The sequence below is a fragment of the Lytechinus variegatus genome, chromosome 2, assembly GCF_018143015.1.
Source record: "Lytechinus variegatus isolate NC3 chromosome 2, Lvar_3.0, whole genome shotgun sequence".
In the NCBI taxonomy this organism is placed as follows: Eukaryota; Metazoa; Echinodermata; class Echinoidea; order Temnopleuroida; family Toxopneustidae; genus Lytechinus; species Lytechinus variegatus.
In genome coordinates, this window is record NC_054741.1 from 11572870 (window position 1) to 11697735 (window position 124866).

The following is a 124866-nucleotide window of genomic DNA, read 5'->3' on the forward strand; positions in this document are numbered from 1 at the left end:
ATTTACATAATTACGTTTACACTTAAGATACTTTGCAAATACTTTATTTACCCATACGCTAATCAGTATTCTGTCGGCATGCATAAAAAAGCGCATTCATGTTAATGAATTCGTACGTGTCTTATCCACTTTCATTCAAAACAAGGACTTAATTGTTCTCTGAAAATTATTATATTATTTCACAGTACATTTTCAAGCAGGATGGTTAAGACGGATACTTGGCACAATCTGAAGACACACATGCCCATGTATGATATGACATACTTCTCATATGAATCCAATCAGGGTATATATATATATGTTTTTAGATATTAATTCCGATGTCGTCTCAATGCAATTTGTACTTTTATCCCAAATTCCTTTCAATATTTTACGATCTTATTGTTGTCCTCTTAAAATTGAATGCGTGAACCAGAATTTTGTGTTGTTATGACAGTTTACAATCATTACATATTCATTTTCATTTTGTATATTCATATTATTCATTTTATTATTCTTTACTCTTTGTGAAAACCTTTTCAATAACATGATAGCAGCCTAATTTATTCAATTCATTCATTTCATAGAATATTTAGTGTAAATTCTTGCCAAACTATTTGATTTTATGATCTTTTCTTATTAGTAACATCATATATTATATCACTTTTGTTATTTTGTTTGATTTACCGTATACGTTATGCTTCTTTCATAAGTGTTTACTTTTAACTTGGTATTGTATATGGTCCCCATGGAAGAAAAGTATAGTCGTGTCGACTAAAGGAAATATGGGCTATTCATCCGTTTTGCAATTTTTTTTTTAATACGGAAAATAAATACTATACCACTACTTTACTATACAGAAACAAATTTACGTCTACCAGTCTATCCTCTGAAGACCCTGGAATTTTCCCATCCTGGGGTTCGCGTAGCTACTAATTACTTAATGCAATGCAATACAAATCCGATCAGAGAAGCCAACATATGCCACAGCCTTTTATACAAAACATTTTGAATAAAAGCGAAAGAAATCTGTCTGTTAGGGAGTATTAAAACCACAGATTTTAAGACTAACAAATAATTGCACATGCACTTTCTGATCACTCGACAAAGTAAATCGGAATTAAGTGTATTCGTGGATCGGTAGGCCCATTGTTACGAAGATAAGGTGTCTCGTTGATAAAGACATGGAGAAAAGTATTTGAAATAGGTTACCGCCCCTAGGCACCCATCAGCGTTTGAAAATACAGCAGCATACTACCACCACAACCACCACCAACACCATCATAACGACCATCAACAACGCAACCACCAACACCACATGTCACCATCCATCACTACAACCATCATCACCATTACCAGGGGCTGATCCGGCCTACATCAATAGGGGGGGGGGGGGTTTAAACGCGTATTTTCCCCGATCGGCAGCTCATAGTTGATTTTTGTTTGCTTCTTTGAAGTGGGTAGTCCTACAGTCACCTTTCAGCTTCATTCTCATAAAACAACATCGATATGCAATAATCTTATAAGTCCTATTTAAATAGTGTGAAGCATGAGCTAAATGGAAGTCTCATGTATTGTGTCCTGAAAATTGATTATTCTAGGCAATGTTTGTGATTCTTAACAAGATGCGAATATGACTATATAATTACTGCCAGCGCGAAGCGCGAACAGAAATACATATTGTGACATATAACATTTTTGGAAATTTTCAAGTCTTCCCCTCAGTTGATTTTATTCACTCGTCTTCCTCCTCTCTTTTTTCCCTGATTATAATAAAACCTAAATGACAAAATTAAACAAATCCTAATTATAATCTTTACATGATCCGAAACCAAAAACTCTAATTCTAACCCCATGCCATTTGAGATATTAAGACAGGAGCAATTGTCGCAGGAGCATATGTCTTGTCATCGAAAGAGTTGTGTAACGCTGCAGGTACATTTTCCCTACGGCGGCCGTACGGCGAGTCGCAAACAACCATTTTTTTTTTCAAACCTCCTGTATTTTGCTGGTACAAAAAAAATGGTTAAAACAGCTGTTTTTGACTCGCCGTACGGGAAATGTGACTGCGCCATAAATATACCTCAAATTATATGGCGACTTTCTCTCCTGCGATAATTGCTCCTTCCCGAAAGATGGAGGTTGGAGTTATGATAGAATCTTTGGTTCAGACTGATATATTTCAAATCAAAATTGATTATCAAGAAAATATAATAGCAGCCTTCAAAGTGAAAACACAAAATGTATGCAATATCAATAATCATAAGGAAAAATGGCATATTAACGTAATAATATAATCGTTGGTGAAAAAATTGAGAATAGAATGGGATAAAAGTAAATTAAAGGTCAAGTTCACCGCAAAAAAAAACCAATTTGAATAAATAGAGAAAAATCAAACTAGCATGATGCTGAAAATTTCATCAAAATCGGATGTAAAATGAGAAAGTTATGACATTTTAAAGTTTTGTTTATTTTTCACAAAACAGTTATATGCACAGCTCAGAGACAGGCAAATGAGACAGGCGATGATACCCCCACTCGCTTTTTTTTTGTTTTCTATCGTTAGAATTATACGATATTTCATTTCTTACAGCTTTGACAACAAGGGCCAATATGACTGAACCATATAGTACTATTAACGCTAATTCCACATGGTCAGGGAACTTATTTTTGTTCCACTTGACAATGAGGAGAAAATTAGAATATTTTATATTTCATATAATACAATACAAAATAAGTAGTGAGTGGATGACGTCATCAGTCTCCCCATTTGCATACCGACCAGAATGTGCATATAACTGTTTTGTAAAATAAAGCGAAACTTAAAAATATCATAACTTTTTTATTTTACATCCGATTTTGATGAAATTTTCAGTGTTATGTTCGTTGGACTTTTTTTCTTTTTATTTAAATCAACTCTTTTGGGGTGGACTTGTCCTCTAAGACATTTGCAACCATAAAATAATTCTATGTTCATAAAGTAGAAATGTCAGTGCTTGAGTGAAATCAGAAACAGAAATTATAAACAAATAGGGTATTTCTTTAAAGGATTGAAAAATAAAAGGGTAAAAGCTTTCGATAAACTTGCTTGAACAAGTTAAGATATGCATATCATCAAAAGACAATTTAGTGTGTGGATTATCGATAGTAGGAATTGTTGCAAGAGAAAATGTCATGGAAACGGTCATAATAATTGCAGGAAAGTGTTTGTATGAAGATGTATTTGATTACTGGACTTTCGTTGGAGGGCAGTTCTTTTTACAGCGGGGTTCTGCAGGCTTTACCCTATAAGGACTGGGCTATTTGAGATGTACTGAGGACGGGGGGGGCATGATGTCCCCCGATTCTGAACTCAGCCGCCATTCGCGCGATCGCGCCGAAATTTGGCACGCACATTCTTTACCACATAAACTACAAGCCAGTATAAAAAAAATCTGAAAATAATTCTTTTTCTATTCATTATGAATAAAATATGCAAATTTATTAGTGAAATTCTGCAAATTTTACACACAATTTCACTTCACATTTACTCCTTTTTTCCAGATGTCATCTTTGTCATCTAGTTTTAAAGGTTTCTATAAAGAAACGATTTTTGTTTTTCATTTTTTTTCAATGGAAATTATTACAGACCATTGTCTCGTAAAAAGTCACATGGCGTTCCGATGCTGTACTCTTATGTCGCGAATTTTATCTGAAAAGTTTTTAATAAAGAAAAAAGTCAAAACATTTTGCGGTGCTATCTTTTTTTCGGAAATATCGCACGAAACGTCGAGGGGAGGGGGCTTTTAGGGTTAACCAGGAGGCTTGAATGCGGGAGAGCTTCCTATGTTAAAGAAGTGAGATTTCTGCAGTTTATTTGAGTGTTAAACATATAAAGTTGGCTTTCCAAATATACGTTGCTAATTATAGGGAGTTACACAAACTAGTTTCACTACGTTTGTGTATAATAGTTACTATATTTATCCCTTATCGTAATTGGGTTCACTTGGTCTCTCGAACAATCATGGTTAGATTGTGAATGGTCTATATTACCATGGACCTAATACAAAACCGTGCTGTCTTTTCTTTAAAAATTCATTCCCTTTCCCCTTCTGTGCCTATTTTGTCAATAGAAGCCTTTGAGTTTATGGTGGTTCAATTTACTACTTAGTGACCGAACAAATAGGAGTCTTCTGTACTCTCTATTTTTTGATCAGGGTAATAACACTTGACAAATTTCTTTCTGGAGCCTCAATAAGGTGATTTTATAAATACGGTGGACGCATACGCGACTACAGATTCCTTACAAGTTTTTATAATATGGGACCTACACTATTTTTGTTAAATCATTCTATAGCACAGAGGTTCATACATCTGTTTCTTACCTACAATGTAACATGCGTAATAATTGGTCATTTCCGTGTTTCAGACTGATTTAACTTTTATGCAGGTCTACTTTCTAATAAAAAAATCACACCAATCATATACAACACTTCCATTTATTGGAATATCAATCAAATATCAAAACTTTCGAACTCATAAGTTTGAGAAACCCGGTAACGTCAAATGTACTTCAAGTTCGTATAAATTCAATATTTTGAAATCTCGCTATACATATGTTTTTTTTACAATTTTTGATGGTCTTAAAGACGGAGTTAAGCAAAATATATCTATTTACAGGTTTACATTTATAGGGAATTGGCCTCCATGACAACAAACATTCAAGAAGTTTTTGTCGTTACACAAACTAGTTTCACCACGTTTGTGTATAATAGTTACTATATTTATCCCTTATCGTAATTGGGTTCACTTAGTCTTTCGAACAATCATGAATAGATTGTGAATGGTCTATAATGACCATGGACCTAATACAAAACCGTGCTGTCTTTTCTTTAAAAATTCATTCCCTTTCCCCTTCTGTGCCTATTTTGTCAATAGAAGCCTTTGAGTTTATGGTGGTTCAATTTACTACTTAGTGACCGAACAAATAGGAGTCTTCTGTACTCTCTATTTTTTTGAGGCAGGGTAATAACACTTGACAAATTTCTTTCTGGAGCCTCAATAAGGTGATTTTATAAATACGGTGGACGCATACGCGACTATAGATTCCTTACAAGTTTTTATAATATGGGACCTACACTATTTTTGTTAAATCATTCTATAGCACAGAGGTTCATACATCTGTTTCTTACCTACAATGTAACATGCGTAATAATTGGTCATTTCCGTGTTTCAGACTGATTTAACTTTTATGCAGGTCTACTTTCTAATAAAAAAATCACACCAATCATATACAACACTTCCATTTATTGGAATATCAATCAAATATCAAAACTTTCGAACTCATAAGTTTGAGAAACCCGGTAACGTCAAATGTACTTCAAGTTCGTATAAATTCAATATTTTGAAATCTCGCTATACATATGTTTTTTTTACAATTTTTGATGGTCTTAAAGACGGAGTTAAGCAAAATATATCTATTTACAGGTTTACATTTATAGGGAATTGGCCTCCATGACAACAAACATTCAAGAAGTTTTTGTCGTTACACAAACTAGTTTCACCACGTTTGTGTATAATAGTTACTATATTTATCCCTTATCGTAATTGGGTTCACTTAGTCTCTCGAACAATCATGGTTAGATTGTGAATGGTCTATATTACCATGGACCTAATACAAAACCGTGCTGTCTTTTCTTTAAAAATTCATTCCCTTTCCCCTTCTGTGCCTATTTTGTCAATAGAAGCCTTTGAGTTTATGGTGGTTCAATTTACTACTTAGTGACCGAACAAATAGGAGTCTTCTGTACTCTCTATTTTTTTGAGGCAGGGTAATAACACTTGACAAATTTCTTTCTGGAGCCTCAATAGGGTGATTTTATAGATACGGTGGACGCATATGCGACTATAGATCCCTACTAAGTTTTTATAATATGGGACCTACACTATTTTTGTTAAATCATTCTTATCTTAGGGAGTATAGCACAGAGGTTCATACATCTATTTCTTACCTAGAGTGTAACATGCGTAATCATTGGTCGTTTCCGTTTTTCAGGCTGATTTAACTTTTATCCAGGTCTACTTTCTAATTTAAAAAAATCACACCAATCATATATCATACTTCCACATATTGGAATATCAATCAAACATCAAAACTTTCGAACTCATATAGTTTGAGAAACATAGTAAACGTCAAATGCATTTCAAGATCGAATATATTCAATATTTTGAAATCTCGCTATACATATGTTTTTTCCTTTTTTTTTTTTTTACAATTTTTGATGATCTTGGAGACGGAGTTAAGCAAAATACATTTATTTACAGGTTTACATTAATAGGGAATTTTCGCTCCGCGACGGAAGACCAATTCAAGAACATAAAAATGGATTATCATTTGGCCTCCATGACAACAAACATTCAAGAAGTTTTTGTCTAAATTTGGTGAATCAAAACAGCAGTTTCGTCCTGGACAAACGGCAAATTTTGCGTCGAAACTCCCAGCTGTGATTTGACAGGCATTTTCAATAAAAACTGTGTTCAGGAATCCCTGCTGTGTTCTTGGATTTGTTCTGCGTCTCGTTGCGAAAAACTACCTACTAAGTTGAAATCGCCGAGTTTAAAATAAGTTCACCTAAAATATCTTCCTTAGGAACTTTATCATCTTTGAGATTCGAAAGAGGATTATACTAATATGATCAGACAAACTCATCGTCAATTAATCGCGTATTGTACATATGCGAACAGAAAATTTCCCTTATCCCATCAACAAACGGATTATCTATCATTAATCATGATGTACCTTCATGTGTAAATGTTTAGAAAAAAAATAGATTGTCCTTTACCGCTTTCAGTAACTGGCTGGTCCAGACCAGGCCTGTGCTAAGTCTTAAAATTCTGTGCTAACTTTTAAATTCTGAGTTTATGACAGCCGCGGGCTAAAATAGCCTGCGCTATGCCCAGGCTACTTTGGCAAATGTTTGGTGCAGCTTTTATCAGCACCAGACCAGCGTGATCGTACAAGTAGCGTAAAAAGTAGCGGGGATCTGCTACCATGGCTACAGTTACTGATATGAACGCTTGTGGTGCGGAATATTATGGTTAGCGTAGGCCTGATGTGGACAAAAAAAGGTAACTAAAATTGGTATGAAACACCTTACGTCATTTGAAAAGACTGTTTGATCATGTTCTTGCTTTACAAAGAGTTGCAATTGATTCAGTTTCAAATTAAACATTTTAGATTGGTATCACCCGTGAAGATTAGAAAAATTACACCTTATATTTATGTTTGATTCAAACTACTAGTCAAATGACATAAACCCAATAGCTTGAATACCTTCTGATTAGAGATCATTTGACTTTAATTGATTTATAATAGATTATCCTGGAAGAAGTTGTATTGATAATGGTGGGAATTGCGAACACCTCTGTAATACCGCAAACCCCTTTAAATCGATATCTAAAGCCGGAGTCTTAAAAGATGTATCAACTCAAAAGAAAGTGGTTTAGAGAGATGAGATAGACCTCTTCTGTTTTGGCCTTAATTGAATCAATACCTAATCGGGGCCAGAACAAGAAGGTCATTCAGTAATGTCGAAGTCTAAACTTAATTTTTTTTGCTGGACTCTTTTTCTCAGTACTTAAGTGGCAAACCCACCCCAAAAAGTTTTATTTTTATTTTTTTTAAAGCCTATTTGAAAGAGACAAAGAAACTAATCAGGCATAAGGCTGAACAGATTACCAAACTTGGGTTCAAGATAGGAAAATCATGACATTTTAAATTTTCGCATCGCATATTGATGTAAATATGGGAGTGCACGATGTCATTATCTCATCAAGTGCAGATTTGACTTTTCATCTATCACAATGCCACACGTTCAGGTAGGAATCAAAGTTTGTTCACATCGAATGAAGATAAATTTGTATTGTCTTATTTTTATACAATAAAATATAAAAGACACAGTGGTCGAGTGACGTGATCGATTCCCTTATTTGCCTACTGACCAGGGTGTGTGATTTACTGTTGAAATTACGCGAAATTTAAGAGTGTCTTGACTTTCTATTTTACATCAGATTTTTGATGAAATTTCCGTAATAATGTTGTACGAGTTCCCCTAGTTTTTTATTCAAACCGCCTTTATGTTGGTATGGACATGCTCTTAAATATGCGAGCTTATATTCACAAAGAACATGATTTGATCACACTGTGAACATTAAAATCTGGGAGCTAGGTCAAGGGAGGAGTCAGCAGTCTGAAATTATCTGAATTTATGTTAAATTTGAATGTTTAACAGTGTGAATTACATCACTAGATTTGATTTCATTTGACTTTATTTTATTTCACAAGTAAACATAATCCAAATCAACTTTATATCATAAGATTCAACATGGTATAAATCAGACATGGCAAATCCAGTTATATTAAAAATAAAAAAGTTATTGAAAATCAAAGACCATTTAAAATAATATTATGGTGAAGTAAATATATGAGGGAACCTGCATAAAAAATAATGCTTGTTGAGTCTGCAAGACCCCCCCCCTCCAAAAAAATATACATATATATATATATATATATATAGTATATAAAGAAATGAAATAAAATGTTGGTCTATAGGAAGATGTAAAATCAATCGATTGCGTTAAGAAAGACCAAAATATCATAACTGTGGGTATTGAAAGTGTTCGCATAATAAAGAGTTTGCCACTATTACTCAGTCAGAGCGCATAAACAAATTTTATAATAGCTTATTATATCCTTCACAGGAAAAGTATAAGAGTTACGAGCATCGATTTCAATTTATGTTTGAAAATATTCAGCGAGGAATCATTGGCAAGACTGTGCACACACTTATATTTCCAACATAGACCTTCATCAAGAAGTGTCATGTATATTGCACGTTTTAGGTCTACATTAGGAAAGTATCTTTTGGGTGAGATCGGACGGGAAATGTATCTGATGGCGGGACCAATGGAGACCTTAATGAAAGGGGTAAAATCCTTTGTTATACGGGACCCATAGTCATATAACAATATTTGAGCAGTCTATTCTTCTATCTTCTTGCCAAAGTAAACTGTGAAGAGTTTGTGAATGGCAGTTCCGAATAGGCTTCGAAAACAGTTATGTAAAGTTAGTGGGAGTGTTTTGTTTGTTTCCATCAAGTCAAATATGGGCATTCTTATACATGTATATACCCTTTATAAATTTTACTTTGCCTTAAGAGGTGAATAAGGGGAAAGCGATGGGTATGCTCATGGAAGTTAAATCGAGTCCACTCGAAGCTGCATTGATTCAGAATAAATCCAGGTGTGGTTAGTGACTAGCGGAAAACTGGATCCAGAATTAAGGTTCGAAATGAATTCAAATCATTTGAGATTCATCATCATCATAATCATTACCATCATCATCATCATTATCATCATCATGACCATCATCATCATCGTCATCATCATCATCATCATCATCATCACACTCATCATTGTTTTCATCACCACCACCACCATCATCGTCGTCGTCATCATCATCATCATCGCCATTATCATCATATTCCTCATCATCATCGTTACCATCATCACCATCATCATCACCATCATCATCATCACCATCATCATCACACTCACCATTGTTGTCATCACCACCACCATCATCGTCATCATCATCATCATCATCACACTCATCATTGTTTTCATCATCATCATCATCGTTACCATCATCACCATCATCATCATCATCACCATCATCATCACACTCACCATTGTTGTCATCACCACCACCATCATCGTCGTCATCATCATCATCATCATCACCACCATTATCATCATAATCATCATCACCACCATCATCATCGTCATCATCTTCTTCATCAGTGCACTATTACTATTAATAATAATGATGAAGATGATAATGATGATAATAATAATACAAGAATAACAACAGCTAATCACGTTTGAATCATTGGTTTGTGCACACACATTCTAATTTCTTATTCTGTAATCTAAAAATCAAGTTGTGATATTAAAAAAAGGGGGAAAGATACCTGAAGTAAAGCTCTTACACGAAAATCCCATTTACAGGGGGGGGGGGTAGAAGTGCATGACCTCCCCAGTTGGAAGAGTAAAATGATTTAATAGTATATCATGCTTACCTGACCATACCGATTTGCTCATAATTATTAAATTATTTTCCACCCAATATTCATTGCCAGACAAACGGGAATTAAAGCATAGATAGAAAAACTGGCAATTAATTCTCACAAAAATATATTGTATTAAAACCAAACTTAACTTATATAAACTGTCTGATGTCTTCTTTTTGCTTGCCTTCAAATTGTTAATGAGCACCAAAAGAATTACATTTAACATAAATACGTTTAAATGTTTCAATTTCAATATATACATCATGTGAAAACTGATAGCACCAAGATAATTAATTTCTAATGAAGCCACGAGTTTTCCCTTTCAACCGACTGCCCCCCCCCTTCATCTGGATCAAAGTTATGTAAAATTATTATCGTTTCACTTGTGTTGAATCCTCTCTTGTGCAATTGGCAAAACGGACGAGCTTACCGTCGATATAAAATTAACAAACATGAAAAAAGTGTTATCATAACTACATTTATTACAATTATGTACCATAAAGAAAGGACATCGCAAACCCAGAAAAGGGGGATTATGTTCACTTCTTTATGAATTACATTTTTTTATATCAAGGTATGCATCCCCCAGTAGTCGGTTAATGGCCCCCAGAGAGGCCAGTGTATGTGTATTTGAGTTTTGTCAGACGTGTACCAATCAGATGTGATTATTTACGTCTGGACCGACCTTTAACGTCACCATCCCAAAAGACGTGACCAGGGCTCGAACCTCGAGCCTCTGCATCAAGTTGTGACTTCCCCACAGCTTGGATTACAGGCGCACGCCACAACGCCCAGTGATTCGTCTTCCGCCAACGCATTACGGTACCTATAATTTTCAAACTTCAAAAGAAAAAACAACAACTCAACCAATGTCTGTCAGTCTCCATTCAATGTTTGTGCCATGTGTGATTTCAAGTGGACATGCAAAGTAAACCTAAAATGTATTTAATGATCACTCAGAGTGTCTTTCACATTCACACTGCGATAACATTATCTTTTCTGCTACTATTCAGAGATAAAGGCATTCTTTAGCACACTGGCTTCCAATTGTTGAAAAGATTATAAATTTCACAATAGCATCACAAACCCCTGTTGCGTAATATAGAAAGGTAAGAATCCATGCCACTAGCTGTGTGTGCCTGACATGCTTCAAGTATTTCATTAGCTTTAAAGCCGATGTCACGATAGAATGAATTCTTGTGAAATGACTCCATTTCCTTGCTCACTCCACCGCTTCATGAATAAAAGTATGCCTCTGGATTATTTTTGATATTATTGGTATATCTGTTGGATTTGTTTGTGTGGTTATGCTAAAATGAAAATTTTGGATTTAAATGATTAAACAAAAGTGACCTGTCACCCCCAGACCAACGATAAGTCGACATGTCGACCAAATTGAATATTGAGATTTTTATTTTGCTTGGAAATTATATATACATATTCTAAAAGTTCCCACCTTGTTACCAATAATGCATATAGCATTTCCATTTATTTAAAAGCAGGATAAAAGAGCGAACCGAACCCCTGACTTTCTTTTCATGTATGTATAGCCAGGCGCCTTAGACCACTCGGCCACGGCACCTCCACCTTGCATATGTCCATGAATACGATAGACAAGAGAAAGACGCCTATTCAGAATCGTACTCTGATTCGAGACACAGCGAGAAACCATATAATATCCCCATTCTAATTCAGATCATACCCAGAGAATCCCCTTGTTATCCACTCTTGAATAATAACAATAAGAATAATAATACAGGATTGCAGATAAGGTGTTTACAAGCGAAGTTATGTCATCATGAATATGTTGTAACAAAGAGAATAAATCTAACAGACAAAGGTGTTAAATGCGAATAACTCTTTAAAAAGTGGTTTTCGATTATCCTACTTTTGCATTCAAGTTACACCAATGAATGAAGTGGAATATTTTAATAAAGAATAAGTTTGAACTACAAGATCTTGTTTGAAAAATCTAGAACTTTAATTCATTTACGTGTATCTGAATATGAAAACATCTCTTAAAAAATGATATATGTGGAGATATTTTCAATACATCTAAGGGGCAAAACTATTCCCCCCCCCGGGGGGGGGGACCAAAATGACCCACTCGCGAGCCTCGAAGAGGCGAGCCTATTATCATTGACATTATTATTATGATTGCTACTATTATTATTATCATTATTATAATTATTATCATCATTATAATCATTATTATTTGCTAATGAATTAATGCCTTGCTAACATATACAAACACAGTGGAAACCATTAAACGCAGTTCATATTATCGGAGTTTATTGTTTGGGTCTGGATGACAACCACGTAGCCAGGATTTGATTTTGGATGAGGCGGTAATTGCACGCAAAGCGTGCGAACATTTCCACGGGGGAGGGTGCAGGAAGGGAGAGCCCTCTCCCCTCCCCCCTCTGCGAAGTTTTCGGTGTCTCTTCAAATTCAAATCAAAGGAAGACGTCTCTAGTATCATCATCAGCTCGATATCCAATTGACTTCATTGCTGTGCTTAAAAAAATTGTTTTCAAAATAAATTATGAGCGCCTAAAAGTTGAAAGTAAGAAATGATTGACTTGAATAGTTTAAATAATCCCTCTTCCCGAGCGAAGCGCGGACGCTGAAACGTTGAAGCTCTGAATTTTCGAAATTTCTCGGAAACCATAACTTGCTCTAATTCATTGGATTTTTATTAGATTACAAAACTCGATTACGAAGGAGGAAAGGGTCTAAAATGGGAAAGAGATGATACAAGGAGAGTTATTTTCTTTTCCCATGCACGCGAAGCCCGGAAACCTACGTGACTTAGATTTTGTTTTAATGTGTAATTTCGCTCATATTAAGCGCTTCCTTAAACTTGAGTGCTATTCAAAATTTCAAATCAATAGCGCAAGACAGGAGATGAATATGCAGCGTTATGGTTTAAAGTTTTTTTTTGCAAATAGCACGACACGAATGTTGTGCCTACCCCTTTCTTTCCCAAATTTGCTAAATTGCTGGAAACAAGAAGTATCATATCGGGAGTGGCGGTATAGTGTTTACCCGCTTTGACCAGAAGAGCAGAAATTTTGTGTCAGTGCAAAAAAAAAACACTTTTCATACTTTAAACCAATGTATACTTTATCATTTCTGGCAAGAAATACACGAGTCCCATAACCCGGGATGGGGGGGGGGGAATAGAAAATTGTGTTGGGAAGGAAACAAAGGGGAAAGCCAATTTCGATATTTTTCACGCGCGGAACATAAAAGTAACATTTTGTATAAGAGAGAGAAAAACGTCTCGTTTAGGTTATTATTTTTTTTTACAAAAAAATAACCGATAAAGCTATACCCTTCTTCCAATTTTCTCCCCTCGTTCTTTCTTTTTTTTCATTTTTTTTCCTTTTATATAATTAATGCACATTGTTCCTTTTCAGTACAAGGGGATTCAAACCCCCTAGCCGCCCCCCCCCCCCTGTTGACTGTTGATCCGCACTGATACAGTATGTGACTGAAAAAAGTCAATTCTGATCTTTATCCTGTTGAGGTTTGGGAAAACATGTAGTATATAGGTCCTTTGGAATATAATTATGGTGATATTTCAGGTCACATTAATTCGCACTTTTTTGAAGCACCGTATCACATACACAGGTGACAGATGGGACCGTGCATCTCAGATATGTAAACAAAAATCATATCACTTGAAGAGCTATAGGTCAATGCTTGTAGGCATACAGTTTCTGATGATGTTCTTATCTTTGTTTAATAAATTATGAAACCTTAAGAAATTTTCAAAGTCTTCATTATTTCATAATATATACTCTTTGGAATATATCTGTTACTGTTCATGTCTCTAAAAAGCGTCTGATTTTTTTTATATGTACAATGCATACAATCATTATGTATGAATATGCAAATCCCCCAACTTTAAATCACCATCATTTGAATTGGGAACCTCTTAGTTTCATTTGCAAGCCCTCGAAAGTTATTTGTCCTCGGACTTAGCTTGGACCCAATATTTGTCAACGAATCACCTCTTGCTCTCTGATTCCAGCAAATACATTTCAACAGAGACTAGATGCCTGAGTGTTCAACTATACCGACTTATTTAACCAATGTAATTCTTGTACTAGAAAAGGTGCTTCTTTTTTAGTGTACAATTTGAGAAATTTAACCAGGATATTGTAAGCGTTTGTTTTTTGTGTTATTCAATAGAGGTTCATCACCATGGCATGTTAAAAAGGAAATGATATGAAGACATGTAGCCCTTCTGACTCACGAACATTATACTTGAGACCTTAAACTCACATGTGGACACTACCCACACTCGCTCACACCCCAACCCACACACACCCTGATACACCCAAGCTAACCATCATACACACACCCCCCTTCAAGCATGCACCAACCCGCATTCTTCAGAACACCATTTGTACACAAACACACCCTCACGCACACACCGTGCGCGCGCTCGCCCGCACACCCAATCATGTACGCACCCACATCTTTACACACTCTCCCTGTAGCAACTCCAATTTACATCTTCCCTTTTCTTGTAACATGTTTAAAGGCAAATTCCATATCATTACAACTTCATGTAAATTTAAATCAGATACAAGTATATCAAGCCCAATTCACGCCAAGCCGTTATTGATATGGATTAATCTTCAAATAATATATTCCTTATTAAATAGGTTCTCTTATTGTGTACCTAAATACATTGAATAATGCCGGAATATGTACGGTTTAATCCAGATCGCCTGCACGATGAAAGGAAGGTCATTCCATAATAGAACGATGACCAAAATCCTGATTATATAGGTACGCAAGAAGTTAAGACGTATCAGAGAGTAATCTATTGGAAGGAGATACTGAAGACAAAATGATATCCGATTGTGAAAAGTACCTGAGACAGAACATCCTACGAACGCTTTTAAGTGTCATTGACTTGGCAAGATGGCGATATATATTCATAGCCATGTCAATTTATTAGCCTTAATGTGTCGACATGTAGAGATGATAAATTTTATGTACTTAATACATCGTATGGAAGAATTAAAGTGCTTCGACTTGATAAGATATTTCTTCTTGTCACGTGGATGTATATGACGAGATAAGTTATCTTGCCAAGTCGACGAATAGAAAGAAAAATGTTGATATAACGAGATAAGTTATCTTGCCAAGTCCACGTATAGAAAATGAAATGTTGATACATCGAGATAAGCTATCTTGCCAAGTCGACGAATAGAAAGTAAAATGTTGATACAGCGAGATAAGCTATCTTGCCAAGTCGACGAATAGAAAGAAAAATGTTGATATAACGAGATAAGTTATCTTGCCAAGTCGACGTATAGAAAGTAAAATGTTGATACAGCGAGATAATCTATCTTGCCAAGTCGACGAATAGAAAGAAAAATGTTGATATAACGAGATAAACTATCTTGCCAAGTTGACTTATAACTTGTCGTGCAAAGTCGACGAATAAAAAGTTACATGTTAATAATGACGAATGACGAGATATTGCCACGTTGATGTCGTCATCGCGAGATACGTTATCTCGCCAAGTAAGCTTATATGAAAATGTATATGTCATCGTGTCGAGTTGTCTACCTATCTTGCGATGAAGACATGTAAACTCATATGTCGTCTTTTCAAAGTTTCAAAAAAGAAATATAAATTATGCCAAATTTTTATTTTTATGTTATAAATAGAATAAAAATAATATGGAAGACGATATGGAGAGATTCAACAATGTACAAATTTGAGTAAAATAAGTGAAATGAATTATAATAAATAATGACTCGTACTCGGTCAGTGTAGGAGATACATTACCTTTGACACATATCATTTACTGATTGAATCAAATCTATCAATTGATTAATGTATTCATTTATTAAAACATTTGTTTTATTTTATTTCAAAATTTCAAGGACAAAGTTACAAAGTAAGGGAAATACAAGCAACATTAAGGTCATAACATAGACGACAGTATGGTAATTATACAAAGTGACGATTTTCAGTGTCAAAAAAGTCACTTAACTCGATTTCATCTCAGCCAGGCAAACGAAAACTAGCAGAAATTGAACTAGAACTCCTGTGTTTTTTTACATTCGATTATCGAGTCAAGTTTTGAGTCATAGAAACTGGAAAGGTATTTTGATATCGTTAATCAATACTTCCATGATGTATGCATCATATGTTCCTGCTGTTGTGCAAATCGTTAGAAACGTCACGATTGTCTTTTCGTAGCTGAAAAAAAAGGAACGTATCAAAATTTACTACGATCTACACGACTGCTACTACTTAACTGATACGATCACTACGATCATTTCACGATTAAGACTACGATAATCGTGACAGCATTACTTCCATATTTTCAATGTATCTCACCGTATGGAGTTGTGAAGTATTTCAGGGCACCATAAAAGTTCAATTTATTTAATGGGCTATAACATGTTGAAATATGAATAAACAAATAAATGAATAAATTTAGAAAATATATAAATAAATAAATAATAAATAAATAAATAAATAAATAAATGAATAAATAAATAAATAAATAAATAAGTAAATAAATAAAACAAATAATGAAATTACGCTTGGCATCACTAAAGGAAGAGTGATACATGAATTCAATATTTAAAACCGAAATGAGAGAGAAACAATCCATTATGCAAACTAAGAGAAGATTCCTTCATCGTCTATTACCACTGCAAAACAACAAATAGCAGGGTAACTGTTTCGTAAACATGATAAATTAAAGCCATCTTTAAGTTACGCGCAGATATGGCCCTTTGCATAAATTATATAGTAGTAACACTGCTATTATGTAACTCTTCAGGGAGTACTCGACTTTCTTCGCTCTTGAGCATGACTTATGCAGCTCAACAGCCAATCAAAGGCCAGCATTCCATGAAGAGTTACGATAATAGCTATTTGACGTAAGTCTTATGCATGGGTCTCAGAGGTTAATCTGCATGACTCCACTTACGACGAGTCTGCAGTCACAGGTCCTGATTAGAAAATTTTATCTACAAGTACGTATACACACAAGACTAATGGTGCGTTGCAAGAAACTTGCGATTAATTATAAATCTGTGTCTGAAAACTAAAGATGACGTCATATATTCGTTTGAATCAAATCATAGAGGAGTATTATAGAGTTACACTGTCCATACCTATGCTTCTCATTCTGTTCTCCCTTCCCTATTCTCTTTTTCTTTTCTTTTTTTCTTCTTCTCTCACCCGTTTTGCACTATTTAACAAATGTTAGGGGAGGTCGCCCCCTGCCCCCGCGGTGCCGCCCCGACTATAAGGCACCTCAATGAGCACAGGTAGATGACCAGTCGTGAGTTGAGTCGAGCATAGCTTATGGACACCTTTATGAAATATCCACTAAAAATAATGTATAATCCAAATCAAGATGAAAGATCGGGTGACATTTACAACATTGTAAAAATATATACATATTAAAAAAAAAATATCGACTCTAGAGTTATTGTAACATGAAATATAATCTGCTACATTGTATTTACAATACGAACGATTTAAAAACAAAGCCACTCGTTTACCATTTTGGTAGGCCTATTATTTCAGTAAACTTGATTTTTTGGCAATCCTCGCAAATAATTCGTTCACTTTGGCACATGTCAAATCCATATCTCTATACTACGAGAGGTATGTAAGGAAGGCACATTTTTAAAAAATCTATATTTTCATTTTTTTGGCTTGTAAAACTTTTCCTCGGAAAATGTGCCCCCATTTTGGAAAATAATGAATCCTGGATCCCCCCTGATTACACATATTTTATTCTAAAGGCCCTCTGTTTGTAAACATTAAAAAGTTGAGTTTCCATGAGTGAATAGATATATATTGAATTACATACTATCAATTTTTACCGGTAAAATGTGTCTAAAAATAAATAATCAGTCCACGAGTCTGCCCTTAATTCGTTCAAACTTTGAAACAGTCTGCAATTAAGCACATCTATCTCTTTTACTTCCAATCCATATGAGTGCACTCAACACCAAAATTAGGGAAATATGTATGCTTTTTGTATTCTAATAAATATCAAATTCGCTTCCGGTAGTGCAGTTATAATAATTATGTTAATGATTTGTAGCACTACCACATTTACAGAAAGAGAACCCCCCCCCCAAAAAAAAAATATGTATATATACAGTGCGTATCAAAAAAAGTTTACACTTAGGAAAAATCCTGTAAAATGATACATTTGTAATATCCTGAATATTTTTCCACATTTTATCATTGGTACAGATCCATTTAAGCATATGACGATATAACTGTCGAAAAATTTCCGCTTGAGTGAGCACCACTTACTTTTGAAAAGTTAGTGAAAAATGATTTGCGCAGAACTTTGAAATAGTTATGCGAATAAAAGTAGGCCTTAATCTGAAGAACATGGTGAATTTAGCTAGTAAAATTGATTTGAAGATATCTTATACCGATTTTAACTTGTTTCCTTGCCCAAAACTCTTCGAAGAGTCCCATCCCACTCCCCCACACATCGAGGCCATCGTGACGATATTTGCTTTACATTGAGCTGTGATTTACATGAAATGGCTTAGGCTTGATTTTCATTTTGTTATTCATTGTCAAGCTCGGGAAAAGTGTGGAGAAACAAGTATTAAATGAAAAATGAAATGTAAACCCACTTTAAATGATAAAAAACTTAGTGAAAAAATGCTAGAGATGTCTGATAAAAACTTTTTTTCAGATTCAGTTATGTCTTCAGATCCAGCTGGCACAAAAAGGGTAAAGGTTGTGCCTACTAAGTGTTGAAATTTCAATTTTGGTGGCAAAATTGTTACAAAATGCTTGAATGTATCCGTTTTATTTCAATTGACTAAAAGTGCAAGGGAAATGTATGAGAAGTGTTCCACAGGGTAAGATTGATTTTGCCCTTTCCCTTGACACAGCGTTAAAATGAGCATTTCTGCGCAAACAGATTTCTGCGAGCTTTACAGAAATGGACAGTGCTCACTCAAGTGTAACATTCTGTCAAAAATTTTACTTTCATTAGATAGATGAGACCCAAACCCAAGATTATATGTGAAAAAAATACCCACATGTTGTATATTTGTAAATTCTCAGGGCTTTTTCAAAGTGTAAACTTTTTTTTGATACGCACTGTATATATATATACATATATATACATGTATATATAGCATAACACAGAATAACCGTAGAAATAGGCTCAAATATTGAAAGTTTCATTACCAAAACAGGAAGTCGGTTGCAATTTATAACCAAACACATTTGATGTCTTTTCTCTTGGGAGGGGGGGGGTTACAACAGCCTCAACCTAATCAACATTCTAGTGCCAAAATGTGGTTTTTGCTTTAATGTATCATGGCCAAATCATCGCATTCCTACATTCGTTTCATTTGATACACGACACTGATAAAATAAAACAGGCGTATATTCCCGGAAGAGTAAATACAGCAGAGCAAAATCAAGGTTATAGCCCCCCCCCCAAAAAAAAAAGAGAGAGAGAGAAAAATATAGAAATAATACAATTTGCTTATGAAGATATCACAGATAGTACGCACGATGGTCAAACACTTCGAGGTCTCACGGGCATAAAACATTTCCCATAGACTCGTGTGTTAAAGTGGCACAAGTGGATAGGATATCTGACAATCCATATCTGACCATAAAAGGGTCACTTGATCGACATTAAGAAGACATGTCATGAGAGATGAAATTAAAAATAGCCCTAATCCTTCCGCCAGTAAAATATACTTCCAAACCTGGTGATGATTCTTCCCAAGTTGGAAAAAGTTTAATAGTTACCCTCCGTAGAATTAGTGTTAGATGGACAATCATATTCATACACTTTGTCGATCAGCTGTATGAAAATGAAATAAAATAAAAATTGGAAATAGAGGTTGGCTCGAATGAATATCTTTTGCCTCCAGTACAAGGGGGCGCTATAGCAATATATTTCCCGATCTCGCTACATTTTACATCTTATCTTACATCTAAAATAATATAACACAATGACAATAGTATTCAAACCTTGAGGAAAGATAGTAGAAACATTAAAGAAGAGAAAGAGGAGGAGGAGGAGAAGGAGAAGAAGAAGAAGAGTGAAGATCGAAGAGGTTGAGAGGGAGGAGGAGAATTATTACCGGGAATATAAAATACGTTTGGTGTTTCTGAAGGCATGACATCATACATAATAGAAAGGAAATACTATAGATTATTTATTTCAAACACAGTCATAGGTAAACATAAAACAAGGAGGCAAGAGTTAATTTAACATTTGCTATGTACAATTAATTAACAAAAGTACTGATTATCGCTAAGTGATTTCACAATTGAATTCGGAAAGGGCATATTTTTTAATTACTGAAATAAAGCACGTAATTGAAGGGCAAGACCGACAACATCGGTGGCGAAATTTGCAGATTATGCTTTTATCTTAATTTAATCATGCATATAAATTATTCCAGTTTATAAAATGGTATTTGAAAACAGAGATTAATTATTAAAAATATATTCTTCACCTTATTGGCAAGCCTTTATTTCACGAACTATTTCAAATATACACATTGCTAGATAAAACCTATCCTACAACATATTGTCACATGAATTTGTCGTGTGAAATCGTATGCATGTAATCAAAGAGGAATGTAAATATATTCATCATGAATAATCGTCATCATAAACATCTAAAAAAGGATAACAACGCATGTGCTAGGGATTATCATAATTTTACAGATCACACTTGGCATGCTTGGAGAAACTTTTATCAAATACAATTGTGCATTAATTGGTTGTCCACTTTACGCTTATGTGATTTAATGCTTGTTTGCTTGTTTAGGGGGGTTCACATTATACAAGCTATGCTTTTTAGTGAATCCCCATTTCCACAGATACTTTTCTTCTATCCTAACTATATATTATTTGTCTATAAAATATTTTGTATTATATTTTTATATGTTAGTTATCATGATTATTATTAATGTATTGTAAGTATTTGTTATAATCTGTGAAAATGATTTGTATCAATATTTGTTATTTCTGTTGGAAATAAAACTGAATCTGAATCTGAATATGGTAAATAACCACCTCTATTACACCAAATCAAATATTCCACAATAAAATACAATTCTCAATTTGGATGACTGCGCGCACTTTTTTAAATTCCCATCAAGCACCTGATTGCGCGCATTGCGTTTTTTACCAGCACTGAATCGTAGACCTGCGTTGATCGGCTGCTGGTTGTATAAAAATACGTGATGGACAAATTGGTCTAGAGTTGGTTCCGAAGACCTCCTGTGAGATCATTGATGATTCCTTGCTTGACCAGTTTGTGAAGGAATTTCTTCTCGAGGTCGATTCCGTGGGTAAACGATGACATAATGGATTTGGTTTTCTCTGAGCTGTAGTAATGGATCGGTGTATCTGGGCGTTTGATATCGTAGCCGAACCCTGCCACTGATATCTCGTCGCAGAACCTTAGCGCCACCATAATCGCCATTGAACCCGTAGTCGGTACATTCTGCAGAAAGATGTAAAGACAAAATCTTAAACAACAAATTCTTGGAAACTTCATGAAATTCAACAAAAAAGAAAAATTATACCACCAGAAATCTTTGTTGAAAATATTTTTGTGCATTGCAAAAGAGTCATTCTACATTTCCCGGAACTACGACCAGCTCCTTTCAGCTGGTGCAGCATGTCGATAAAAGGGATATGAACGAACCAATAAAATATTATTATATAAACAATAATAACTTATCTTGCATTCATTAGATGCAATGAGAGTTTGTGACACAGTAATTAAATATTTGACATGGGACGTGAGTTGGTAACATAGACCTCAAATGCACGTTCGTGAATCAGACCTTACAGGTGAAATCTAGTTTACAAGACATCTAGAATATGAACATTGTATCTGAAAGTGAGTTGTAGCAGAGAACCAAAAGTTGCGTCTAGATTTTTTCACGCCCTGGTTTGTGACAAGGACAAGTAAACATGGTAAAGCGTAGACTACATCCAGTATGTCCATGAGACATGATGTATACTTGTGACACAGAGCAGTACGTGAGTTCGTGAAAACTTTAAAAACCTTATATACATCTAGAAAAGGTGAAGTAATTTGTGACAAAGAACCTAAAATTGTTATCCAGAAGATGTGATTTGACTTTGTGACGCAGAGGTCAAACGCCACGTCCGGAAAACATGATTCAAGTTCATGACACAGAATCTAAAATTTTTATCTACATGTTTATAGAAGACATGGTGAAGCCTGAACCAGTGTGTGCTATACAGTTTGTGTGACAGGCCATGTAGACATCACTTACCTTATCCATTTTGCCCTTCGCTATCTTAAATCCGATGAGATTAGCTGAAAGTTCTGATATGATTGCCGGATTAAATATTCGAATATCCTTTCTCGGTTTCGGCACAAAATCCGCAGTCGGGTGCCAGAATCCCTTTAGTTTTTTCTGTATGAATAAGGGAGATTAAATAAATCTAATTACATCAACCAATTAAGAATTGTTTTTGTTTTGTATCGATTGACAATGGAAATAAAAGCAAAACCATGGTTGTTTTGACGTTTTTCGTCATTGGGGTATTTCAGACTGATTTGGCGTATCCGCTTTTCTTCAATTTCGATCGACAAGATCACTGCCTAGGGGGTGTTTCATGAAGAGGAATGGGTGACTTTCACAATAATATGTTTTAAGACACGACAAATCTTTGCATCTGATTGACCATCTTGACAAGTCAAGTTTGTCTTCACTGACAAAATCTAAAAAAAAACTTTCCCTTGGATCCTAATTCGCTCCAACAAAACGGCCCGTATATGATTGGCGAAGTTGCCCATGTAGGTAGTCCTTGTCTCCGCTCCTTTTTTTGGGGGGGGGGGGGTGGGTGGGTCCAAAGATAAGATTATTTGGGTACATTGTGGATAGTTGTGTCTGCTTCTTGGTTAACATGGTTAATGAAATATAGCTGAGGGAGCTAAAAGAGCTCATTTCAGTGGCGATATAGGAAAAACAAAAGCAACACACGGTACAAGTGATTAATTATGCCTTCTTGCTTTCTTAATTCCATTTTCAACCCCTTACTGTTTGCAATTTGTGTGCCCTATAAAAGTGATGCCCGAGGAACGAACATCCTTACCAAGTCACGACCTTCTATGATGTAGTCGATCCACTGGAGGTCGACCTGTTTGAATGCAACGACAAGCAAAGTCCAGTCCTGAGCGTAGACATCTGGGCTGAGAACCGAGCTCTCGGGATAAACAATTCGTACTGTAGTTTTCGACCCAACGTCAGTTTCGTATCCCTTGATGGGCGCCGTGTTCAATCTGAAAATAACGAGATGATCCGTAATCATCAACATGGTATAAGCTAGAAGATATATTTTGTCACCCCGCTTTATTCTTGCTCATCACCATCATCATCATCATCATCATTATCTTCATCATCCCATCATCATCACCATCATCATCATCATCATCATCATCATTATCATTGTCATCATCATCATCATCAACATGACCATCATCTTCATCGTCATCATCATCTTCATCATTGTCGTCGTCATCATCATCTTCATCATCTCCATCATCATCACCATCTTCATCATCATCATCATCACCATCATCTTCATCACCATCATCTTTCCCAACTTCATTTCCATCTTCATTATCACAATGAAGATGACAAATGACCAAAAGGATCTACGGGAAATGACTAAAATATCTTACCTGAATACCGCGTCGTATTTGTCTATCTCACTTCCAAGCTGGGCCCCTTTCATTAAACCTCCATTCCCGATCACAATACACCGACGACACGACAGCCTAATAGTGATTTATCGGAAAATAAAAAGCAAATTATCACTAATGATTCGGGTGTACTGTGCTATCCATGGAACGGGAATAACTTTTATTGGTAAAGTGGTACGCTTTAGAATTTTGATTTTTTTTCGGATGATTAATATTCTTCACCGTTTATTCTGATAAGTTCATGTGATTCATGCCACATTGAAATGTTGGTAATTACGATAACCAAACTACATAAAAGCAACTAAAATTAGATTTTGACTTTGAATTCTGTACAAATTTACTTTATGGGCCTATACTGTCTTTGAATTCTAAAAGTAGTTTGACCAGTTCACTTTCAAATAGACAAATATTACAAGTTCTTTTACTAATAAAAATACTACCTCACAAATAACAAATCTGCTGATATTCAAATGCAGCCATTTTGTGATTCCATATTAAGGTTCCATTTCATATGTTGTTACTTGTATGGGGGAGGTTATAAATATTTCACCCAAATTAGTGCTGATGACAGGAGACTCTTACCCTCCAAATGCTAACTCCCCCCCTCCACAAATTTAAAAGAGAATTCATTGACAGTACGATCATTTTATATCGTTACCACGTACACTTTCAAAAAGAAATCTGTCGAATACAGTATATGAATTTTGCAAAAATATTCATTTGATGGATCCTCAATCAGCAAACTCTGATTCTTGGTGGATCTCTCCATTCACTGAGTTTTACTCTCAGAAAGAGATAACTAAAAATACAAATATTTTTATTCCACTTATTTCCGCTCACCATACATAATGATTTATTTTTGTTTGTATCATATCGTATGTACTTGATATTCATTTGTATTACCAATTTGTAAAGTTGTTTACTTAAAGTCATTGGTTTTTATATTATTGACGAGATGAATTGGAAAAAAAAAATTAAACTTTAAAATTCGATAAATGAACTTACTTTCTGATATCTGCCGGAATATCCGTATCGGGTAATTTTTCAAGAAGAGACCTTGTTGCTCCTTCTGTTCGTAAACAAATGAATATGGAATCAAATATCACCAAATTTGAAAAAAAGAGATTCATCTTTATAGCGAAAGTAGTAAAAATTAAATCGTGGAAAACGTTTTTCCTTTCTTGTTATTTATGTGGATATGGGAATCTTTTATTAGAATTTTACTTATTTATTCAATAAACTAATATTATTTGAAAAAAAATAGACACGAGACAAAATATATACTTATATATGATTAAGATATACATTTTAAAGAATATGTAACGTTTCTGAAAAGTTTAAGAATGTGGAGGAAAAAAACTCACGAAATCACTTCCGTATATATTAAGTAACATATTTTCTGATAATTAAAAGCAAGACTCTGACATGGCCCATCACAATATAAATTAAATATGATAATGAATCATGCAAAGAACATTTTATCATAGGACAAATACATGGCTATGATCAATTTGTGAACTTAGTAGGAAATTAATTTTCTACATATCGCTGTACCAACTACCACACCATAACCGATAACTCTCCAATTTGACCCAGTAAACATCCGCCTCTTTTTGTGAGAGGTTTGTAATTATACTTTGTCCGAAATAATTTTAAATCAAAATTAAAGATAGGAATATGAATTTTAGGAAAAATCAAGAGGAAAATACTTACCTAATCGACGGAAACCAAAAGGAAGAGAATATCTGGTGGAGCTAGCAGACTGTAATGAGGATAATGTCATGAATGGGGTAATGCTTCGATTGAACTGTTCCCCAAACAAGTTCTCCATGCGATCTGGCGCCCTCTGGTGTTTGCATGTTTTAACGCTGTTTTCAAGTTTTGATGTCTCTTCATGTTTGACGCTGTTGTCATGTTTTGGTGCCTTTTCATATTTGATGCTGTTGTCAAGTTTGGGCGCCTCTTCACTTTTAACGTTGTTTTGAGGTTTAGGAGGCCCTTCTCCTTTAATGTTCACCTTTATCCTTTTTATGTTGTTGTGAGGTTTAGGAAGCTCTTCTCCCTTGATGCTAATGCTAAGGGGAAAGGAATTAAAGCATTATTAATATTATTATTATTATTATCATTACTATCATTATTATCATTGTTATCATTATTTATTATCATCATTATTATTGTTATTACTACTACTATTTTTATCATTATTATCAGTATTATCATCAATATTATCATCATCATCATTAGTAACAAAATGATTATCATCATCATTATCATCATTGTCATCATCTTTTTTTTTTCAAACAAATGCACACATAGCTACCAAAAATGTTCATTTATTTGAATGAAGGATAAAAGCTAGAGCACTGATGATTAACTACTTTGCTCGATGGCATAAGTGCCATGGCCGGGGATCGGAGCCTGGGCTTTCATGTGTCTTGTCAGGCGCCTTAGACCACATCCACATCATCATCATTAACATCTTCATTATCACCATATCGTCATCATCACCATTATCATCACCATCATCATCATTATCGACATTACCATCACCATCATTATCATCATCACCATCGTCATCATCATTATTGACATTACCATTATCATCATCACCATCGTCATCATCGTCATCATCATCATCATCATCATCATGACATCATCATTATCATCATCATTATCATCATCATCACCATCATCATCCTTATCATCATCATCATCATCACGATCATCATCATTATCATCATCATCATCATCATTATCACCATCATCATCATCATCATCATCATCATCATCATTATCACCATCATCATCATCATCATCATCATCATCGTCGTCGTCATCACAGCAAAACTTGAATGCTATAATGAAATACCACTATTGAATTTATACAACTACTATATTTTACAATTATCCAACTTCGACCAATTTGTATACCTTTTTGTTATATTTTTGTCGATCGAGGTTTTGTTCGAGAATATGTATTCTTGTCCTTTCGGCTGAGATACCTGCAACAAACCTGTATAAACAAAATAGGAACAAATACGTTATCAATTACATTCTTTGTATCATTTGATGTTATAACGTGTATTATGCACTTTGGTAAATGCATTTTTATAAATAATCGGAATGATTAAACAATAGAACTTCATTATTTTCTACTTTGACACGATATTTTGTTTTAGGTAACTATGATTGATCCCACACGATCGTCGCCAAATAATTCAGTTATTGTTTGGTTTTAGTTTTAGTTGCTGTTTTCATATCACTTAACACAGGCCTTGCTTTAATATTGTAAATCAAGCCAAAAGTAAAATCATCACATATCCGAGCAACGTTAAATACTTTTAAAAATCGTAAATGCAATACGATTTTGAGCTTATCTACTTATTTTCCTCGTTCTCTCTGCGAATAATTTACATTAAGTTTAGATTTCTTAATTCAAATGATTCCTCGGGTTAATTTTCATGACCAAATGTCCCTGCTCTGATCAGAAAACCTGGAAAGGGTATGTACTGGGACGTTGTACGGTGCGCGTCCGATGAGTCTGCGTGTTACTTACGTCCTCCTAAGATTCGGTGTTCAAGTGTATTCAATCTGCGAAGTCTATCTACAGTTCGCTCGTCTTCTCTAGTCCCATAAGATGTTGGGTAGTTAACGAAGATGACGACGCATGTCGTAAGAAACATAGATCCGAAGAGGAATATTATTCGCATGAGACTCACCCTCATGATTCAGCAATCGTTACCGTTGCCGTAACTCCCCTGCAAAGAAAATGCAAGAAAATAACGATGGAAAGAAATGTTAACACATATTATCAAATATTGTTTTTTTATAATTATGATTGTTTTCAAGTAAGTAATAATAAAGTAATATATAATAAAGTAATAATATTAAAAATAACAATAATGAATATTAATATTGATATTAATGATTATAGTTATTCTAATAATAGTACACTCTAAAAAAAGATTAATAGAGCTGTTAAGTAGCGTAGTGTACAGTGACTGCAATTCGGAGTGCTGATTTTTCTCGTTCAAATTTGAACAAGACAAATCAGCACTCCGAAGTGCAATCATTAAGACCTAAATTAGCACTTATTTTTTTAGTGTACTAACATTAATAACGACGACAACAACGAATGATAATGATAATAATAATAATAGTAATAATACTAATGATAATAATAACAGTTCTAATAATAAATAACAACAACAATAATAAAAATAATTATAATAGTAATAATGATAATAATAATAATGATAATAACAATAACAAAAATAATAATCATTAATTTCATCATTGTATATCGTGACTAACATTTTCATAACCATTAATGTCATTTTCACAAACAATACGTTAATCCAATGCGCTATTTCAGGAAGTTCCTGAACAAACGCTTGTATACTACGAGATTTATATGGTCCATAATAATTATAAACCCTTCTTTTACGATATACTGACGTGCAAAGCGATGATTGGAGTGCTTGGCTAATGTAATATTTACTTCTTGCAGAGCTTTCCGTGCAAATCCACTCCAATATTGGCACCAGACAGAGAGTACCCATGGCAACGCCTGATAAAATAGCCCTTTTCTCGCCCTTCATCTTTTCTTTGTATTGTTTACTGTTGTATGAATGTCTACAGGCGTATCCCGCCAGTACAAGTCTTTGCTTTTAGGGTCTTGCGCCTTCTTCTGAAAAAATAGCTTGTATATATTCTCATTCTTCACGACAAACTGATACTTGTATGAGTTTATGTTTAAAAGTGTAGAAATTTGTGAAATGGAAGAAAATCATTTGAATTTAAATATCCCTCATGTAGAGCGTTAGACTCATAATCGCAAGGTTGTGATTTCGAATCCCCACTCTGCCATTGTTTCCACTTTGATAAAAAGGGCTGAGAGCAATATCTGTCGTCTATAACGTCAGCCACCATACACGTAAAATGTTTCCTAGGTAATTGGTTACATACCAGCTTGGCATTTACCAACAAAAAGCTGTGCTGCCGAGTTACTATACTGGAGTTGGCATAAACTGAAACAGAATATCGTGTTTCCTTCGCATCATGAAAAAAAATCAAAATGACACATTGAGCAGAAAACTAGTTAAACAAAAATAAATATTCTTATTACCATCATCATTATTATTCTCATGATTATGATTATCGTAACTATCATTCTCATTATCATTATCATCATTTTCATTATCATTATCAATATTCCTATTTTTCTAATTTCTATTATCATTATGATTAATCCCTGTCCTGTCAACCTATGCTAACGGAAAGTACAAACAGTCGTACAAAAGTCTAGAAGAAAAGCACAGTTCAGAAAAGGCCTATCAAATACTTGGGCTGGACAATGCAGGGGGACATTCGCTATTGTCTTAAATAATACTTGATCATAGGATATTATGAGAAAGAACCCATCTGTATGCCATGCAGATATCAATACGAACTTTAACCCACATCTGCAACAGGATGTTCATTTTTACCTTCCAATCTTCTCGCCAGTACTCATGTGTTTAAAGGGTTCATATTCCCCAGCAAAAAAAAACAACAACCCAATATTGGTTATACAGGGGCGGCGCCAGGATATGTGTGAGTTTTCGCACTGTGGCGCAGAACGCTTTCGGGAACATGGAAAATGCATAGTCAAATGTCCTACAAGACAATGAGAAACCATTGGTGAATTAAAAAACAGCAGATCGGTCCTGGATTCTAGAAAAACGACATAATTATTGAAAAATATTTTTTCGTCAGCTCCGAAACTCAAGCCATAACTGGTTCCGGTTCACCAAATTTCGACAAAGACCTCCCAGCTGTTCATCGTCACTTGACAGGCATTTTCAATACATCTTAAATTTGTTATGATATATGTGATTACATATTTAGACAATTGTCACGGGAAACAAACTTATGGTACGTCGAAGGTGAAAGGTACGAGCCCCACTTTTTCCAAGTTTTAGGGTTTTTAATGTACAAGCATAAAACCAACATTATTGTGAGGATTTGGTTTCATCAGAGAATCTCCGGCAATTTTCAATGAAATGTTACCTTTCTTATATTTTTTTCGACTAAATGTTACATAACTGGTGTCTAGCTGCAATTATGGCTCAGCACATCCTCGGTGACTTGCAGGCACATGATTAGCATAAGATAAATGTTCTTCGTCACAACCCCGCAATGGTTAGAAGAGCAATGCAAGACATGCAGCGTCAACTGTCAGGTACTGTGAAAAATTTGAAGCTGTTGGTTATGGGTGAATGACGTGTTCAACAGAGATTGAAGCTAGGCAGTTGATGTGTAAATGTCAGTCACTTACAAAAAGTTAAGAGAGGGGATAGGATTACATTGAAATTTTGAAGGGAAAAGTCTGATGAAACAAAAACCGTACAATAAAGTAGGTTCGTGCTTGTACATTAAAACCCCCAAACTTTGAAAAAGTAGGTTTTGTACCCTTCGCCTTTGATGGACCATAACTCTGTTTCTCGTGACAATACTTGTCTATATCACATATATCATAACAAATTTAAGATCATAATTTTAACATATTCTGCTGGTAGGTAAATTCTAAAAAAAAAATGTTTTCACCTATACCAGCAGCATTTTTTTTTATTTCCCAAGAAATCCTCATTTCACTATATTTTAAGGATATTAGGAGTTTTAAGGGGAAAATGTTACTGTGTTGGCAGTTTGGAAGGTGTGAAAGTAAGACAATTTAGTGGTTTTTTTTAATTTGTATTCTATTTGTTTAACAATGGTTAAAAGCCTGCTGTTTGGTATAAGTGTCATTAGTAAATTTATTCATAACTTCTAATTAGCCTATATCCGTTTAGTCTAATAGCCACTTGGTCTAAAAACAATTTGTCTATTATTATTATTAGACAAATTAACTGTTTATCAACCAAAGTTTATTTTTTTGACAAAGTAAATATTGACAAGTTATAGTGACGCAGCGGAAATGAGACGCTTTACTGCGTGTAAGACCAAGAGACAGCCTGATGATGGTAGACATGGTAGACCAAATGAGTTGAAGTTGATCATATATGCTTGAAGGCCAAGAAGACCCATAAAATAACCCAAAATAATCGATCAGACCATTCTTGTGAATTAATGGTCTCCACCAAGGTGTGCACAAGTAATAATAATATTGTATTTGCATCACGCATACACCAACCTTCTCAGGTGCTCAAGGTGCTCCTATATACCTTTTAAGTCCACCCCATCAAAAAGTTGATTTGAATAAATGGAGGAAATTTCAACAAAATCGGATGTAAAATAGGAAAGTGATGAAATTTTAAAGTTTTCCTTAATTTCACAAAACAGATATATTTACATCCTGGTCGGTATGTAAATGAGGAGACCGATGACGTCATCCACTCACTATTTCTTTTGTATTTTATATTATGAAATATGAAATATTCTAATATTCTCCTCATTGTCAAGTGAAACAACAATTACTTTCTCCCTGAACATGTGGAATTAGCATTGTTTTATACTATATGGTTCAGTTAACTTGGTCCTTATTGTCAAATCTGTAAAAAGTAAAATATCGTATAATTCAAACAATAAAAAAACAAAAGAAATAGTGAGTGAGGGGTATCATCGACTGTCTCATTTGCATATAACTGTGTTGTGCATATCATTGTTTTGTGAAAAAATAAGCGAAACTTAAAAATGTCATAACTTTATTTTACTCCCGATTTTGATGACATTTGCAGCGTTATTCGAGTTTGATTTTTCTCTATTTATTCAAATCAGCATTTTTCTGGGGTGGATGTTACCTTTAAGCTCGTCTACCGATTCCGATGCTCACATATTTTTTAGGAATCATTTCCCGCCGGTACCCATTTGCCTCACCTGGGTTGAGTGCAGTACATTGTAGATTAATTTTCTTGAAGGAATGACGACATGGCTGCGATTCAACCCTCTGTTTCAAAGTCTGGAGACTAATCCACTGTGCCAAAACGCTCCAAGTAGTCAATAAGCTATAGGAATTGAAAACAATCTTATGGATTTGAGCAACTCTTCGTAAGATGGACCCCCTAGTAATAACAATTATAATCATCATGATGTTCCGCCTTTATTTATCGCTTAATACATTGGAACGACATCTCTAAGCTCTTTACATATTTCTAGCTTCCACTTTTTCCGCTCTTTGGGAGCATTCCAACTCCATTGCTAGCCCATACTACATTACAGGCTTTCGCATCCAACCGAGCTAATCATTTAACACATTGGTACAGAGTGGCAAAGTGTTGAATTGCTTCTTGCCAAAGGACTCTAGATCGCAGACGTTTAAAAAGCATCAATAAACGACATCTTCATATACAATCACATTTTGGTCTACATCTGCAAAAAAGCTCTTGTGCGTGAAATCCATTGAAGTGACAGTCGCGCTTTTGTGTTTGATTCATTTAAGCTTCTTTCTCCCTAAAAAGTTGTAAATATATACATATCAATTTGCATATTCTGCTGGTAGTTGAGTTTTGTAATATAGAATTAACCAATCATAAAGTATTTAAAACGTTGTTTAATACTAATATACTGGCAATAAAATTGATGATTTTGTTTATCCAAAATGTTAGAGACTATTTCATATTTGCTCACTAAATATCCTTATCATGAAAGGTGCAGCCCAAAATCAGGTCACTCTTAATGGTGCCAAATGGCAATTTTGCCCATACTTTTCACTCTTCACTTGCAAGCATGTTTCAGAAAGGACAGCAGGGTCCCATTTCATAAAAAAACGTACATATGATAACAAATCTTGCTGGAATGTCAACTACTACCATGGCAACGGTGAAAATTCTGCTTCCTGATTGGTTCTTCCAGAAAGTTGATATTGTAGCAAGGGTCGTTGTTTTAGCAATTTGTTTGATGAAATTGGGCCTCAGGTGTTCCCTATGGGATGGCATTCAGGGGCACTGGCACTTGTGAGGGGGGGGCTACATGTGATGTAAAATTTTTCTCAATTCGATTATATTACATGAATATTGTATATAGTTACACAAACTAGATCTCTCGTTTTTATCGGCCTGCTCACATTCTTTCGTCCGTTTTCTCCCACTTTTTCTATTTCTTCACTACTTTGAAAGTCTTTTGAAACAAAAGTCATAGGAGGAGGTCGTCCCCTGCCCCTCCCCTTGTTGCGCCGACCCTGGTCACATTGGTAAAAGTGCAAAGTTGAACATGTTTTCTTACATTATTATGTTAATAATGGGACTTTCTTTATTCATTTTCCAGATGGTTTCCGGAGATGGTTTGCATACTGAATGTACCTAAACATCAACAGAAATAGATCACAATTTGGCATAAATAATAAGTAATACATAAACCCCTTAAATTGTTATCTGACGGTATACTAATGCTGGCCGGATAACTGTAAAATATTACAACTATATCCCGAGACTGATGGACAAAGAGGATCTGAAGATGCTAATGCCATGTGGATCTCGTTTTATGACTTGGTGGGCGCTTCAGGAAGCGTGGGCTTCCGACAGCCTACATGATATTAGTCGAAAACTTGACATTGCCAGTTGTACATGTATATACTCTGTACATATTGGTTCGTCTCACTACAGCTGCTCAGCCTCGTTTTGGGACATTTTCCAGTGGATATGAAGTTCAGATCAGAGAATTCGAATAATTCTTATGATAAATATTTAATATTTAAATGATAAGAAACCTTGTATCGATCGGTTCACACTTGGTTGACATGGTTGAGTTGGGGAGTAATGTCTATTTGAGATTCACATCTATGCAATAAGGACACTCATTGGGATGTCCATGTAGCAAGCGCATGACCATGTTGACGGGGGAGGGGGCTATATCCCTGGTGTATTTATTTTGACTAGGGTTGCATAGGACCATGGCTAAAACAGAATTAAAGCTATTCTATATCTGAGTGGAATGTCATGAAAAACCATCGACACGGAGTGCCATAGCCTTCTTTGACTGCTCTCACAAGTAGGCCTAGAGTTCCATCAGGACATGATGACGATTGACGCAGATTTTCTTTTCAAATCCCTAATAACACGCCTTTCCTTTATTCTAGCCATAATACCCATCCTACCTGCTTTATCCTGAATTACCTACCTAATACAGAAATGATCATGAAATGAACTTTGTGACACAATTTAGAGAAAGGAACATGAATAAATAGAACTTATCTTATCTTTAAAATATCCGATTTTAATAGCACCTGGCATCGGAACGAGACATCACGGTCTCCAAGCCCTGTACAGATATATTTAAAAATGAAAATCGTGTCAATTTTCGAATACTTGTATCATAAATAAATGTGAGTAGCTTATGCTTTATAGACTAATCTCCGAGGAAACAAATCGAATTAAAATGATTTTGGCAAGTCTGCATAAGCCTACCAATTTCTTGGTAAATATGTTTGATACACACAAAGATTATGCCCTTTCCTTGAACATGTTGAATATCGCTAACACGATTTTTTTTTCTTCATGTATACGTAACTTTTCATTTTGACCCGGAAACAACAATTCCTCATTAATTCCTACCCTATATAGATTCAACTATTGTAAACAAACAAAGTCTCGTTGCCATGAACATGATGAAACCAGGAAAAAAGTCCTGGTATCCTCAAGAAAATTTATCATCTTATACATATATAAAGGAATCGTTTATCTTAACATGACATGACGTTGATGGCTTGCCAGACTTAGATTGGAAAGCCAAGTGCGGGGGCTTGAAAATAGAGGAAAAAGCCAAATTTTCAAGTCTACGATAGACAAGTAGTTTATCGAATGAATATTACAATGTGAAAAAGTGCGTTGGGCAATTCCTGATAAATTTCTTATCAGCGTGTCTGGTTATTTTTCCACTCCACCCCCCTCCCCTATCTCTTAAAATACCGTGGGGCAATATGTCTTTTAATGATAACTAAAATTATAATTTCTTTCGAGCATAATGTGTTTTGTTCAATTGTCATAATAGCTGTAGGCCTATACTTTTTGTGTGTATCGGGATTAACGGTGCACTCTAAATTTCATGGAATGAAATGAATCCATGACGGTCGTTGTGATTACTTTAGTGAAGAGCCGAATTCTAGATTTAAATTTAATCTTTTAAGGTTTGAATGTAAAGCTTAAAGATCCGAAATGAATTTTGAATTACATACATATTATTCAAACTAAATCCAGACTTAAATTGCAATTTGTAGGCAAAATGCATCATGGTACACGCTAATTATTTATTACATTGGATCAAGCAAGGAGGAGTGTCGTTGATGGGTCGAAATACAATTCTATCATTTGATTTAAAAACAGCTTAAGATTTTAATCAATTAAAGGAATAGGTCATCGACCCAACAATTTTACGAATACAAAGGGACTTGTTTTCAGCTTTATGAGAAATGGTGTCTATACCATTAAGGAATATATTACGAAGGAGAATAGAAAATGAAAATAACGTTACACTCTTAATTGCATCCAAGTGCAAAACAGAAACTTTTCCCTTTAAAAGGGAATTAAAAAGGGAACAATAGGACTCATACCATCGTGAGTTTTTTTCGAATTATTTCCTTATTTGATAATAAATCATTTAATTACCTCGCTTCACAGCAATCGCACATTTCCTATACTTGTATATAATGTAGTAATATTCAAAGAAAAATTATATGAAATATGATTAATGAATAATATGAAACATAATTTCATGTTTCCCGCGTGGGTTTCTTAGTACGTTCAAGTCCCTAAGAGAGTCTTCTTATGAAGAGTATCCGATCATAAGTACACAGCATGCTTTCCGGAGGAAGCGTCAGAAGCCAATGGAAATATTATATCCTGATAATTTGACAAATATTTTCTGGAGCATGAAAATAACATTCTCATAACGCGTAATTGAGGGGAAATCTGATAATGCAATTAAAAATTGGGCAGCAACGATTTCGACATGCTTATCAAGAAAATAGGGTAAACATTCGATACTAATTCAAATCACTTCCGTTACTCAGTGATATCTATTAAGGCGGTAGACTCTTAAGGTAAAATCCACGAAAACAATAAGTTGATTTGAATGCAAAGACGAAAAAAAAGCGTAATACTGATGATATCATCATATTGGATTTAGTATGACAAAAAAGTTATGACATAACAAATTTCGTTATGTGACATATCATATATCTTTATTCAAAAATTTTTATGACACAAATAAGCTCTTGATTCGATCATAAGAATATAAGAAGTTAAAAGTAAATCTAACCATGTTTGACGGTTTAAGGGTAGGAATATTTTTTTTTATAAATGATCATATAGGTGTAAGTGTGACGTCATCGGTCCCTCATTAATAATCATCGTAATACTGTTTTGTAAAACTAAGTAAAACTTAAAAGTGTTTCAATTTTTTTTCTAAATTTACATCAGATTTTGATGTATTTTTTTAGCATTTTGCTGGTTTGCCACGTAAAAAAAAATATCGAGTTACAAAAAATGGCATTTCCTTTTATGCAGCAAAACATTATTGGAGAAGAAGAGTTGAAATTAGAACCCCAGCCCTCCAAGTAAATCAAATTGCATTGATACCTACAAAGATTACACGATACAACATATATAGTTTGATTTGCAAATATATGAAAATGATGTTACATTACATAAAATAGTAAAATGATATACTCTGCATTCAGAAATATAAATTATTTATGCAATATGAAGTAAACATTTGTATTCGTCCTGATACAAATATAAAAGGCGTCTTTCGGTAGAATTGATTTATTCAACCCTTATTATCATGGTTGATGTGAAAAACAAGCGAGAAGGCAATTGGTTTGAGATGTTCGGAAACGATCGTCTTTCCTTATTATCCGATTTGTAGGTGGACAAGGAATTGGAGGTCACAGTCCATTCCAATATTTCCAACATTAAAGGGGAAGCTCAACTTGGTAAAAAGTTTATTGTAAAAAAAACAGAAAATATAAAAGATATTGGTGAAGGTTTGGGGAAAATCCTTCAAATTATAACTTTCTCATTGGGGATTGACCTTGATATACCAATATGGCCTTTGTCAATCCCATTCAAATTTTTATGTTATTATGTTTTTATATTGTAGCTATTTATATTTGCATTGTAACTATGTATGTATGCATTTTTATTTTACTGCTATCAGGTTGGTTTTTTCATTCAACTTGTGGAAAATATATTGAATTGAATAAAAAACGTTATTAGAATTTTAATTCATGACGTCATATATATGCTACTACTACTACTACTACTACTACTATAACTATTACTTCTACTATTATACCGCTACTACTACTACCACTACTACTACTACTACTACTACTACTACTACCACCACTACAATAATACCTCATAATAATATTATAATTATATTTCATCATAGTTTACATCATCCTGAACGTTTTTTACAAGTAGGCCTACTGTTATCCTTTCATGGTTCTAATAATATTTTAAACCATTGTTTATCTAATCATCATCGTCATCTTAACCCCAATTATAATAACAAACATTATTATCATTATCAGTTCTACATCTATACTACTACTACTATATTACTACTACTACTACTACTACTACTACTACTACTACTACTACTACTACTACTACTACTACTACTACTACTATAGTACTACTACTACTACTACTACTACTACTACTACTACTACTACTACTACTACTATAGTACTACTACTACTACTACTACTACTACTACTACTACTACTACCACTACAATAATACCTCACAATAATATTATAATTATATTTCCTCATAGTTTACATCATCCTGAACGTTTTTTTACAAATAGGCCTACTGTTATCCTTTCATGATTCTAATAATATTTTAAACCATTGTTTATCTAATCATCATTATCATCGTCACCTTTACCACAATCATAATAACAAACATTATTATCATTATCAGTATCATCCTAACCCTCAGTAGCTAGTAAAATCGGAGAAAGATAATTGCATCAGTTTCTTCTTTTTGTATAAAGCGCAAATATAATTTATCAAAACAATTGCCATAAAAAAAGCATTCAGCCTGTATTTCAATCAACATGTACATTATTATATACGAGGAACCAGTTGGCATGGTTACGACGCAACACTTTGGTAAAGTATAAATACATCACGGATTTCTATTTGTCTTTTTACCCCTACACTACCCCTCTCTTCTCCGTTTGTAACCGTTTGCAATTGCCATGAAATCCATATTCGGAATCATATAAAGTCATCGTCTGCATGCAGCCTACTATCTCGTGTTTTTCAAATTACACGAAAACTGCCTTTCCAAAGCTGCTTTTTAACGTAATTTTGTTTCTCAAGTACTGTAACACATATTGCGGGATACAGTTCTATTAGCGATTTATTAAGATTTCCTATTTTGCCTATTATATTGCAAAGATTAATAACGAATATAGATGTATCTGTATGAAACTGATACTACTTTGGCTTGTTTGATCATCGCTTTTACGTTGTATTCTTCGTTGTTTTTTTTAATTTTATTCCAAATCAACTTGATTTTGGATGAACTTCAATTTGTTATACATTTTATAGGCCTACAGAACGTAGGCTAAACTAAATACCTTTCAAAGGATCCGGGAAGTTATATTGCAACTTAAACATACAACTTACATAAATTGTTTACTCAATCCTATGGTAAGTTCCCCTCATAAAGTTAACAGCAAGGGAAGGAACACACGAAAATTGTATTTGTCTTCTAATACATGTAATAATAAGAAATAGGGAGTTTCCCTCCATCTCGATCTGTGGACACACACTGCTGAAACATTATACAACGCACGCCCCTTAACCTCTGACTCCAGAGTGATCGCCTTCAAATGGGAAAACCTTTCATCTGATTCTTTTAATGGCTCTACATAGAACCAACACTAGAGCAGGGAGATGGGAGATCCCTGACTAGACCACTTTGTTATTGATTTTGTAAGAAATACTGTAACGATACCTATATATTTAGTTTGTGCGTAGAAAATGTGACAGGTTACAGTGCTATATGTAATACAGAAAAAACGTCCTACTTTGGGATGGTTTGGTTTTCGTTACCATTTAATCAAAAGTTAAAAGGGTAGGCCTATAAAACATGAAAAGTTATAACGTGAACACAAATTTAATAAATGAAATAGCATAGGACACTTCCTGATGTTCCAAAGAAAATGCAATGAAAGAAATTACATGATATAAACAAAATTGAAATTTACTTGAATAACCAATATCATTTAAGACTGTTTAGCACGTTTCGTACTTTCTGGCATAATTCTGTAAATAATTTGGCAAGCAAAAACATAAATGATAAGAGTTCAAAGGTCACGATAATCTGCTACATTGCCTCATATTTTTTTAAGCAAACGAAAATAACAATAATGGAAATTACCCCCCAAAAAGAAAAAAAAGTCGTCACTTAAATTACCCCCCCCCCTCGTGGCGTGGAGGTGGCACATTTTTTTTCAGTTTATTTTTCCAAGGAGAAAATATCACATCGCAGGGGGGGGGGGGGGGGGGGTCTCCGTGACCGGAATTAGTTCGATCTCATGACTTAAGTCCAAATAATACAGTCCATATACGTTGTGAATGCTCTTTAATGTCAACTTTGCATTGTTTCATTTGCACGTACAACCCTTTCTTCATGTTCTTGCACACAAAGCATATGCTTTCACCATACTTCCTGGGGAATATTGTAGTAATGAGCTTCCTAGCCACTCGCAGACCGCCCATAGAAACATTAGCTCTGTCAAATCAGTATGGGATCGTGACGGTATGTTACGTGAGCAGTTGTTAAAGGACAAGTCCACCCCAACAAAAAGTTGATTTGAATAAAAAGAAAAGAAAAATTCAACAAACATAACACTGTCATTATCATCAAAATCGGATGTAGAATAGGAAAGTTATGACATTTTAAAGTTCTTCTTAATTTCACAAAACAGTTATAATATGCACATTCTAGTCGGTATGCAAATGAGTAGACTGATGTCGTCATTCACTCACCATTTCTTTTGTATCTTATTATATGAAATACGGAATATTCTAATTTTCTCTTCATGGTAAGGTGAAAGAAATTTATATTTTTGCCTGAATATGTGGAATTTTCAATGTTTAAACATTTTATGGTTCAGTCAAGTTAGTCCTTAAATTAAGGACTAACTTGACTGAACCATATTTCAAACAATAAAAAACAAAAGAAATAGTGAACGAGGGAAACCATCGTCTGTCTCATTTGCATATCACTTTGTGAAAAATAAGCAACACTTTAAAATGTCATAACTTTCTTATTTTACATCCGATTTTGATGGAGTTTCATTGTTATGCTAGTTTGATTTTGTCTATTTATTCAAATAAACATTTTTTCTGGGGTGGACTTGACCATTAACATGGTTATAATAAATAAAGAATATTGTTGGAGCTTGCTAAACTTCCTGGTGACTTGGAAAAAATTTGAAGATTGAGATGCAATTTACTTGCGAACCATAACTACGGCATACATCATGGACGAAAATAAATTTTTTTTTTTTTTATACACGATCATTCTCACATTTTCAGTCCTTACAAAAAGAGAATAACGCAATATTTCATTTCCCAATATCAGGAATGCTTTATGAATATCGTAATAAAAAAAATACCCTCAAGCATCATAATTATTGCACATGTGTGTATAAAAGATCACACATTTTGATAGGAGTCTCTCTTATTGCAAACTATGAGGTAGTTTTCAAATATAGGAAAATCAATGGGAATTTGCAAATAGATGTTTAACCATAGAGCTATAATAGTTCCATGGTCTAACCATCAACCATCTTGTGCCAAATGACCGGTATCCCCCGCCCCCCCCCCCCTTATCCTAATCTGTCCCTGGCAACGAGGTCCGAGGTTCGAATCTCATAGCTAAACTAACGTCTCTGTGCAAGATGGCCCTACTAACTGACTAATCTACACATACCATTTTCCGCATGTGCAAAGTGGAACTTAAAAGGGAATTGAAGTCCATTTCCCCGAACATTAATTGGTCAAGCTTTTAAAAAATACAATACAGTTCAGCAAACTTTACAAAGATTGGGAGGAGTTTCAATCAAACACAAATGAGACGATCGCGACTAGAGGGTCAATATCTATGCGATTCGCAAATAAAATTCTAACAGCGTGCAAGTTAATGATTAAACCCTCTCTGCACGCCATATCAAAATATAATAGTTTTGGAAAGGTCAGATTATTTTGTTTTCACGAACTGAAGAAGGGCCTACAGTATTATACATTTTTGATAATTATGTTATTCTAAGTTACTAAGTTACCGTTATCATACTAAATTACTTGCATGTAAGGCAAGATACATACGCACCCACAATCCCAACACGCATGTGTGACGGTGAATGTGTCTGTGTGTGTGTATATACCAAAACTGACACCGGTTTAAAATTGACCAGAGTCCCTTTCCTTTAAAAATGGTCACACCACAAGGTGTTAAAAATGTAACCTAGAGTTTTAACACAGCGCCAAAGATATTCCAAACAGGAGGTTTACCCTGACAAAACGTGTAAAAATAGCAGCCCCCAAAGAAAAAAAAATAATAATAAAATACTGGTGAATTAAGGTTTGAGGAAAATCCATCAAAGATTTAAACAGTTAAGAAATTTAAGTTTTTGATTTTTTATGTCAAATGCGAGGAGCTTTCCATGTATCGTGAATTGAAAAAAAAATCAAATGTCATTTTCTCCAAAAAAAAAATACTTTTACTTTACCTTCAGTATATCAACATAATTTTTTTTAACATCCGCCCCTGGAAGACGATAAAAATGAAATGTAGATTTCTTTTATATTACATAACATATGGGGCAGCTGCTCGTCTATGACGTCACAAATTAAAATATTAAAATTATAATAACTTTCTTAATGTTTGATGTATTTTCTTCAAACCTAAACCAATCTTTTTAATCCTATTTGTCTGGGGTTTTTTTACAATAAACTTTTTTTTGTATCTAGCACAATGGTTTAAGTTGTTGTAAAAAACTGGTGCTAGTGGTATTGTCTAACACCAAACACTAAGGTGTTTGCTGTGTATTGTATATTCATCGGGATCAAGTCTTCGTAATGTACGGTATAACTCCCACTTTCCTGGTATAAGAATATCCATTGATGAGACTATGCTATTCCAGCTTGGTAGATATTGCCAGCTTGGCGCAACAGCTGACGAAAGACACACAAATTTCGCCAAAAAGTCAACAACCATGATGACGCGAAATACTCCTTTAAAGGGGGAAGTTCACCCAGGCATCAACTTGATTTTATCAAAGTAGGATATTGAGATATATTAATGAAGGTTTGGCTAAAATCGACCAAATAATTACAAAGTTATGAATTTTGTGACACCACTTGCGCCATTGTGTCATGTGCTTATATAATTTCAATAAACTGTAATTATAATGACTTATGATTATCGAATATGCTTTCTCCCTTGATGTATATATGTTCCTGATTATGACTTTAAAGATAAAATGAATTCTAATTTTCTTGGAAAGGGCATCAATCATGAAATTTGCATCAAATGGCAATCGGGAGAGCTGCTGCCATCTGACGCCCCCAAATAAAATTAAAATTCCATAACTCAGCAACTGTTGATTATTTTTTGTCATAGCTTCATCAATAATGTTCTGTGTTAACCAAGACTCAAACTGGACCCCCATCTCTTTTAAAAAGACAACAGCTGTTGAGCGGTATTAGTTTCCTATATATTTATGCTCCGATATTGTTTCAGGGGTATTTCCTGGTATGGTGGTGGTCATACATATCGCATAGGTATAAGGAAAGTATAGGCCTTATCGATTTGATAAGGAATACCATCAGATCCATGCAGGAAGCATATACGATGAATAATAATACTCAGAGGAACTGGTAGAAACTGAAACTGGGAATACATTATGTAAAGTATTTAACACTTGAAATTAAATCTGTATTAATCATTCCCTTTGTAAAGACGATCGATGGAGTACAGATGGGGGCGCTTGCCCCCCCCACCCCCTCCCATAATAAACAAAGTATGACCAGGGAAAACAAATGAAAAAAGAAAAGGAAAGAGAGAAGGGTGAAATATGATTTCATTTTCTGAATTATTTTGTCAAAGTCTAAAAAAAAAGATTTTTGTAATGAAAATGTAGAATTTTTTGGTTCATTACCCCCCACTGATAACGATAAACATGGACATGTAGTGGAATTTAACCGCATATGTTTTGATGCGTGTAAGATAGGCCTACATAGTGTCATTATTTCTTAGACTTTCGTGAATGAAGGGCAATATCCACATCTGATTATTTTGATGAATATTCAAACCGGCACGAAAATCGGACGTAAAGCAACAAACTCAGACATGAAAAGTTTAAGCTTCGTTTATTTTCATAAAACGGTGGCAATGCACATCTTAGGCGGTATGCATGGAGGTGGAGTCGACATGCACTATTTCTTTTGTAATCCGTTACATGCAATTTTGATTTTGGTTTTACACATGTTTGATTTAAAAAAAAAAAAAAAACAATAAACCATGAATCATGAAAATGGCAATTTCTACATGTTCCACGATGAATCAAATCTAGTAGGACATCATTGTAATAAAAACATGAAATATTTGATAAATCAAAATCAACAGTGCGTGCAGGACATCATCAGCACCGTAATTTGCATACCGGCTATGATGTGTGTACATGGTAAATCACTATTTTGAAGATTAAAAGGAAAAAGAAAGTATTCAAACAAAATATGAAAGAAATTAGCATAGAACTGCAAAATTCACCAAAATGGGATGTGAACTAGGTAAGTTATGGCATTTGTAAACTTTGCTCATTTTACATCTGTATGGAAATCCTTTCAGTATCCACTGATTTTTTTTCATGACGTTACACAATTTTAGATTCTCACTATTTCTTTAGTACAGTATTTAATTTATTTTAGTTTTGATGAATATATTAAGTGGTCCTTGTTTGATTTTCCTCGATTAATATACCTTCTCTATACATTGAGGTGGACTTGACCTTTAAATCTGTACATTGTGCAATGTAAGTTTGCAACTATCAGTCATTAATTGCTTGACCCCGAAGGCCTGAACCAACTCTAGTCGGTCCGTCATATTCCAATTGACATGACATTTTGAAGTGCCCAATCATATTGCTAAAGTAATTACACATGTAATTACTTGACTTAACGGTCAAATGGAAGAGGAGGCTCTATCGTTTGTATATATATATACCAAAGTTCTGGAACCCCATCCCCCCAAAAAAAAGTAAAATAAAATACAGAATAAAGAATAAAACATAATAATAAACAAAGTATGATCGGTTTAACCAGAAACAAAAGTTACACCTGACCAAATACTAGCCATTTACAGAATTTCAGATAAATTATACCAGCAAGTTTTATCATGAAGGCGGGGCCAATTTAAGTCCTATAAAGTAAGTCAAGGGTGTTCGGTATATACACTGTAAAAACTGCGGTGTTACAACTGACACCAATTGCTGTTAATAGAGGACCACACCCTATGGTGTTAAAATTACACCCTAGAGATTAAATATAACACCAAAGCGTGTAAATGTAACAACAAAAGGTGTTGTAATGGCACCTATAGGTGTAAAACTAACTTCACCAATTTAACACCGGTGTAAATAACTGGTGTGGTCCTCTATGTACACCGGTTAACACCACAGTTCTTGCTGTGTACTTTCCTTCACACTAAAAATGTATACATTCATTTCATTTTTTGACGATCCCTCCGAGACACTGCAAAGGGGCGTTTTTCCATTACGCCGTGTATGTGTAAATCATGTGATTTTGTATGGAATACTGTTTTCAAACAGTTTCCCCCAGTATGTTGCACATCCGATGAATAGCATTATAGGGTATAACAGATCAGATAACAAAATAGGATTTGAAATAATAAGAAATGCCTAAGAAACTGAGATTGTGGCCTAAAGTTGCATGCAAATCTAGCTAAATATCAAATAAAGAAACAATAACAAAAATATTATTACACCATGGTTTAAGAATTCCTTAAGGAACTTCCAGATAGATTAACACATTCACACTTTAAAAAGTTATAAATCCAACAGTGGATATTAATATGACAGGCTACATATTTTCGATTTCAGGCGATATATGGCCGAGATGGGGGGGGGGGTCATATTCCTTTGAGGGGTCAAAATTGCCCAATGCATAAAAGTTACTAACATTCCTGACTATAGTATACGTTGCCATCCAGTGGTAACACCAATGAAATCTTTGATTGATTGGCTGTTTGGCCTATATAGCGTGAGCAAAAAAAAAATGCCAATGATGATGTCATAATCATACATGAGTTAGTAAACATATTTGTTGATCCATTTTCACTGAAATTAACTTGAGAAAATGATACTAAAATTTAAACAATTAAAATGTAACTTGCTGCAAAGGTGTTTTGAAATGCATTTTAATGCAACCCTTGAAGGATTGTGACATTATCGACATCTGGATTCATTGTTCCAGCCATGCCTTAATTTGGCGCAAATCAAATTCATATCACTGAAATATGGTATCAAATCATTTGAGAGTACATATTCTTTCAGGCTATGAGAATCATGTGTCCAAGAGGTACTTAATCCTTCAATACTTGTTTTTACTCACAGTGCGACTACGAGTAACAGTACTGTTAGTTACCATTAATAACGTATAGCTTTCGCGGAACAAGGCCCAGCAAAAAACAAGAACAAAATCTCTCGAATAAGAAGAAAATATTAATAAATATTTACCCGTGTAAATAATGCAATTAACATAGCATGTCAAACAAACTATAAGAGGAGTTTGAATATATTATGTTAATGATATTTCAATGACTAGGTTCAATTCACCATACTCGTGCATACATTGAATCGACGCGAAACATTCATTCAATTCAAGGAGCTGGCACTTGACCGATATATGATTCAGTTTAATTAACATGATTAAGCATCTATTTTTTTTCATATTGATAATTTTCTGATATAAATTTAAGTATACACTCGAAATCAATAAGAATTAGGTTCAAAATTTGATAAATATGAAAATAGTATTTGAATCATGTGAACGAATAAGAAGGCATAAAACACAGTTTTTTGCATCGGTTGTGACTGAAAAGAACGAAAAGGCGTATCTAAGCTCCAAGGTTTCGTGTTTTCCGTCACAACCGATACAAAAACTGTTTTCTATATAAAAATAAATAATAACTATAATAATAATAATAATTATTATTATTATTATATATATATATATATATATATATATATATATATATATATATATATATATATATAAGTGTGTATCATAATTATAAATGGATATTATAGCTATCATTTTGAGGATTATAATTTGCTCATGAAATCAACAACTATTTTCAAGCAACAGTTCACTTACCCCTGTCCATTGAAGTAACACTTGGAGCTCCTTTAATGTCAAACAAATGGAATGGAATGAGATATCAGTAGGTTGTCTTGTTAATATATAAATACCCTAAACAAATGGCGATTTAGCTCCTCGTTTATTCAATTCCGGATTCAAGTATCTTCCAATTCTAAGTTCCAACTGCAATAGCAGCGGATGAAGAGGACCTGAACAGTGTCACTATTACCGACGCTCATCGTCCTGACGAGTTTTCGTAGAAAAATATGGGGTCATCAACTTGAGTTTTGGATTTCATTTCTGAACAACCGCTAGAGAAAGAAGGTGGAATATGTGCCCTTTCACTTCGAGCTCTTCGTTTTCTCCCCCTCTTTCTCTTTCTCTGTCGTTCTTCCAATACCGGTTGGCCTTGACATACGTGTAAGCTACATCTGGATTTTGTCTTCCTTCTCCCCTTGTGAGTTACGTGGAATATGATGGTGACAGCGTTCAAGTTGAATGTTGACTCAAGTCTAGCCTATTTCCATGCTCTAACTGGATGTACATAACGATACGTCATTTGTTATATCGGATCTCACTTCCTTGATGATATTCATAGATTTTTTTTTCATTGTCAAGATCTAATACTAAAGCACACACTGTCCTATGGGCAAACAGCTAAATCAGTGACAGAGAATTGCACAGGCCTTCAAAATGTCTTCAACTCTGTCCACATCTTATCTGGGGTACGGCCACGATTCTAGTCTAATCTAATTGCTCTTTGAACCCCAGGCTAAAAACCTGACTCCAAACTAAAACCAATGGTTTGTACCTACAGATTATCCCTACCCTCTCCCCCCATCCTGATGCAATTTTAGGAAAAAAGGGTTATTCTTTAACAAAAAAATGTTTATAATAGTCGGCGGAGCTCCATTCAGAGGGGGATGGGGTGAGGACTTTTCAGTGGCGTAACAGGCGGGAGGACAAGGGGGCCTGCCCCCCCCCCCCATTCCCCGGGGATCTCACCGGGAAAATAAAGCAAAACGGGAAAAAGATAAAAAGGGAGAAAGAAAAAAAATAGGGAAAGGGGAAGGGAAAAAAGAAAAAGAGGAGGGAGGGGAAGGAAAAAAGTGAAAAGAAAACTAAGAAAAGGCATTAAAGGAAAAACTAAAGGAAGGAAAGAAGAACATGATTGTGAGAAATACCATATCGTCCCGAAATACTTATACATTAGCATGGATAGTAAGAAAGGGAAATCAATTGAAATATGGAAAAAGGGCAAACAATAGCATTAAATGAAGGTAGAATGGAATGAGCCAAAAATTGGAAAATGAAGAAAAGGTAGAAGGTAACGACCGGGCTGCCGAGGATTGAAAATAAAGAACGGGAAGAAAGATGGATGGCATATAACATTGTGTATGGAGTCTATCATAAGCTTGCTAAATCTCCAAAGCTACCGGGGGCTCTGCCCAAGACCCCGTGTAAATGGGGGCTCTTCATCTGTAACCTTTCAAGAGCTCTATAATAGGCCCCTGCATGGCCCTGTCTGCATTGTGCTTTACATTGAAGCACTGGCGTACAAGGGGGGGGGGGTGGTTCCACAGCCAAGGGGAAGGCAACGAAGTGAAATGAACGGAAAACAATGAAATATGACATGTAATTTTATATGAAGTGAAAATCTATTACATAATGACAATTTCATTTCAAAACGCAATTTTCTTTCTTCGCTCGCTGGCAATTTCCCAAATTTGCAATGGTGTGCCCTCTAAAATTATTTGGATGATTAGCAACTGCGTTGAATTAATGTGTTGTGTGGAAGCTATATACACACAAGCGCGATTTGATTTAAAATAGCTGCCATCTGTGAGGTTTAAAATGGCTTGAATAACAAGAGGTTCCATCGGCTCTGCCCCCACCCCCGATCCCACCCGCATAGCACTGTCTGTCGTATGGAAGGGTTTTAGAGTTGAAATGTTCAACAACACCCCCCCCCCCCGAAAAAAGGGGGGGGGGAACGAAAGCCAAAGGAAAAGTGTAAGGTATTTTTCTTAATATCACGTAAAAATCTCAAAATTAGATTCTTCTGAAAAAAAGTGATGTCTTTCCTCGCTCGTTTCGCTCGCTATGGACTATATTATGCAATTTGTTGCCACACGTCCCATACTGTGCCCCCTCTTTATTTAGGGAGAGCATAGAGCCTTGCCCCAATGTTCGCGCACAATCATTAAAAATCATTTCACAGTGGCGTACAGACCAAGAAAAAAAAAGAGAGAAAAGGAAAGAGAGAAGGTGAAATATTATATTATTTTCTAAATACTATATGTCAAAGTCTATCACAAAGTTGAATTTTGGTAATAAAAATGTCGAAATTTTTGCTCGCTCGCTTGTAACTTAAAAAATAGTTTTCGCCCGATACGCCATATCTGACCCCCCCCCCCTCAATTTTTTGGCCTCATTGCGCCATTGCCTGTCAATGCCATTATGACCGGGAATTTTTGGCTCTTGTCCCACCCCCCCCCCCCGGCGACCGATCCCTGCTACGCCCCTATAGGTGGGACTATTTTATTTAGATTTCGATTTATTCATTTTCCGTTCACAAAGCACAACAAAATCAAACAATACATAGTCAAATATGAAATATAAATATAATACATAGTCAAATATAAAGTACAAAGTACATACATGTAATTTTGATCAGAGCAGTTTGGATTTTGGACGAGAGACGTTCGTTCAAAGAAAAAAAAAAGATAATAATAAGAGGGCGCTTTATCTCCATACGATTCAGAGCCATTAATATGACTCTGATACGATTGAGAAAGCATTCAATATCCCGGCATAGTCTGTGGAACTTGGGGTTTTTTTCTCGGAGGGGGGTGTGGGTAAAGGGATGGAGTTTAAGGCAAATTATGGAGATAGTTGGTGAAAATGTATCGAACTTCAATTTTATGGGTTATTCGTTTGTCTTTCAAGCACAGTGGAGGATCTCAAGCTATGTTTCTGAAAGTCAAGCCCACGCCAGAATAAAGTAGATTGAAATCAATAGAAAAAAAATAAGCATAACACTGAATCAAACCTTGATGTAAAAGAAAAAGGTTATGACATTTTAAAGGTCATACAATATTTCAATTTTTACAAATTTGACGATTAGGACCTCCTTGCCTGAAGCACAAAATGTTAAAATAATGGAATTCCACGTGTTCAGGGAGGAATGAAACTTCATTTTACATGACAATGACGAGAAAATAACAATATTTCATATTTCATATAATAAAATACAAAAGAAATAGTGAGTGAGTGATGTCATCAAATCTCTCATTTGGATGTAACTGGCTCGTTCATATAACTATTTTGTTGAAAATAAGCGAAACTTTATAATGCCATAACTTTCTTATTTTACATCCGATTTTGATGAAATTTTCAGTGTTATGCTTGTTGAATTTTTCTCTTTTTATTCAAATCAAGTTTTTGTTGGGGTGGACATGTCCTTTAATATTTCGCTTTACATATCACAAAACAGTTACATGTGTACAACTCGGCGACATGCAATAAGAGAGTAGATGATGTCTCACACTCACTATCTATTTTTTTTTTAAATTGTTAATTCTACAATATTTCAATTTTACAGATTTGACAAAGAATAAACCTCTTTTTTGAATCGCAAAATGTGAAAACAATGATAATTACACATGTTCAGGGAGGAATAAAACTTCGTTTTACATGGTAACGAGGAGGCAATAATTTATTTCATATTTAATGTAATGAAATACAAAAGAAATAGTGAGTGGAGGATGTCATCAGTCTCATCTTGCGTACTGACCAGGATGTGAATAATTATTTTGTGAAATTAAGTAATACTTTAAAATGTCGTAACTCTCCTATTTTACATCCTAATTAATGATCTTTTAGTGTTTTACTTGTTTTTTTTTCTTATTGAACCACCCTTTTCTGGGTTGGACTTGTTCTTTCACGGAACGGCCTATATATAGAGTAACCTCCCTACCTTGAATATTCTAACGTGCTAATAAAAATATTCAGCCCTGCAAGGCTATTTTTTCAACTTTGCATGAGGGTATTTGGATAAACCATGGAGATAGAAAGTAAGGACTAAAGGCCACTTTGTTATGATATTGATAATTTTAATAATGTAATAATGTTGGTGACACTACTAATACTAGAACAATTACTTCTACAGCTGATGTTGCTTACCGGTATTATTGATCATCACTGCGATAAACAAAACACAACAATTATCAAACCATATAAAATTCATAAATAAAAACAACAAAAGTGCAAAATACAGAATGCCTTGAAATTTCAAAGCTCGAAATCCTCGAGACCAAGTATTGAAAGTCCACGGCAAAAACATTGAAAACGTTGGCCTCAAGGCCAAGAGCGAGCATCAAGGCACTTAAACACTGATAAAAAATATATCAAAAGTTATAACAGTGCAAACAAAATTAAAAGCAATAAAATCATACTCCAAAATTTTGAGAATCTCAAAATCGAAGATGAATGCAGAAAAAACTATACAAGTAAACAAATATTTCAAAGAAAATAGAGATAACTTCAGAATGGAAGACAACCCGCAAATCAAATACAGGCCTACCATATGCCTACCGACTTATAGTTTATGGCGTAAATGCATCACGGCAAGAACATGAAGAACATCATGCGTTTTCAGAAATTTTAAACAAGTCATGTTCTTATAAACAAAGGATTACAGAAATAGGTATATTTTCGGAAACAAACGTTTACAGAAACAGGTAGGCTTTCAGAAACAAACGTTTACAGAAATATGCATGTTTTCAGAAACGGACGCTTTTAGAAACAGATGTGAGTGCAAGAACAGGCCTTATATTTGGAAATAGATTGCATTTAAGAGGGCAATTATACTTTACATACAAATATGGCATAATATTGAAAATAAAGGTCGTTTTGAAGTTGAACACTAATATCCCACAAAGTAGTTCCGCATACAGGCCTAACGCATATCACGTTAAAGCTGAATGTTTCAACTGTCTATTTTTGTTATCAGTTAAGCATAATTATGAAATGTTTTGGTTTCAAGCATAATTTAGAATTTTTTCCAATCTTTCTTCCTTGGCGAGCGTCTTTCAATAGGACGAGCGTATTAAACGAAGGTCCCTTATCAAAGGACAAATCGTAATTAAGAAAAACATGGTCAGGAAATGTCCAACATGACCTTTCGTTTAATTTGATTTGTTTGAGGTCCGTTTAGATCCTGCTGTCATGTCATCCCGAAGTCATGTTTAATTCGGCAGCAACGTTGTTCAAACAAGGAACAATTTATCATTTTTTACAATTTATTTTCATTGATTAAACAGGCAAACAAGTGGAACACCTCTGGCGGTCACAAAGCTGAGAAAATCAATGCGGTTAGATATAAAAGAAAGCTGCACTAAAATATGAAGCGGTTAAACATGGCAAAAAATGGTCCAGGTGAGTCAATCAATTTATGCAGGAAATACTTTCCATATCTTCATCACACTGATAATAGTAAACACAATATGATGCGTAATCTAAAAACAGATTAAAAAAAAACAAATATACAACCCTTAATTGTCATTATGAACTTTAAACCTATAAAAAGCACAATAAAATTCGACTATCATTCAATAAAAAACAAACAAAACTTGCATTATTGTGTTTGTAGCTGAAAGGCTCTGCGTTGTACATGATTAGTTTATTTCACTTTTTTTGCTTCAGTTAGATCATTTCAATCGAACTTTGCGATTTTGGACCAAAATGTTGGTATTCTTTTTGTTTAGGGAGGATGATGGATGCTTTTAGGTTGGTTCACTACTGTTGCGTGATCTTCTTCTTGAACAGATGCTTCTCCTGAAAGACCCATAGTGGCATATAGATCATCTGCGTTGTAGTACGGGTATTGAGGTGCATAAATGATAGAGGAAAATGAACCTTCGGTTCTTTCAATTTTGTGAGGACCTTCTACGGCCGTTTGATATGATGGAGGTGGAGCAGCTGTATATAATAAAAGAAAGTTTATCAAAAACTAAAAATAGTGTTTATTATAATTCTTTATTTCGTCATGACTCCTGGATCGATGTGAAGAGAAAGTTAGAGGAAGCTGTTGTTCCAGAGGAAAAGTGGTTCGGTTTATAAATCTGTAGACATATTGGTATGCTTATTACTTGAGAAATTATTATATTCTTTGTGCGTTATTCATTGTAAAATGGCCTATAATCTATCTCGACATTCATCAGTCATTTTACGGATCAAGTGAGATCAAGTGCAAGAAAGTTTGCCAGTACTAATCCACCAGCGTAAAGATGGGGCGGAGGCTATGCATAAACATAAACGGGAAAGAGGATGTCTTTTTTCTGGGATTTTTATTCCTGTTTGTTGCTCTTTTTTCTATTTTAGAATATAAGTGGCTTCATTATACTGAAATAATTACAACTTTAAAGGGAAAGGACTAAATGCATAAGGATCATTGATATTATTATACCCATTCCTTTTAGCTTGTTAAATTCCTTTCTCTGATTTCAGCATTCATGGTATAAATTTACGTTCAGTTCGAGACAGACACAATGGCCTCTAAAATGATTCGTGATATACTATTAAAACATTTACCAACACGTTTACTTACTTGCATCATTTTCAAGCATCATTGGATTTTGCGATGTTTGTGCTAGGGGAACTTCTGGTTGTAGCGGGACTCCCGTCCGCTCTGGGGTAGGATACTCTGACCGGACTTGTCCTCCTGGTTGGGGTGGCCCTCTTGCTGAAGGTATATCTGGAAAAGTTCCGTGACCTGGAGTCGGAAGAGTCTTTCGGGTTTGCGGGAATGCAGGGATAGTACCGATCGTAATGATATTCTCCATGCTGGCGTCCATCATTGTCCCGCGAATTCCCGCTTCAATCTGATCAAATCATGGACAGGCAAAAAGAGGAAGAAATTACTTAGAAATCATCTAAGCATGTCATTCATGAAACCCCTCAAAAGGCAAATCAGACGAAATCTATGTGAGCTTTCATTAGCAAGCGCTTGTGAACACTTTGTTGGATCAGTTGGAAAATAAGAGCTGAAAGTCGTATGGCAAGTAGATAAAAAGTTATTTGTAATTCTTGCAGCTTTATTTATTTGACAATTTAATTAACATAGACGTGATTATGCCATAGAGCTATAATAACCATACTTGGCTATAATTTAAAAATACAAATTGATGTTTGTTTTTATATTTAAATATTTGGGAATAGTAGTAAGGAATGCTCTGTCATCAGGGTAGGAAATGAATGTTACTAGGGAAGAGGTTGCTCATTGATCATCGAATGGTAATGCAATAAGATCAAGTATATATATAACAGAAAATAGGAAGTTTTGGTAATGGTAACAGTGATATTAAAGCATGCTGTATATAATAAACATTTTTTAAATAAAATGATCTGCACTTGGGGATAGATCGGGATAGATTAATTGTTTAGTATATCTAGGAGCGATATCATTTTCAACTCGTGCTCAAATAAAACTGCAATGCCAGTCTCATCCGGCTAAGCTTATCCCGAATTAATGTAATTCCAATTATTAGGACACAACTTAATGTGGTTTGCAATCAGTTTCTTTAGTGTGACTGTAGTATAATTGATGCATAATAATTACCTTGACATGATACATAATGCTGATATTTGGGCAAGTATCGAAGCTACAGGGAGGTACAGGTGGAACAAGCATTCTTTTTCTATCGTAGTTGATCGATCCCCTGGCTTCACATCCATGTAAATTCAGCTCAGCCACCTGCTTCGTATGAAATGTACGTTTAGTTCTCCGTGGTACGCCGAAGCCGTAACTTTCTCCGATGTAGTATGAAGTCTAAAATATTACAGGAAAATGAACCATTTTGAAAAAAAAGAGTTGGTCTTTAAGCCTTAAGTTTTTTACTGTCTTGTTTAGCTTTTTTGATCCGACGGTGCAAGAGGTCTGAAATAGCAGCCTAGTTTAGGCGTCATGCACAAATCTTGCTTGATGCCGCTCATCTTGTCAAGACTGTCTCTGATTGGCTGGAAGTTTGAGCAGGCTTTGCGCAGGCGCGTATTCAGCATCAGATCGGGGGGGGGGGGGTTAACATCGAAAAAGGGTCCGTTATTTTCTTGTTTTACAGATTTCAAATTCGAGTTCATTTTTTTTTACAGTCATGCATCACAAAATGACACACTATTTAGTGCTTAAAAATATTGATGTAAACTGAGCGCTCTTGATATATCCCTTTGACTTTCTTTGCTTGTATCTCAAAAGTTGCTATGTCTCATAAAAACGGATGCAGACAACCGGGATGTGTTATGTGAAATTATACGCTAAATAATCATATTGCCCATGCAGTGCTGAAGTTTTTATTAAAGCAGGCGATACGTTCTTGTAATTATGATAATATTTCCAAGTGATGATTGTAAAAAAAAAGGAAAAAAAAACACAATGGTAAGAATAATCTCAAAACACACTCAACATATTTATTTCTCATATTTGGGGTCTACTTTCAGAAATTAAAATCACATGCTAATAAGATTCATGACTTCAACAAAATAGTCCGGTAAGAAGCATATTCCTAAAGCAAACTATTCTGGGTGAAAATACATGAAACTACTGTGTCTTGTAGCTTATAACAACAATTCGAATAGCTCGGGTGGGGTATTTAAGTATAAGGCATACCTGTTGCAATGTTACAGTGATGCGATTGATTTTCCTCGAGCTGTTATTGCGAAGAGCCACCGAAACAAAGATATACTCTCCTGGAACGTACCCCCTCTTGTCAATGATCCCTTTAAGAATGATGGGTCCGGAGGCACAACAAAGGCAACACACTGTCTGTTCAACTTGGTTGCTCAGCGGAACCTAAAAAAATACAGCAATAATCATTGAAACAATATCATCAGTCATCATACTGCTTGCCTTTGTTTATTGGGTGTTAACAGGGAGCTTAGGGACCATGCCCGCCCCCCCCAAAAAAAAAGTTCCACATCCCAGAAAAATGGCGAAAAAGAAAGAAAAGAAAATGAAAAGTGTATAAGATGTGATGTTCGTATCTGAATATTATGTCTAAACCTCTCACAAAGTTACATTTTAATGTTGTAAGGTTAACAAGTTTTCTCGTTCGCTTCGCTAGCTCGGAACGGTTATTTTATTTTATCAATTTTTTAATCGCAGACGAAACGTTGCTTCCCCCTCAAGTTTATAGTTAACTAGGTCACTAAACGTGCTAAAGAGGCCGAAGTCAGGAGCGTCGCCACTGCAGGCCGGTCATCCTTTTATTTTTTTTTTAAATGACACATTAATGAAAAAGGGAAGGAAATAAAAGAGGAAAAATGAGTAATGAAAAGCAAATGATGATTCGGTTCTTGCTTATTGGGTTATGCTTTTTTAAAGTCACTTTCAAGTCGCAAAGTTGACCGGGATTGACGCCGCTTCTCGCTAAATCACAGCATATATCCAACACAGATAATATAAAGCCATATTTCCGGAGGGATCCTGAAAGGGCAAGTCCACCCCAAACAAAAAGACAAGCAGTGGCTTTGAATAAGAAGAACCATTAATAAAAGCATAACACTAAAATACATGTGAAAAAATGGATGTGAAATTAAAAAAAAATGATCACACTTAAAGTTTCCTTTAACATGTTTATTTTCATAAAACAGTTATATGCATGACATGCATTTAATAAAACTGAATTGCATGGCAATTGTAATTTCTTCCTCAACACATTTACATTCATGACCTTGGGAGCGAAGTATAAAATGTAATATAGATATTATACTGCATGTCTTCATAAGAGAAAAAAAAGACATTCATTCCGATTTTGAAAAAAAGACGACACAAGTCATTACTTATTGTATTGGAGAAAATGGGGTTTCTTATAACATTTACTATGATGACATTAATTTATACCAAACCAGCCTATTTAAAAAAAAAGATATACTTATGGAGATGATATCTTTTACAACTTTAAATAAAAAAAGATATAACTTTCTTACTTTGTCCGACTTCATAAAAAAAATCTTTCTGCTATACTCTGATTATTTTTTCCTCTCTTTTTTCCCCCAGAGTACAACAGAAAGTTAATATGTTATTTAAACTCTGGAGAGTAAGCTTACCAATACATCGGGCTCATAATTGAGATCTTTAATGGTTAAGATGTTGAAGAACTTCTCAGTATGTTGGTCAAACTTCCACGGTCTATCGAGAGTAACTTTGACAAAGTATCTCACATAGCCATAATATCCTTCGAATGGAGGAGGGAGTGATGCGTTCGGGATTTGAAATTGGAATGGTATTACGTGTTCTCCATCTAATGTGATTCGGTCTGCAGCAGGGGCATCCTTGCCTGAATTCATTGAAAAATATTAACATTGAGGTCTTTTTGCGAAGAGTTTCATTCCTGAATGAGCTAAATCTGGTAAATTTAGCGTATGTACATATTTTTTTCATAAATTACCACTTTCCCTTATCCTCTGTAACTGACATGTGCAAACATAATTGTGTTTTTTACAATCCAATTTAAATTTTGATGACTTTGATTTCCATGAATATACACTCTTAAAAAGAATCAGTCAAATTGACTAGACAAGTAGTCAGCTGAGTGCAACTGATATGCTAGTCACATTTCTGACATATATTCTAGTTAGAAATAACTCTGTTCTAGTAAAATACGACTAGAAAACAGTTGCACCCAGCAGACCCTATCAACTAGTCATTTTGACTGATTTGTTTTTAGAGTATAGCTTCGTTTTTAAATGAATCTTTTGTTTAACGTTATTAGAATTTAACATGGAACTTAATTTTGTTGCTATTTAGAACAATATATTTAACATCTTTTCATTATTTAATTTAACCTTACGTGAGGTGCGATCTTCAGGCAACTGATAAAACTTTTCAATCTTCTCAATCTTTTCAAACTTTGAAAAGTTTTATCAGTTGCCTAAAGATCGCACCTCACGTAAGGTTGCGTGAAACTCAGAGTTGCAAATAATATTTGATGAACCTCCAGTCAACCTTGTGAACTTGTGTTTATTATTCAAAGCTCTTCCTGTGAAGGACATCGAGCACTCTATTCAAGGATAGAATTCCCGAAGTATATATATATATCATATATATATAGATATATATTTTTTTTTTTTGCCGAAATGAATCACAATCATTATTAAATCCCTAACAGTTGAGAATTAACTGATTGATTTGATTGTGTTCAGGAATGTTGCCTGCCAAGGACTTACCGGCTCCTCTCACTATCATTTCTTCATTGAAGAAGTAATGATCCCAGGTATATCGGACTGTTTTCCTATTTTCACCTGTACCCTCTGATTCAGTCCAAGCACAGAAAGATCGCCCAGAAAAATTGAGTCTTATACCTGAAAGGAAATAATATTTCCCTCTCAAATTGATATTAAACGGCAATTAGCCCGTTGATATTCACCCCACCCCTCATATCCTAGAGATGATAAGATAAAACATGAACAGAAGTAAATCTGGCCCCGTCTTACAAAGAGTTATGATTGATCAAATCAATCGTATCTCTATGGAAATCCATCATCAGTGTTCATATTTTTTCTACAGAAAATTTGCACAATGTCCATTGTAAACAAAGAGAAGCATAGTGAATTATCAAAATACAATGAATGCATGAATATTCATCATAGTTAGAAAATATTATGAACAGACATGCATAATAGATGTTAAGTTGCTGGCCGTCCATAGTTACGATTGATCGGATCAGTCGCAACTCTTTGTAAGACGGGGCCCCGATCATGGGTGTTTCATAAAGCTGTTCGTAAGTTAAGAGCGACTTTAAGAACGACTGGTGATCCTTTCTTGTGGTAAAGGGTATATTCATTGGCGATGGTTAAGCGAGTAAGAAAGGTTTACCAGTCGTTCTTAAAGTTGCTCTTAACTTACGAACAGCTTTATGAAACGGCCCCTGAAATTGCTGTTTGAAACGGGGACGCTCCTTTATCTACGTAGAGATGACAAATGAATATGTTTCAATAACATAAATAGTTAAAATCGATAGAATCATATTAAAATGAAATCACAATAAAACTGTCTTATTTCACCTCTTGGTGCGAGTCCTTCTTCGTGTTTCCCTTCATTCTTTTTCCTTCTCCTCCACTCCCCCCTTCTCGTCATTCATTTTCCATTTCTTCCCTTCTCCCCCTGCATTTCTCCCCTTCTGAGTTCTCCCTCATCTTTCGCCCCTTAATGACAATGAAAAAAAGGACGACGAAGATGGGGAGAGATCAAATTAAATGGAAAAACATGATGATGAAGATGGGGATGCTGATGAAGAAGAAAAGGTAGAAGAAGAGGAAGGAATATTAGATCTACCTGATTAGGGTGATACTCACAACGAATTTCTTCCCTTTTATCACACGCAATTCGCACTTCACCCGTCAGAATTTCTCCCGGCTTGTAAACACTTTCATTGCCTGCAAAGAGAACTTCAAATATCTTTATGCCCATCCTGAGATATCCCTCTCTAGCTCTAACATTACAACTTCGGATAAAAAAGTTGACGAAATTACCAAAATAAAGAGGAACAATGAAATACAGGCGCACCATACATCTCTATGAGGCGCACATGTCTTTTCAAAGAACGCGCAGATAGACAATGGCCTAATGGCGTATGATCTATATTGCGCGTACGCGCTTAGCTTTTCGGGAATTTATGAAGGAGGGTACGGTGTCGATGGGATCTGGGGGGCGTTTCATGAAAGGACTTGTCGGACATTTTATCCGACAAGTACCAGTTTATCCGACAGTTCCCATAGGAACAGTGCCTCTCAGCCAATCAGAATCAAGGAAAGATGTCAGATCTGACAACTTGTCGGATGAAAATATTGATGAAACGCTCCCCTGATCGATCGATATTATGGGACAAAAAAACTCAAATTGTGTAAGCTAAATAATCTATGAAATATAGTTTGAAAAATTACTAAAATGACAATCTCATCAGCAATTGCAACCTGTCAGGGGGGGAGGGGCAAATTTTAACGAAAAGGAAAATCTCTGTTTGAAAGAAACAGTGAAGAGTAGAATTAAAAAAAAATGATATAAAAAGACTGATGGAATGAATGAAACCAGGAACGACTCTGTGGATTAGTCTGCTTTTTCTTGTGCAGATATGATTCTATTACAGATTTTATTCAATACTGTTACAAAATAAACATTGAAATCTAATGATCCATTTAATTATCTTAGCTTAATGTGCTTTTCTTAAAGGGAAAGTTCACCCAAACCGAAAACGAAATGATATGAATAAAAAGAAAATTAAAACATATAAATATGAAGCTTTCGTCACAATTGGAAGTCTTTAAGAAAGTACTGTTATTTTCACAGAACATTTCCAGATTGCACGACAGTGATATGCACAAGGGAGTGTTAATGACTTTGTACACTTACTATTCCTTTGTACTTTTTTGTATGAATGATACAGAATGATAGAATATTTAAATTTATGCAAAGTTGAAAAGGAAACTTTATTATATCACAATGTTACAGCAATGGTAGTTTCATATGATTAGGGAGGAATCAAACATTGTTTTATGTTATGTATACTAAGCGAGGTGTGCATATAACTGATTTATGAATTATATTGGTGATATTTGTAATATTGTTTATTATGTTTTGTAATATTAGAAATTTCATAATTTCTTGTTTGTCTTCTTTGTAGTCAATAAAAATAATAATAATAACGCAATTCTTGTATAGCGCATATCACATTATGTCATAACGTCCCTATGCACTTCAAAAGGTCTTGGATATGAAATAAGCATTAAATCTTTGTTGTGTCTGGGTGAACTTTCCCTTTAATGATGGGTGATGTTTGTTATGTAAATCCATGCCCATATTCAATTTGTTATTACTAACGGTTAGTGAGAAAAGCAAGAATCAAACATCTCATATATGTTATCATATAGAATGAAAGTTTAAATCACAACATGAAAATTCTACAAGATAATAAAAATTGTTGAATGTTAGTACTAGTAACTATTGGTACAAGAATAATATATAAGAAATCACACACTGTTTATGTCAAAACTATACTTAAATATTTGAAAAGCCAGTGAATTAAGTGAAACAACGCAGAGTTAATTATTGTAATCATTTCCTCTAAGTACTGCACCTTCTAAATTCTATGTAATGCCAATTCTTTATACTCTTAATCATTATGACTAAAATCATTTAATTGAAAGTTTCATCATTCCATCTATATAAGACTTATTGTACAAGTAGGTTATCCAAATGTCATCATCATATTAATAAAAAAATCCACTTGAACCGTACTGATATTTTTATCAAGATACATCTACAATGAGATAATATCAACAGAAGATTGTCAATTTACGTGGCTTACTATTTTCATTTGCTTCACCAAAACTGAAAATTGTTCCTAGATTCTATTATACATTTCGTCGCACGCACCACGAACCGTCCTCTCTGCGCACTTAGATGCGAAAGTTAGTTTTGCAGAAAACGCATTTAAAGAAAGCATTTTTAAAACCAGCAATAAGTGCACCTACAAGGAGAGCCAATTATTTATCAGTGTCTTTGCTCAAAACTTTAGGTTCTAAGGTTTCATCCCATATCTTTATATTTTCTTGAAATTAATTATTTACGCCAGTGGGCATCGTAACAGAGAGAACGGTTCGTGGAATAGATACAGTGCGCTATCGCGCATCTAAGTGCGCAGAGAGGACGGTTCGTGGTGCGTGCGATGATTTGATAATTAAAGCCTCTAAAAGCTATTATGTGTCACAGGAGGTTTTGTCATAAATTAAATAAGTACATTCTTCACTGGCTTTGTCATAACATTTTCCAAGATCTTGTTGTAATCAAACTGATATAATTATGACTGGTATTAGCTAACCTTTGCTATAAATCTACAGATCAATGCAAACAAAAAAATCACAAACTTAATATCATTCATATGAAATATTACTATAATCTAACATATTAATGGATAAAATCTTAATATACACTTGAAAACATTTACACAAACTCTATCACAATGAATTCCACTGAACAAAATTAATGCAATATGTGACACCATACCGTAGACAGAGACAAAATATAAAAGGTATGTATATAATACATTAGATCTGGGCCCCGTTTTACAAAGAGTTACGATTGATCCAATCAAACATAACTCTACGGAAATCCATCAGTGTCATATTTTTTTCTACAGGAAATGTGCAAAATGTCCTTTGTAAAGAAAGGAGAACACACCGAACTGTTAAGAAATCAATGAATCAATGGATATACATTCATATCTAGAAAAAATTTTGAGCAAACATGCATGGACTTTGCTGGCTTTCCATAGTCGCGATTGATCGGATCAATAGCAACTCTTTGCACGACAGACCCCTGACCTCCATCAGTGAAGTCATAGGAACGGAAGTAGAAATGAGAAAAGCTCCTCCAAGATTGTACTCATTCATTTTAGAGTATTTGGTCACACTGAGTTCAGTAGACAATGAAAGACACAAAATACCACTCATTATATTTCCAGATATCATCAAATAATTATCTGATTTTACCAATCATCATTAAGATAGATTTGTCACTGAAATGTATTTTTTTTCAGATAAAAAAATACCTAGTATTCAAACTAATCAGTACAAGATGTTGATCATCAGATTTCATCCTCAAAAGACTTCAAATATATTCTCACTTGATATAAAAGAAATCATCAAATATATTATCAACATTTACCCTCTGCATGCTCACAAGTTACAGGGTGGTACACAGTCAACAAGAGAGATGAAATCTTTAAGTAATTTCAAGAAGACAAAACAAGTATTGTCATCAATACTAACAATCAATTTTGTCTCACATTATTCACTTTGACTTTGTTCAAATTCACAAATCATTTGGCTTTTAAAACTTCAAGGTGGCAAATAAAATTTGGTATACAAAAATTCTATTGGAACGAAATTTTTATTCATAAGGCTTGCAAATACTCTTAAAATTATTTTCAACAAATACACATCTCCTTATCAAATTCCCTCTGTACATATTGACACATTATAAATGTCACAAACTTGTACAAAATGTTGAATAATTGCACTAATTTTTAAGATTGTGATGATCCAGCACTATTACACTTTTCAAACATGAATTCCATTATTCGATGGTATCTATGATCCCTAGGGCTATATAAATTTATATAAAAACCAAAGATACAAAATGAGAATAAAAATAGATTTTCTACAGACCAATGAAAGACATCTAAAAATACTTATAATGGCTTGTCTAAGTTTCAGAATTCCAAGTATTAAAGTATCAACAACAACAAAATGATAACAAATAATTTCCCCAATTATCACTTCAGACAGATTAATTCATGAATAAAACAAAGCTTGAAAATAAAATGTCCCCAATATCACATTTAAATGTCATTATTTGGTTCCAAACTTTCAAGGTGATAAACAACTTAGTACTTGTAAGGTTCTTTACAAGAACTTACATTTGTCCTCAATACTTGATCTGTGAATATTTGTCAAGGTTTATCCTGAGTGAATTCACAAATATCAAGGTGCGGTAACCACAAAAATTAAAAATTAAAATTAAACAAGGTGGTTCACGAATCACGAATCTGACCTGATTTGCGATCAAGAAAATATGCAATATGATATTTTGACCCCTAGATGACCTTTGACCTTATCATCCTCATGAACCTGTAATGGCATGTCTGTTTCCAAACTGTCTGTATTACCAAGAAACCAAGTGTGATCAAAGCGATGTAGAAAGAAATGAGAGCAAGGTGAACAAAAACTTGGCCTTTTGACATCTACATGACTGTTAACATTATCATCCTGACCTCAAGGGCACACAAAACTAAGAAGAATACATTCTACCTTGCTCTATAATCAAAATGTAAATATTTGGTACAACAAATTGACATGTTAAAAGTCTGTCCTCACTGTTCCACAATTTAGAGCGTCTTCATGAATAAGACATAATTTTAAAAAAACATGTAATACAACTAAACATGTTCCATTCAACAAAGATGGTATTAATACACTAACATTCAACATCGAGAGGAAAATATACAGGTATATTGAATGTACAAGAATCACTTTTAAATCTTGTCCACATGGTCTCATGAAGTTCAAGGTGACACGAAATAGAATGTTCTCTTCACAATTTTACCCTGATTTGTTCCTGAAAGATTACTTCTATAAATATTTAGTTACATGAAGATGAAAGACATGATCTAAAAAATATACATCTAAGTTGAACTATGCTATTTCACAACTTTTTTTCTACAATTTCACAAATTGTTATGAGCAAAAGTACATGAAATATTTTTAACATCAAGAACAATATTACCCGGTACAAGAATAAACTTTATAATACTTTGGAACACTTAGTTTTATACAGAATACAAAACACTTTTACCCTGATAAATTCTCATGAAAGACAGGTAGTACAAAATTCTACATTTTTGTTCTGAATCCAAATTCATTTGGCCTTGCAATTCAAGGTGATAATGAAAAACTTAACAAAATACCATGGATCAAAATTTCTTTGTTTTAAATATCTACCTATTGTACATTCACCCCATGACACAGTAGACTGAAAATGTGTCAAGATTGAAGGTGCTCATATCATAAGCACCTTCAATCAGGTATTGTGGGAAATATTTGGCAACTAGCAACAGTCTCATGACTCCTTCAACACGGACCAAACAAATATAAATATTTATGACTTGTACATTACTCGGTGACAAAGACATTATTCACAATTTATTGACCATATCAACAGCTTTCTTTGCTGCCTTAGCGCTTGGGTGATCCCCAAGGAATAGATCAAAGACACGGTGGGCTTCTTCAAACTGGAACTTGGCACGTTGGTACATTTTATTTCCAAAGAACTGCGCTCCAAGGTTGTATCTATGAATTGAACCAAATAAATTATTATTAAACAACTTGAAAAAAAATGTTTATTGGATGTGTTAAACCCTTGTACAGGTATCTTTCATATTTGGGGAAGTCAATTATTTGTTTAAAAGATAACTGATAAGAGATTAAAAGATTAAATATCTCAACCATGAGTACTAATTTAGAAATCATTAATGAACAGTAGAATATTACACATCATATGGAAGAGTGTTTTACATTTAACGATTTTATAGAATTTTTGACTAGTATTTGATTTAAACATTGAGCAAAAAAAATCAATTAGTTCTTTTACCTATCACATGAATGAAATTGGGAAGGATAGACAGATGGACCATCCAGAAACATAATGCCCTAGAACCTCTTATGATGCAAGGAGCCATGAAAATCATGATCACATGCAAATTAGCAAAAAAAAAAACGAACATTATAATATTGGCTCAAACAGTATTAAATAGAGTTTTTCAAGTAAATCATTCCACGATCTACCAGTTAAAAATATCATATATGTCTACTATTGTACATGATCAAAAAATGTTTTCATAATTACCTTTCACAACCTCTAAGATGTTTTGTAGCTGATAAAAACCTTTCTGAACATTAAACAATGTTTTCAAAAACTTCAGATTAATTGACAACATTTTGTTTTGTTGAGATTGTACTTAACAAAAGCAACATCTTTATTTTAGTAATTCCATAATATCATCAACCATTTTGTATGTCACTGCTCATTTTCTCAACACCAGCTTCACAAATTTTCATACATATTAATACAAGACTGATTAAAAAAAAATCCCCACATATGGGAAAGGATATTGTATATTTTATGGCATTTCCCAGTCACTTGAAAAGTCTTCATGCAAAACTGCCAATGTTTACAAATTTCATTACCTAACAGTCGCTACATCCACATGATCCTTGCCGTATGCCTCAAGTAAGATTCCTAAAGCCAACTTGAAAGTCTTCTCTGTACCATTATCATTCATATCATCCTGCACCAATCCAATATTGTTCAAGATGGCTGCTATGTGAGGATGATCAGATCCGCCTTCTTTGAGGGTCTCGTTGAAATCAAAGGTATGGCAGGCGATGGCCTCCTCCAGCCGACTTTGGTCGTACAGTATTTCTCCAAGCTGTCAAAAGGAATTCATGTCAATTTACTTCCTGTGGATATTAAGAGGCAACCCCCATGCTTTAGCAGTTTCTGGCGAACTATCTTTACTTGATATCCAAAGTGTTTTAATATCAATGGCCAATTTACACCTTGCAAAAATTGTATCAGGAGGAAATATTTCTTGTTAATTATTCATTCCTCTTTCTGTCAAGTAAGAAAGTCATTCTAGGTTGCACACATACAAGCCATTTAGGATGCATTCATATGATTCACATGATTTCATACCAAACATATCAACACCCACATGCTATAGCATAGTCCCCAAACCTGATTTAATTTTTTTTTCAGTTTGAAATGATCAATAAATAATACTTTTTTTCAAATCCATGTCCTGCATTATAAACATGGATACAATTAGGTTTTACATTCGAACCTGCTCAGTGGTTCTCGTATAGAGAAGGACCACCTGTAAACATGTTTGGCTTCACTTGAAACATTGTAACAAGTAAAACAGGAACCTGTTCATAAAGACCACAATCAAGGCTCTAGGGGGCTTGTTGCTGAAAGAGTTGCAATCAAACACAACTCCAAGAATCAAATGCAACTTTATTTTCAACCAATGAAACATGCATATTGGGGCTTGTGCTTGATTTTTAAAAATTTAAATGCAACTAGAAAGACTGCTTTCGTTTTAAATCTTTGGCAGCATTCATAACAGCTTTCACTGTATCTTACAAATAACTATTATACAATGACCTTGCACTTAGCATTTGTAATTACTGAACACAAATACTGTGATCATATACAAGGTAAACTACCTGTCCAACCAGAGCAGCTGTATAATGATGATCAGGACCAACAACCTCTTTGCTCACACCAAAGGCTCGCATCAGTACCTTCTTGGCAAAATCCACATTCCCTTGCCGACGTTTGACGGATCTATATGCATAAAAAACAATCAAAACTCTTGGAGTTATAAACATCTGAATGAAAACTTGACATTCTGTCCAAATTTAATTTGTATAAAATCTGGGGGGCGTTTCACGAAGATTTAAGTATGACTTAGAGTCGCACTTTAATACCGAGTTGTGTACGTTATGAAAGGCTTGACCGTATTGGTCAGAACGTGTCATGAGGGCGTGCACTTCTCTCAATAACATCGTGCGTTGCATATCATGTATGTGACGGCACTTAAGTGCGACTTAAGTCATACTTAAATCTTTGTGAAACACCCCCCGGATCCCACTATGTTCAAACAAAACAAGAAAAAAAAGCACAGTGTCTCATTAAGCACAAGTACCGATTGTCAAATCGGATCAGGGGGATGTTTCACAAAGATTAAGTGCGACTACAAGTTGCACTTGAATTCATAGTTGTGTTCCGTATAAAACGCACCACAACATTGGTTGAATCATGCTCTGTGGACACATGCTATTGCATATTAATCAATGAGATTATGTGTTAAATATCATGTGCATGACTGCACTAAACATGACTATAAGTTACACATAAATCTTGTGACCCCCATCCCTCCATCACATTTCAAACTTAAGCTATATGATTAAGTAACCAAGAACATGTCCCCAGTGGTGTACATACCTCACAGCTAATTATGTAATGATATAAGCATCAATGAAAATGCATACTCACACTAAGGTTATGACGGCCTTGACTAACTGGAGTTTCTGCTGTGGAGTCCTGACCTTGTTCAGCCTAGAGAGGGCGTCCTCCAGGTGTGCCTCAGCAGGGTCAAACTTGCCTTGCTTTAGACACACATTTCCGAGTTCTATTAACACCTGGGGTTTTACGCAAAGAGATAAGGATGATATTCACAATCAGGGGAAAATACATGGGGGCTTGGGGCAAATTCCCCCCTCCCCCAACAAAAAATGCCCTTGAATCCCTGCAAAAAGAAAAAAAAAGAGCCTCTAAAATTCTCACAGGGTCCAATGTAAACTGTAGTGAATTGAACAGGTAAGCACAAAAGTAGCCCTGCATGTTTTGGGGTTTTTTTTCATTTCCATTTTTGATTGATTGTAACTTCATGGATTGCCATAGATTTACTGTCATTGAGGTATTAATGTTGAGCAGATTAATGGGATATTAGCCAGTATTGTAGTGAGTATATTATAAGAATGCCTATCAAAATATTGCATCCTGGATAAGGATTGAGGAAAAAATTCTATCCAGTAAAATATATTTCTGTTGGATATTCTCCACATTGTAACTGTCTTGCAGCATAATCAGTCATTTAATCTAGCAATGAACTAAAATGGTGGTATGCATTAATAAATTTTTATCACTATCCAATTCATAATACATTCTCTATTTCTTATTCTTTATATGATGGATCTTTTTTTACAAACAGGTAATGAAATAAATAAACTTACATCAATGACGGTCGGATAGTTGCATTTGTGTTTCATGCTGTAGTTGAAATGATGTTGTACAATGGTAGAATGTTCAGCAAGGTACCTCAGCTCAAGCTCCTTCAACAGACGTTCATTCAAGACTCTAAAGAAAGAGAGAAATCAACCAAATTGGTTGATAGAAATTACTAGACAGCCAAATCTCCAACACAGTAGGGTGTCTGAAAAACAGTTAAGTCTGACATAAACTCATGCTCGAGTACTAGCAGCACAATCTGAGCATAATCTGACCAATGTGGTGAAATCTTGTTAGTGTGATTCAGAATTTAATCTTTATTATTTATCCTCAAGTTTTTCCTATGTATTAATTTAGATATAGAAAATTGTCATGAGTGTGTTGGTACAAGATTTTGAAAAAGATGATATGTGTAGGTACTCTTATCAACGAGGCATAGTCGAGTTGAATGGAGCGTGTCTCTTTCAACGAATGTGAAATATTGTATCTTTGCATGAATAGGCATATTCGCCATTTGTGTTGTCAAATAATACTCCTTTCATAAACCTATCCTCCAATTAGCCGCCTAAGAGTAATGCGGATAATTCAATAAAAATTGCGTTCACAAACTCCGAAAATAAGCCGCATTATTTTTACGAGTGCCCGTCCTGAAAAAAAGAGGATAATCGTCATGACAACTGGACATGCCCCCTCCGATGCGGTTGTGTTGGAAAAGGGTGACCTTGTGACTGCACCATGGCAATTATCCGCATTATTTGGAAATGCGTTCATAAACTCAAAATCTTGTCCCGATGCTGCTATTATGTGGATAATAGCAGCATCAAAATAATGCGGATAACTCTGATCCTCCTCCAATTTTAGGACCAAATTATGCTGCTATTAGCCGCATAATTGGGTTTATGAAAGGGGTATAAGTGCTGCGGAAGATATTTTATTTTTCTTACAAAGGGTGCTTGTTATAGGTCAACATTATTCATATGGCAATTAAGTATGTTCTGTGTATTGTATTGAGAACAAAAAATTGATTTGAATTCCAAACATCTTTACGAAGCACCATCAAGGTATGGTACTGACCTGGCCCCTCGCAGTAACCCAAGCTGCATAAAGAACACAGCCATGGACTTGATCAGTTCAACCTTGTCCCTTGATTCTTCCCAGATTTCAGACCGAGAGAGGACGTCAAGATAGGCTTGCTCCACTGGTTCAAAACCTCCCAACTGTAAGGAGATTTTAAAAATATAAAAAGTAATAATAGGAATGTGAAATGAAAATTTGAAACAATAACAATTGGCAAGATGTTAGTAAACATAAGATACTATTAAACTGGCTTTAGCATGGTTACCCTGATCAGACACTTGAGCATTCAAGGAATTTCTTCCTACTGGGTACCCTTTAAGTACATCATGGTGGATCATTACAAATGTAGATAACTGCCTTGCTTAAGGTAGCAAGTGCTGCGGTGGGATTTGAACGCCGGACCTTGTGGTTATCCACTAAGCCACAACACAAATAATATTTGAGAGTGCATCAATACTGAAAACATGTCATTGAAGTTTCCAACAATTTTTTTTTTCTTTTTTAATAATCTTTATGATTTGGAAGTTCAATCAATGTCCCATTCAGAAAAAATATACCTGATATATATGTATATTTTTAAGGGGGGGGGGGGGTGCTCATGGCCCTGAACTAAAGAAGTTTAACCTTCCCAGCAAACATTTTCAAAATATCTAAAGGATTATTGAAGGTTGACTGATGAATAAAAGGATAATGAAATATCACTGTTGGTTGGGATCTTACTGTTCTCCAAGCTTTGATGAGCTGGAAGTTTCCGTCTTCTGTTTTCATAAGGATCTGGAACACGTTGATATTGAGGATGGTTGCCCTGAGACGTGACAGCTCCCTCGCTTGACATAATAGGTAAGGGACCTCATCAGCCTAAAGAGAAAAGAGTAAACAGTTGAGATGTGTGAAATTCTGAGCAGAAGTAGGAGTTTAGATGGTCAGAACATCTTCAAGCAAATTGTCTTACAAACTCTTCTGGTTTGTTTCCAAATTCTTCCAAATCCTGTATATCTCTTGATTTTCAAATAAATTATTTTCAAAATTAATTTCTATACAGATATGTCAGATACAAAAGTTGAAGTCAAGTTGTCACCCTTTCAATTGACCCAAATTTTCATTGATTCAAAGTCAAGCATGAAAATCATTTTGAAATAGGAATAAGCTTCCCTTTTTACCCTTTCCGTTATCATTTCTCAAATATGTTTGCAAAGATTTAATGATAGCATGAGAATGAATCCTTTCCCGCAATCTGAAATTTTCTTTCATGTACTAGTAATCAATGGCAGCATCTTGTAAGTTAAATACATTTTGAATACTGTATTGTTCCTATTAATTTTGAACGACAGTCATGACCATATCCAGCTTCCTAATGCTATCTTAAAAATTAAAAGTCTCTTCAGCAATTATAACTGCCATGTGAACTGTAAGAATTAATGATCACTGTACATGTATGTCCACTTTTTGTTTTTTTTTATGCAACAATTTTGGAAATGAATTAAATTGAATTGAATCAAATATAACCTTGATTTCACAACCAAAGTCCAGCAAAAGTCAAGGATAACTTACATATCGATCATCAATATCTTGTGCATTGAAGAAATTTGCCAGCTCCAAGTACCTCTTGCGTTTGTCCTCCTCTGTGGGGAGGTAGCGACTCTCAACGGCTTGCCTGAGGTGATCATGGAAGAAATTCACCAGTCCATTCCGATTGATGAGATTTTCCTCGAGTGAGAGGTAGAAAGGAGACCAGACTGCACTTGGTACCTATGAAAGTGATAGATTAATAATTAAAAAATGTTGAGCGGTAGCTCTAACTTGGCAGCCTTGGGATGTTTACCAAAAGAGCTAGAGACACTCCAACAGTTTTTTAAGAAAATCTGAGGGCAATTCATGCTGAATCTATGCTTTAAGGGGGTCGCACACACACAATCCTCTACATTTTGAGAATTGCCCATGATAAATATTAATATAGCTAAATATATGAAAAATTATCCTCTGCACCCACTCTATTTAAAAATGGTATAGGTAACTCTTCTATTTAAGAGCTTGGACCTGCCATACCTCATGCTAAAGTTCATGCACATCAATCCAACTCATATTGATCAATACAATAATCACTGTAGACAATGGAAGGATAAGATCCTTCCTCCTTATCCCCCAGGAATGAATGTAGTTGGTTCAGATGGAATTTCATACTCCAAACTTTCCTTCACAGTAACAGTTGGTAGTTGTGTTCATTGCATACTGAGCATGCACTCACCTTTATATACGCATAGTCAGGAGTTCATTCTCACCCATTCATCGATGTGAAACTACCTGCAATCTGTGGGAGTGGCAGCTTCAAAATCTATTACTTGATTATCCCCAATGTATGAGAAGTTTTCTGTGTTATCTCGGTTCATCATTATCACTCAATAATATCTCACCTTGAGCATCGTCAAGAGTTCATTTTCACTCATTCCTCGATGTGAACACCAACCGATAGCTGTAGTTGTATCCTTCACAAGATTAGGTCTGAGTATGAATACAAATCATTTTTTTTTTCAATTTATATAGAAATATGAAAGAATATAGGAGCAGAGAGAAATAGACGAGACAAATAGCTATAAATACAAACACCAAGCTTTGTCTTGCATACACATTGCATATTTCAGAAGCAATCTGAAGTGGTAATACCCCCACAAGTTTAGACTTAATATCATTTTTGCACTTTATCAAACCATCATAGACTATATATTAGACCAAGTGGAAATCAGACAAAATGGATATAGCCAATTTTTAATATCCAACAATATGGTGAATGACCACAATGGCAAACAAACCAAATGGTTTGACGAACTGATTGTAGACGAACTTGGGGTAGACCGTGTGGGTTTTAAAAAAGTAGGAAGCAGGAAAATTCGCACAGACCAGGCAGCAATTTAACTTCTAAAGAATCATATTCCTACTGCTTGAATTTTGCATTCCAAAAAATATATTCAATTCCTGAAATGAATTAATAAATATTAACCTTTTTTTAAAAAATAGCTTCTTTATTGAAAATGAATAATTCAGGCATTTCATACTACATGTGCGATCAAAGTTCATTATCATGACAGGGCTACTTTCCCTTATGGGTTGATCAATTTTTCCTATATAGTATGTGACATAAAAGAGAAATTAAAAATTAACAATGAATACCCATGCACTGGGACAAATAAGCATCAATTACATAAATACAAGTGCAATGTCAGGATACTATTGTAGTTGAATGAGGCTCGTTATCATTTAGAAAGAAAAACACTGTGATTAATGCATGGTGTTGAGTACTCTCAGGATTAATGCTTAGGTGTGATGACACAGTCAGGGTGCAAGAAAGTGCATGTACTGTGAAACATACAAATCAATCATTTGTCAATATTCTGTTGTTTCCATGATAGTCAATAATTACCTTGACACAGCTCCCGTCTCAAAATCGTTTTCCAGCCTCTGGAGGATCTTGACAAAGAGGGCGCCAGGGTCATCCGCCGCCAAGTAACTCTTGATGGCGGTGGTGAGCTGGGAGAAACTGCCGTACATCCGAACCTTATCAGGGAAGAGGAGTAAACCAGACATTCATGAGTCAAATGCACTACATCCTCCAGCCTACACCAACCCTCCTACATGTACTTTCCTCCTTCACTTCTTTCACATCTTCTTTAGATGTCCCCACTTCAAGCTCAAAAGCTTTTCTTAAGGCATACCTCTCATCCCTCCTCAGAACATACCCTTACCATGCCCACACCAACATACCCCTTTTGCTTTTAGCAGACAGTCCACTGCTTAGACATCTGTGTTACCATGACAACAAAATTATTAAACTAAAAAAAAGTCAATCTACCTCATCCAGCAAAGCCTTGAGGTATAGAGGATTTGAGCTCTGTTTTGAGGTGAGGATAAGATCCATTTGTTCCTGATTGAGAGTCTTCCCATAAAGATCCATGTATCCTGTGATAATGTCCAGCTTCTCTTTCTCCTGCAGGGCTTCAACCTTGTAGGTTGGCCATCCGGACGTTGTAACAGCATCATGGCACTAGATCAAGAGTGGGAAGATTGGATTACTCTCTGAAGTAGGCCCAACTACATGTATTGCCTTTATACTACAAAAAGCATGTTAAATTGTTGATTCAAAGATATATAGTGCTTAACAGTTTATCAGAAGTTTCTAAGTACTTTACAAAAATACAGCATATTAGGTGTAAAATAGTTGGATATTTGTTATAAATCTATCTTTAATATAGGTCCTTTATTTTTCATCTGGAATGAAAACAAGAAAAAGAAAAGACACATTCCCACATGGTGCAATAAAGCTCAATAAAATGGAGAAAAATTGGGGTTGAATGTACAAAATTGATAATTTTATAGAATTGCTCATACATGCTATGTGTGATTGTCATGGGTGGTATTCACTCAAAACAAACTTGGTGTTAAGTCCAGACTAAAAACAAAATTTAGTCTCAACTTCTATGGAATGCTAATATTTACTACAAAGAAAATTCTCTTCGCTATAAACAGAAATTAAGTTCAAACCTGCATTAATCTTTTCCGTCTCATTTCATTCCTACATTATTTTTGTACACGTCTCATGGCAGGATCAAACATGCAAGCATAAATAATTTGAACTGGGTGAATGAGATTGCAACTGGCACTCGAAGAAAGTATGGTTTCGGTTAACATAGGGTGTCTTCATGCAGTGCTATGAGCATACTCTTGCTGAATTCAAAGAAATACATTAAAAAATACAAGGTAGATAATTACATACATACCCTTCCAGGAAGAGTAGATAGAAGCATTTGCAAGTTAGGAGGCAAATTCTTTGGCAACCATGTCAAGCTCTTCTCATCCCCTAAACAGAACGAAAAAAACAAAAAAAAACAGACATGATAAAATAATTTGGTTCATGATCAGGGCTCCGTAACACAAAGGTTTGCGATGGATTGCAAATATGAAAGAACCGCACTGATTGGTCCCTGGTAAGTATTTTAAACCAAATGTGCGTGTAACATTGATATTGATTGGTCAGTTCATTTAGCAATTGATCGCTATTCTTTGTGTTACGGAGCCCAGGTGACAATAAATCTTAGAGTTTCCTCTCTTCTTTTATTTGGTTCTTCTCATTATCTTCCTGACATCAATTTTTTTCTGTCTCCACCTCTTTCCTTTCCTCCTTCTTCTCTCCTCCAGGTTCTCCTTATCCTTCCCCCTTCTTTCTCCTTGTTCTCATCCTTTTTCTTTTATGTAAAAGGATGTGTGTTTATTTGGCTCCTGGTGTTTGTAGTGTTTTTACATGTATGCTACATATTAAAGTTTACTTTCTTTTCTTTCTCTTATTCGACTTCTGTAAAAAGGGCATCCGCAAAGGCTGTCCATTATCAGGAGTATTGCATTCTCTTGCTATAGAACCGTTCATTCATAAATTAAGTATCGATATGCTTTCTTCATGTTTTACCTTACTTCAATGTAAAATCATATAAGTACAATCTTTTTAGCAGGGCATCAGTTGCTAGCCTTATTCATGGCAAATCACAAGGACTCCAGACTGGCTCTTGGGCAGACACAAAGACAAGTTTTTTTCCATTTTCAGTGGACTTTAATACAAGGTTCTACTCTTTCTTGCAGTTCACCTTGGCAATAATAACAATTATATTACTGACACAATGAAAAGAAAAGCTGTACAAAGCTTTTTCTTGTTGGAGTAGTTCATCTCATGAGAAGATATTACTGCCCACCAGAATGCAGCATCTAAGCTTCTTTATTGTTTGGCATTATGCATTTTCAAATACGACACTTTTGTCTCTTCTTTATGCTTTGTAATGTTTGTTTGTATATGCTTGATTTTGTATACTTTTTAATTGAGAATGAATAAATGAATTCAATTCAATTCAATGCTTAATTTTCTACTTCATGCAACAATATACACTTACTCCTTGTTGCATGCAATAAATGCCCTGTCAAAATCTTGGTTTCATTAATGCAGAAAATATGTATATGTGAGAAACATGTTTTCCACTAGCATGGAAATATGTATATGTATAGTCATTAAATGTAACATATCACTATCAGTAAATATATGTAATACATGTTATGAACATACCATTTCCTCCTGCTCCACTGTCCAGCTGATTCAATGCATCCAGGACGATCATGACCTTTGACCTATTGCTCACAATACTAAGCCATGATGGAAGGTCAATAACCAAGTTTCTGTCAGATGTTGGTATTTCAAGGTCAAGGTTGAAGAACTGCTTCATCTCACCATACAGTCTAAATAAAAACAATAAGAACAACAATCATGACCATTGACCTGATACTGAGCCATGTAGGGTTAACCATGACAGGCCTTGAAAGCATGAATCAACTTTGTCAAATGTGGACAATATAAGAGGTACCGGTACATTATATCTCTTCAGAGTACATGATCAACAATACCTGAACTTTTTAGACAAATAAAAATGCCACTCATTAACTATCAAATATACAAATAAACCATTAGAATTGGCCATCCATTGTGCCTGAAAGAATCCAGTGGGTAGACCACATGGTTGGAACAGCGCAGTGGCATGCAAACTATTGAGACCTTGCCTCGATGTTTGCCTCCATGACCTTGACCATTGGTAGAAATCTTAACCATTTGATGGTACCCTTATTGCAAAATTGTGAATGGACTACATGGCTGATAAAGCTCTGGTCATTCCTGTTTGACTTTGATAACTGTATTGAAATAAGCATCGGAATAGGAGATTTTGATTTTCAATCCTGGGCTCAATAACATAAAGCATAGCAATCAATCATCAAGCCGATTTCTACAATTGATTGCATTGTGGATGATTGTGTAAATCAGCCCAAATATCAATCGCAGGATCCTGGACAATGTTACTAATTGCATCTACTGGTCCAGTCAAATATTCTGGAAATGAATCTTACCTCCTCAAGAGATTCAAATGAGAGGCACTTTCAGCTGAGCTCCCGATGAAATGTTTGAAGAGAAAGGTTCCAGGGTTTTGCTTTTCAAAACGACCGCACCAGTTGGCGATGAGGGCAGATTTACCAGATCCAGATTCCCCAACAATTGTCAGTGGATTCTGGGAATGAAGCAAAAAATCAAAGAAACCTTGCAAAGAACGTCTGAAATTAGGGCAATGGGCATTGTTCATGTAAATGGTGACATCTTTCAGATTTGGTGATATGGAGAAAAAAGATCTTTTTGTTTTGGTCCTTTTACCTTAGGTTTCTTGGAAAAGTAGTTGTCGATGTAATCAAAGTATTCCTGTCGTCCGATGTATACGCGTCGTCTCGCGTTTGCGAAGGCGTCATGGGCTTCTGATTCTCTCTGCAAAGCTGTCAGGTTGGTACCGGGCGGAAAATCTTCATTGATACACTTCACCAAATCCTAAGATTAAAAAATAAGTACATAATGAAAACAAGCAAGATATACTCATATGTTTTGCCTGGTGAGCATTTCATAAAGCTGTTCTTTGCGCAAAACTTTAAAGCACAACTTGTAAATTTGGGGTTTTCAAAGTTTGATTTCAACTTTAGCTGTAGATGAAAATGATTAAGAATCTTATATCTGATACAAAGATCTTAATTTAACTGTAGCTGGTGAATAACAATAATTAATGACCCAATTTACATGTAGTGCCACACAAAAGGTCACCAGTTTTAAGTAAGTTTGTGCCTAACTTACAATCTCATCAATTTCATAAATACTTGTTATACTGCAAGATATCAACAACAGCCAATCCAATTGAATGACTTTGGAAAATTTAAACTGCTACTACTAATCTGTTATCTTAACAAATTCCAGGGAACATTAAAAACAAACCTCTCTGATCATTGCTGCAGCATCAATAGCTTCTTTGAAATTTCTACATGTGTGTCCAGACTCAATGACAGATTCTCTTAACTTCTGTTGCAAATCAAAGTGCCACTGAGTTTCTCCTTTCAATTCCTTTTTCTCTGCCTGCAACACGGTAAACAAGACAAATCTTTAAAAAGAACAAAGACCATTTCCTCTAAACTTCCTGCATTTTTTTCACCAATTATTTTCAAACTTTTTTTCTTATATAGTTCTTTCATAGACTATGCTATTATTCTAAAATACAACTTTTTCTGAGCTACCGCAATATTTTTTTAAATAGATTTTGAGATACATTGCTTCAACCCCCATGATACTATTCATGTTGTACATTTGCATATTGCAACTACACTTTCAAGCCAACAACAGGGGTAGCATGGATTACAGCTGATCAATTTCAACCCATTACAACATATCATTATGACCTTTTGGAGACAGAATCATTTCCCTGTAACACACGTTTATCATATATTCCACCTCACATATATGCAGGCTCAGTCCTCCAATGGGTTAAAGCTTTGAAACTGCTTATTCAAACTGTAAATAAAACTCAACATTTTGGCTGACTTAACATAGATGCTACGTTAGAGAATCACTTACCATTCTAAAGCTAAAGCTATATTGTTTAAATTACAAAGATAAACATCAACTTTCAATTTAAATTTCAGTTCATTCATTTTCACATTCTTATAATCAACACAATAACAAAAATATTTACAGAATAAACAAAGAGATAGTTAAATTACAGACAGTTTTGTAGAAAAAAGATTGGTAAATGACCACATTTACAATAATTTTTTCAAGTGTTGTCAATGTTGAATTACATGTACAAGTCAGAGAAAATGAGAGTGAAGGGCATAATAAAAACTAAGCTTGCAGTCATTAATTGTAATGAATGTAATCATCAGTAAAGTGAAGTGGACTGTGTTGTTGTTTTTTTAGTTTGAATAAAAAAAAATAGAATAGTAAGTACATGAATTAAAAGAAAAGTTATAATGAAAGGAAGAAGAATGAATGCTTACTTCAGTCTTTACTGGGGGTGGAAGGTCTTCTCTCTTTACTCTATGCTCTCGAAGATAGAAAAAGATCTTGTCCTTCTTCAGCTCATCGTGGGGTCTGATTGCTCCATGTACAACCTCCAGCTAAACATCAGTATGGATAATTAAAAAAAGGCAATCCAATGACAAAGTATACGTTACCACAACTTTAGCTCCATCCGCTAAAGGTGCTTGGTATATTCAAGGAATCAATCTTGCCAGGTACCAATTTTTCCCATGTGGGAAGATTTCTTGCTGTCCAAGGAAAACATGCCATCACTGGGATCTTTACCCTTGACTCTATACTTTAATTAAGAACCGTATCTTGAAAAATTTCAGCAACTGATCGAATGACTGATTTTCATTGTTGTCCATGCAATCAATCATGAAAATTAGCCCTTTCAAACAATACTGTACATTGTATGATATGGAGTGCTAAACAAGTCAACTATTAGATATATCAATTTAATTTGGACAAAACCTAAAATCAATAAGAAAATCAGGATTGTTTCTTTTCGTTTAATCTGGTGAATCTTTTGAGAATAAATTTGCAATGCCCAGGTATGGGGTTTATAAATCTATGCAATATTTCATATTTGCCTAAAAATACACAATTTCATCTGCAAATCCAATGCAAATTGTAATATCAGAAAAACTAATTATTTCAACGTGACTGATTCAAATATTGATTTCACGCTACTTACCTGACAGTTATCAAAATAAACTTTATATTCATTTTCATTAAAATCCTGGAAAAATACCCTGGAGGATACAGGACAAAGATATACACTGTAAATAAAAAATCAATTATCAATGATATTAAATAATAATTCCCAAAGCAGAAAAGAAAAATGATTTCCAAACTTGATCACTGAGGTACAATTCTAGTCATCTGGTCTATGCCATGTCTTTCTATCTTGGAAGTTAAATACAAGATGCTATGTCGAGAAAGCTTACACAACATCTTCATTTGAAAGTGTTAGTGCTCATCCAACAATGAACAACAGGAAAGATCATTGAGAAAAGGTTACAGTGAGCTAACAGTGAACTGGGTAAATAAACTTACCTGTGTAACACTAGAGTCAAATCGGTATTCATCTACCCACTTAAACTGCTTGAATTCTTCTATCGCGGTGTCAAAGCTCAGATCCAGGAGTTCATCTTTGATCTCTTTGGATTGGCTCCAGCCAAACCTATCTCCCATCAGGCAAATGAAGTATGGACGACACTTGTCAATCTGTGAGGTAAAAAAAATATAGACAGTGGAATGGATCATGAGGTAACAAGAGTGTCACTAAGGCGAGCACATAATACGCCCACCTGTAATGCGGGAAATGGGAGTTATTGGTCAAGCAAGAAATATGGAAGGTGGTGACTTCACCTTTGACTGTCTGACCTCAAAATTAAAAGCATTCCTGAGATCTAAGCTAGTATCATACACATCAAATTATATGAGCCTAAAGGTTAAGTTAAACAGAAGTTATCATGATAGCAAGGACTTCAGAAGGGTAAGATGAAAACATGTTACTGTGATCTTGACCTACAATGTATGACCCTTTGACCTCAAAATCAATAGGCATGCTGGGATCCATGCTAGTACCATACACACCAAATTATATGAGTTAACGGATGGACGGACACCAAGCGTGATACCATAATAAGTCCCGTCTAGAAGGGTGTTTAACAATATATGCATGACTTTAAAATGAAATATCCAAATTTTGCCAGGTATTTTAAGTGGGACTGAATTTCCCATAACATTTTCTTAATCTTGGACATACAATACTAAACTTTGAAATGACATGAAATTAAATCTACAAAGATCGTCAACTTCAGTTGATGTGCATTTAAGTGAATGATGATCTGATTTAGGACAAAAACATCTTCAGGTCACTTTCAAATTCATTTGCAACTTACATTTTATGAAACAGCTCCATGTACAATATTTTAAAGACTGATAGGGGGGGGGGGGTATGTTACTTGCACTTATTAACTAGAATACTTACTATCACATTCATAATTATTCTAACCATGAACACATCATCTTATCATCAATTATCATTTAAATTTTCATTCTTTATGGTCAAGTGTCAATTATTTACTTCATAAACTTGTTACATCCAACTATAAAGAATCTGAAACAACCCATTTCCTTCATACTTCTTTTCTATTTGTTTATCACCTGTGAATGGTTGTCTCTAATGTTGACTGTTATAAACCTCTCATTCTCATGACTTCGATCTCTCCCTCTTTCATACCCCTCTCCCCTCAGACTTCCTCCACCTCCTTTCCCTCCGCCTCTTTCTTCCTCGTCCTCCTCCTAAACATATTATTTCAATGTACATATAACTTATCATTCCCTTGCTAAACTCATTCATTTTGCTGCTATCATTCACATTTTATAAGTTTGATATGATGTTATCTGTATTTCAAACCCATGGCTCCATATCTTAAAAAAATTGCAATAGATTAACATCTAACTCATATTGCTATTAATAATGATATAACTTTGTGTATTTCACACATAGGAATAGGAATATTAGATCAATCAACATTTGAATTTGGATCCACTACAACTCTTTGTAAGATAGGTCTGTAATGATTTCATACTAATTCATTATCAAATAGTGTGACTACTTACCTCTCTTAGGCATATCTCAATGGTTCTTCCACTTTTAGTCTGCTCCTCTGTGATACCCCAACGAAGGTCAACATAGGTAAAGAAGGCTCCTCGATCTAGACAAAGCCGATTGATCTCACGGAAGACCTTCTTGATGATAATCTCTCTTTCTTCCTCAAAGTCTCGGAACGTGCTCGATACAAAGACTCTGATTTCACGCTTGGATGATGGCTTCCTTGTATTAAGGGTTATTTCCGCACTTTGTGGATTGGCTGTTACGTTTACGGTAGCTTTGAAATTTGGAGGGAGTGGGACAAAAAGAATAAACACAATATTACATTATACTAAGATTGATCATGTCAGACATGTATCATATTGAGAAGTTGTAGGTAATCCTATAAGAAAAACGGTTAGAGGTTCCAAGAAGTTAAGAAAGGCATACTGGTATGAAAATGTGAGGGAACTTTGTATATTACTGAAAAAACTGACAATTAAAAAACTTTGCTCTTAAATGCATGTGAACTTCATGTAGATATGACTTCAACTTAAGATGATGGAACACAAAGTACTGAGAATTGGAATGAGTGCAGTCACAAGAATTCATAAAGTTATACATAAAATAAAGCCTCTGTTCCACTGCGCCGATTTGGCTACAATTTAACGAACCTTCAAATCGGGCAGGATCCGGGAAAAATGAACCATTTTACCGGGAGTCAGCGAAAAATAATTTGCAGTAATATAAGTTTTCCCAAGGAACGGGGGATTCATTACGTGCTGCTGTTAGTATGCCAGGAAATACCTGACTACGCTTATTTCATGACTGTGCGTCGTGTTGCTTACGCTTTTTCAACTTCCCACGCTTTTCAAAATGGGCGTTTTCTGATTGGGAAGAGCAGCATGAAATTTTGAACATGTTTAAATTTTTTAGCCAATCACGATGATCTGAATAAAATGCTCGCTGTTACCCCGTCTTCACAACGTTGTTATTACGCTGCTCCCGATTTCATCAGATCCCTATCCCGCTCTCCGGCGATCTAATGATTGGGATAGATGGGGGTTTCAGATCGTGATAGTGGAATGGTCTCTTAAAACACCACCTTGACCCCTTGTTCTTTTATCCATGAATAACATGTGCAAGAAGATTGATTGTATTATGGAACTGCAATTCTTCTGTTACCCTATTCAAAATGATATCATTCACGAAATAAGAAATCTATGCATGATTTCAAAATATTGAATGCGATTATTTCAACAAAGAAAATTGAATGTACAGTGTAGACTTGCTGTTCCCCATACACGTATTACATCAGTACCTTTTTGTTTACTGGCAGAGGGTTTCATAAGCATAAACTTCAGAGTATCTCGATAGTCCTCTTGCAGCTGATTCAAGAAAGAAGAGATTTCATGTTTGCGATCTTCAGGTGTAATTGTCTCAACGTCTGAATACTCATCTCCACTTGCTGGGCTGACTTCACTCATCACACGCACCACAGCGGCAGACATACGGATTCCAAAGTGACCTGCCCAACCTTTATCATCGTGACCTAGTTCCGACAAGATTCAAGTAATTTGAAAACAAAGTTTAAACATTTCATAAATTTTGACATTTGTTTATAAACTATGCGAGCAGTGGTAAAACTGAGGTTAATTCTTCTTATTCATACAGTCATGTTCAATGTAATGATTTAAATAATTAAAACTCACTGGTATATGTACAGCATACCAAAAACTGCTTTGAATCTTTTGAGCTGCCTATTGGGTTGTGCTAGGAGTAGCATTTTCTACTTGACAGAATTCTGCCTTTAATCATATTTTCCAAATCTTGAGTGATTCCTCTAACCCTAATAGCCCCAATAATGAAGTCTATTGATGAGTATTCTGAACTTAGGTTCAATCTAAACTCTGGTATAAAGTAGTAGAAGAAAGATAAATTAACAATTGTAGCACAATTCCATAACCAAAATAGTAAACATTAGAGACATGAAATATCAACAAAAAGTTGACATTTTTGGCTTACTATAATTTAGGCACAGAGTAAGAACATGGTCTAAATTAAACTAAACTATTCAGAATACAGACTATAAAGACAATGAAAAAGTCTTGTTCAATAAAATCCTGGGGCAGTATTCTGAACATTGTCTGTTCTTTATATCTTTTTTTCTCAGAGATATGACAGAATTTATATTCTCTCATTAAAATTGTCAAAAAATTTTGTCATACATTTAGCTAACACAAAAAGTATGCTTTAACAAATACGCATAATCCCAGTATACAAGCAAAGAATATGATAAAATTTATGACAGGGTCTCGCTCTCATAAGTTTTGTCATTTCTTTAGTACCATAATATCCTGATACCATACCGACTACATGTCAAGCATACAGTGATATTATTCAAATTAGATTGTTGTATTAATTTCACTCATCTTATGTGAATATTTTCAAAAATATTTTTCATGCTACAAGCAGTCAGGCCCTAATTATCAATTGCTCTTTTTTCTGTCGTTTTCTACAATTCTACTCAGCTCCATCTCTCTCTCTGTAACTAAGCCCTAGGCCCTAATTATCAATTGCTCTTTTTTCTCTGTTATTCCCTTTTTTCTGTCGTTTTCTACAATTCTACTCAGCTCCATCTCTCTCTCTGTAACTAAGCGCATCACATGCCCCACTGCCTTTCTGTTGGTTAGAGTGGCTACCACTCAGAACTAATAGTGATTTTGATTGGTTTGCCTCTGAAAAGATGGGAGAGAGATATATGACAGGAAAATTTACAGTTTCCTAGAAAAAACATCCCTGAACGTTTGATGTGTTTTGTATTCACTATAATGTTCATATGGATAAAAAAAAGCACTTAGGAAGAACAAAAAAGAAAGAACAAAATTCATGCGGACATTTTCAAGATGTCTGCAACTGAGCATTTTAATCCATCAGAGACTGAACATAAATTCAATTTGGTTACCATGAATTCTGCTTTGCTGCTTGCTTGCCTTGTGGTCAGATTAAATTCTAAATCGGCTTCAAATTGCAGCCAATGATGACGTCATAACGATTTGGAATTGAATATGACATTATCCTTACAGGGAGGTTTGGAATAGACTGAAACTTTTATTATAGTATTCATACAACTATTCAGAACTTCGGTCCTTTAGTTAACTAGTTGGATTGTTCATATCAAAAGCTTTTACAAATTATTTGAAAATCTTATCACAGCCGATATTGAAGTGTGTGCCAGGTTTAATTTCTCTAACCTCTAATTAATGTGGTTTATCTCACCAACGCTTGTAAAATTGATCGTTCTGAGGCCTCGTCCGTAATCCTTGAAAGTAAAGGCTTCTTTGATCCATCCCGGAGTCACAATACTGCCCTTTTTTCCAGTCGTCTTTTTAACGATGACCTGGTCATTTTTGTCCATTAGGGTCACAGTGAGATTATAGTAGCCTCCTTTACATGAACCTTCATGGAATGATTCCGATGCCTGATGGGATATGGTCAAAGTTCAATTATGTACTTATTTTTGATGGGGTTGAATGGTATTGTTTAATGTTGGAAATGATCAAGTTGCATGAATAAAATAATAACGATAGTAAGAAACATGTAATGGTGGCAGTAACAATAATGAAATGATAATGATGCTTATAATAATAAGAATGTAATGACAACAATACCTGAATCTCTGGGGCTGTGTCAAGATGTTCCTCTGAGAAATGTTGAGTCAGAACAATGTCTTGTGATTTGGTACAGGGTAAATGCGAAGTTAAAAACTCTGCAAAGGAAAGTTAATATGAAAGCACAAAATAAGTTGCATCATCTAAACTGGTTTACTGACCTGTGTCCTATTTCTTAAGAGTTACAACTATAATGATGACTTTTCCAACTACCCATCAGGACTCGGCAGCCAATCACAATCAAGAACTCCATGGCATGTACAATAATTGCAATGTAACAATCATGGTTACATTTCATGAAATGAGACATAAGATTTTATTTATTAATTACTTATTTGTTTATTTATTTATTTACTTATTTATTCATTTATTTATTTATATATTTATTCATTTATTTATTTACTTACTTATTTATTCATTTATTTATTCATATATTTATTTATTTATTCATCTATTTACTTATTTATTCTCTTGATTATTTTTTCATTCATTTATTTATTCAATCATTTGTCTATTTATTCATTCATTTATTCTTTAATCAATAATTCATTCTAATTGAGATTTTTTAAAGTCTAAGGTTACATTTGATCAGGTATTCTTCCTTATACACACATTGGTGCTACAGATCTAAAACAAAATAGGATGGATTTCACAATAACAAGGTCCAGGATTAAGAATGTGTATCAAAAATCAATTTGATGTGCTGCGTAACAAAAACTGAGGGAAGGAGAAAGGAAAAGAAGAAGCAAGATTGAAATGGAGTTGACGAACGGAAATCAAATTATGAATCATGACATGATGGAATGAATCATTGTGATTCCATGCATTTTTCATTAATGTTAAGTTTAGACTTGAAGCGTATATCAATTACTGTATGTGCAGCAAAATGTGTCACAATTTCCACCCATTTACACATCTACAAAAAAATGCTAAGCTTTATTCCACCATTCAAACAAAGCTTTCCAAAAATCCCCTATACTCACGCTTCTCCGTGCCATCACCACCGTCAACAATTTTGAATTCCCCACCATAGTTCCAGCGTGCCATATCACCGTTCTATCAAACCAAAATTCAACAGCAAATACAGACATGACACTTCAATATGAAAATTCCTTGATTTATTCAACAAGATCCTGGGTCCTGTTCATGAAGACTTGTCATTATACCAAATGCAAAATATCTATAACAAGATTACTATCAGCCAATCAAATTGAATGATTTCAGTAGCTTCAAACTGTTTCTGGGTAATTGATAATATAACAAGCTTTGTGAAATAGGGCCCAGAAAACCCACATCGTGCAGCAGTAAACATCACCCATTTAAGCACCTCACCAGGTGGGTTTCATAAAGCTGTTCGTTCGTAAGATACGGATGACTTAACGCACGACTGGTGATCCTTTCTTGTGCTATGTGATATCCCTATGTAAAAAGAACATGTTCCAGTCGTGCATAAAACTTTTCGTAACTTTACAAATAGCTTTATGAAACACCCATCTTACTGATGTAAAAATCCTCCAACCATATTGAGACTACATTGCTTTGAAAGATACTCTGCATCTTTACAGCAGGATTCATGCTACATGTAATATATTTTACCCAATTTTTACTCAAATCAAACCTATGCACACACACCATAACAATGTTTTGTCAGTGATTTGCACTAAATTTACCTTCAGCCAATCAAGTAAAATAATTTTTTTAGCTTATAACGAGCTCTCATTAAAAATCACAGATCATTTCATGGCGTGCTCCCCATGTATTATAGCCTGCAAATGATTGTTAAATGCAAAAATGCAAATGAAAGTTTTCCCATGTTTTCGTGCTAAATCTAAAAAGATGAGTTACTGCCAAAATAAGTAATTGCAAACAGCAAAAAAAAAATTAAAAAGGCACAATTTTGTCTATAGATGAACTGCACAGTATGCTGATCAAGCTTGAACCCATACTGCAAACAGGTATGATCAGAAGATTTTCCACTAATGAACAGTTCTGTTTCAATGGATTTCGATTCATGACTCTCACTGTTATTTTCTTTTAATATTTCAACTGCTTTAATCTAAGTTTTTCATGAAATTTGTTAATTCCTTGTTTATCCGGAAATCTGTGAGATTTCGCACAGCAAAACCTTACCTCTTGTGACGCAATCCTAAAATATTTATTTAGAATGGACCAACCAGCCAACAGACAAAGTCCTGATTCCTATGAACCCCCTTCTTTAAACTACTCAGGGTTATATAACTTACAGTACGGACCTAACGTCTCTTAGTGCAATCATTAAATTAGCAATATTTACAATGGACCAACCACCCAACAGACTACTAATTGGGTTTAGTCTCCAGTTCACAAAACAAATCATAACTGGCAATTCATTGCAAATTCCTACTTGACAGCTGGTTTGTTTCTTGCAACAGGTAAAAAAACAATTTTTTCATAGTTGAAATTGATATCTCAATCATAAATTAGCAACGGAAATCTGATTGCAAATGTTTTCTTGCAATACCTCCCCCCCCCCCGGTCCTAATTCCCATAAACCCCATTCTTCAAACTACTTAGTGTTATAGAAATAACAGTAAAATCCCTACCTCTCCGGATGCATTTTCAAGGAGGTTTTGAGACCAGCCTGCGATCTTCATTTCTTTCAAAGAGAACGTTCGGTTCAATGGTAGTAATTTATCAGCAAGCTGAATAAATAGAAAGAGAGAATCACAGTATACAAAGTTAATTCAAAGAATAGCCAAAAGATCACTTTCAATTACACCTAAACAAAGTAAAAACTCTTTTTTCAAGGTGAACTACTGAAGATTTCTTGGAGTACCTCAACTGTTTGTGATCATACTGTTGATATATGTATAAGTCATCTCTATGCCAATAATGTAATATATCTCTAATTTGGGAAAATGAATTAGTTTGACCTTATTTGATTAGCATTATATCTTTGTAATGGAAACACTTTTTTTCCATTGCTGTCTTTCCTTTTATTTTTTAGGTTTTGGAATCAAATTATTGAGAAGGTAATTAGAATTCTATGAATTACTTATCTGTATGTCTAGATGAAAATTTAATATTCCTATTTGTTGTCAATATAAGAAATTTGGTTATTATTTGTCTTCAATTTTTTTTGGAAAAAAAATTAAATACCTCTTGTTTGGTCTTGGTTTCCTTTTCTTGCTCTTCTGGTGTGAGAGTTGGTTCCTTGAAATTCTTGTCATATACCAATATTCCTGACACACAAACATCACCGCCAACTAGTGATAAAAAAAATAAGAATTTGTAAGATTTGATTTTGCTCTATACCGATTATAAAATTTCAAATATTCATTGGAGGAGAAGAAGAGAAAAAGAAGAAGAGAAAAAGAAGGAGGAGGAGAAGGAAAAAAGGAGTAGGAAAAGAAGAGAAGAAAAAGAAGGAGGAGGGCAGATAGAGGAGAGCTGTTGGTTCAAATCCTAGCCATAGCATTCATTTTCCTAAGCATGAAATTCATCATGCTGCACTTGATCCAGATAGGATCACGCAAGGAGACTGGCAGGGAAAAAAAATGCCAAAGCAGCTGTAAGCACCAAAATTGGTAGCCAAATTCTAGTAAGATCCATGGCTGGGTTAATATATGAGTGCCTTGAGCACCTTGAGCAGTTTGGGCATTCACAAAATAAATACCCTATGGCCCAAGTCTGGTTTAACTTAATAGGCCATGATTAAACTCTGTGTTAAAATTATGGGAAGCCCCAATTTCAAAATTGTACTTGCCTGTAATGTTTCCCATCTCTTTCCTCATGTTTCAACGATGAAGAGACGTATTTCAGTAATTATTCCCAGTCAAATATGAATGAATATAGTGTCAAAATAAGCTGATAAGTTGCACTTGTAATTTTAGAGATATATATAGATAGGATGCAAATTGAACCAAAGTTCAGATATGGACTCATGTATTTATTACTCATGAAAATTAATGGCTGGAAAGAATGTTAAAACGTTATAATAGCGTAGAGCCCACCTGTTTGAAAGGTCAGTGTAGTGCCTTCATCACCTACTGTGATTGGGACCTCACATGTCTTAGCTGTGGTTCCTACTGCGTGGATATGGCCTTTCGTCTCCAACTGTTTCAGGAGCTACAACAAAAATTAAATAATCCAATAAAAATATATAAGTCTACAGAAAAATATGTCCTGCGAGAGGCTTGTGTGGGGACACCTACCTCTGGGCAACAGTTTTGAGTTTCACTTTTGCGAGCCCTTTGATACCCACTTGTTTGTCACTTCAATATATATTTGCATTTTTTAATATCCTGCTATCATTTCTCTGTACCGTATTTATGTTTTTATATTGCTATAACAAATGATGATTATAATAATAATCATAAAAATCGTAAAATCATGATTTTTATCAAGAACTCTAATGATACGTGTATGTATTCACTCCTTTACCAAGAAAACAAATTGCCCACAGCCCCTATAGATTTCAATTCTTACAACTACTTCTAATACTACCCCTCTTCTGTGTTTTTCTTTTCTCTTTCATTTGTCAGATTAACATATTATAAGACTCATGCAGACAAATTTCAATTGAATAGCAAAATTCAATTTGATGTTTCCAACTGTAAGAACTGAACAAGACAAGGAACATCAGCAGCATTTTATCAAAGGTAGTCTGAATAAGGCTGTACAATATTGCATATTTAATTATTCCATTATCAACAGATGTAAAAACCATGATATATTTGAATAGATCACTCCAATGAATATAAATGTATCATGTAATGTCAAGTAATGATATTCACCTACCACTTTTTCTTGACTTGAATTATTGTGGGGTTCGGGAATAATATATTGGTAAGGAAAATGTCATTTTTATGATCCTCTGCCTGAGATGCTATGGTGAGTTTTTGGCTTGGTAATGGGAATAATGTCTGTGTTTCATAGTACTAGTATTCCAAGGAAGATTTTTTTGCCTGAAATACACGATACGTCAATTCTTCACAATTCCATTAAAGATATGTCACAAGCCCGACTGAAGTTTCTGTGTCACAGTATTTTTAAATTATTATCCTATATGCCACCTTTATAGAAATTGATTGATTCTACACAGGTGTTGGTGTTTTAATAAAAAGCTTTGTCATGAGTTGTATTTAGTATTGCTCACATGGAATATAAAAAACACCAAAAGAAAAAAAAATGATGCAGACGCTTTAAAGACTAAAAAAAATCATCATTGGACTTTTCTGCTGGAGATAATAATTGTAACACACATACATGTAGTAGAATGAAATGAGGATGGTGTTTTGTTCACTTATACATTTTCCATTTTTTGATCAACTAAATAACAATTTTCAGTTGTAATTTTTTTTTCAGGGCTTCAATGTTACAACATGCACAGGCGCAGGTATAAAAACAGGACCTTACAGCTCAAATCTTTAAAATCAACTAAAAATTGAAGAATTTGAAGACCTACTTGACTCGTGTAGTCTGAAGAATTGTCATAAATACGACTCTTCGTCAAATCTGCTCCTACAGCATGAAGACGTAGCATGTAGTCTCCAGCTTGTAATGGTAACTGTGAATGGTAATAATAAAAAGAACACATCTACTTTAAAAATAATTCTCTCTATTTCAATTTCAATAATGGGGATGAAGCCCGAGGGGGGGGGGGGCCACTTCCATTGACGAGTGGATACCATGCATGACCATGGGGTTACGTAAAGCACCTTAAACAAGTATTTTCCATGTTCTGAAAATGCACCCCTTAACAAAAGTTGGTGTGCAAAACCCTACCCTTAACAAGTAGATCTATTGGAAACAAAATGGTACCCTTGACAAGTATTCCGTGAATTGAACCCCTATACAAGTACAATGATATCTTAATTGTTATGTCACGGACATGACTTGGCTTTAACTTTGCTTTCATTGGGTTTAGTACCAACCCATGCACCTCGCTCAAATTGGACCCTAAACACCTAGTGTTGGGGCACAAAGTACATCTTTTATAAAGTATCTTATTCTTTTTATACCCTCGCAAATTGGACCGTACATGCATAGTTTTCCTTGCGAAACATATACCCTTTATTCATTATTTTAGTGTTTTTGACATCCTTATTACATTACGTACGTCGTAACGTGCCCTTGAAAAAAAAACCCTTTTTACATGTTTTATGGTCTCCCATGGTATCTATTCGTCAATGAAAGTGACTCCTCCCCCCCGGATGATGTTGATGATGATGATAATGTTAACAAGCTACATAAAATAGAGCACCATGTCACTACACCATTAACTCCATAACGTTTGATTGGCATTCAATAATTGCACTTACCGGAAATTTCATGGTATCCACAAAACCATTGTGTGTTCGGTTGTGTGTGCTGAAGAGATAAGGATCATATGTATTTCCCAACAGCGCATAAAGGTTGCGATTTTGTGGGGTGTGACAACCAAACTTGTTGATGCACTTGAGACCTATAGGTGAAGAAAAAGGCACAAATTCTTGTTTCTCATTATTCCATAGATGTTGGATTTTTTTTGTTTATTACATGTTATTATGCAATATTATTGCTTTATCAGAAGTCAGGGGAATATCGCAACACTACAACCCTCCCCCCCCCAAAAAAAAAATAATAGATTGAAGCAGTTCCACAACCAGCAGAAGAGAAAAAAATTAGGTGAAAAGGAAAGAGAATGAACAATAAAATATGATAACATTTTTTTTTCTCAATTTGCTTCTTTCGCTTGATTGTGACATTTTGCCACATTTGTCATGAAGTGCCCTTAAATGTTTGGCTCATTACACGAGCAATCATTTCCTGACCCAAAGCTTATAACAATGGAACCAACAACAAATATGAATCTATAGCTGACAATTGGTGGACTGGTATTGCACTGTTTCTCGAGATGAAAAGTATCCATATTTTAGTCTTTTTAGCTTAAATATCTCTTTCAATGAATACAATGCAAACTGAAATAATCATGTTTATACTAAATCTTTGGCTGTCATTCGAATACTTATTTATTGTTCCATACCAACATATGGGATGAATTCATTACAGACTATATGCCATATTTCGGTGATGAAAGATATATATTATCATAATTATTGTAAATTGAAAGTTAAATTCTCTGACATTTTTTTTCTTATTTCTAATTCCCAAAATATATTGTTACAAATGGGAGAGCAATAGATGCTGTTAAGATTTAAGATGTAGACTTACCCCCAAATTCATTGGGTTTAAACTGCATCTGAGTGTTATTGAAGACGACTCCATTGAGTGCTTCATATGCCGGTCCACCGCAATTCAAAGCATAGGCTACCCCAGGAGGCTCCTTGATCACCTGATGAGGGGAATCCCCTAGTTCTATTGATACATCAGCTCCATCTAATAGTAACAAGAAACATAGCATAGAAATAAGAGGAATCCCCTAGTTCTATTGATACATCAGCTCCATCTAATAGTAACAAGAAACAAGGCATAGAAATAAGAGGAATCCCCTAGTTCTATTGATACATCAGCTCCATCTAATAGTAACAAGAAACATAGCATAGAAATAAGAGGAATCCCCTAGTTCTATTGATACATCAGCTCCATCTAATAGTAACAAGAAACATAACATAGAAATAAGGGAAATCCAAATACAGAACACAGAAATAGTGAAAATTCCCTAGTTTGGTAGATACATCAGCTTCATCCAATAGAACATGAGATATATAGAACACGCAATTAAGGGGAGACCCCTAGTTCAGTAGATAAATCAGCTCGATCTGTTAATAATATGAAATATAGAAAACATTAGTTCTATGGATACATCAGGGCCACATCTTACAAAGAGTTAGGATTGATCCAATCAATCGTAACTCAATGGAAATCCATCAGTGTCATAATTTCTATGGGAAATTTGCACAATGTCTTTGACAAACAAAGAGAAGCACAGCAAATTTTCAAGAAAACAATGACTGCATGAATATACATTATAGTTAGAAAATATTTTGAAAATCATGCTTAATTGATGTTGATGCAACTGGCTTTCCATAGTAACAATTGATCGGATCAATCGCAAATCTTTGTAATTTAAATTTACATAATTGGTAGTTGAAAAAAATGTGGCTATTGCACTTCTGTAAGACTGGCATGTTAGGAGGATGACACACAAGTTTGATTCCCATTTTTTACGCTCTACCAAAGCTTTAGCTGGGCTTTGATCAATGCCATCGGAATACCAAACATGAAATTATTGCTTTGGAGTCCACATATTTGAAAACAGTATCATCAATTATAAGATACAGGGGCACAATTTCATCAGATCATTAACATTTTTTTAATGACCCAACATTCTGAAATGCGTCAGACTCACTAATATCTTTCACGACAGCAAACGCTCGATAAAACTTCAGTCCAGTGCTTCTCTCCTTCTCGGTCAACTCCCTCTTGAATGCCAATCTACCGTCTGGCTGTTCCAACCAGTTTCCTCCCTCCACCTCCTGGATAGTGACCCCATCACAAGTGACCAAGACCTTGGTCATACTGTCCACCCAGACGGTCAAGTTATCATCATCTATGATCAGGCCACCCTCTATGGTTTCTGAATCCCCTGTTGCGAGGCAGAATCGAGGTAAACACCTGCATCCAAGGACAAGCATATATATATTTTATCAGTTGGTATTACAACCAAGGCATGAGCATGTAATTTTCTGATTATGAACATGTTTAAAAATACCTGTTTAAGTAATGAACCTAATATTGTAGACAGTAGAAAGTCTTCTATGACTGACATCTGAGTGCCTGATTAGATACATCAGGGACTGAATATCCATACTAGACAATGTGAAAATATCAACAAGGGAGTCCATCATTTTGTCATTTTTTACCTAAGAAGCCTAATCTTAGACAGTGCACAAGGCTATTCATACTTTCACGTATATGTACATATACATGTACATACCAACATAATAAAAATCTCATTCTTTATCGTATTTTCACAATGAGCTGAAGTTAGCATCCAATATTTTTACAAACTTCCAAGTGCCTATGATCGATACATGGATCTACATCATGTAGGCAAGTTTTTGCAAGGTTCAGTTTGAGGTGGGGACACAACCTGACTCAACACTTTGGATTACTACCACCAATAAATGCATCCCTACTTAATAACTGACTCGTAGCGCCTCTCCAACTTAAAGTTACTGAATTATTTATTTGAAAACTAAAAGATTGATCATATTCTTCTAAGGGTATATTGAGAAACCAAAGGATATTGTTCTTGATGTGCAAATGCCCTGGATATTACAAAAGTCTCTCTAAAAGATGAGAAGCTGCATTTTACTGGACAGACAGGAGAATGATTACCTATCGTTTGGGTTTAGAACATCTTCTGGAATGTTTGAGAATAGTGAATAGCGGCATGGCCCTTTAGGTCCAACAATCTGAAGGGCTTTCTCGTTGGTCATTGTGATGGTCCACACGTCTGCAGATTGCAGGACACCGGACATTCCAGCAATGTAAGCAACACCAGCTTGACCTTTCATCAGGGTCACCTGAAAGTCCATAACAATAAAACATGATATCTTCTTGCGTACTACTACTACTATTTAATTGGTCGCCAGGGTATAACGACAATATAATAGTTTGAATAATTTTCATCAAGTTTCCTGGATTATTAGAAAAAGAAAAAAAAATCATTAACATGGCCAACCACTGGTCACACATAATGTGCGCACTGACTCAGTCGAGTGTCCAAGTAGAGCACCTATGACGTGCATATCGACAGAGCTGAATGATGCACTGTCACCGGCATGGCCGTATTTGTCATGTCTTGAGAGACAATGTTTAGAATTCATTAAATTTGAGCATACGGTAAATATAATTAGTTATCATGCACTTAGTTTTTAAACATCAAAGATTAATTTTACTCCCAGGCATAATGAAATCTAACATCTAAAGAGGGGAAGATGAAATAAAAGACTGCTATGGGTAGGTGGCCTTTAAAAAGACAAGTGTTCATACCAACATCTTGATACCTGATAAAGAGCTGATGTTGTTGAGTCTTCGTCCTGTAAGCTATGAGAACACATGACCAGCATGGACCGGCCTACAAAGTTAGAGGTATCCTCAAGGAGAGTGGTTGGGTTGATCCCGCTAAACTCCTGGAGATGGACAACCTTTCCTCTAGGTTTGTCATGGTGATCCTCTGCAAAGGCAGCGCTCTTGCTGTGAAACACTACAAAGTGACTGTAAGATGGCCCACAGAGTTCGAGTGTTTTTCCATCGTAGGTCCTCATGGTAAAACTGTCACTTCCATCAGGCACCAAGGGAACCTTGACATGGGAATAAAATTTTTATTTTTCTTTATTGTCCAATTCAAATAATGATTAAATTTACCTGAATTGTTGGAAAATATAATAAAGGTAAAAGTATTTGGTGGTATGTGAGTATTCTGTAGAGCTTCTACAAACTGACAATTTACAACCTAAATGATATACTGTACATACAATTTTTTTGTATTATTATATTTTGTTATAATTTTGATGATTCAAATCAATCTATGTCATGGTCCAATCACATCATTATTAAAGAACCTTAACATTCAATGGTAACTACCATAGTTTACAATGATCAATAGCCAATCAAACTCAAAGATTTCATGGACGTTACCATAGGATGGGAAAGTTACCATAATAGCAACTCATATGGAAACAGGCCCATGTCTATAATTTCATGCATATATTAGGGTAACTGATTCAAAATTGATCAAAGTTTAATTTCTTCAGAGATTGACTACAAAAATTATAGATTATGTAATATACGACAAGTGTGCCAATGTTGTCAAGTACTGCCCTATTATTAGAAACCAGGGTGAGGGCTAAGATTGTGCCCTTCCAACTTTTGCCACTGAGGCAAAATGCTACAATCGTTCAATTTCAAATGTTGACATCGCTAACTGTGTTTGTTGTTAAGCAGATTAAATCTTCCTCTTCCCCTCCCCTTTTATTCCTTCAAATGTCTTTCATTTGCATCCCTTTGAATGTGGTGCCTATGACAAGGGCATTGTTTGCCACAAAGTCCTTGATACTTTGTTACATCATACTAACCGGTTTGACATGGCCATCTCGCTGAAAATGAACAAGGTATGTCTGACTCTGTACTGCTCCTGACTTATTAGGCTGGGCGCTGCATATCACCAAAGCACACGAGCCGTCTGCGTCAGATACTGAACTGATGGGAGGCGTCGGGACAATGCTGGCAGATGAATTTAAGATTCCGGCCTTGGGCCCTTCGAACAAAACCCCGCAACCGCCATGGCCAAACTGCACCAAGTTGGAGAGGACAGTGGCATGGGATTTCCCAAAGAGCAACTTTGGTTGGAGGAATCCTTGAGGGTCGGTGAAGACCTCGTTCCAATTGTAGATACTGTGTTCACCACCTTGAGCCAATGACTTGATGGAATAGTGGTTGCCATCAAAACCGCATCTAAGCAAAGTGATTTCAGATGAATCGCTGTCTTTCTTGCCTCTTGTGAGCATAAGTAAGGCAGTTCCCCCACCATGTTTTGCATTGACATTAAACTTGGCGTCGATGAGGGACGGTAGAGGAAACCCACAAAGAGTAGAAGCTTCAACGCAAGCATGATTGGCTGAGAAGTGCATATAAAAAAGAGTGCAAGACATTTAATGATTTACTTTAAATTAAAGACATTAGGCAACTATATCCTTTTTTACTTACTTCCCAAGTTTGCACCTTCTCTTTCCATAAAAATTATTTTAAAAATATTAGTTTTTCAACTAAATCTGATTATAGATGCTAGAAAAATCACAAAGTTAAGATATATTACAGGCTCTTAATTTCCTCCATAATTCCACACACTTTTATGTCAATAATTATGTTTTAATCTTTGAATCTTCAATATCTTCCAACTTTAGCTTTATACTAAATTAATATATGAAAATTTATATCTCAAGTGGATGAGATCTGTATCCACTTTTAGTATAATGAACAGTAGGTCAGACTCCATGAAGGTCTAACTACAGTTTGTATAAAACTAGTTTGTCTCCTAATAGCCATATAGTCTAAAGTCCAATTGGTTCCAAAAACAACTCTTCTAATATGCTGTTTGGCTAACCTCATTTAGTCTAATCAAGTCCATGGTTAATTTGCACCTTGGCAAAGATGTATTGGTAATTAGACCAAGTGATTAATATGAACAGGAAGCCATTAAACCTTGTGGCAACTAGACCAAGAGCCAGTTAGACAAAATGCAATGGAGCAAATTGTTCAGCCCGAATGAAGACAGCACATATCTGGAAATTAGACCAAGAATATCTATTAAGGCATGCATGACCGCCCTTTCTTTGATTCTAAATGCATTTCTTCATCATTTTACCCCTCAGCTACAGTTAAATTTGATCTTTTTAGATAAAATTCTCATTTCCAACAAGTATCTGAATGGACATTCATTATATTCAAAACTCTGTTAATAGGCTCATATATGAACTGTACTCTCATTATCTTAAAACAGAGCAACATTAGATTATCCCACTGAGCACTAGACATGAATGTCCTACAAACAGCTTTATGAAGTAGACTCCAGGGCCCTGTCTTACAAAGAGTTGCAATTGATCCAATAAACAACTATGGACGGCCAGCAAAGTCAATATCTAAAATGCAAATTTTAGATATTGTTCTAAATGTTCTAAATATTTTCTACATAACATCGTTCCCTTGAAGATTCAGTGTTCATCTCAGTCTTTGTTGACTAAGGAGATTGTGCAAATTTCCTGGAGAAAAAAGTATAGTATTGATGGATTTCCATACAGCTGAGGTTGATTGGATCGATTGTAACTCTTTTTTAGATGGGGGCCCAGGTTATTCAGGAGCAAGCATGCATGAATTGGATATTACTCACCAACAGCAGGAGAGGATGGCGGTTTGGGAGGAAGATTCAGATCTACTTTCTTAACATCAACTTTTGCAGCTAAAACAATACAAAGAAAGGCAGAAGAAAGTAATTACCATATATATTAAAAGAGTTAAATGGCACCACATTACACATTCATCCAGCTAAAAGTTTCAACACAGAAATTCAATCACATTGAATAGAAATCAGAATTGTATGAGTGGATATTATAAAACTAAATAAAACAAAATGAAAAGTTTATTACATTCCGTTTGAATTTACCAATATTTAGCATTTAAAAATGTAGCATTTGTGCTCTGGAAATATCATGATTACATCAGGTTACAATCAACAACATTTAAATGATTACAATTATCATACTGGTACTTTGATTCATTTTGTACTTGACAAAGCCATTGTCTATATTATTTTCATGTTTGTATGTATGATTGTAATGCATCCTTGTATCTAAAAAAAAAAAAATCTTTGAGATTGTACATTTCCCTTATTTCTCATAATAACTCTGTAAACCAGAGATAAATGAGTGATGAAAAACAGGAGAGATTTAATCTAATGGGTAACTCAGAAAAAGATTAAGTAAATTAACAGGGATGTAACTGGAGTTTTGTATAAAAACCCGAAAATGCGAAGCGGAGCGAGCGAAGCTCTCGCGCCTTACGGCCGGGGGTCCATGGGCAACGCCCCGGTGGGGGTCGGGGGGCGAAGCCCCCCGAAGCCAGAGCATTATTGCACATTTGGGGCCACAGGAGAGGCCATTCCAGGGTTTAAATTGTAAAAAAAATTACCTTTTGTGTAGGTCCTTTTGATTTACACGATGTACGGTACCATCCATTTTCAAGCGAGAACGAATTTAAAAGTACTGTCAAATTGCAAGTTACAATTCAAACAAATTCGCGAATTCTTGCACAAAAAATATTAAGCACCATAAAAAATGTAATGCTGATCCGATCACTTCAATAACAAAATTATCCAAGCAATGTTTAAGCTGTTAATTCCGAGTTAAATCACAGTCCGAACGAGAGGTTGGCAAACAAAATATGTGCGGCACATGTGCATGTGTTTGTGTGTGGAAATTGCGATCCAGGGTTCACTTCCGCATTCAAGCCAACTCGCGACAGCTCGACCATCAGAATTTCAGACAGCGAGCGTTCTGTGCATTGAATACTGTAATTACGGTCAGTATACACTGTATACTGACCGTAACGTAATCAGAGCGAATTTCTCAGTAGCCGAGATGTCGCGATTCACGTGGCAAGCAAAGCACATGTACAAAACACATTGGCGATCGATCGTCTTTTTTTAGAACGTGCCGATCGTGAAATTTCGAAGGGGCCGGGTTTTCCGGCAACTTTCGAGGGAGGGAAAACCGGAAAAGTTGAGATTTCATGAAAATACCGGAAATCCGGCAATTTCCGGAAAAGTTACATCACTGAATTAAGTAGTAATCATCTACTAATCTAACAGGTGTTGTTAGAAAATCACTATTCCAAGTCAGCTTTACATCATAAAATAAGTCATAAGTGTTGTCAATCAATAAGTATTGATTGTTTTATTAGAAATAGACAACATAGCTTAGTATCATATAGGTAAAATGTGACCAGCCACCCCTGAACCAAGAAAACACCTAAAATAATTTTTAGAATAATACATAACTTCTTAAAGTTGATCAACAATAAAAAAAAAATTTACGTACTGATTGAATACAAAAAAATCAGAGGTTAAAAAGAATAATTAAGAACCAAGCAGTTCACCAAAAATGGGGTCAAAGAAATTCTTGTATATTGTGTCAAAACTTTACAGTATTAAGAAGACTTACTCTTTCAGAAAATAAGCCGATGTTCTTTTTTTCTTAACATCAAGTTACTTTTTTGGCTATATTTACAGAGAATCTTCCCTGGCAATTTATTGTTGATTTTGGGGTGACTGATCACAATTGGTCGATTCATTAAAATTTGCAATTAAAATGTCAAATGGTTGCAAATAAGGTCCTTACAACCTTACTGATCAAACCAAGATATTTAGCATATGAAGTCTGGAACAAGGAAGTTTCCTCTCCAACAAAAATTTGATAATCAGCAAACATAAATCGCTTCTTACTATTATCATGGACATGAATGATATCATAGTGTACTCACAGGCTGTAACTTTTGCAAGCTGAGCTGCTCTCTTTAGCTTGGTGTTCTGTCCTGCAAGTTGGAAAGCAGCAACGGCTTTTACTTTCTTGGAGGCTGTGTCCCCTTGGTTCTTGGAGACCTTGGTTCCCATGACACCCCTCAGTTCAGATGGTCATTAGGAATAATCAATTTCCATTACTTCACAAAGAAGGTAACTATAGGTCTGTTGATTCATATTTGTAAAGACAAAAATAATAAATTACAAAAAGTGACTGGGTTATTTTGATTCATGCCCCCTCTTAACAGAACACAATGGATATCAAACATCTTTCTTGCAATACCGTATGAAACAAGTCTGTTTACATACAAAGCAGGCATTTTTGTGCCCTTATTTTTTTTTTAACAAGTGGAATGCCTCTGGCCGTCTCACCTGCATCACGCGGTTCAATATAGCAGCAGTGCTCACTTTGAATACTACTCTAACTCGCACAAGATGTTCAGTGATACATGGTTACTCTTATTTCCCTTTTTTATGAACTAGACCAATAAACTTACAGAGATATGATGGTTATTCAACAAACAAGTGGAATGCCTCTGGCCGTCTCACCTGCATCACGCAGTTCAATATAGCAGCAGTGCTGACTTTGAATACTACTCTAACTCGCACAAGATGTTCAGTGATACATGGTTACTCTTATGTCCACTTTTCATGAACTAGACCAATAAACTTACAGAGATATGATGGTTATTCAACAAAAAACCCCAACATGGCCAAAGTTCATTGACCTTACATGACCTTTGACCTTGATCATGTGACCTTAAACTCGAACAGGATGTTCAGTGATACTTGATTACTCTTATGTACAAGTTTCATGAATCAGATCCATAAACTTTCAAAGTTATGATGGTAATTCAACAGATACACCCAATTCGGCCAAAGTTCATTGACCTTTGACCTTGGTCATGTGACCTGAAACGCGCACAGGATGTTCAGTGATACTTGATTACTCTAATGTCCAAGTTTAATGAACTAGACCAATAAACTTTCAAAGTTATGATGGTAATTCAACAGATACCCCCGATTCGGCCAAAGTTCATTGACCCTAAATGACCTTTGACCTTAATCATGAGACCTGAAACTTGCAAAAAATTTTCAGTGATGCTTGATCACTATTATGTCCAAGTTTCATGAATCAGATCCATAAACATTCAAAGTTATGATGGGAATTCAACAGATATCCCCAATTCGGCCAAAGTTCATTGACCCTAAATGACCTTTGACCTTGGTCATGTGACGTAAAACTCATGCAGGATGTTCAGTGATACTTGATTAACCTTATGTCCAAGTTTCATGAACTAGGTCCATATATTTTCTTAAGTTATGATGACATTTCAAAAACTTAACCTCAGGTTAAGATTTCGATGTTGATTCCTCCAACATGGTCTAAGTTCATTGACCCTAAATGACCTTTGACCTTGGTCATGTGACATGAAACTCTAAAAGGATGTTCAGTAATACTTGATTAACCTTATGGCCAAGTTTTATTAACTAGGTCCATATACTTTCTAAGTTATAACATCATTTCAAAAACTTAACCTCAGGTTAAGATTTGATGTTGACGCCGCCGCCGTCGGAAAAGCGGCGCCTATAGTCTCACTTTGCTTCGCAGGTGAGACAAAAAACCCAACATGGCCAAAGTTCATTGACCTTACATGACCTTTGACCTTGATCATGTGACCTGAAACTCGAACAGGATGTTCAGTGATACTTGATTACTCTTATGTACAAGTTTCATGAATCAGATCCATAAACTTTCAAAGTTATGATGGTAATTCAACAGATACACCCAATTCGGCCAAAGTTCATTGACCTTTGACCTTGGTCATGTGACCTGAAACGCGCACAGGATGTTCAGTGATACTTGATTACTCTAATGTCCAAGTTTAATGAACTAGACCAATAAACTTTCAAAGTTATGATGGTAATTCAACAGATACCCTTGATTCGGCCAAAGTTCATTGACCCTAAATGACCTTTGACCTTAATCATGAGACCTGAAACTTGCAAAAAAAATTCAGTGATGCTTGATTACTATTATGTCCAAGTTTCATGAATCAGATCCATAAACTTTCAAAGTTATGATAGGAATTCAACAGATATCCCCAATTCGGCCAAAGTTCATTGACCCTAAATGACCTTTGACCTTGGTCATGTGACGTGAAACTCATGCAGGATGTTCAGTGATACTTGATTAACCTTATGTCCAAGTTTCATGAACTAGGTCCATATATTTTCTAAGTTATGATGACATTTCAAAAACTTAACCTCAGGTTAAGATTTCGATGTTGATTCCTCCAACATGGTCTAAGTTCATTGACCCTAAATGACCTTTGACCTTGGTCATGTGACATGAAACTCTAATAGGATGTTCAGTAATACTTGATTGACCTTATGGCCAAGTTTTATTAACTAGGCCCATATACTTTCTAAGTTATGACATCATTTCAAAAACTTAACCTCAGGTTAAGATTTGATGTTGACGCCGCCGCCGCCGCCGCCGTCGGAAAAGCGGCGCCTATAGTCTCACTTTGCTTCGCAGGTGAGACAATAAACCCATCAGAGTGTAATATACTACGTTCCTCAAAGTCATGTACAAGGATATAATGTAACCTTGTCCTCGGTTTAATAGCAACCACTGTGTGATGAATATACTTTCATTAATATTACCCCTCTTGTCCTTTATGTAGCTTTGTTGGGTTGATATTTGGCTATTTGTAACTATTTAGTTTTGAATTATTTATTATTCTGTTTTCATTGAAAAAATCATATCAAAGATATGTTCAACTATAGTTTGTTATGTTTTTTGCAAGATTTCAACTTTTCACAATACAAAGTTTGGTATTCAATTTGATTCCAAATGAATATGCCTCCGTCTTCTCTTAAAATTTAAGTAACGGAAGGCTATATACTTGTTGGTTCTTTCCTCAATATTATTCCCATTTTAGTGTGTTCAAAATATTTTTTAAATCAAAGTTTCTTAACCACAGCAAAGTCAACTGAGTTTGAGCTGGTGAACATATTAGAGACAAAAGAGATCAGAGATGTCTTTTTTATGCAAATTTTATGAAACATCAAAGCTTTGATTTGTGCCAGAGGAAGGGGTAGAGTAGACAGCTGAAATTTGTTTGTTTGGAGGACTTTTAAATCATTTTTGTTTACTATCTTCATTCACCGCTGACTAAAACACATGGCAAATGCATGGACATCAGCCCTGCTGATATTTGTGACTGCAGAAGCGAAGTTTTTTAATCACCAATGAGTTCATAACGTGCAAAGATATTGTGCGAGGGCTTTAAATCACCAATTTTGATACTGATGAACAAAGAGTGAAACAGTTTCTGAACACTAGACACATCTAAACAAGACTTACAATTTTCCTGCTAAGTTCATGTTTTGCATTTGATCGATTCAACTATACCCAAAACACCCAACCCTTTCTGAATAGCTGGCAGCCGTCTGTTTTGAGGTTTTTTTCTACACTTTTAAATTTTTTTTAAATATCTAAAAAGAACTGGACTAAATAAAGATTATTATTCTGTTTTGGCCTGAAATGCACCAAAACGGGGGAAAAGTTAAACTTAAAAGGGGAAAAAACAGTGACTTACTGCGGCTGTCACGCAACACTGCCCTGGTTTAGATCTATCCAAATTAAATACATAAACATATGTATTTGAGTCCCTGTACAGATCGAGTTAGAACTTTGGTCTCTATAATGGGCGAGTGAAGCCAACGCAGTTCAGCGTAACAACCAATAATAATATAACAGAGATCGAAAATTTGGGTCTAAGATCTATTTTTGATACAATTTTTCCAGAATTGTCGTTAAACCACTCTACTACTACTACTAGTCTTTGAGTCTGAGTCCTGAATCACTGGATGCGGATGTCAGAAAGGTGTTGTGAATTCAAGTACCGGTAGTTTAGTTATAAAATGACATATTATCCCGGGGGGGGGGGGCCACTTCCATTCACGAGTGGATACCATGCGCGACCATGGGGTCTCTAAAAGCACCCTAAACACGTAATTTCCAAATTCTGAAAATGCACCCCTTAACAAGTATTGGTGTGTGAAACCCTACCCTTAACAAGTATTGGAAACAAAACGATACTCTTGGCAAATATTCCCTCGTGAAACGAACCCCTAAACAAGTACAGGAATGTTTTATTGTTACGGGTCCTTCGGTCGTCGGCTTTACCTTATTTGGTATACGACCCCACCTTCTACACCTCGCCCAAATCGGACTCTAAACACGAAGTGTTGGGGCAAAAAGGACATCCTTTATAAAACATTTTAATTTTGTTTTATCATCCCCGTAAATTCGACCCTAAACACGTAATTTTCCTAGCGAAATAGATACCCTTTTTTCATTATTTTTGTGTTTTGGACACCCTTATCACGTTACGTACGTAACATGCCCAATCGTGAAAAAGACATCCTTTTTACGTGTTTTTTTTAATTTTTGGTCACGCATGGTAATGATCACCCATGGGTTCATATCGTCTCGCGAGTGAAGGATTATCAGTCATACGCACGCGACACACCACTACACTTCGAAAATACAGTGGGCTTTTGCCCACATAAAATACTTTGTTTAAATAAACATTCCACATCCTGCTATGACACTTACCGAATCATTTAGATCCTTCCGTGACTTCTCCTTGAAGTTTCTTTCTAAAAATATGTATATTTTCTTGATCTTTACTGAAGATTTTACGGAGATAGAAATCAGTCAGCGTTGATATCAATTTTCTCCTGAAGAGGGCGCGCGATTTATATTCATATCAAAGACACGACAAGGGAAAGAATAGGCACCTACACTATTTTACACGCATATCGACGCAAGGCATTACGCAAAGTCCGTGAAGTGTCCAATCTTTTCATTGTATAGACTTTGGTACACCGTATACGTATTATTGACGTTCGTCAAAGCTTGTACTGCTGGTTTCTTTCCAGGCACGTATATTATTTTCATTTTTTTTTTATCAGTCATCTTTTTAAATTAATGCAAATGAGTGTTATCATCACCAATAATAATCATTAATTATGTTTTTTGAAGGCATTTCATTAATTGGTGCCCATAATTAGTAAATTAATCATGAGGATTGCGCATTCAAAGAATTTAGATACAGTTATAAAATTACCGAGGAGCTGAATCAAGGTTGTGAAATTATTAGCGCCACCAACGGGCTTCCTTGTATTTCCGTGGAAGAGACAAGCGAAGTCACTTTCGAGGCCGAGGTAAGCAAAATGTGCTTTTTTTTATCGGATTATTATTTTATTATTATTTTATATTAAAAAAACTCTTGCTACTTACCGGCAAGAGCCCCGGTGCGTAGCGAGAAGGAGCTTCGGCAAATATTACTTCAGCAATGAAGCGATGTTTGCCGACTACTTCGAAATCCAGGGTCAAACACAGTCTATTGTACGAGGTTAGTACATACTAACCTCGTACAATGTGTGAGTGGGTAATGGTATCCATTCGTCAATGTACATGTAAGTGGCCCCCCAGGCATATTTACAATATGGTTAATCCTGGAGTATCACTGACCAAAAAAAACACAAATGTATGATGTACGAAGAGGTCGCTAGTCGAAGGTACATCATATGGTAATCCTGGGTTTTAGGGGCGTAAAATATCTGTATACATTACCGGCCTCTAACTTCAGCCACAGCATCCCAGCATAGTATGGACGGCTAAAAGGGCAAATATTCAAATATGATTGAGCTGTTTTCATCAATTTTGTCTCGCAGGTAGCTGGATGAGTGGATCTTTTCTTGAAACTTTGGCATTAGGGCAATCAAGTTTCACTGACCGAGTTGAAAGTCACATGATCAAGGTCAAAGGTCATTTGGGGTGAAAATTTTAACAAAATTATTGTATTTTCCCCAAGAAATTTGACTACCTTTAATATCAGCTTATTGCTGGTAGCCTGAACAAGGTTAAAGGTCATCTTAATTCGAAGGGAATTGGCTTGAAGGGGGGGGGTACTTCCAAAAACCCTACATTTGAGTGGAGAGAGGATCAAATTGGCATATATATACTACCGAATTGTACCTACTGGGTTTTAGGGATATAAACTATGTTTTTGGCTGGGGGTGGGTATAACCCTATGATTTAATTGGAGAGGGGGTGAAATTGGTCTATATATATATATATTACCGTATCGTACCTACTGGGTTTTAGGGGTATAAATCATGTTTTAGCTTGAAGGGGGGGGGGGGTGTACTTCCAATAAACCCTACATTTAATTGGAGAGGGAATGAATTGGCCTATATATATTCCTATATTGTACCTACTGGGTTTTAGGGGTATAAACTATTTGTTGGCTTGAAGGGGGGGGGGGGGGTACTTCCACGAACCCTACATTTGAGTGGAAAGGGGATCAAATTGGCATATATATACTACTGTATTGTACCTACTGGGTTTTAGGGGTATAAACTACTTTTTGGCGGGGGGGGGGGTATAAATCCTATATTTAATTGGAGAGGGGATGAAATTGGTCTATATATATACTACCGTATCGTACCTACTGGGTTTTAGGGGTATAAATCATGTTTTGGCTTGAAGGGGGGGTGTACTTCCAATAAACCCTACATTTGAGTGGAAAGGAGATCAAATTGGCCTATATATATTGCACCTACTGGGTTTTAGGGGTATAAATTATTTGCTGGCTTGAAGGGGGGGGTACTTTCACGAACCCTACATTTGAGTGGAAAGGGGATCAAATTGGCATATTTATATACTACCGTAATGTACCTACTGGGTTTTAGGGGTATAAACTACTTTTTGACGGGGGGGGTATAAATCCTATATTTAATTGGAGAGGGGATGAAATTGGTCTATATATATACTACCGTATCGTACCTACTGGGTTTTAGGGGTATAAATCATGTTTTGGCTTGAAGGGGGGGGGGTGTACTTCCAAGAACCTTACATTTATTTGGAGAGGGAATGAAATTGGCCTATATATATTCCTATATTGTACCTACTGGGTTTTAGGGGTATAAACTATTTTTGTGCTTCAGGGGGAGGTATACTTCCAAGAACCCTACATTTGAGTGGAAAGGAGATCAAATTGGCCTATATATATTGCACCTACTGGGTTTTAGGGGTATAAACTATTTGTTGGCTTGAAGGGGGGGGGGTACTTCCAAGAACCCTACATTTGAGTGGAAAGGGGATCAAATTGGCCTATATATATATTGCACCTACTGGGTTTGAGGGGTATAAATTATGTTTTGGCTTGAAGGGGGGGGGTACTTCCAATAAACCCTACATTTGAGTGGAAAGGCGATCAAATTGGCCTATATATATTGCACCTACTGGGTTTGAGGGGTATAAATTATGTTTTGGCTTGAAGGGGGGGGGGGTGCTTCCAATAAACCCTACATTTAATTGGAGAGGGGCTGAAATTGGCCTATATATATTCCCGTGTCTTACCTACTGGGTTTTAGGGGTATAAACTATTTTTTGGCTTGAGGGGGGGGGTACTTTCAAGAACCCTACAGTTGAGTGGAGAGGGGATAAAAATGGCATAATATATATACTACCGTATTGTACCTACTGGGTTTAAAGGGGTATAAACATATTCTTTTTTTGGGGGGGGCAAGGGGGTGATTACAGTCCCTTACATGTTAGATGAGAGGGGATCAAATTGGCCCATACAGTATGGTATATCACCGTATTGTACCTACTGATAATTTCTGTCTTTTACCTTCAAAGAAAAAGCAGCACTTTTCGCCTGGTAGGGGGAAAAGAGTGATTTTAAGGGTTAAAATTTTAATTTAAAAAAATACATTTTTCAGTTCCTTACCGTCCTGTTGGCGAAAGCTGGTTCTGCTCTTTTTGTAAAGATGTTTTATTGTTTTTCTCTCAAATCAAATTTCATACAATGCAGTTTACAAAGTTAGAATTGTAAATAATAATTCTAACAAATTTCTTAAACTCGTATACATTGTGCACATCATGAAATAATATTCTAAGACACTGCATCGTACCACTACCAGATGAGTTTAACAAACAAATATCAGATAAAAACTTACAAACTTACACCATAATGAACAAACATAATCTCATGAGCTCTGTCGCCTCTTTTGTAAGGAAATGTTCCCATTTCCTAATATGGTTTGATAATTTACCCCGCGTTACTGCTAAAATTTTCTCTTCACGTTCATTTTCTAATATCTTCTCTCTAATTTCGTTGGGACTTGGTGGTCTTTTTAGTCCTGCTGTAAACAAAGATCAGATATAATTATCTGTTCCTTCCCTATATTAGTATGCTTAACACCAATGTGTATATCCACCCACCTGGCATTTTTTTATTTCATACATAGTGAATAAGTTACCACAATCTATCCATACGTCTCTCGTCTTTTCACATGAAAAAACAGTTGCTCATTAGTTTTTATCAGTATTCCCACAAAACGAACATTCACTATCTGAGAAAATTTTGAATAAATGTAAATATTTCTTCGTGTATATTAATTCATAAAGCATTTTAAATTAAAAAACTCTTTAAGCCTACTGCTTATAGTACATTTTCTGGGTCTTGAAAATATAACACAGATATCTTTTTCGGAGAAATTATATGTCTTCTCTTTATTATTAAACGCATACAATTTTTACAATTTAATACTTAAAAGTGCCTTGTATATTTTCTTGGATGTTACGTTTGGTTAACTGTTAATCTTACAAGTAAATATAAATTCTAGATTTAGACAAGTGTCTTCACAGTTGTCGTTTTTCTTCAAAAGGTGTTTCCGTGTTGCTGGAATATTTTCAAAAACTTTGTAAACTTTATCTATTTCATTTCCATCTAACCCCATCTTCAGAAAGTTTCTAGGAGATTTGATGATACCTTCCTTGTCAACAATATGATGCAATTTATAGGCCTATATATGTTTTTAAGAAATAACTTTTCATCACATAGCATTTGCCCGTTCAGTCCAATAATTTTGCCGTTAAAAAATATCTAATTTCTTTTAGATGTTTCTTTTTCAAGAAGTACTTCTTTGATAGCGGCCCAAATTTCCAACATATCCATATACAATTTTGGCAATGATATTTTACAGATATTCAGTTAAGTATTAGTGAATAATAACAAAAGTCCTCCTACATCACGGGTTCCATATATAAAAAAATACGTTTCCATCCTATTCTGAATCTCATGTCAAAAGCCTTTTCAACCACACGACTCTTTGTGCATATACAAATAAATGAAAATCTTGATAACTAAATCAATTACATAAAAAGATGAGGTTTGATCGCACGCTTGTCTTTTAGAAGAATACTTGAGTCCACGATTTTTTTATGATTGTTTATGATTCATGCAAAATGAGAGAATTAGCTGCAAACTCATAACTGACACTACGACGGGGACGTTTCTCACACGGTGTCATAAAGGTATTGCTCTGAAAAGAGCTGTTGGGTTCATTAGGTTCGTCGTTGTGGAACCAGAGTTTATTGAAGAAATGAAAAAGTGTTGGTCTCTTTTAAATTCAGGTCCTCATCTCCAAACTTCGACAAAACTGCATGGTGTTCTTTGATTGTCATTGCAAATTCTTGTTCATTCGTGACTGACTGTGTGATTGGTTCCTCCTCTTCATAGTCACTCGCTTCAAAGGTCTCCTCGTCTGTTGTGTAAGGCCACGTCTTGATCCACTGCTATACAGATCGGGGGGGGGGGGGTAAGACCCCCTCCCCCCAAAGAAATCCATGTCCAATGAAAAAAATAAATGGGAAATGAAATGAATAGGATAAAACATTACTGAACCTTCTGGGAGAAAAACAGTATATTATCAATGGCAGGCGCGCTGGAACACTTTCAGTTTTGGGGGGCAAATTCCGAAGGGGGCACAATATTTTTGACAGCGTAATATACCGAAGCGATCGAGCGGTAGAGGGCGTGGGACCCCCCCCCCCCCCACGGTAAGGACTTTGTGTAAAAATGGAGTTCAAAAGTTACGTTTCTAAGAGAATTCAAAAATAAATTTCTTGAGAATTAAACATAGAATTCACTACGAAAGACTATACTCAGAGTTTATGAGAACCTATGAAATCTACGCGCAAAACGATCGCTTAATTCGGAATGTGGTTTTCGTGTCTGATCAATTAAATTACGTAATACGCTTATATTGACTCAAAATACCAGAAATTACATTTTCATGCAATATCCTTTCAGAAATATTTATTTATGTACATTTACATACACGGACGAAGCGAGAAGAAGAAGAAGCAGAAGAAGCGTAACAACAGAAACAAAATACATTCCAATGAATGTCTTTTTAAATTCAAAATGGCGGGTGTTCTGACGTGGCAGACGACGATAAGCGCTTAAATACCCATTCTATTTAAATCATTTCTGACCTCAGCATTGGAGAGAGTCCCTGATTATACATACATAGGCAAAACGTTTCATATTTTGTAACTGGAGGAAAAAGAAATATGACCTGCTTAATTATTGTCTAACAATTTAAAACTTTTCTGAAAATTTAAAACATTACTCGATTTATGTGTTTCCTTTGGCATGTTTTGTATGGCTGGGAAGCACTTTTGGATGACCCCTTCAAAATCTTCTTTTTTCTTTACATATTTTCTGGGGAAAATGTGACCATAACTAGGAAATGATGAATATCGAATTCCTGGAAATATTCATTGGTAAAATAATCATGAACTAACAAACTACGGCAGTTCATAATGTACATTATGTAACATTATTTAGAAGAAAACAATTACATTCCAACAGCGGATGTGGTTGACGGTACACCATGTGGAGTTTTCGAAAAAAAAAAGAGAAAAAGTGGATAGAGGAAGAATTGAAATTGATAGGAGGAAGTAGACAGTGAAAGTCGAGTAATGTTTTGTTCAAATGAGCGTAATCCTGATAAAGACAGTAAACCAGAAAAGGTTGAAGAAGAGGCTTGATTAGTTGATAGATGAGTACTCCTGCTCTGCACTCCATTCGCCGAATCATAGCATCTTCTCATTTATCCAATAAGCAACTACTCAATCCTCTATAACTCTTTAAACTTTTCGGTTTTACAGCTATTTTCAGATTCCATATGTTGCTCGAGTAACTAGCGTTCACGCGCGTTGGTGATATCTGGGGGGGGGGGGGGCGTTTCATGAAAGTACTTGTCGGACGTTTTATCCGAAAAGTCCCATTTCATCTGACAGTTACCATAGTAACAGTACCTCTCAGCCAGTCAACATCAGAGAAAGATGTCAGATTTGACAACTTGTCGGATGAAACACTCCCGGTCCTGGGGAGTGTTTCATGAAAGGACTTGTAGGACGTTTTATCCGACAGTTACTATGGTAACAATGCTTCTCAACCAATCAGAATACAGGAAAGTTGTCAGATCTTACAACTTGTCGGACGAAAATATTTATGAAACACCACCCCGGTCTGAGCGTTTCTGGGCGACCGCGCGTTTGTTAGCCGACACAGCATGCAAATTTGCCATTCGGTTTTAGTCTGAAATGTATTCATTAATACTAATAGGCCCCCATTCCACAGAACGGAGACCATTGAAAGATTGGTGAGGTCTTACAGCGGTCTTCAAGATCAATGAAATTTGTCGACTCTGTGGAATGGCTCAGAAAGACCCCTCAAAGAACTCTGAAAGACTAGTTGGATATTTCTTGTCGTACTGGTCTTAGACTAGTCCTCTCGAGATCTTTCAATGGTCTTTCAGAGATTTTTTATGCAATAAGTGATCTTTCAGAATTCTTTCCATGGACTTTGCCTGGTCTTTCAATGGTCTTTCAATGATCTTTCAATGATCTCTCATGAGTCTTACAGTGATCTCCGCAAAAATCTTGAGAGACTGCTGAAAGACCACTGAAAGACAATTTTCCTGTAAGACCGTTGTAAGACTGTTTTGAACCGTTTCAAGAAGTTTTGGAGCCCATGAAGACCACGAAGACCACTGAAAGATTGGTCAGGACTCGCGTAAGACCTCAAAGACCATTGTAGGTTCATTGAGAGACCTCTGAAAGATCAACCAAAATTCATGGTCTTTCAAAGGTCTTTCAGCGGTCTTGTTTATCACACTGTAATAAGATGGAAAAGGGGCTTATCAAAGGTATGTTTCACAGAGGGACATGTTCGTCAAAAGACGCAAGGCTTACTATGATGTGTAATTGCCCCGTCAGGGGCGAATTTTTTTTCATTTTTGACAAAAGAATGACATTTCTTAGGCAGAAAAGTGCCTTCATCGTTTACTTTTGTCCTTAAATAATATAATTTTTCTACTTTTAGGGGAAAATTGGGGGGGGCAAAATCTTGTTTTGCCCCCAAAAAATTTTCTTTGGGGGGGCAAGTGCCCCCCTGCCCCCCGCTTCCGGCGCCCTGGAACAATGGCTCTTAAAAGAGTGATCCGTTTCATTTGGAACAGAGGTGTATAGGCTTTATGATTTCACTCACAATTTATGCAGGAACACGAAATTAATGTGTGCCATTGGTTGTGTTTTTTATATCATACCTAGTTTGAACAAATAAAACATACAATGTTATCTCCAATCACTAATATAGCTCCCCCACCATTGGGCCTACATTATAAATGGGGAATAAAAATGAATAAAACTGAATGTTATTTATATTTTCTGATATGTTTTATTAATTGTAAATTATTGCATTATAAATTTCGTTGGAAAAATGAATGAATAAATAAATGAATGAATGAAATGAAAAAGACGGCTTAAATGAATCACTTCATTGAGTTAGATTTCTTTAAAAAATGTTACTGACGGTCATCCATCCATGACACTTTCAATTCGTGTCATAATCAATTAATGTAAACATTTCAATATCATTCTATATTTATGCCAAATAGTATTAATGGCAAATTATATCATTCTATTTTGGCAAATAAACTGTACATACCTGTACCTTTCTCCAATTAGGATATGGAGAGTTCTTTTTTATCATGGAAATGTCAACGCATAAGCATTTGGAAGTGGATGGCTCAGGCTTCCTGATGCTTCATCGATGACATCACCCCTTCAAAGATTATCACTCCATACCCCTGTATGGAGTGAGTTGTTACTCTGTTATAAAAATGATCTATGGACAATTGACGACCAATATCTTTACTCATTATCGACTACAAAATTGCAGCTCGGGTTTTAGCGATGCCTTTACAGAAAGTTTTGTCATCATTATTAACTGATCAATGTGGATTTATTAAACATGTTAAAGGTAGATCGGCATCCGAACATGTTATGCTTGCTCAAGATATTATTGACTCTTATAAATAAAAGTTCCTGTGGCATTATCATTTTTTTAGATTTTCTAAAAGCATTCGACAATGTGAACCACTCATTTCTGTTTAAAACATTAAAGTTTAAGGAATCGTTTATAAATTGAACTAAGATGTTACACAAACATGCTCACGGTAGAGTACTATACAATGCATATGGTTGGTTATCAGAATCATTTCATATTTATAAAGGTGTAAGACAAGGGTGTCCATTATCAGTATAGAGGTTTATTTTGTTTTCAGAGATTTTGTGCAATTTGTATTAAAGAAAGTAATGAAATCAGAGGTATAGATGTTTCAGGATATTGTTTATGCTTACCAGAGAGATGAAAATAACACAGTTCGCAGACGATACGACGATATTTATTAATTCGATTAAATCCCTTCATAATATTATGAAAGAGATATGGCACTTTAAAAAAATAGGCACTTACACGAGAAAGTTTTTTTCAGGCTCCTCCTAAGGTGAAAGGGGCATAGTACACGTTTATGAAGGGACATTTTTATTGCGTAAAAAGGGCACCTTTTCAATGCTTCAAAAGGTGGTAGACACTGTGCCCCTACCCCCCCCCCTGCATGACAGTAAAAAATCCGGCTCGCGATTTGCACTCGCATTAATTGTTAAATCTATATTAACGCATGCATCCTATTGATAAATATAAAAGTACAAAAATGAAAAAAAACTTAATATCAACAAACTTCTTGCTCTTATTAGATTAATACATAATAACATTTTGATGAATTCCGAATAATCAAATTTGCCCCTTTTGAAGAATTGGAAATCGACAAGTTTCATCTCGCGCTGAGAAAGAGGAATAGGAAGACAGTCATCATTTTCACATGGTTGCGCAAAGCATAGGCGGATCCAGGGGAGGGGGGCGAGGGCCCGGCCCCCCCCCCCCTATTGACGGAGCAAAACCAAAAAAAAGGGGAAAGAAAGAAAAAAAAAGAAAAAGAAGGAAAAGGAGAGGACAAAAAAGGAGAAACATAAGAAGACGGGTGAATAAAATGATGAGGGGAAGACTTGGAAAATAATGTTTAAAATATTTCATGTCACCATACAGTATAAAATTTTTGATCGCGCTTCGCGTTCGCATTGACTTTTAGGTGATTTCTATATATCTTGCTTAATACGGAGCCTAAGTATCAAAATTTGAAGTCAATATATAAAACATATTTCAGCTCGGAAATTGAATTTTCATTATTTTGTTTGATTTACAACTTGATTTTAAAAAGTGCTCTGCAAAAATTTATGTTTTGTCTTCTGCGCGCTCGCAAAATTTTATTTGTCAGAAGCGGATCCAGGGGGGCCGAGGGGTCCGCCCCCCCCCCATTGGTGGAGCAAAAAAGGGGGGAGAAAGAAAAAATAGTAAGAAAAGGGAAAAGAGAGGAGAAAAAAAGAGAAACATAAGATGAGGAAGACGAGTGAATAAAACAAGAAGAGAGGAAGACCTGGAAAATAATTTAAAAATCTTTCATGTAGGGATATAAAATTTTCGCTCGCGTTTCGCACTTGCTTTGCCTTTGAGTATATTTACATATCTTGCGCAATATGGAGCTTAAAATATCGAATTTTGAAGTCAATATACAAAACATATCTCAGCTTGGAAATTTCACAAATTTATTTTTAAAACGTGCTCTGTAAAAATTTCTTGTTTTATGGTCTGAATATTATTTTTGCTTGCGATGCGCTCACAAAATTTAATTTTTCAGGTACCTATTATTTTCCTGTACTCCATAAAGTTATCAAAACGTAAGATCCCTATTCAGTCAGATTGTCAAAACGTATCGGCTAGCGCTGCATGCTGGCATTATGATTGGTGAGTTATGTATATCTCAATATTAATTTTAAAACAAACTACTTAAAAAATCCCAATTTGATGACAGTTTATAAGAAATTTCGGCTTGTGATTTTCTCTCACATTGATTGTTGAAAGATATTAACTCACGCATCTTATTCATAATTTAGAAAGTGCTTTAAAATAATGTTCAGTTTTCAGGCCATAATATTATTAGATTTTGCGCTTTAATGTTTAGGAAGAGAAATAGGAAGATAGTCATCATTTTCATATGACATAATGTCCTTGTAGAATGTCCCGGTCCTATGCCAAACTAAAAAAAATGAAATATATCAGCTTTTTTTAAACTGTGATCCATATCCTTCCTACAAAGTGCTTGAAATACAGAGTTAAACTTGACCCTTTTGTCAGATCAGAACATCATATATTTTTAGCTCGCACTTTGCTTGCTCTATTGATTTTCATAAGAAAGGTATTTAGAATACCCAAATTCTAGGTCGAAATCTGAAACACGAAATCTGAAATTCAGATACGCAGGTTCTCTATATAAATCATTATCCAGTTTCAGATCACAATATCAAAAACTGTCTGTTCGCGCTTTGCGTTCGCATTATTAATGTTGGAAACTTTCCAAATACTCATCCTTTTTATGATTTACAAAACATGAATAGAGTGTCCAGAATTGTTCTACTCACGCTTCGCGCTGGCATCATTTGTTTAGTAATATACTTATCCGTTTTACGATTACAAAAGGTGCTTAGAATTTCCATTCTTCAGGTAGAATGTCGAAATTATCAGCTCGCGCTTCGCGCTTGCATTATTTGATAGTTAAAATGTAACATCTTCATGGCTAATAAGCAGCCTTTAACATATTTTATATGAGATCAGAATGTATATCAAAAATAGAAGCAAAAAAAAATCTGCTCGCGCTTTGCGCTCGCATTATTAATATAGGAAAAATTCAAATTACTCATCCTTTTCATGATTTACAAAATATGAATATAGAGTGTCAAATTTTGAGATTAAAATCTCGATTTTTTTTCAACTTGCGCTTCGCGCTCGCATCAGTTATTTAGCTATATACCTATCGTTTTCCATTCTTCAAGTAAAAATGACAAAATTTTCAGTTCGCGCTTCGCGCTCGCATTATTTGATAGTGGAAATTTGTAACGTCCTCTTGGATAAGAAGCTGCCGTTGACAGAATTTTTTTTTATCAGATCAAAGCGCATATAAAAAATTTCTGCTCGCACTTAATAAGGCTTATGATATTATATGAATATATAGTAATAACAGTCACTAAGTCACTACGCTATATGTATGTATATACATACATATATATATATATATACACTTGGTATGGGATTGGTTGAGGATTCCAAAAAGTGCTCAATGCCGAGGCAGAGCAATTATATATATATATATATATATATGTATATAACAGATATATGTATATAACATATATATATGTATATAACAGACTACCCCTCACAAGAAACAAACAAAAATTAACTTCGAGCAGCCGATCAGGGAAAATTTGGCTGAAAAAAATTCCGGCCCCCCCCTATTGGCGAAGGCTGGATCCGCCCCTGGTTGCGCAATGTCCATAAAATGTTCAGGCCCTAGGTCTACATAATAAATAATGTCAGCTCGCTCTTTGATCTCGCATCATTTATAGAGTGCAATCCATATCCACTTCAGAATTTCCCTACACAGTGCTTCAAATGGTGCTTAACTTTATGATTAAAAAAGTGCTTAGAATATAAATTTGTTTAGTTCGAAATGTAAAACATTTTCAGCTTGCGCTGCTCGTTCGCGTTTTCCATCGTTGAAATATGCATCGTCTTCATGGCTATCTGCAAACAGTCCTTAACAGGTCCCTTTCGATCAGGCGATTAAAATATTTTACTCGCGTTTTTGCGCTCACAACGTTTGAATGGGGCGTATGAGATTATAAGGTTACAAGAATAAAGCAAATACAAGAAGTGTCAATTAGAACTACCCCTTTACCGATCGGGGAAAATATGGTTGAACAAATTTGTGCCCCCCAGCCAATTTCACCCCCTCTCCAATCAAATGTAGGTATCTTGGAAGTACCCCCCCCCCCCTTCAAGCCAAAAAATAGTTTATACCCCTAAAACCCAGTAGGTACAATACGGTAGTATATATATTATGTCATTTTTATCCCCTCTCCACTCAAATGTAGGGTTCTTGGAAGTACCCCCCCCCCCCCCTCAAGCCAAAAAATAATTTATACCCCTAAAACCCAGTAGGTACGATACAGGAATATATAGAGACCAATTTCATCCCCTCTCCAATTAAATATAGGATTTATACCCCCCCCCCCCCCCCCCCCGCCAAAAAGTAGTTTATACTCCTAAAACCCAGTTGGTACAATACAGTAATATATATATGCCAATTTGATCCCCTTTCCACTCAAATGTAGGGTTCGTGGAAGTACCCCCCCCCCCCCCCCTTCAAGAAGACAACAAATAGTTTATACCCCTAAAACCCAGTAGGTGCAATATAATATAGCCAATTTGATCTCCCTTTTCCACTCAAATGTAGGGTTCTTGGAAGTATACCTCCCCCCTGAAGCACAAAAATAGTTTATACCCCTAAAACCCAGTAGGTACAATATAGGAATATATATAGGCCAATTTCATTCCCTCTCCAATTAAATGTAGTTTTTATTGGAACACCCCCCCCCCCCCCATCAAGCCAAAACATAATTTAATACCCCTCAAACCAGTAGGTGCAATATATATAGGCCAATTTGATCTCCTTTCCACTCAAATGTAGGGTTCTTGGAAGTATACCTCCCCCTGAAGCACAAAAATAGTTTATACCCCTAAAACCCAGTAGGTACAATATAGGAATATATATAGGCCAATTTCATTCCCTCTCCAATTAAATGTAGGGTTTATTGGAAGTACACCCCCCCCCTTCAAGCCAAAACATGATTTATACCCCTAAAACCCAGTAGGTACGATACGGTAGTATATATATAGACCAATTTCATCCCCTCTCCAATTAAATATATTATTAATACCCCCCCCCCCCCCCCGCCAAAAAGTAGTTTATAACCCTAAAACCCAGTAGGTACAATACAGTAGTATAATATATGCCAATTTGATCCCTTTCCACTCAAATGTAGGGTTCGTGGAAGTACCCCCCCCCCTTCAAGCCAACAAATAGTTTTATACCCCTAAAACCCAGTAGGTACAATATAGGAATATATATATAGGCCAATTTCATCCCCTCTCCAATTAAATATAGGATTTATACCCCCCGCCAAAAAATAGTTTATACCCCTAAAACCCAGTAGGTACAATACAGTAGTATATATATGCCAATTTGATCCCCTTTCCACTCAAATGTAGGGTTCGTGGAAGTACCCCCCCCCCCCCCCTTCAAGCCAACAAAAAGTTTATACCCCTAAAAACCCATAGGTACAATATAGGAATATATATAGCCAATTTCATTCCCTCTCCAATTAAATGTAGGTTCATTGGAAGTACACCCCCCCCCCCTTCAAGCTAAAACATGATTTATAACCCCTAAAACCCAGTAGGTACGATACGGTAGTAATATATAGACCAATTTCATCCCCTCTCCAATTAAATATAGGATTTATACCCCCCCCCCGCCAAAAAGTAGTTTATAACCCTAAAACCCAGTAGGTACAATACAGTAGTATATATATGCCAATTTGATCCCCTTTCCACTCAAATGTAGGGTTCGTGGAAGTACCCCCCCCCCCTTCAAGCCAACAAATAGTTTATACCCCAAAACCCAGTAGGTACAATATAGGAATATATATAGGCCAATTTCATCCCCTCTCCAATTAAATATAGGATTTATACCCCCCCCCCCCCCCCGCCAAAAATTAGTTTATACCCCTAAAACCCAGTAGGTACAATACAGTAGTATATATATGCCAATTGATCCCCTTTCCACTCAAATGTAGGGTTCGTGGAAGTACCCCCCCCCCCCCCCTTCAAGCCAACAAATAGTTTATACCCCTAAAACCCAGTAGGTACAATATAGGAATATATATATAGCCAATTTCATTCCCTCTCCAATTAAATGTAGGGTTCATTGGAAGTACACCCCCCCCCCCTTCAAGCTAAAACATGATTTATACCCCTAAAACCCAGTAGGTACGATATGGTAGTATATATATATATAGACCAATTTCACCCCTCTCCAATTAAATCATAGGGTTTAACCCACCCCCAGCCAAAAACATAGTTTATATCCCAAAAACCCAGTAGGTACAATATGGTAGTATATATATGCCAATTTGATCCCCTTTCCACTCAAATGTAGGGTTCGTGGAAGTACCCCCCCCCCCTTCAAGCCAACAAATAGTTTATACCCCTAAAACCCAGTAGTGCAATATATATAGGCCAATTTGATCTCCTTTCCACTCAAATGTAGGGTTTATTGGAAGTACACCCCCCCCCCCTCCCTTCAAGCCAAACATGATTTTATACCCTAAAACCCAGTAGTACGATACGGTAGTATATAATGTATATAGACCAATTTCATCCCCTCTCCAATTAAAATAGGATTTACCCCCCCCCCCCCCCCCCCCCCCGCCAAAAAGTAGTTTATAACCCTAAAACCAGTAGGTACAATACAGTAGTATATATATGCCAATTTGATCCCCTTTCCACTCAAATGTAGGGTTCGTGGAAGTACCCCCCCCCCCTTCAAGCCAACAAATAGTTTATACCCCTAAAACCCAGTAGGTACAATATAGGAATATATAGGCCAATTTCATCCCCTCTCCAATTAAATATAGGATTTATACCCCCCCGCCAAAAAGTAGTTTATACCCCAAAAACCCAGTAGGTACAATACAGTAGTATATAAATGCCAATTTGATCCCATTCCACTCAAATGTAGGGTTCGTGGAAGTACCCCCCCCCCCCTTCAAGCCAACAAATAGTTTATACCCCAAAAACCCAGTAGGTACAATATAGGAATATAGATAGGCCAATTTCATTCCCTCTCCAATTAAATGTTGGGTTTATTGAAGTACACCCCCCCCTTCAAGCTAAAACATGATTTATACCCCTAAAACCCAGTAGGTACGATATGGTAGTATATATATATATATAGACCAATTTCACCCCCTCTCCAATTAAATCATAGGGTTTATACCCACCCCCAGCCAAAAACATAGTTTATATCCCTAAAACCCAGTAGGTACAATTCGGTAGTATATATATGCCAATTTGATCCTCTCTCCCACTCAATGTAGGGTTTTTGGAAGTACCCCCCCCCCCTTCAAGCCAATTCCCTTCGAATTAAGATGACCTTTAACCTTGTTCAGGCTACCAGCAATAAGCTGATATTAAAGGTAGTCAAATTTCTTGGGGAAAATACAATAATTTTGTTAAAATTTTCACCCCAAATGACCTTTGACCTTGATCATGTGACTTTCAACTCGGTCAGTGAAACTTAATTGCCCTAATGCCAAAGTTTCAAGAAAAGATCCACTCATCCAGCTATAACCTGCGAGACAAAATTGATGAAAACAGCTCAATCATATTTGAATATTTGCCCTTTTAGCCGTCCATACTATGCTGGGATGCTGTGGCTGAAGTTAGAGGCCGGTAATGTATACAGATATTTTACGCCCTAAAAACCCAGGATTACCCATCATATGTACACCTCACTTATCACGGCCGCACAGCTAGCACAGAAGTGCAGCTCAGCGACAGCGGTACGCTACCCGAGCCTTCGCCCCCGAGACTCGGGGCGCGTTGTGAGACGGTAGGCTTGCTTGGCTTGCAACCCCGCTTGCAACACAGAGTCAAACTCACAAAATGCAACCAGCACCATCACGACAACACAAATACGAAATGATATAATTTCAGAAGCATGCAACTAACAATAACAACTACATAAATACTCACTAATACTCAGCTTGTAGGCAAAGTACACCTGTATACTACGCTTTTTCAATACCCTTGTGACTCTTTCAGCCGGTGGATTAAAGCCCATATCTTGTTCACAACTAGCCTCGCCTCTGTATTCACTTGAAACTTTTTTTATTATTTCATTGACAACCGTTTGTATAATAAAGATTTGAAAACCCTAATTAGACATACATTCAAATAATTCCTTATCAAAGTTGTTTTTAATTCATTAATCGACCGAATTAGTATGTCAATCGAGAATGCAACCTGTAAATAGCTGATGCACTCTTGCACAAGACTTGAAACAGACTAGTCAATCCCAATCGTTTGTACGTTACCATAGTGCGGTGTCATTGGTCGGTGCGATGAGTTGAGGTTTATATAACTCTATGGTTGGGACATTCACGAACTTCAGAGTCAACATGATTGAGGGCATGACAGTTCGACAGGGCGGCTGAACGTTTTTCCGTTTGGGTTGCAAAACCAAAAAGGATCACAGTCACATGTCGAAATTTGCATTTTTGTGCAAACATGTATTTTCACCATCAGATTGCGTTTCTGCGTGAAGTAGCTGTGTGTTTCGTGTTCATTTGGTTACACAAATCCTTTTTGAAAATGATATGTGATAAGATTGATTTTTTTAAATAAATATTTTTAGTCTATAGTATTTTCGCGCGCAAGCGTATTAAGCGAGCGGCTGGAAAAAAAATGAAATTGGGAGATGAAGAACTCGCTTTTGGGGCATCATTGTGTGATTTTGTTTGTTGAATAGATACTAGTGACCGACGACCATTATAAGAGAACGTACAGCAGTTTTCGCTATCACGAAAAAGATACATAAGTGATTAAAAAATAATGCGAGTTCAAAGCTCGAGCTGAAAAAAATTGGAACATCTAAGCACTTTTTGTAAACATGAGCAGCATTATGCAGGTGTCTTACCAAACGATTGACCCGAGCAAGAAGCTCGAGTTAAGTTTGTGGTTTTCTTACCTACTATTGGGTCAAGCCTACTTCAGAAAAGGTATTTCATTTTGAAAAAAGCCATTTCATCTTTAAAAAGGGGAAACTTTCATTAAAAAAAACTTTCATTTTGATTTTTTTTTTTGGGGGGATGCCCCGAATCCTCACCGCGGCAATGACTACGTCAATTGAAGTCCAGTTTAAGATCTGCATTTCAATTAAACAGCCAACATGACATGGGCCGTGGAAAAACAAAACGTGGGAAATATTTCTCCTTTTACTGATTAAACTCAATCTAATTTTATATTGTTTATGGTCAGAAAGTCCTTGACGATTTTCATCGGAAAAAAAAATAAAAACAAAAAGTCGAAAAAAAGGATAAATGCATTAAAAGACAATAAAATTCATAAGAAAGTAATTTTTATATTGATTATTTTCAATTAATACATATTGATCAGAATCTCATAGTCTGTGAAAAAAAATCATTTTAGATGCCTTATTTAGCAGCAGAGCACAATTTTGTTTTACGCATAAATAGTTTGCATAATTAATTAGCAATGAGATTTTTTTTCAGAATTTGATTTTATACTTTTGTGTGTAGATTATGCCATGGATAATGCATGCGCGTTTTCGATTTTCGGCGCAATATAACGCAATCGGTGGGCGAGTCTGCGTCGAAATAGCCCAGCCTTTTAAGGATATTCATCGCTTATGATTAGATATGATGTCCTTCTTTCCGATTCTTTCTGACCTTTCTTTTTCTCTTTCTCCCTCCTCTCTCTTCTCCCTGTTGCTCTTTCCCACTCTCTCGTCTTGTGATCGCTTATGATGTCACTTTTTTGTGGTTGTTAGACATAATTCTTATATTTTATATTTAAATCTACAATTTATTGTTTACTTATGGGTCTTTTTCCCCTCGTTCACTCACTTTTTCCCGCTTTTCTTCTTTTTGCTACATCCCCTGTCTATTTTCACCTTTTCACATGCTTACTCTTGCCATTCTTGCTCCCCTTTCTTGCTCATCACCTGCTTTTTTCTTATATTTATACATATATAAATTAAACATGTCTTATAACATGCATTTGCTCGTTCTATTTCTTTTTATACTATTATTGCATTTTAAACATAATGTATATATATCTTTTCTTCTTTAATGGTCATTGCATGATGTGTATTTATTTATTTCTTTATGTATTTTAAAAATGTAAACTCACATTGTTAGTCTTCGGACTTTTTGATGAGTATCAGTAAATAAGACGAACTGAATTTGAATTAAGTCAAAATCTATCATAAACTTTATTTTTTATTCAATAAAAAAAATCATTTATTGCTCACTCGCTTTGTTCACTCTACATCTCATCATTTCATAAAGTATGCCCAAAACATGTCTGGCCCCTCAAATTGTTATGGTTTACTACACCAATGATTTATTCAACATTAGTCGTAGAAATTTTGATAGAATAGAGGGAAAAACTTTGGAAATTTCATATGAACAGAGAATTGAACTTGCTTCGCATGGTAGTGAGGAGAAAATTGATATAGGTCTATTTAATATTTCTTATGATGAAATAAAAACAAACAACAACCGTGATCGTTCATTGTCCTCCTCCTACTCCTCCATACTATTATCACCCCGTCACTATCACCTTTATCATCATCACCATCATCATCACTATCATCATCATCATCATCACCATCATCATCATCATCATCATCATCACCATCATCATCATCATCATAATCATCATCTCATCATCATCATAATCATCATCATCATCACCATCATCATCATCATCATTATCACCATCATCACCATCATCATCATCATCATCATTATCACCATCATCATCATCATCATCATCATCACCACCACCATCCATAGAATAGGTAATCTGAAACCCTACAATAAAGCAGATCTAGGTGTTGAATTTCCAGTATGCACTATTTGAAGAGCAAGTGACAGAAATAAAGATTCCTTTGTTAAATCATGGTTTAAAATTTGATATAATTTATTGCAATATATAAACCATAAATAGCTTTGGTATGATAGGAGAAAGTATATACAATCTGCAATATATAAACTATGCACGTACATCGAATATGGAATATTAATTTGCTCCACATTTCAAAGTTATAAATCATTATTATTACTGAATAAAACTATATTACAATCAATTCACTTGGTTTGAAGACAATATTGCTCCCATGCATGGGCGGGAAAATAGTAGGGGTACCCAATAGCAAATGTCCCCTCAACTATTTGTGGTCTTTTATGATGAAAAGAAATACACCATTCAAAGTCGAAATAAAACATGTCTTTTGACGAGATGACCTTACTTTTGGGGTGAAACTTTTTTTTTCTTGTCAAATTTATTTTGGTCGAAACTACCTTTCATTTGGGGCGATATACTTCTTTTTTCTGCTTGTCAAATTTATTTTTGTTCGAAATGACCTTACATTTGCTTGTCAAATTTTCCAACCCCTTGTCCCCCCTACCTTTTGGGAGAGATTTCTACCCCTGCTCACATGTCATATTAGTCCTATACTTTACTGCCTAATGATGAATGGACCATATCAAGGATCATGACCAAGAATAGATGGTCTTATTTCTGTAAGTGTGGATCCACCATTTTTATAGATAGATGGGGCACCAAAGAAATAAATTAAGTTTATTATGTAATCCGGATAATGGGACATTGAGAATAGGGGAGGTAATAAAAATTTTTTTCAAATAAATTATCAGTATTAGTATTACCATTAATATTAATTATCATTATCATTATTATTATCATTATTAAATATACTACAATTATCTCTTACATACATTAGTAACAGCCATCAACTTGGGTCATTTGATCGATGAAATTGCTGCCTCTCTTCGCTCGAATGTGGACTAGTTGAGGCCAGTAATAGACGGTCCTGCATTTATAATCTTTCTCATGACGGTTTATGGATTGGAATCCTAGTTTCATCAGGAGGGTACTGGACAATTCATCTCGGACCTGTGAAATTTGAAGAAGGGGAGAGACAAAAAAAAACTTGCTCGCTCGGGGTAATTGCTAAACATTGATTGGCAGTTGAGGCATGATGGAATTGATATTTCCAGATATAAATTATCCTTTAAAAGGAATCGAACATAAAATAAGTCCATGCGTTCAAGATACAATTACGAGAATGGTTTATGTTCCATCCAAGCACTTGTTAGATATTCCGCTTTGAATTTCCAAATAGATATTTAATTTAACTCATATGCCTGACTTTATTTGTCATTAGAACTTCAGTGTGTGGTTGGCACTGCTGCAGAACAATAATTATGAACGCTATCAATGGCGAAAAGTCACTACGGCGTTATCACGTCTATATATAATCAGATATATATTTTTTTAAATTGTGAAATATAGTCATAGAGGCTGATATGTGCCTCTTATAAGGAATGTTTTGGGGGAGAGCCAGCGTTCACTGTCAAAAATAAGGACGACATTTGCATCCTCAAGAAATTGACAGGCAAAAAACATAAAACACACACAAAAAACAAGTTTTTGGGGGTAGGGGCATGGAGCTATGGTACAAAAAAAATGGTAGGGGGTGCGTGTTCCCATGCCTATACAGGTCGATGCCTTATTACGTAATCTAATTACACAAGCACATATAGACTCCCATGTGACCAAAGGTTGAATGATGAGTGGACAGTTTTGGTGTGTGATGCATATAGCGAAACGAAAAATTGTGTGTTTGTATTTTTCAATCACCACAAACTTAGGGGTCGGACGAATTGACCTACAGAATGAAAGTAGAATAGGTCAACAAGAATTTTTCAAGCTTAGTGAAAAAAATACTTTAGGAACTTTTTTAACAATTATTTCATTGACCAAATTCCATGTGGTAATATTTTGATATATTTCATAGCGTGGGGGGGGGGGGTGTCCGTTTGAAGGCCTACATACCTGTTCAGCTCT

General features: G+C 35.3%; 3 protein-coding genes across 3 annotated transcripts; all 3 read right to left on the reverse strand.

The window, feature by feature from the left end:
* Window positions 1–21098: 21098 nt before the first annotated feature.
* On the reverse strand, window positions 21099–46881 carry LOC121407318 (lactosylceramide alpha-2,3-sialyltransferase-like). Its single transcript, XM_041598354.1, has 9 exons — window positions 46244–46881; window positions 27401–27602; window positions 26776–26857; window positions 25558–25919; window positions 24850–24913; window positions 23824–23919; window positions 23235–23421; window positions 22409–22552; window positions 21099–21603 (listed from the first exon to the last, which is right to left on the reverse strand). The coding sequence occupies exons 2-9, from the start codon at window positions 27567–27569 to the stop codon at window positions 21355–21357; spliced, it is 1353 nt and encodes a 450-aa protein (XP_041454288.1). The 5' UTR covers window positions 27570–27602; window positions 46244–46881; the 3' UTR covers window positions 21099–21354.
* Window positions 46882–51897: 5016 nt separating this feature from the next.
* Window positions 51898–58694, reverse strand: LOC121409385 (arrestin domain-containing protein 3-like). The gene is made up of 7 exons (XM_041601320.1): window positions 58580–58694; window positions 57452–57586; window positions 56333–56562; window positions 54894–55076; window positions 53850–54059; window positions 52839–53112; window positions 51898–52210 (listed from the first exon to the last, which is right to left on the reverse strand). Exons 1-7 carry the CDS (start codon window positions 58692–58694, stop codon window positions 51993–51995), a joined length of 1365 nt encoding a protein of 454 aa, XP_041457254.1. The 3' UTR covers window positions 51898–51992.
* A 4705-nt stretch (window positions 58695–63399) lies between these two features.
* On the reverse strand, window positions 63400–120044 carry LOC121407320. Its single transcript, XM_041598355.1, has 36 exons — window positions 119947–120044; window positions 98917–99118; window positions 96770–96838; window positions 94959–95500; window positions 93888–94184; window positions 93217–93404; window positions 92225–92490; window positions 91087–91251; window positions 90195–90337; window positions 89339–89440; window positions 87885–87999; window positions 87031–87137; window positions 86475–86573; window positions 84876–84948; window positions 83893–83990; window positions 83501–83702; window positions 81543–81773; window positions 80251–80519; window positions 78676–78846; window positions 77595–77714; window positions 76540–76677; window positions 75937–76104; window positions 75639–75796; window positions 74809–74978; window positions 73481–73560; window positions 72556–72747; window positions 72127–72260; window positions 71123–71210; window positions 70263–70460; window positions 69432–69569; window positions 68709–68851; window positions 67640–67763; window positions 66900–67045; window positions 66068–66188; window positions 65027–65268; window positions 63400–64129 (listed from the first exon to the last, which is right to left on the reverse strand). The coding sequence occupies exons 2-36, from the start codon at window positions 99044–99046 to the stop codon at window positions 63976–63978; spliced, it is 5781 nt and encodes a 1926-aa protein (XP_041454289.1). The 5' UTR covers window positions 99047–99118; window positions 119947–120044; the 3' UTR covers window positions 63400–63975.
* Between the last annotated feature and the right edge of the window lie 4822 nt (window positions 120045–124866).

Bases quoted from the DNA above. Each gene is read 5' to 3' on its own strand.
- LOC121407318 (XM_041598354.1), bottom strand. From the start codon at position 27,569: ATGAGGGTGAGTCTCATGCGAATAATATTCCTCTTCGGATCTATGTTT. The intron at 25,920-26,775 runs GTATACAAATTG...CTTTCCCCTTAG, and splicing joins GACAAAAATATAACAAAAAG to CATTAGCATCAAGGGAGAAG. The intron at 23,920-24,849 runs GTAAGTTCATTT...AATCACTATTAG, and splicing joins ATTCCGGCAGATATCAGAAA to GCTGTCGTGTCGTCGGTGTA.
- LOC121409385 (XM_041601320.1), bottom strand. From the start codon at position 58,694: ATGGGCATAAAGATATTTGAAGTTCTCTTTGCAGGCAATGAAAGTGTT. The intron at 55,077-56,332 runs GTAAGCTTACTC...GTATTTTTTTAG, and splicing joins ATTATGAGCCCGATGTATTG to GTTCCGCTGAGCAACCAAGT. The intron at 52,211-52,838 runs GTAAGTAAACGT...TATTATATACAG, and splicing joins GATGCTTGAAAATGATGCAA to CTGCTCCACCTCCATCATAT.
- LOC121407320 (XM_041598355.1), bottom strand. From the start codon at position 99,046: ATGGGAACCAAGGTCTCCAAGAACCAAGGGGACACAGCCTCCAAGAAA. The intron at 72,261-72,555 runs GTAGATTGACTT...TTCCCTGATAAG, and splicing joins TCAAGGCTTTGCTGGATGAG to GTTCGGATGTACGGCAGTTT. The intron at 69,570-70,262 runs GTAAGTTATCCT...TTTTCTCTTTAG, and splicing joins AAGATATTGATGATCGATAT to GCTGATGAGGTCCCTTACCT.